Consider the following 139,365-nt stretch of genomic DNA (forward strand, 5'->3'; position numbering starts at 1 on the left):
TACAATTTAAACATGTCAAAGGCTTCATCCTTAGTTCTCATAAGGTAGACATAGGTGTACCTACAAAAGTCATCTATAAATATTATGAAGTATCTCTTACCTCCTCTAGTTAATACACTATTGAGTTCATAGATGTCAGAATGAATTAGTTCTAGAAGTTGAGAATTTCTCTTAACAAGGTTTCTTAGCCATTTTAGATTTTACACACATCTCACATTTTTCAGTTGATTCATTACTGTAAGCAATTATACCAAGTTTGCTCATGTTCTTTATGGATTTAAAATTCAAGTGTATAGAAAGTGTGCCTCTAAAGTGCCTCATTGCGCCGCACACACGTGCACACACTTGTGTACGCGCTTTGCGCGGTATCAAACCCCCATACTCTCCTCTACTATTTCTAAAGAGTGTAAATCAGCTCCTATTAAACCTATTGGATTTAATCTCTTATGATATTAAAATCCAATACTAACAATCCCCTAAAAAGGTGTAACCGTTGTAGGTATCACAGAGATCCTCTACTAAGGTTGCCATGTGTCCATCCTTTGTAACGAACCGTAGTAGATTCACTGATTGACAATTTCGTGGATGGTTTGTTCTATGAAACCGAGCTCAATGACTGGTCCAGTGACATCTAAACCAAGTACGTATCACCCATTTCTCCTCTAGGAAATTAAAGTGTTCCAAGAATTTGATGGTATATATATATATATATAAATATATAATCAAGAAAGTGTTCCAATCAGTAGATGGTACTAAGAGGCTAGTTATTGGATCTGGTTGAATTTCTTGGGAATGGCAGTCACCTGGTTAAACATAAATTCTGAAAGTGAATGGTTGTAGCTTCTCATCCCAAATCAATTGAACATAAAAGCTGAGCCTTCGTCTCTGGTACTATATACTTTGTTCAATAACAATAAGCAAGGTTTTTGTGATCTCAATTCCTGTGTATTGTTTGTTCTTGATTGAAGATTAAAATCATGACTTGTATAACTCACATACTAGACAATCCAACAAGGTATTAAAATCCTCTAGTTCATACTTATTTCTTCTTATTCATTGTGATTTTTTTATCATATTATTTTTTTATTATTGATGCAGAGATATTACTTCTTAGAGCTTGAACTATATGATTGAAGGAAGATTCTTTCACCCAGAAACTATTTGAGCAGATGCTTTCTTCATGCTTTGCCTAATCTGAAATTAAGGTTTTAGATTTTCAAAATAAGTCTCATCTATTAACGAGTATAAGAGGATAAAATAGGGTTTTATTTTATTTTTTTTATGACAGAGAGTGAGTTTTGAGTCCAGTTGAATCAGCCCAAAAGATATATTTAAGTCTATTTTAAAACCTTGGGTATCTTTAAGTCAATTTCTAAAACTCAAGGTATATTTAAGTCTTTTATCTTTTTTTTGTTAGACTCTTAATTAATCCCCACTTCCCAACTTCTAAGACACATTATATATGGCCGACCTGCTTTTGCCACCGGATCATGGGTCAGACTATTCTATGTCAACACTCTATATATTTAAATAAATATATATTTATACATATATAAATGTTTATATATGTATATATATGTGTGCAAATACATATTTATCAATAAATAATGTATATTTATGTTTTACATATAATATGTGTATTATTTTATTTTTAATTTATGTTTTTAATTTAGTTTTTAATTTTCTATTTATAAAAATATTAGAAATTACAAATTGAGACCAATAAAGGTTTTTTTTTTTTGCAAAAATAGCGAGGCAAGGCACCGATAACACCTTGGGATGCATAGATCTTAAAAGGTTACTCGAAATAAAAAAAGATCACCTCAATTGGACATTGGAGTGCAAAGTTATGGCCTCTGAAAGTTTGCACATACATTAAGTGTGCAACCCATGACGTGATGACTAGATTGTCCAGGTCAACAATTGAACTATCTGGGTTAGACAGTTTTCGACCCAAGGGCAGGTTTTAATAGAACCAAACCCGAAATCAAGGTCTGGTGACAATTCGAATAATTCAACCTATTGAGTTAACAATGGGTTAAAAACACTAGTATCAGTTTGGGTCGATTGGTTCGATTTTGGTCAGTTTACACATGGCCAAACCAAAACTAACTCGACTTGGTTGGGTTGAAAAATTGTTGAACCAAAGCCAATCGAAAATATTAGAAAATCGACCAACTTAGGTCAAGTTGGGTCTATTCAGTTGATTTGGTCGATTTGATGAACAACCCTAGTTGACATTAATTATTGAAAAAATATTAAAAATACTATATAAAATATAAATAATTATTAATTATTTAAAAAGTTAAAATATAAAACAGTTTTCTACTCTTATGTGTATCTATTGTTTTAGATTTTCTTAACAAAATCCCTGCACCGCACAGGTCCCCGTTAATTAAATATATACTACATGGTTTCCAAAATTAGACCGGATCAGATGGTTATACCGAAAAAACCGAGAAACGATCACCTGACTGGTTTTGTTTTATCCTAGAATTGTCTTCTTGGACAAAAACCATTGATTTGGTCAACAAACCGTTAACCTGAGCGGTCAAACCATTCAAACTGTCCAACAATTTTTTATCGTTTTTTACTTTTTTTATTTTTTTATTTCTTTTGTCAAAATGGACCATCTGTTTGGTTCGAACGATCAGACCATTCAACCTAAGAACCGGAACCTTGAACGGTTCATTGTCCGGTTTGGTTTTAAAAATCTTGATACACCATATACCTATTACCTATTTTTTTCAACTCTACTACAACTTGTGATGCCCTTTTTTCTCAAGGAGTGATTCTTATGCAATGTTTTAAAAGCACAAGGCATAGGGGTCAATTTGTGCCTAGGACGCAAGGCAAGGTAGGTGCCTTTTTGAAGTAAGGTGCAAAATAAAAAAAATGCTAAAAAAATTAAAAAATTAAAAAAATGTCAAAAAAATCCAAAAAATTCAAAAAAATACAAAAAAAAACATAATATAAATAAAAAACTATAAACTTTAAATTTTAAAATAAATGTTTTAAAAACCTATTATCTAAAACTAAAATACATAAACATGTAAAGAATATTCAAATGTGAATTTAAAAAATATCAAACATATAAAACATTTTCAAGCATGTAAAACCCACAATCTCTTTTTTTTTCTTAATTGAACTACTTAAAGTGGCTAATGTGATGTAAAACATATTACATTCCTGATTCTACGAGCCATCTGATGCGCCTTTTGAAAGGGCTGCACCTAGGACCTAGAGGAAGCACCTACCCTAAAATGCGCCTCGCATGTGCTCCGTTTAAATCACTGTTCCTACACACCCTATTTATGAAGCCAGGTTGCTTCTTCTGGACTGATTACTCCCAAAACAACAAACCTCATATCCTTAAGTTCTGGGACATTCTAAAATTGCGCTCCTTTGGGTATTATCATGGGTGTTTCTATAGAATCGCTTTTGCTAAAGGTGTTATCCAATTAAACTATCACGCAAAATGGGAACTAGAGGAAGGAGAGTAATTGTCGACAACAAAATTGTAAATTTATAAACCACGTCGGAGTTCAACTGAACAACTTGGTTCGTTAATTTCAGTGATAATTCTGTTGTTCCTGTTATCGAATCATAATGAATCTAGGGAATGAAACTAATCACATATAGAACAGGACATTTACATTTGACTGAAGTACCAAACCCTCACATTTACAAATGCTTTTTACAATTTAATCAGGTATTCAAATTTCAATGGCTTGATGTACACCATCTTTGAAGGGGCCAGAATCATGTAATAGTTTCATAACAAGCTTAACCTGCAGTAGAGGAAAGAAATAATAAATAGATGAATATAGGAAGGCATAAGCAGAAATATCTATCACTACTTAGCTCAACAAGAGATATGTGCTAAAATTTGAATTAGAACTGATCTCGTGTATTTAGTTTCCATTTACAAACTGAGAATGTCCTTGTCCTTCAGTTTCATAAGTTGACATCAAGATATCACAGGAAACTATGTCACTATGTCAGATGGTTCCTACTGCAAGAGTTGAGGCATTTTTAAAGGAGTTGGGGAAGCTAAACATAAGGAATTTGTTGAAGTTGAAGTAAGGTGAGATTTATTAATGCTGATTTCTGGTTGAATTATCTATCAGCTATGAGATGCCTGTTTCCTATGGAGTAGCATATCGTCCTTTTTTGACTTCAGTTCTTTTATCATATGCATAGAGAGGCTGACAGTGTGCTTGACTACAAAATATTATCCTCAATATTGAGGAGTGTTTCTTTTCATATGATATGATGCCTATTGGTTTCCTGTTCTATCCCCAAGATGCTAGAAATCTAGAATACAAAATTATAGATTCAGCTTACTCCAACCAATGCTTTAGAAGAAAAACAGTCCCAAAAGAATGAGATGACTGATTAAAGAATTGTGAAATAAAAAAGAGAAAACAGCAAGAAGAAGTCGGCTGTGAGAAGGATTTAGAAAGATGAGTTGTTTGTACAGCTCTCTCCTTTCCCTAATCTATTTCATTAACTTAATCACCAACTTTTAGTAATTTACAGGTTAGCCATTAGTTGGGCGGCAGCTAATTACATAAACATAAACTAAACGGGCCCATAAAGAGAAGACCCATTAACAGAATAAGATATAAACATAAAAAACTAAACATAACAGAAAACATAAACATAAGCTGTGGGTTATGGGCCATTCGGCCCATCTTCTCTACACTCCCCCTCAAGCTGAGCATAGATGTCAATCATGCCCAGCTTGCCCGTGTCATGTTGAAGCTTGGCCTTGGAAATTCCTTTGGTAAGAATGCTAACTAGCTGTTCTTCAGAAGTAATGAATGGTAGACGAACTTCTCTAGAAGTCACTCTTTCTCTGATGAAGTGCTTGTCAACTTCAATGTGTTTAGTTCTATCATGTTGCACCGAATTAGTGGTTTATCATACTCAACACCTAGTTCCTCCATCAAAGATTGAAGCCAAAGTAACTTAGAAACTCCATGGGCCATAGCCCTGTATTCTGCCTTAGCTGAAGATCTAGCAACCATAAATTGTTTCTTGTTTCTCCAAGAAACAATATTACCTGCCATACTACAGTATCCCAAAGTTGACCTCCTATCATCAATGTTACCTGCCTAGTTAGCATCTGTATAGGCTTCTAGCTTTAGATGACCATATTTGGCAAAAGGAATGCCTTTCCCCGGAGTACTCTTCCAGTAATAGAATCCTCTCTGCTACTGCCATATGTGAATCTCTGGGAGCATGCATGAGCTGGCTAATGCAGCTAACAACATATGCAATGTCAGGGCGAGTCATACACAGAAATAGCAGTTTCCCTAGTAACCTTTGGAACACTCCCTTATCCTTCGACAGTTCTCCATCAGAGGCAGAAAATTTGTGACTCATATCAATAGGAGTAGCCACTAGTCTTGCACCCAATTTGCCTGTTTCAGTGAGCAAGTCTAGCACATACTTGTGTTGAGAAATAAAGATCCCATCCTTAGATCAAGCCACTTCAATACCTAGGAAGTACCTCAACTCTCCCAAGTCTTTGATCTCAAACTCTGTATGAAGGAAGGATTTAAGTTTATCAATCCCTGTCACATTAGTGCCAGTCACTACAATATCATCCACATAGACTATAAGGTATACTACCAGTGAACCTCTCCTCTTCACAAAGAGGGTATGGTCAGATTGAGTCTGTGTGTAACCAAAGTGAACAAGAGCAGCCCTAAACCTCTCAGACCAGGTTCTAGGTGATTGTTTGAGCCCATAAAGAGACATCTTCAGCTTGCACACTTTTCCCTTCATATTTGTACCATACGTCCCTGGTGGGAGGGACATATAAACTTCCTCATGTAATTATTCAAGAATACATTTTTCACAAGACCGAATCAGCTCGCCACAACATCCCATGGCATATCCCCGTCGTGTATTGGGAACATCTCCCGATGATAATATCCAGAATGATGATGTCATCATCGAAGATGTTCCCAATACACGGTGGGGTGTTGTGGGACATTGTGGGGGTCAGTTTTGTGGGAGGCTGATTTGAACTCATTTTTCACATCCTGTTGATAAAGAGGCCAGTCTGAATGAACTGCCAAGGATAACAAAACCTATACAAATGTCATCTTTACAATAGGAGCAAAAGTTTCCAGATAGTCAATCCCATAAGTTTGTGTATAGCCTTTTGCAACCAATCTAGCTTTGTACCTCTCAATAGATCCATTAGCATGATATTTGATGGTATACACCCACTTACAGCCTACTGGCTCCTTCCCTTCAGACAAATCAATCACTTCCTATGTGTCATTCTTGTGCAGAGCCTCTACCTTAGTTCTCATAGCATCCCTCCATTTTGGTGTAGTAAGAGCTTCTGATACAGACCTAGGTATAGGGTTAGAAGCAACAGAAGAAAGGAAGACATAATATGAAGGAGAAAGAAGGCCATAGAAAAGATGTTTGGAAATGCAATGTGTAGTACACTTCCGTTTACCTTTTCTAATAACAATAGGGACATCATGATCTGGGAAGGGAGGCTGCGATGTGGTGGTATCAGTACTTGTTGTCTCTTCAGCAACTGGAAGTGTAGGAGGCTCATGTGATGTAGAGGAAACAATCTACTCACTCTTGGTCCTTTGTCGCTAGTACAACCTGGGATTAAAAAGAGGACAAGGAGGTAATGGAGGAGGATCAGGATATTGGAACTTGACTCATTAGGAACAGAAGGAGACTTAACAGGAACAAGGGGAAGTGCAAACAACTGAGACAAATACTCCCCCTAGGAACGATGCTCCTCCTGAGATGAACCATAGAAAGGAGTGGACTCAGCAAAGGTAACTCATTGAGACATAATGAGTGCCAGTACTAGGATCAAAGCAGCAATAACCCTTCTGTGTGGAGGCATAACCAAGGAAGATGCACTATGGGCCTTGGATTCAAATTTGTGTCTCTGGGTGTTAGAAATGTGTACATAAAAAGTGCAGCCAAAGACACAAAGAGGAAGAGAAAAAAGGTCTTTATCTAGGTAAAGAAGGTTAAAAGGAGACTTAAAGCCCAAAACTATGGATGGCATACGATTGATTAGGTAGGTTGCAGTGAAAACAACATCCCCCCAAAACTTTGTAGGAACATGTGAGGCAAACAAGATGCTTCTTGCAACTTCATCTATATGACGGTTCTTTCTCTCGACTACTCCATTTTGTTCTGGAGTACGAAAACAAGAACACTGGTGGATGACCCCAAAGTTAGTGAGATAAGAGGTTTGGTTCTTTTCAAAGTATTATTTTGCATTTTCGAATCTGAATATTTTGATCCTTGCATCAAACTGGGTAAGAACAAATTCATGAAAATGTCTTACAAGCTTGGGAACTTCATCACAAGATCTCATAAAAAATGACCAAGTACACCGGGAGAAATCATCAATGAACAAAATAAAGTATTGATAACCACCCATAGAAGGTAAGTGGTATGGCCCCCACACATCAGAGTGCACAATATAAAAAGGAAAGGTGGATCTTTTATTACTCAAAGGATAACTGCTTCTACAATGTTTTGATAATTCACAAGATTCACAATGAAGACTAGACAAGTTAATCCCCTTAAACAATTCCGGGAATAAATGACTCAAAGCAGAAAAAGACAAATGACCCAAACGAAAATGACATAACATGACACGACTAAAAGACTCTGAAGAAGTAGACCCGAAAGCAACTCTCTCAGGCTGTCCTTAGCTTTGTCTAGGAGTATTCAACAGATATATTTCATTCGCCTTATGGCCACTTCCAATCACTTTCTGAGACTTCAGGTCCTGGAAAACACAATAAGAAGGGAAGAAGGTTACATTGCAATTTAAGGATTTCGTTAGGCTACTACAGACATCAAATTAGTATGCAGTCTAGGGACATGAACGACAGAAGAAAGAGAGAGGGAATTTGTAGCCTTGATGACTCCCTTGCCAGAGATAGGAGCAAGAGAGCCATTGTCTAGGGTAATCTTATCACGGCCAGAAAGCAAATCATAAGAGCTAAATAGAGTGGAAATGTTGGTCATATGATTAGAAGCACTAGAGTTAATAATCCAAGGGATCCTATGATTACCTGAGATGGTTGCATGATTGGCGGTAGCACGTATACCTGAATGAGAAAATGCAAATGTAGTTGGATTGGCTGAAGAGTTGGAGGAAGTGGCTACTCATTGTCAACCTGAGATGGTTTCTCATATTCTACCTTCATCACAGTTAACTTCTCATCTGTAGAACACCTATCATTGTCTAAAACTGTGGCTGTATTGGCACTTCCGGTCTTCCCATTATAATCCTTCTTTTGAAAACGGGGTGGAATAAGATCTGGATGCAACTTCCAACATTTATCTTTTGTGTGTCTAGGTTTCTTACAGTACTCACATATAACCTCCTTCTGTGTACCATCTGTAATCACCTTAAGTTTCAGCCCCATATTAGCAAAGTGGTCACCCGTAATAGCCCCTTGAACCTGGACCAGCCTCCTACTCTCTTCACTGCTCACCATAGCATAAGCCTGAGACAAGGATACATTATCCTTAGCTAGGATATTCTGTCTAGTAATATCGAACTCTAGATTCAACCCCGTCAGGAATTCAAAAACCCTATTCCTCTCAACTAATTTTCTATGTCTCAACATCATTTGTACTTTCCCAGACAATTGTTTCTAAGAGATCTATCTCTTGCCACAAGGATTTCAGCATTGAGAAGTATACTGCTAAAGGTCTCTCCCCCTGCCTTAGATTATTCACATCACTTCTTAGCTTATATGCCCTGACCACATTAAGTTTTTGTGAATATCCCAAATTTCCCTAGCTGAATTCGTCCACAAATAGTGCTGACTAATTTGTGGTTGCATCAATGGGTCAACCACCCAATAACAGTGTAATTCTCTTGCAACCATTTCTCATACGATGGGTCATTTTCCTGAGGTGCTTTCTTGCTCACAGAAATGTATCCCCACTCGCCTCTACTACAAACATGTATCTTTACTGATTGTGGCCATGCTAGATAGTTAGTGTCATCAATCTTGACTATGGTCACAGCCAATAAAGAGTCTCTAGGTGCTCCCGAAACCTGTCCGGACTCTGAGCCCAACTTGTTCTCCATTCCAGAGACATCCATTTTCCTAAAAAACAACTTCGAACAACTTCAAAAGGCAAATAATGAAGACAGGAAAAAAATGACACCAAGTACCAACCTTTACGAAACCCTAACCGCCAGCTGTGTCTCATCCAGAACCCAGGAGAAATAGTAAAACTGCAACCACTCCTTGTAGGCTTCACTGGATTATATTAGGTATGGATCGATCTTCAAGAAAATGAAAGGGGATCCCTTCAGTCACTGAGCACCAAGGTGCCTATGGGACCCACAATCAGAACTCTCCAGTTGATTAGGGTTTTGGGCAAAAAACTCCAAAGACTGTCAGAGTAATGAACTAGACATCTTTCTTTTCTCCAAAAAACCACCATCAACTGGGCTGAATACTTCTTCAATCACTCATTCGATTCAGCTCTCCATACACACTACGTATGGGAGAGAAAGGAAGAAAAAGGGACCTGCTCTGATACCAAGAAGAAAAACAGTCCCAAAAGAATGAGAGGACTGATTAAAGAATTGTGAAATAAAAATGAGAAAACAGAAAGTTAGCCCATTAACAGCTCTCTCCTTTCCCTAATCTATTTCATTAACTTAATCACTAACTTTTAGTAATTTACAAGTTAGCCCTTAGTTGGGCAGCAGCTAATTACATAAACATAAACTAATGTTAACAGGCCCATTAACAGAATAAGATATAAACATAAAAGACTAAACATAACAGAAAACATAAACATAGGCCGTGGGTTATGGGCCATTTGGCCCATCTTCTCTACAGTTTTCCAACGAATAAGGATCGTCTCTTGTCACAAGATAATCTACATCATCCTAACCTTGTATGGATGGAATAACCAAGTTACTGGAACATGCAAACAAAATTATAAAATCATAACCAGATAATGAAACCATAACTGGAAGCATAAACAAAGAAATAAAAATAATAAAATTTATGTGGTATGGCATAGAATGCTATATTTATGGGGGAGAAAATCACCTAAATGCACTATAAAAAATAGAAGAATACAAGCAAATATAGAGATGGAATCCATCATTGGATATCTAACATCTCAGGGTCTATGTCGTCTATGCTTCCTCAAAATTGACCAAAGAAAAATAATGGATTAAATAAGAGTGTACTAAATGGCTTCTTGGGCAAGCTATATAACAATTGGCTCAGTAGACAAGCAACATAAACAAGTTGGCTTGCTGGACAAACCAGATACAAATAACAAGAATTTTAGATAGCTCCCCTTGTAACCTAAAGTTACAATTACACTCTGATTTAAAACTGTATACCTGAACAACATCGAATGGTAAACAGACTGTAAATATACATAGTAAGACTGTAGATCTTCTCCTTTTTGCAAGAGAATAATTTGTTTAGAAAACACAGGAAAGATGGACATTAACTATCTACACTGATTACTTAAAAATATAGGGGCATTACTGTTTCATTCATAGAAATCCCTTTCCCTCAATAGGGAGAAATGTGTTTGTCTCTCCATTTGGAAGAAAGGACTCTTTTCATAAAACAGGTGATTCAGAGACATGAAGGGATAAACTCAAAGTTGTCATTTTTTTTATTAATTATTTCTTGATGGGGAGGTGCAGACAAGTAAATTCAGAAAAAAAGCTTCCCAACTTTCGGAGGTAATAATAAGCCCAAAAACATTGAATAGCTCAAAAACATTTCAAATTCTAAAAAGAGGTAAAGAAATATAATATTGAATTATATTTTTGTTACTAATAGATATTGTCTCATACTGCAATGTTTTGGTGAAGTAGCAAAAAATGCTGAATTTCATTTTTGTTTCCAGTATTTCCCAACATATCCACTAGTATGCAACTAGAAAATTAGAATTGCTCCACAAGGGGCTTGTGTTTAAATATTGTTACTTTAATATGCACAAAAACTATGGAAACACATGTAGACAGATAATTTTATTAGAATAGAGAATCTTGTATTGAAACAAACATAGGCATTGAAATCATGTTAGCATATCAACTTATAGGATCTAACTAAACAACTGTGAGCTTTTATTTACACTGCCAGAATAAAGGCTGTGTTACGTTGGCAGCTGGGAAACAATGTTCTACTTAAAGCTTACACTTCAAACTACTTTTTGGTGTCAACCCCTATGCTCTGCTATATTTCAAATAGGGAAGTGAGTTCTTCAGTTAACTAAAGGAAGCTTAAAATTCCAAAATCAACCTTTTAATAGCAATTTGGTTAACATCCCTATGTTGACAGATATAAACTAAACAAAGTAACTCTTAGTAAACACATGGAACCATGCCTCGCCTCTTTCAATATGCAGTTCTCAAAACAATTAACACCTTATTCTATTCAAGGTTTAAAATGTTGATGTCGGTCATCTAAATATAAGAAACATGTCAGAAATGTCGGAAATATCATATGGAAATATTGTAAAAATCATAGACATGGTGGAAACAATGTAAAATATACAAAATATAGAATGATATTTGACGAAATGATAAAAGAAGCATAGCCACACCTTTTTAAATCACTAAACAAATCTAAGGAACTAAGGTTATAGACAAAAAAAATACATTCTGAAGTTGCCTTGCAAACCTTAAGATTTAGAGTTTCATAATAGAATGAGTTGAAGTAAAATTTAAACTCATAGAAAATGTAAATGATTGTAATAGATCATCCATATAATCTATTACACAAACAAAAAATTAATATTTAACTTCATGTTTGAAATGAATATTGAGCTAGCTCAAAGTGATTATAATGTAAGTTAGGGGTAAAATAACATTGTTACTTCACATATCTGGAATATTGTCACCAACTTATGTTATAATACTCTTGGACTCCACATAGTACTGGTAGTGTTCATTGGGGAATATGTCGATTCCAATAAAATTTCATGTCACTACCCATGGAAGTGGAAATGGAAATATGTTATGGAAACTATCTCTTATACTCCACATAGTGCTGGTAGTGTTCATTGGGGAAATGTCGATTATGGTAAAATTTTGTGTCACTAACTACGGAAATGGAAATATGTTGTGGAAATATTAGGGAAATTAGGGACATTTTAAACCATGATTCTATTCAGTGTTTTAAAAGACAAAGGCACAAAAAGGCGTAAGGGCCAATTTGCGCTCGAGGTGAGAGATGCAAGGCGAGGTGTGCGCCTTTTATTAAACATAATAATGCCAAAAAATTGCTAAAAATCAAAAACAAAAGTCAGAAAAATTCAAAAAAATAAAAATATTAAACATAATATTAATAAGAAATATAAACTTAAATTTTAAAATTAATGGTTTAAAAGACCTATTATCTAAAATTAAAATACATAAACTTAACATGTAAAGCATATTCAAATGAAAATTTAAATATAAAATCAAACATATAAAACATTTTCAAGCATGTAAAGTCCACAATCTCTTTTTTTCCTCAATTGCAATACTTCAAGTAGCTAATGTGATGTAAAACATATTACATTTTTGATTCTACGAGTCGCCTTTGTGCCATGCCCCTCGAGGAAAGCCCAAACAAGTTCATGTTAGGGGCTTAAATTATTAATTCTGACAAAAAAATAATGATTTTATAATTTTAATTGCCTTTTAAGAAGATATTTTAATAAGATGAATGAAAGAATAACATTGGCAAATAGGGGGTTCTTGGAGCTCTGATCCGCTCCTGGCCCAGCCGCTAGGTTCAAAAAAAGCAAAAAAACATACAATTTTCAAAAGACACGCCTGGGCCAAGGCGCAAGATGCATCAGGTGCATGCCTAGGCACACCACGTGGTGAGTTTCCGCTCACCTCGGAAGCCTCTTCGAGGGAAGCTTGACCTCCTGAAATAGAAGATGGGGAGAAAAAGAGAAGGGAAGGAAGCAAATAACTGGACTCAGGGAGAAGAAAATAAAAGGAGAATCATTCATTGCTTTCATTATATGATGATGGCCTTATATAGCTGGCCTACAGGTGTAATATCAGAGGGAATATCCTCTGATTTCTGGGTAACTAACTCTGGCAGATAACATGGATGGAATATCCTCTGGCGGCAGAGTAACCAACTCTGAGTGCAACTAATTCTGGGGCTCTGTCGCCTGTCTTCTCTGTCTCCTTGTGAATGGCTGATGGGTGGTGGCCTGCTCCACTCCCCTAGTGGGTTCTGGAAGGAGTGTTTGGGTCTCAACAGTTCCTTCCCCCTTAGCACTGACCTTGCCCTCAAGGTCTAGGTTGGGAAACCTCTCATTCAGCCTTAGATATGGTTCCCAAGTGGCTTCTTTTGGGGGCAGTCCGGCCCATTCAACCTTGCCTTCTGGCACAACCTGCCCTCCTCGCCGAACCCATCAGAAATCGACAATCTTGATAGGCTCCGTGTAAATGTCCCCTTCCTCTATAAATTGGGGTAAGTTGGGTGAGATAGGGGTATGATTCCCCACAGCTTTCCTGAGAAGTGAGATGTGAAACACCGGGTGAAGCTTCGAGGTAGCAGGGAGGTCCAATCTGTAAGCAACAAGGCCCACTCTCTCCAGCACCTTATAGGGCCCATAATTTTTGGGAGCTAGCTTGTGCCAAGCCCGTCTCATCACTGAGACCTGGCGGTGAGGTTGGAGCTTAAGGTAGACAAAATCACCTACCTGAAACTCTAGTGGGCGGTGGTGAGAGTCATAGTAGACCTTCATCCGTTGCTGGGCTTTAATCAAATTGGCCTTGAGTAGTCTAAGGATCTCGTCTCTTGCCAGTAGGCGAGTCTCTACTTCCGTCACCTTAGCCGACCCAAATTCATAAGGTAATATGGGAGGAGGTTCTCTGCCATATAGAGCCTTGAAGGGTGTCATTCCTGCCGCTGACTGATAAGTCGTGTTGTACTAGTATTCTGCCCACAGGAGCCAGTGGGCCCACTGTTTGGGCTTCTCCCCTATGAAGCATCTCAGGTAGGCTTCTAAGCACCGATTAAGAACTTCAGTCTGTCCATCCGTCTGGGGGTGGTAACTTGTGGATGGGTGCAGTTGGGTTCCTTGCAATCGGAAGTATTCCTTCCAGAATGAACTCAGGAAGGTAGGGTCACGGTTCGAGACAATGGATCTTGGTGTCCCATGCAATTTTGCGACGTCCCGTATGAAGATGTCAGCCACCGTTGCTGCGGTGTATGGGTGAGGCAGGGCAGAGAAATGGCTATACTTGGTGAGACGGTCAACTACTACCATGATAACCTCCTTACCTAGAGAACGGGGAAATCCGGTGATGAAGTCCATGTAGAGGTCTTCCCATACTTGCTCTGGAATCTTGAGGGGTTGTACAAGGCCCGCGGGAGACTGTGAGGAGTATTTCTACTATTGACAGGTTTGGCATTCGGACACAGTGTAACACGTCCTTGGACATTCCTACCCAATGGTAGTGGCTGCTGAGCCTCTTTAGAGTCCTTAGCACTCCTGAATGTCCCCCCAAAGTAGAATCATGAAACAACTTCAATAGTTCAGTTTTGTGGCTGGAATTTGGAGCAATCACGAACCTGCCCTTAAAGAAGAGGTCTGGTCCTACAATTTGGTAACCTGCAACCTGGGAAGGGTCCTGCCTCACTTTTTCCCTAAAGTCTTGCAGCTGCGGGTCAAACATTGCCTCTTGCCGTATGGCTACAAACAAGGGATAACTGGGCTGAGAGTAGGTTAGTTGGGCCAGCTCCTCTACCCGTGATAAGGCATCAGCTACCCTGTTGGCGGGCCCAGGTTTATACTCTATTCGGTAGTTGAAGCCCATCAGTTTACTAAGCCACTTTTGCTGCTCCGGGGTGTGCACTCTTTGTTTTGCTATATACTTCAGACTTCGTTGGTCTGATCTGATGATAAATTGGCGTCCCAATAGGTATGTACGCCATTTCTGGACTGCTATTACCACTGCCATCATCTCCTTGACATAAGTGGACTGGTTCTGGTGAGCGGCTGATAGGGCTTTGCTGAAGTAAGCAATGGGCTGTCCCTTCTGCATCAGGACGGCCCCTACCCCTGCACTTGAGGCATCACACTCTATCTCAAAGGGTTGGATGAAGTCCGGAAGAGTAAGGACTGGAGGGCTCGAAACTGCTGTCTTCAAGTCTTCAAAGGCCCGTTGGGCCTCATCAGCCCAGCTGAAAGAATCCTTCTTCAACAGACGCGTTAGCGGGGGCGGCCATGAGCCCATACCCCTTAATGAAGCGCCTATAATATCTGGTAAGCTCAAGGAAACCCCTGAGAGCCTTTATAGTAGTGGGCTTGGGCCATTTTTGGATGGCATCTATCTTTTCTGGGTCTGCCATGACCCGCCCTGCTGCAACCACATGGCCTAAGTATTGTATCTGTTTTTGTCCAAAAGAACACTTGGTCATTTTGGCATGTAACTGATATTCCCTTAGAGTGGTGAGGGTAAGTTTCAGATGTTCCATATGGGTGTCCCAATCCTTGCTGTAAACCAGAATGTCATCGAAGAATACTAAAATAAATTGCCTTAAGAATGGCCTGAAAATGTCATTCATGAGGGCCTGGAAGGTGGAGGGGGCGTTTGTGAATCCAAACGGCATAACCAGAAACTCATAATGGCCATCATGGGTTCTGAAGGCTGTCTTGTGGATGTCGGCCTGGTGAACCCGGATCTGATGATACCCGGATTGCAGGTCAAGTTTGGAGAACACCTGTGCTTCTCCTAACTCGTCTAGCAGTTCATCAATGAGGGGTATCGGGAACTTGTCCTTCACTGTAATCTGATTCAGGGCCCGGTAATCTACACAAAACCGCCAACTGCCATCCTTCTTTTTTACTAGGAGTACAGGGGATGAAAATGGGTTGGTGCTGGTTTGTATATGCCCCTTGTTCATTAGCTCTCTTACTGCCTTCTCAATTTCTAGCTTCTGGAAATAGGGGTATCTATATGGCCTCACATTGGCTGGTTTAGAATTTGGTAAGAGGGGTATCTGATGGTCATGCGCCCGGGGTGGAGGTAATTGGCTTGGTTCCTTGAACACATCACCAAACTGATCGAGTATCGATCGTAGTGCCTCGTGTTGGGCTTCCGTGGGTTGGTCTTTTATGGACACACCGCCCGGCAGCGCACTGCGGCACAGTCATAGGCAGCAGCACGCACAGCGGGCCGCACAGCAGCACGCACTGCCCAGCAGCACCGCACAGCAGCCCGGCAGCGTGCAGCACGCACCGCCCGGCAGCGCGCAGCACGCACCGCATGGCAGCAGCACGCACCTCACGGCAGCAGCACTGCGAGACGCGCGCACCGCCCGGCGGCAGCAGTAGGGCGGGGCCCACACGACATCTCATCAGGGTGGGTCCACACTTATCTTACCACATCAGCTCTGCTCACCGACTCGCCGCCAGCTACACCATCCCTTATCCCTTATCCCTTATCCTTATCTTATCTTCTTAAATAAGAGTTGTGTTACCATTAGGAGTAGGTAATTAGGAGTTTGAGTTTGAGTTGGATTACCCTAGCCTAGCCGAATCCAACAAGGAATTTCCTTCTGTAATCTCCTATTTAAGGAGCTACGAATTGAAGTAAAGACATTCAGTTTTCCAGTCAAGAGAAGAGTGAGGAGAGTTCGGGTGGTCTCTTGGACAAATCACCCATTTGGTTTTCAATAGGTTCTGCACGCAAGGGAAGGCGCAAGGGAAAGCAGGGCTTTCTCCCCGTGGACCGACCCGTGATGAGATCCTACGCCTGGGCCCATAACATTCTGGTATCAGAGCCAAACGTCATGGGCAATATGGAGCAGCTATCATCCAAGGTCCACGAACTGGAACATAGGCTAGCAGAAACCAGCATGGAGGTTCGTGAAGTCAAAGAAGATGTCCGAGAGCTGCGACGCCTGCTGGAAGCATTCCTCTCCAACAAAGAAAGGAGTTCTAAGGGAATCGCCAACACAAACGGTCGCCGTCCAGACTGGGCAGAGGCATCCAGCAAACAGCAGATCGCTGCCCCGACAGCCGCAGTTATTCCCAAGTATAGCAGTTTGGAGTTTCCCTCATACAACGGCAGTGGCGACCCACTGGGATGGCTGTACCGCTGTGAGCAATTCTTCCGTAATCAGCGCACGGAGGAGAAGGACAAGGTCAGCCTGACCGCGTTCCACTTGACCGAAGAAGCGCAGCTCTGGTTCTACCGAGTGGAGCAGGAGGAACCAGGTCTTAGTTGGGATCAGTTCAAGTTGTACTGCCTCCTTCGGTTCGGACCCCCATTAACAAGCAACCCCTTGGGGGAACTCATTAACCTCAAGCAGACCGGGACCGTAGCAGAGTATCAGCGGCAGTTCTAGACCCTTCTCGCCAGGGCCTCTTCAGTACGCCCAGACCAGCAGGTGGATATGTTCACAGCTGGTCTAGCCGAACCCCTGAGAGTTGATGTAGAGATGCAGAGCCCGCCTAACCTGGTCACGGCAATGAATTTAGCCCGAGCCTTCAAGCGCAAACTGCAGATTAGCCGAGGGCCGTCCAGCATGGGATGCCCAGCAGCGGCTTGGGCAAATCCGAAGCCTATTGGAGGAGGGCCTTCGCTGGCAGCCAACAGGGAACCACTCGAAATGGCTCCATATCCAGCAGCCAGCCCAGAACGGAAGCCAGAGACGAGCACCAACTCCAGATCAGCATCCGGTGTGGGGAGCAGCATCGGTACACACCCTATTAAGCACTTGTCCAGGGCTGAGATGGCAGAACGCAGGGCGAGGGGGCAATGTTTTAATTGCGATGAACTCTACTCAGCAGGGCACAAGTGCAAGAGACTTTTCTACCTCCTGGTGAAACAAGAGGAAGATGAGGATGAACCCCCTCCATGAGAACCTGATCCAGGAGGGCAAAGCCATTCCACCTATCCAGGATTCCTTTGACGGTGTTTTCGACACCCAATTCGAGCTTGAGGACAAGCTCGTAGTCCAGGAGGGGTGTGATGTTATGGACACACCGCCCGGCAGCGCGCTGCGGCGTAGTCATAGGCAGCAGCATGCACCGCCTGGCAGCGCGCCACACGCACCGCCTGGCAGCGCGCAGCACGCACCGCCCGGCAACGCGCAGCACGCACCGCCCGGCAGCGTGCAGCACGTACCGCCCGGCAGCGCGCAGCATGCACCGCCCGACAGCGCGCAACACGCACCGCACGGCAGCAGCACGAGGTAGCAGCACGCACCTCACGGCAGCAACACTGCGAGACGCGCGCACCGCCCAGCAGCAGCAGTAGGGTGGGGCCCACACGACAGCTCATCAGGGTGGGTCCACACTTATCTTACCACATCAGCTTTGCTCACCAACTCGCCGCCAGTTACACCATCCCTTATCCTTATCTTCTTAAGTAAGAGTTGTATTACCATTAGGAGTAGGTAATTAGGAGTTTGAGTTTGAGTTGGATTACCCTAGCCTAGCCGAATCCAACAAGGAATTTCCTTCTGTAATCTCCTATTTAAGGAGCTACGAGTTGAAGTAAAGACATTTAGTTTTCCAGTCAAGAGAAGAGTGAGGAGAGTTTGGGTGGTCTCTTGGACAAATCACCCATTCGGAGAGTTCGGGTGGTCTATTGGACAAATCACCCATTCGGTTTTCCACAATAGGTTCTGCACACAAGGGAAGGCCCAAGGGAAAGCAGGGCTTTCTCCCCGTGGACCGACCCGTGATGAGATCCTACGCCCGGGCCCATAACATGGGCACAGCCTTGATTGTTTAAAGTTGGAACTGTGGGCTGCATGCCTAAGTGCATAAATAAGGGCTGTCCAGTATCCTTGGAGGCCCGTAACATGGAAGCTACAGTATCACCTTGGGGACTCGGAGGCCGCACCCCTTGTAGATGGCAAGTCTGACCATCCTGATAAAAGTCCATTGTCATTTTGGCCCAATCACAAAGTGCAGGCCCTAGGCCATGTGACCAATGAATTCCTAGAATAATATCAGCCCCTGAGAAACCCAATGGGTGGAGATCTACCACGAAATAGTGGCCTTGTATAAGGATCTTTTCCTTCTTGCACACACCATCACATAACATTTGACTTCCATTAGCCACATAGATCGAAAAGAGTGGAGTGGGTTGTATAGTCATACCTAGTTGCCTTGCTAATCGGCAAGTGATGAAATTCAGGGTAGAGCCACTGTCAATCAAGATCATGACAGATCGGCCCACCAACCTTCCTTCTACTCGCATGGATTGAAGAAGGTTGAGGCCCATGAGGGCGTGTAAGGAGATCTCGGCTCCAATAGGTTCAGGTTCATCTGAGATCAGTTCACAATCTTCTACGTGTTCTGAGACGGTCCCTTCTGGTTCTTCCTCTGTCTGAAGGAGAAACACTCGCTGGACTCTGCACTTATGGCCCGGTCCAAACTTGTCATCACAATTGTAACAGAGGCCCTTCTCGCGTCGGGCCTGCATCTCAGCCCACGAGAGGCGTTTGAAGGGCACAGTGGGCCTGGGCAAAATGGGCTTCTGAGAATCCCCAACTTGTTTCATGGGTTGTTGTTCGACCCGCTGGGGAACCCTCACATTCGGGTAGGATAGCTTGCTGGTTCTGCGCATACTGTTGATCTTCTCTTCTTGCAGGCGAGCCATACCCACCACCGCCATGACTGTCACTGGTCGAAGAGCTCTCACTTCCAGGCGGATGTCTTCTCAGAGACCTCGCACAAAACACCCCACCAAGGCCTTCTCTGGCCATCCATGTACCCTAGTCGCCATTCTTTCGAACTCGAGCTGGTAGTCTGCTACCGTCCCAGTCTGTTTTAGTCGAGTGAGGAGTTCATCATAATCCACGAACGTCGTCGGCCCAAAACGGATGCACAGAGCTTCCGTGAACTCCACCCAAGTTACCTGAGGATGGGTTTGTCGATACCACTGGAGCCAGAGAATAGCGTCTCCTTCTAGGTGAATGGAGGCGATGGCGACGCGCTGGTGTGCAGGGGTTTCATGGTACTCGAAGAATCTCTCTGCTCTGAAAATCCAAGGAATGGGATCTCCACCGGAATAGTTGGGAAAATTGATTTTAGTGACCTTTCTGGCGGGGTAATACCCAGTTCCTTGGCTACCGGAAGCAGAGGCGTCAGCCCCTACTGGATGACTGGTCTCGTCGAACTGTTGTTGAGAGGCAAGGTTAGAGATGACCACCTTGAGATCCCTGAGTTTGTTCAATACCTGGTGGAACCCAATCTCAAGTTGGTCAACTCTATCTTTCAAGGTAGAGGATCTTGTCTGCGGCATAGCTGGTCTGCAACTTGGCTCTGATACCAACTTGGTGAGTTTCCGCTCACCTCGGAAGCCTCTTTGAGGGAAGCTTGACCTCCTGAAACAGAAGATGGGGAGAAAAAGAGAAGGGAAGGAAGGAAATAACTGGACTCAGGGAGAAGAAAATAAAAGGAGAATCATTCATTGCTTTCATTATATGATGATGGCCTTATATAGCTGGCCTACAAATGTAATATCAGAGGGAATATCCTCTGATTTCTGGGTAACTAACTCTGGCAGATAACATGGATGGAATATCCTCTGGCGGCAGAGTAACCAACTCTGAGTGTAACTAATTCTGGGGCTCTGTCGCCTGTCTTCTCTGTCTCCTTGTGAATGGATGATGGGTGGTGGCCTGCTCCACTCCCCTAGTGGGTTCTGGAAGGAGTGTTTGGGTCTCAACACCACGCATGTGTCTTTTGAAAGTTCTGCGCCTAGGACTTGGGCGAGGTGACTACTCCAAAATGCGCCTCACCTGTGCACCTAGGCGTGCCTTTTAAATCACTGATTCTATTGCATTACACAATTCAGAAGTACTGCTACTGTGAGAATCATCCTTATCCCTGAAAGATAAAGGATTAATAGGATAACAGGTTGAACCCTATATATAAAATGAACAAGTACAGCTGTTCAAAACAACTATTGTCAAGATTAAATTAAGTCTATTAATCATTTGGACTTCTTGAAGATGATTTTAATCATTCAATAGGTTTTTTGTATAAATTTTATATATAAATATACAGGAGGAGCTATAAAAGTATAGATTGTTTAGAAAAAGGACCAAAGTGGGAAATAAAATAATCTGATAATAGGTGAAGAAGTAAAAACTCTCGCCTAAAGAATATCTAATATAAAAGATATTAATTCAGTGATGTCTAACATATAGAACAGCAGCCACTACAGAAAGGAATAATTAGAATATCAAACTAAAGTTACAATTAAAGTCAAACAGTTAAATTCATTCATACAAAGAGATAACTGGCACACCAATATGAATAGCGAGAATGTAAAAAGATAAAAACCATGGTTTGTAATACCGATATTCGATACCAACGAAAAATTCGCCATGTTGAGTTGGAGAAATTTTGGATATTTTGCTAAAAAAATAAAGAAAAAATTCTAGAAACATTAACTTAATAAACCTTCATGAGATCATTAGAAAAAATATAATTGCACATTTTAGGCTCAAACCATAACAAAGAACTGAAAAACTCAAATAGGAAAAAATTAAGCAATTGTAATAGGTATGTTTCTCTTTGTCAACCTTTTGATCTTTATCCATCTCTTCTTTATATATGTCAATCGCTTGCCATTTTAACTTTTGTCTTTATTGTTACTATATGTTTTGATTAGATTGAAAATACTCTTTTGTAGTTATATGCATTTCTCTTTTTCCTTTGAATTATAGTGATTTGGTAAGTGAATCATATCAAATTAGTAAGCCAATTATCAAATCACTAATTCCCTGTTGGTTCTTCCAGGAAAATATTTTTAAAAAACTATGATGATTGTAATGAAATATTGAAAAGCATTTAATAATATTCTAAAGTTTTAAACTTTAAATATATAATCTATCAATGAAATCTGAAATATAGTCAGCATATCGGCAAAATATCAAGGATATTTGGAGAAAAAGATTCCTGGAAGATTTCGTATTGCCACCGAGCAAATGGGGATATATCGGGGATATTTTGCCAAATATCGTCGATATTGTGAACCATGATAAGAAGTTACAAAAAATGCCAAACAATTTAACTCCATTTATATAATTCAGGAGTGTCACGAGGCATCTATCTAAGGGTATTTTTGTCTTTGACATGTTTTTCTCTAATTGAGGGTATAATTGTAAATCATGTATATTAGTATAAATTCTAACGAGCGACCAATGTATATTGGTTTCTCTTCAAAATTTTTCTCCTCTTTTCTTCTTTCTTATTTTCTTCCTTCTCTCTCGCAATCTTTGATTGTTCAAGTTGGTAAGCAACCTGCAGAACAAGGCTTGACTACAGTAGCCATGGTTGATGTCATCAATGCCGAATACTGACATCAGTAGATGGTATAGTTGGCACATCTTCCAGTTCCTTCAGTTCTTGGAAACCCTAAATTTTGATTGATATGATTTTAGACATTTTTTTGGTGGTGATTTCATGTCCCCTTCTTATTTATTTGAGATTTTCTTCTACAAAACTCAGACATATCCAGATCTGAGTCTTTGATTCAATCATGTTTGGGACTGTTTTGATCGATTGGTCTTGTTTTATCTAAAATAACTTTATCTATGTTTGACTAGACTAGACATTTCCAATGTTGTTAGTGTAGTCAGTCAATATATGCATCATCCCTGCACTTCTCATCTTGCTGCTATTGAAAGGATATTGTGTTATTAGAAGAGAATGCCTAGAAAGGCTTTGTTGTATGCCTACCATGGTCACATTAAGTGAACTGTAACAAGATAGCTTATAGATAACTCAACAATTTTCTGTAAAAAAGGTTCTTTGGAATGATCAAAACCAAGGCCGTAAAACTCAACCAAAAATCCACCAAAAATTTCTGGTCTCTAAAATACAACTTCTCATATTGATTAAAATCAAATGAAAAGCCAATTTAGGAATCAATCAACAAAACAAGTCAATTCAAATTTTCTTACTACAATTCACCAATACCAAACTTATTTTCTAGCCATCCATTGATGTTCTAAACATCAATGTTCAAGTATCAACTACTTTAAAATCTTGTGCAAGAAAGCTGCTTTGACACCATATTAATTTTGAAGCAAACCAAAGCAAACAGTATAAAGAATGTTATAGATGAAAAGAATAAAATTGATGGGAATAGAGATGATGGGCCGAATGGGCCCTAGTTTCTTTATTTTCTTTAAGTTATGTTTATGACTTATGTTAGTAGGTATTGGGCCTTAGTTATGTGAGTAGGTAGTGCTGACTGCCCTAGTAAGGGTACTCATGTAATTGTCCCCACTTTTACAACTAAGGAATAAAAGAGATTATTTGGGGGCTGAAGAGGGGTTTGAACCCTCCCTCTTCTTCCTTCCCTTTCTTCCTTCTTCTTCCTCCATTAATTTTCTCTCCAGTCTTCTTCTTCTCCTTTTTTTTTCTTTTCTTTATCTCAGATTATTGCAGATGGGATCTACAACTTGGTACTAGAGTGCTGGTTTGGGGAGAAGATTGTAGTGCAGCCTAGTTAGAGGAAAGTATTCAGCCTAGTTAGAGGAGGTTCTTGGAGAAGATTGTAGTGCTGATTTGGGGCCCAAGGCAGGTTCTTAGAGAGTTTCCTAAAAACCCTAGCTAATTGGAGAGCCTTTTGATTACGGGGTATAGAGGGAGTCTAGAAGTGGCACTTGGGGATTGAATAGAAGCATTCTGATTATCTTTGAGATCGACCCAAGTTGGAAAGGTTTCTGAAGCCTTTGGCAGGAGCAGCCAGACTTTTTCCCATTTTGTTGGCTCTGGTGAAAACCCTCATTTTGGCTATTTGAAGAGAAGCTTTGGACTTAGGACAGTAATTCTTGACTAGTAGCACCCTATTTTGATTTTTGTTTGTCTTCGTTTGTCCAATGGAGCAAATTGGAGGTGAGATGAAACTCTCCACCGATTTCAGGTTTGGTCCAAGAGGGTCTTTGGAGACTCTATTAGGGGCAATAACCTCAATAAAGTTGGATGGAACCAATTTTTTAGCTTGGTTTCAGTCTATAAAGATTCATGTATGCAATACAGGTAAATGGGGGTACATCACTGGGACCAAGGAGAAACCCGTGGAGGATGACCCTACCTATGAGAGGTGGATGTAGGAGAACTACACTGTAGTAGGTTTGTTAGTGAATTCCATGCAACCTCATATTAGTCAGCATTACTTGTGGATGGAGATTGCAAGAGGTATGGGACAATGTTACAGAGACCTATTACCAGAAGTTGAATGTTTCTAGGGCCTACAAGCTAAAGAATGATGCCAATAATTTAAGATAGGGGGAGAAATCTTTGGCTGTTTATTTCTCCATGCTGAAATCTCTTTGGTAGGAGATTGACTTGGAGACTATTCTTTAGGGGTGTACAAAAGATGCTGGGACTCCTAGGAAGTTAGTGGAGATAAATTGGGTTTTTGAGTTCCTCACCGGATTCAATCCCGAGTATGACATTGTCAGATGCAAAAGATGGTTACCTAGTCCCAATCCTATGCCATAGTTAGCAGTGAGGAAAGTCAGAGACATGTGCAGGTTACACAGGTCTCAACAGATCATTTTGCCAATGCTAGGATGAAGCCAAGGGCTGGTATTGAGAAGAAAGATGTAGTATGTGAGTATTTCAAGAAACCTAAGCACGTGAAGGATACTTGTTGGAAACTACATCTAGAGCTTATACCTCCTATATTCAAGAATAACAACAATGGTAAGAAGAGTGGGACTAGGAAGAGTGGCAATAGCAATGTAGCCACCTCTTTTGGGATTGAAAAAGGTTTTGGTAATGAGAAGTTAGTGGGAGAATAACTTGCAACTACCAGAGCAAAGTATGAGAAGTATGAACGGGTTCTGTGTTACTTTAAGGGAACTCCAGGAAAGGGTGCCCCCTTATCTAAGCAATGGATACATGAAGCTAGAGGTTTACATAGGTGCCAATTGGACTGGTAGTATTGATGATATGAGATCTACATCGGGTTACTGTGCCTTGGTTGCAGGGAATATTGTCTCCTAGAGGAGTAAGAAACAGTTAATAGTAGCTAGATCTTTAGCTGAGGCAGAGTATAGGGCAATGGCACATGGAGTTTCAAAGTTGTTATGGCTCAGGTTACTTCTAGAGGAGATGGGTATTAAACATGATAAGCCCTTAATGCTTATTGTGATAATCAGACTGCAATAAACGTAACTCACAACCCAGTTTAGCATGATAGGACAAAGCATATTGAAGTTGACTGGCATTTTATAAGAGATGTTCAAAACATAATCAGGCTCCTTCCTTTCATTGCCTTGGACCAATAGTTAGTAGATGTTCTAAACAAGGGTGTCCCCAAGGCAAAGTTACAGCATTTTATAAGCAACTAGGCATGATTGATATCCATGCTTAGCTTCATGGGGAGTGTAGAGATGATGGGCCGAATGGGCCTTAGTTTCTTTATTTTCTTTAAGTTATGTTTGTAACTTTTGTTAGTAGGTAGTGGGCCTTAGTTATGGCCTGTTTTCTCTTTTTCATTATCATCTTTAGTGCTGGCCGCCCTACTAAGGGTACTCATGTAATTGTCCCCACTTTTACGACTAAATAATAAAAGAGATTATTAGGGGCTGAAGAGTGGTTTGAACTCTCTCTCTTCTTCCTTCCCTTTCTTCCATATTTTTCCTCCATTACTTTTCTCTCTTCCATCTTCTTCTCTTCTGTTTTTCTTTTCTTTATTTTAGATTATTGCAAGTGGGGTCTACAACTAGCTAGTCTAATCTGTTGATTATCCTATTATCACACTTATTTATAATTGATGAAATATCCCTAGAAAGGGGCTAAAATAAAATAAATACACTATTTACAATATGGAACACACTAATGTATGATAGAATCTATAATACTAATATGATACACCATATTCCATTAACTAGGAAAACCTATAATTCTTCTTAATGTAAAGCCAAATAACAGGAAGAAAAAAGACAAGAACAATACCTGATCTGTTTCACGCACAAGAAAGTCCTTTATAGCTTCTCTAAAACCTTCATCTAGAATGTAATGGCAGCTGTAAGTAGTCACAGGTAGGTAACCCCGCTGGATTTTATGTTCTCCCTGAGCTCCTGCCTCTACCTTTTTAAGATTTAGTTCAATTGCTGCTTCAATTGCCTGGAAGATGGTAAAACAATAATCTTTATGAAAAAAATGTGGAAATCTTTTGAAACTGTGCAATGGGTTGTATGAAAACTTCAAGAATTCTCTCAACCAAAACCTTGAGCCAGAGTACTAAATAAATTGATCATGTGGTAGGGGGATTACATAGAAAAGAATTCATGATTTAACCTTATATCATTTAGCATAGTAGAAGTGTAGAATGAGAACTTACACCAGACCAGTGTATTGTCTATGGGGTCCACTCAACACTGAAACAAGGAATCTTTATGAAAAATATGTGGAAATCTTTTGAAACTATGCAATGGGTTGTATGAAAACTTTGAGAATTCTATCAACCAAAACCTTGAGCCAGAGTACTAAATAAATTGATCATGTGGTAGGGGGATTACATAGAAAAGAATTCATGATTTAACCTTATATCATTTAGCATAGTAGAAGTGTAGAATGAGAACCTACACCAGACCAGTGTATTGTCTATGGGGTCCACTCAACACTGAAACAAGGACACTTCATCACCATCTAATCCTTATCCCAACTATATGGGGTCGGATGCATGAATGTTTTACCATTCTGTTCTGTTAAGTGTCATATCCATTGATGATATCATTTCTTAAGTGTCTTAACAAATTTAATAGGATTTACAACACATACTGATTTGCTTATATTAGGATTTGTTAAAATATGCTACTTTACATATTCTAAAAGTTTCAAATTCTATAGAGCTTATCTAGAAGTGTCCATGCAGTATATATTGTCATATTGAGTATGTATTGTGTCCCATACTGGCATGCTAGGAACATAGAGGAGCTTAGTTATGATAGGCTAGAATCCCTTTAAGGGCCCATTCATTTTCTGGTAAGTTGGGGTTGGGGGTTGGGGGAAGTTGGTCACCACATTCTTCTGTTGGGAAGTGTAGGGCTCACAGAAAGTGAACTTTCCCTCCAGTAAACTTTTTGGGATACTTTCATGGGTAACTTTTACATTCTCCTAGATGGGTAAATCCCTTACTCATGGAGGAGGAAAATTGCCCAAACTATGTGGAGTAAAATTCCTCTGCCAGCACACAAAAGTTAGGGGTCTTTTGGCAAAATTGTCTCACTTGTCCATCTAACATTTCCCTTCAAAAAAAAAACACAGGCAAATGTATTTACCCAGGTAACACTTCCCCTGGTAAAATACATTTACCTAGCAAACGAATGAGGCCTAAAGTCAAACAATCAAAATTAGACCTCTAACTATAGTTTGAAAAATTTTTTGATACACATGGGAATAAATAATCACCTTCCTTTAGGGGTAAATAAGCAATCCGGTAATAAGATGGGATGTAAATAAAGGGCAGTCCAGTCTCCAGTGCATGAGGCTCCTGCCAATGCAGGGTCTGCACACAACCTTACCCTTGCAGATACATAGAGATGCTGTTTCCAAGATTTGAACCCTGGTTACCCAGGTCTCAATGGAGCAACCCAACCATTGCGCCAAGGCCTACCCTCATCAGATGGATTTGTAAATGTTTCTCAATAAATTCAATTTTATGGTTAAATGATTTGTCTGTCAGTTTGGATCCATGATTTTGTAGGTCCTTATCAGATTCAAATTAGACCTAGTGGGTCAGAATCCACCATCAAAAGAGAACTTCAACCAGTATCTTTCTATGTTTATTACTCTCCCAGGCCCCTTCTCACCCACCAAATCATTAAAGATCTTGGCACTACAGTGATGGTAATGGATTAAATTTTCTATATCACAAGTAGAAGACATGATGCTATTCATCCATGATTTTCATATCTGTTGGTTTGAATAAGGAAGTAGAAACCTGGTAATAACAAGCTTCAAAATGTAAACTTGGATAATAGACTTGTGGAAGACACCCCCATAAGCGCCCAAATAAAGTGTCTCCCCCAATAAGATTAAGAGCTCCTGCAACAAGTTCATCCCCCTCTTCAGCAACAATAAGTAATACCTGATCTCCCATCTTTGATCCCATGTTGTGAAAGAAGTCTCTTGTTAGAAATGCTCTCCCCCACCTATATACATATCAACAGCCAAAACACATTAATACAAAAGAAGTATATTGAAAAAGCTTCACTCTCCAAATTTATAATGTTGGTCAAATTCTGCTTTTATGACAGGTTATATATAGTCAACATTGTTGTCATCCTGGAATTTCCAATGAGACATTTCGTTTTGGTGCTAAGCTGGAAAGAGTGCAACTAAGACATGGATATATGTAGGTAGTAGAATAGCATATTGTGAATATATTGATCCCTAGTCACAACTCACAACAACCCTGATACATTATCATTCTCATTAAGTTTATAGAATATTAATTCATGAGTTTTAAAAAAGAAAACCATGTACTAAGGTAAACTGATGCAGATGGATTTCAGCCAGTAGCAACATGAGCACTGCCTTTCTTGCCTCCCTTAAATTTTGCTGGTTTCAATTCAGGGTCTAATTTCCAACACCTATATTTTGTATGTTTAGGTCTTACAGTAATCACACAACCTCATCACTTTCAGTTATTGAAGCCCCCTTGAACTGCTACTAGACTTGGGCTTAGAAGACACTATCATGGATGGATGTTCAATAGGAAGAGACTGCACCATAGCTGCCCTTCTACTCTCTTCACCTTGAATGAAAGAGTAAGCAGCTGAAAGTGTGACAACATTGTTACTAAGAATATGTTGTATAAAATCATATTTGGGATTCAGCCCAGTAAAAACTTCAAAAACCCTGAGCTTCTCATGTGCTTCCTATACTGCTTTCCATTAAAGGAATCTCTCCACTCAAGTAACTCAAGATGATCAATTTCTTCCCATAGAAACTGAAGAGCAGAAAAGTGTAATGTCACTGGTTTCTCCCCCTGTCAAAGATTGCTGGCTTCTCTACAAAGCTGATATACTATAGCAGTATTGTGAACTTGGGAGTAAGTAGCAGAAACTTCCCATATGTCTTTTGCCATTAACAGGAACATGTGGTTCTTATAAATGTGTGGCTGCATAGAGCCTACCAGCCACATCATGATTGTAAGGTCCTCTTGTTTCTATCCAGGGAATATGGGACCTTCAGGAGAGGGATTCTTCCCACAACTGCCAATAAACATTTTCATGAAAATTTTTTTGGTTGAAAACATTTTTATGAATTGAGACCATTTTAAAAAAGTGCTTCCATAATGTTTTACAGAGGTAAGTTGAACACTAGGATTGTCACCGAGTCTGAACAAATTTCCAGACACCTCCTTAGAATTGTCACTACTTGTAGGCTCAACTCCACCAATTCAAGTAAAACCACTTTTGATGTGTTTAGAAATATCATACGGATCACCCAATACAAGAATCACTAGTTCAAAAAAATCTCAATAGAACAGAGGCTAATTTCGAAGGCAAGACTGGTTTTTTTTTCTGATTTTCTAAGAAAATCAGAAAAATGAAATCCACGGCAAACAGGTATGGAAACTTACCAAAATCTGTCTTAAATTATACTTAAACAAACCCTAGGACTTCCAAGATCTGGCAAAAATGCTGACCAAATAGTCTACTTACATCAACAGTCAACAATGATGATGTCAGCAGTTAGCCATGCTCCTGTAAGTCAAACTTCCCTCTAGAGTGTGCTTTGATACCAAGAAGATTTACAAAAGGAAAAGATAAAAGAAGAGGAGGAAAGAAGAGAAGAAGAAAGGAGAAAGGAGGAGAAGTGAGAAGAGGAAACGTTCAAGGAGAGATTTGGAGCCAAAAGAAAAGTTGGGGAATATCCCCCTTTTATTAGAACTTATATTGGAGTACTTAAATTACATTTAAGTCCCTTAATAACAAAAAGACGTATAAAAGGACAAAAATGCCCCTAAAAAACTAGATTACGAACACAACAGATGTCAAAAGAAAAGACAGTTCACATTAACAATTCAACTTATTACCAAGATTTGTTAAGCCAATTTCTCCCAAATCCAGCCATTGGAATGAGTTGAGATCTGGGTATGTTTAGAGTTCTTGGGTAGCATTCAGAAGCACGAAATGCACCTCCAATGCTGGAAGAAGCACTTTCTAATGATCAGGGTGTCAATTAGTAACACTTCTAATGTTACCACTGAAGGTCCATTTCTCCTCTGAAAGCTTTGACAGTCATCCTACTTTCAAACACACTTGGAGGTAGCAAACAACATTTCTGAGACAAAAATGCTCCTTAATAATATATTAAATCCCCATATTAACCGCTTTAAACATAAGTTGCAGGCTGGATAGGTTCTTATTGACTGAATTGGGAGGAATACTTCTGAATGCTCCTTCAGAAACTCCAACCCCGGTGTACCTTTGATCATTGGCTAGTAGCTCTGAAAACAGATTCAGTGTCAAGAGGTAATGATGCAGAAAAAGTATGAAACCAGTAGAAAACAACAATAACAGTGTTAAAATCTGAGGTGAAACAGTATAGTTGAAGCTGGAACGAAGAACACCCCAGTTTTAGTGGATGGTGTTAAGTCTTTAGGGTTTCAAAACAGTAAAAAGATCCTTTTACAAACATGATATGAGGCTTATAAAGATGCCTCCAAGAAAAATGACGCCCTAACACACAGTTTGACAGAAATACCCCCACTTAAGTGACTCACATGACATAACTTAAAAATACAAGACTAAAATACTAACAAGCAACTATAAAGTCCATATAAGTTACATAAATCAAGAAAATAAGAAAACAATGATGAATAGCTAACTTGGCCCCCCTAGGAACCCAACTACTAGAAGGGTTACATGTGGGCCCCACATGCTCCTGCATCAACCTTCCCGGGTTGGAAACTTAACTCTGGCGAGAAAACCTTCATGCACTCAGCATATGTGGCTGGATCCAACACTTCTACAACTCTTCTTCGACACAAGTGGTCTCCATAGCTAATTTTCCCAACCATTTCACTGAGAATCGTCGATAGGTGTTTCCCCTTCTAGATTGAACCTCTTTCACATCCAAAACATCTTGTATCACTTCTAGCAGTGTTAAGGATTTTGGGCAGATTTGTGCAGTTTTAGTAGTTGTTTTTGTTTATTATTTGTTAGATAGGAAGTGGGGACCACAACATACTTGTTGGGTCCCTTTTGACTGGTTCTTTTAAGTTATTTATGCAGTTTTATGTGTTAGCCACCCTATAGGGGCATATTAGTCATTGTAGCCTTTTTTAATTAAAAGTATAAATACTAGTGAGGAGGGCGGCAAGAATTGATTAGCTCTCTTTCATTCTCAATCTCTTCTCTTCTCTTTCTCTTCTTCCTCAAGAAACATCTCTTTTCTTTACAGATTCTTTGATTCAGCAGTTTTCTACTTGGTATCAGAGCAAGACTAGGGTTTCTTGGAAAATAAGAGCAAGACTAGGGTTCTTTTTCACTCGGAAAATCAGTGGGAACTAACAAGTCTTGGAGGAGTTCAGGTCTTCTCTCCTGGGCGGCAGCAACCTTTTTCCTCCTGTGTACTGATTTCTCCAGGGCGGCAACAGCTTGGCTCCTTATGGTTCAGTTTTGAACAGCTGCAGACTGAGGAATCTCAACAGTCTGGCTTCTTCCACGCTCAACAGCAGCAGTCTTGAACCTTTTTTATTTTCTTGTTTTCTCATGCTTCAGACTGAGGAACTTCAACAGACATAAAGTCTTCTCTTCAAGCAGCTCTGGAAAACTTCTCATTTCAGGTTGGTGTATCTCACTATTGTCTCAAATCAACTATTATCAGTCATTGGAATCCTAGTTTGTGCTGTCCTAACTCTTAAGTTCGTGCTGTTTTGGGTTGTTTATTGGAAGATTTCGATTCCTCTATAGAGTGACTTACCCTTGCTGAAGTTGCTCTGGTTTGGTGTTGTTTTGGGATCAGACTTCATTGCTATTTGATATTAATATTTTTTTTTTGAGAAATACTGTGTTCGGCTGAGGTGATTCATTTCCTAGTTTATTGCTGATTTAAGTGAACATTAGTGCTGCTATCCTTTTCCTGGGTTGATTTTGCATATTTAAGATGGCTGAAAAGATAGACTTTCTCCCTGTAAATTTTGACAGAACTAACTATAGTATGTGGAAGTTCCATTTCAATTTCTTTGTCGAGGGAAAGGGACTTGAAGGTTACTTGAATGGGACTGTATGTAAACTTGATGAGGCTGATAGTAAAGTCTATACACAATGAAGTTGGACAACGGAAAGTTAGTCTCCTGGATTTTGAGCTCCATTGTGCCTCACATTGGTGTTCCCATGAGAAGACCGAGGTCTGCCTATAAGATGTATTCGTATTTGAAAAAGGTTTATCAACAGTATAATATGTCATGGCAATACCAGATTGAATATGAAATCTTTGCTTATTGCTAGGGGGCAAAAAGATACAAGAATACTATGCAAGCTTTATTGATCTCTGGGCTGAATATGAACTAGTTCATACTGAACCTTTTGATCCCATTGAGTGTGTCAAGTATTTGCAGAAGCATTTTGAAAATAAAAAGGTGAACCAATTTCTTATGATGCCAAGACCTGAGTCTGAAATAATTAGGTCAAATATTTTGAGCAGAGGAACTCTTCTAGATTTAGACTCTGTGATGGGAGAGTTATTGAGGGAAGAAACTAGATTCCTAACTGCTACAAACACAGAAGGGAAACATTTTGATTCAGGGACTGATACTGTTTTTATTGCACGTAGGATTAAGAAATCTGGTGGAAAGGATCCTCCTAAAACCCAATGCCATGAAGGTAAGGGATATGGACATTGCAAACAACATGGACATATCATTCTAGACTGCCCTATTCATCCACCCAAGGGTCCCATGAAGAAGAATCAACCACGAACTTATCAGGTGTCTAAGGGACAAGTGCCTGATGCCTCTACTGCTAAAGAAGAATCCTCTGCTTCCATGAATAAGGAAGAGATACGACAACTGGTATCCTCTGCTATCTCATCTGCCTTTTCTGCTATTAGCCTATTTGATGAGTTCTCAACTTACTGCTCTTCTTCCTCTCAAGTTTGAATAATTGATTATGGTGCTACAAATCACATGACTGGGGCCTGCTTAATTGAACTCTTCTACATTGAATCTTGTTTCAAGTAAGAGAAATTACGTCTGGGATTTGTGCCAAAAATGTTTGGGTCACCCAAACTCTAAAAAACTTAAATATTTGTTTAAGTATGGTTTTATTAAAACTAAAATTCCATCTATGAAATCTTTTGGTACATCTTGTGTTTCTTGTTGTCTGAGTAAGAGTCATATTTTACCATTCACTCACCGAGCTGAACATGCTACTTCACCTTTTGAAATTATACATAATGATGTTTGGACTTCATCTGTTGTTTCTCGAATGGGATACAAGTATTTTGAGTTGTTCATTGATGATTGTACCAAGTACACTTGGATCTACTTTCTCAAACACAAATAAGAAGTTTTTCCAACTTTCAGTGTTCCATACCATGGTTCGAGTTCAGTTTCAAGCAAATGTGACAACCTTATGATCAAACTCAAGGGGAGAATAAAGTGAATAGTGTGGCAAAAAGAAAGAATGGCCACATTCTTAGTGTTGTAAGGACTCTTCTACAAGAGTCACATGCACCTCCTACATTCTGGGTAGAAGCCGCTAGTATGACAATGCATCTGATTAGTTGTATCTCTTTATATGTTCTTGCTAACATATCTCCTCATCAGAAGATGATTGGATCCCTCCCCCCTTAGATCTTTTCCATCTTCATGTCTTTGGGTGTCTATGCTTTGTTCATCTTCGCCCTCGTTAACGTTCAAAGCTTTCAGCTCAATATGTCATGCGTGCTTTTATGGGATATAGCCCTAAACACAAGGGATTCCTTTGTTGTGATCCCTCTGCACATCGTATTCATATTTCTCAAAATGTGATTTCTTGAGCATATCTCCTTTTTTTTTTCAAGAATTGCCAAGTTATTTGCACCCTCTGTTTCAGTTTTGTATGATTTTGAATTACAAGATACTCTGTCATCCACTACTGAGAAGGATCTTCTCATCTTCCCTTGCAAGTAGGTTCGTGGTCCAGCTCTTATGCCTCCAACCCCTCTTCCTCCTAGTCAGGATCCTTTGCCCATCACAAGCAACCCTATAAGTAACGCTCCAGTTTTAGATTCCTCAGTTGTTCCTCCTGTACCTTTGTGTCGTTCTACTCGTATCTCTAGACCACCTGATTGCTATGGTTTTCCTTCAAACCATAGATCCTTCTCTGTTGCTTTGTCCTCTACAAATATTCCCCGTTCTGCCCAGCAGGCCAGTAGCAGCCCTCGGTAGTGAGATGCCATGGATGCAGAGATTCAAGCTTTGCTTGAGAATGACACCTGGGACCTCGCCCCAACACCTTTAGATGGCTCTATTATTGGGAGCAAATGGGCCTACTCCATCTAAAATCTGATGAGTCTTTGGATCGCTACAAAGCTAAGCTTGTGGTTAAGGGATATATGTAGAAGTATGGCATTGACTATGAGGAGACATTTGCTCTAATGGCCAAAATCACTACAGTCTGTATTCTTTTAGCCCTCTCTGTTGCACATTCTTGGACTTTTTTTCAATTGGATGTGAACAATGCTCCTCTACATGGGCATCTAAAGGAAACAATATATATGAAACCTCCTCAAGGGTACTGTAGTGATCCCTTCCTTGTCTATCAGCTAAAGAAATCCCTTTATGGGCTAAAACAAGCCCCTCGAGCTTGGTTTGAAAAACTCAGAGATGTTGTTGTGTAACTTGGGTATGGCCAGAGTGCGTCGGACTACTCTCTCTTTGTTCGGAAAAGACTCCAAGGCCTTACCATTCTCCTACTATATGTTGTTGACATGTTGTTGATTGGAGATGATATAGACATGGTTTCAAATGTCGCGAAATGTCGCGAAATGTCGCTAATGTTGCCTGACATATGTCGATGTCGAGGCTCACCGACATGAAAATGGATGGTAATATAAAAATTACATTATTTTGGTCGACATTTCCTATATTTCTGAAATGTCGAACAAATCGATCCAAATAACCAAAAAAAGACAGTTTTTCCTATTATGTCAATAGGATGTCGACTAATGTACATTAATAATATAATATATTAGTATATTAAATTATTATAATACAGTATATTAATATAAATTATTCCATTAATAATTTCTATTTAATATTTCAAATAAAATATTTATAAAAAAGAATTAACAAAATATAAAAACAAAAGAATAAATTAATTATTTTATAATATAAAACATAAAATATTTTTCAAGTAATAAAAGATTAACTAGTTAGTATTTTTTAAAATATTTATTAAAATCAGAAAATGTTTATTAAATTTTATAATAAATCATATTCTACATTTAATATAAAAAATCAGAATAAATTTATTAAATTTTATACTAAATCATAATTTATTATAAGTTTAGTATTAAAAATCATAATAAATTCATTAAGTTTTTATAAGAAATCAGAATTTATCATAATCTTAATACTACAAAAAGGAGAATCAGTTTATTAAATTTATAATAAAACATAATGTATTATAACTTTAATATTTAAAAAATCAGAATAAATGTATTTCTATTTACTAGTGTGAAATAAATATATTAGAATTTATAATAAATCAGAATTAAAAATAAGAAAAGAAAATATCAGATAACCTCGTAAAAAATAAAAATGCATAATAAATCAGTAAATCGTCATTTACTAATTTGTTAGTGATCTTAGTTTCTTAGCTTTATATAATGGTTGGGAATAAGATAATAGTCTAGAAAGATGTATTAATGCTTCTTTTATCATTTTACAAAATATCATTGCATATTTCCACATATTTCATAATATTTCCACAATGTCTCTAATTTTTACAATATTTCCCCTCGACATTTCCAACATATGTCCTATATTTTGGTAAGCGACATTTCCATCGACATCAACAATTTAAACCTTGGATATAGAAGGAATTCAGGACCTCAAGTCTCTTCTCCACAGTTCCTTTCACATGGAAGATCTAGGCCCTCTTAACTATTTCTTGGGACTTGAAGTTCAACGGAGCTCTTGGGGATATTTTATTTGCCAACACAAGTATGCCTTTGACCTTGTTAAGTTAGCCAACCTTAATAAACAAGTTGATACTCCCTTGGAGTTGAATGTTAGATTGTCCAAATCACAAGGCTCCCTGCTTCCTGATGCCTCCCTCTATTGGTAACTTGTGGGGTCTCTCATTTATCTCACCATGACTCATCCTGACATCTCACATACAGTTCAAGTTGTTAGTTTGTTTCTACCATCGTTAACCTCATTTGATTGTAGTACATTGGATCATCTGCTATGTTTGGGGCTCTTTATCATAGGGTCTTTTCTTCTCTTCATCTTCTTCAATCCAACTGAGGGCATATGTTGATGCAGATTGAGCTAGATGCTTCGACACACACCAATCAACAACCGGGTGGTGTGTCTTCATGGGTGACTATCTAATATCATGGAAATGCAAGAAACAACAGAAACAGTAGATTGTTTCCAAGTCCTCTAGAGAAGTAGAGTACAGGGCAATTTCATCTGTTTGTAGTGGAGTTGTTTGGCTTCAATCTTTATTTAAGGAGTTGGGTCATTCCTCTCCTACACCCAACCCTTTGTATGCGAACAACACTAGTGCTATTAAGATCGCCTCTAACCCCGTCTTTCATGAAAGGATGAAGCATACTGAGGTGGACTGCCACTTTATCCGCAACCTGTTTCTTGCGAACTCTATCTCTCTCCCTCATGTTGCCTCCGATATGCAAGTTGCTAACATCTTCACCAAGGCCATGACGAGGTCCAGACACTTATTTCTTGTAAACAAAACTGATGCTCATGCCTCAGCATCAGTTTGGGGGGGAGTGTGAAGAAACACACTGATGTGCCATATTACCGTAGTTCCTATTGTATTGTATCTAACTGATGTATATTTTATTATTTTCTCTTCAACCCTACAAGGGCTTTTTGTAATTATTTTCTATTGCCCTACAAGGGCCTCTCTATAAATACTCTAATTTCATTATCTATATAAGGGCCCCTTGGGGTAGAGTCTAAGCATCCATTCTTCACCCCCAGAAAACTATATTCTGCTCTGGGTTTGTTGATAGGAGTACTGAGTAGAAGTCCACCGCAACCATGGTTTAAAATGTCACGACACTTCGCTAATGTCACCTGACATATGTTGGTGTCGAGACATACTGACATGAACTCTCACTTAATTAAAAAAATATAAAATGTCCGTCGATATTTTGACTATTTCGGTAAATATCATCTATGCCGTTTAAAAAAACAAAAAAAAAAAACCAATATTTCAAAACAGTTCATCCAAATGTCGACAAATAAACATACATTCAAAGTGAAGACGATCAAGTTTCATCATAAACAAAAAGAGAAAAAGAGAGAGATTAAATGGGAAAAAAGAAGTTTTCAGTTTACTTATCTAAAGCTGGAAGAACTACAACTTCATGCTCGAATAGGCACAAGAGTGGCTTCTACCCTCGGTCTTGCACTGAAATACCTTATTGGAACAAGACTTAGGGCACTGGACATCTAAAACTCCAAAAGAAATTGCTCTCATCTCAATCTCAAGACTCATCTTGATTCAGGTAAGCAATACTATCCCTATTTCCCTCTCACAGTGAATAACCATGAAAAATAAGGGGAAAAAAGGAAAAAAAATAGAAGATGAGAAGTTGAGGAGAAAAGAAAAACAACCTTTTGAAAAGAAAAGACTGTTTAAAAAGTTGCAGAAAATCAAAAGATAGTAGCAGGAATCTGGTTTCAAGAAGAGAGAAGAAGAAGAAGGTGGCGGCAACTAGGGTTCAGAGAGTGAGATTTTCAAACATAACCTCCTCTCTTACTCAATTCTATTTCATTAAGTTAAACTTTAGTAATTTACTGAGAGGCCCCTAGTTGGGCAGAAAATTAAAAAACATAACATAAGAAAGAATAAAGCCCAGATTAAGGCCCATTACATCAAAGAACATAAAGATAAAAAAAGAAAAACAGCCTATGGGCCATTCGGCCCATCTTCTCTACACTCCCCCTCAAGCTGAGCATAGATGTCAATCATGCCAAGCTTGCTAGTATCATGCTGAAGTTTAGCCTTGGGAATGCCCTTGGTGAACAAATCAACTAACTGTCCTTCAGAAGTGATGAAATGTAAACACACCTCTCCAGAAGCTACTCTTTCTCGAATGAAGTGTTTGTCAATTTCAAAATGTTTAGTTCTATTATGTTTATTGGATTGTGAGCAATGTTGATGTCAGCCTGATTATCATAGTATAACATCATTGGCTTATCATGCTCAATACCCAGTTCCTCCATCAAGGATCTAAGCCATAGTAGTTTAGAAACTCCATGAGCCATGGCTCTGTATTTAGCTTCGGCTGAAGATCGGACAACAATTGATTATTTCTTGCTTCTCCAAGAGACAATATTACCTGCCACTAAGCTACAGTACCCAGAGGTAGATCTTCTGTCATCAATGTTTCCGGCCCAATCAGCATTTGTGTAGGCTTCAAGTTTCATGTGGCCATGCTTAGCAAATAGAATTCCCTTTCCAGGGGAACCCTTTAAATAACACAGAATCCTCTCAGCTGCTGCCATGTGAGTATCCTTAGGAGCATGCATGAACTGACTAATGCAACTGACAACATATGCAATGTCTGAACAAGTCATGCATAGATAGAGAAGTTTTCCAAGTAGTCTCTGGAAGACTCCCTTATCTTTCAACAATATTCCATCTGAAGCAGAGAGTTTATGACTCATATCAATAGGAGTAGCAACTAATCTAACACCCATCTTCCCTGTTTCAGAGAGCAAATCAAGTACATACTTTCTCTGAGAGATAAGGATTTCATCATTGTATCTAGCAACTTCTATGCCAAGAAAGTATCTCAATTTCCCCAGATCTTTGATCTCAAACTCTATATGAAGAAAGAATTTGAGATCATTAATCCCTGATACATCATTACCAGTCACAACAATATCATCAACATACACAATCAAGTAAATCCAAGGATCCTCTCCTCTTCACAAAGAGGGTATGATCAGACTGTGTCTGTACATAGCCAAAGCTAACAAGGGCAGCCCTAAACCTTTCAAACCATGCTCTGGGGCACTGTTTAAGTCTATAAAGAGATTTCTTCAGCCTGCAGACCTTCCCTTTCATATTTGTTTCATACATCCCTGGAGGAAGAGACATATAGACCTCCTCATGTAACTCTCAATTCAAAAATGCATTCTTTACATCTAGCTGATAAAGTGGCCAGTCTGAGTGTGCAGCCAAAGATAGAAGAACTCTCACAAAAGTCATCTTGGCAACAGGAGCAATGGTCTCCAGATAATCAATCCCATATGTCTGTGTATAACCTTTAGCAACCAACCTAGCCTTGTACCTTTCAATGGTGCCATCAACATGATATTTAATAGTAAAAACCCACTTACAGCCTACTGGATCCTTCCCTTCAGGCAAATCAACCACTTCCCAAGTGTCATTCTTGTGCAGGGCATCAATTTCTGTTCTCATAGCATCCCTCCATTCTGGAATAGTAAGAGCTTCTGACACAAACCTGGGAATTGGGTTAGAAGCAATAGAAGAAAAGTAGGCAAAATATGAGGGAGAGAGCAAACTACAAGAAAGGTGTTTAGAAATGCAATGTGTAGTACACTTCCTTTTTCCTTTCCTAATGGCAATAGGGATATCAAGGTCTGGGAAGGATGACTCCAAAGGGGCTATATTAGTACCTGTTGTCTCTTTTGTGACTGGAAGTGCAGGAGGCTCATGTGTTGTAGGGGAAACAATCTTCTCGTTTTTGGTTCTCTGTCGTTGATACAACTTGGGATTAAAAAGAGGACGAGGAGGTAAAGGAGGGATAGGAACACTGGAATGAGAATGAAATGACTGATCCTCCCTTGACTCATTTGAAGGAGGAGGAGTCTCAACAGAAGACTCAACTGGGACAGGAAGGGGAAGAGCAAACAACTATGATAAATTCTCCCCCTTTGGACAATGCCTCTCCTAAGAAGAATCATAAAAGGAAGAGAGCTCATCAAAGGTGACATCCATGGGGACATACCAAGTGACAGTCTTCGGATCAAAACAACAGTAACCCTTTTGTGTGGGGGAATAACCAAGGAAGATACACTTGTGGGCTTTTGGTTCAAATTTATGTCTCTGGACACTTGGGATGTGTACATAACAAGTGCAGCCAAAGACACGAAAATGAATAGGAAAAAGATCCTTGCCCGGATGAAGAAGACTGAAGGGAGACTTAAACCCCAAAACCCTGGATGGCATACGGTTGATTAGGTAGGTTGTAGTGAGAACAGCATCACCCCAAAATTTTGTAGGGACACGTGAGGCAAATAGAATATTTCTTGCAACTTCAACAACATGCCTATTTTTTCTTTCAGCAATTTCATTCTATTCTAGGGTCCTAACACAAGAGCTTTAGTGAATAACCCTAAATCAGTGAGATAGTAGGTCAGGTTTTTCTCAAAATATTCTTTTGCATTGTCGGATCTGAAAATTTTAATTCTGGTATCAAATTGGGTTAGGACAAATTCATGGAATTGCCTCACAAGTCCGGGAACTTCATCACGGGACTTCATCAAAAATATCCAAGTGAACCGAGAAAAGTCATTAATGAACAAGATAAAATATTTGTAGCCACCCATGCAATTTTCAAAACTTGTCTTTAGTGTGTTTTGGCTTCTTACAGTACTCACAAATAATTTTTTTCTTCCTTGAGCTACTTGGAGTCCCTGCAACTCCCTTCTGTTTCACTCCCATATTAGCAGAGTGATCATTTAGACCAGCCCCTTGGACTTGGACAAGTCTCTTGCTTTCTTCACTACTTACCAAGGCATAGACTTGAGATAGTGAAACACTATCCTTGGATAAAATATTTTGCTTTGTGATGTCATATTCTAGATTCAGCCCTGTCAAAAACTCAAACACCCTGTTTCTCTCAACAAGTTTCATGTAGGTCTCAACATCATTAGTGGTGTCCTAGGCTACAGCTTCTATCAAATCAATTTGTTGCCATAAAGACTTCAGTATTGAGAAATACACAGCAAATGGTTTCTCCCCCTGTCTCAAACTCTTCACATCACTTCTCAGCTTATAAACCCTGGCCACATTTAATTTCTAGGAATAGGTTTCAGCAACACTATCCTAAATTTCCTTTGCTGAATTCATCCACAAATAGTGCTGACTAATCTGTGGTTGCATTGAGTTCACAAGCCATCCAATAACAGTATAATTTTCTTGCATCCATTTTTCATATGATGGATCATCTTCCGAAGGAGCCTTCTTGCTCCCGGAGATAAAACTCCATTTGCCTCTACTGTAGATATGAAATTTTACTGATTGTGACCAAGCTAGATAATTAGTTCCATCCAACTTGACTGTGGTCACAGCCAGTAGGGAGTCTGTCTACAGAGGCTCCCAGAACCTATCCGGATTCAGCAACATGCTTGTTTTTAACTTCTTAAGGGTTCATCTTCTTAAATACTTCGAAAATAACTTCTAACAACTTCAAATAACAACAAATGAAGACTGAACAAAAACTATGTTGTGAGCCAACCTCTATGCAGCCGTACCCTGCATCACACTCGGAAGCCAGGAGAAATAGAGAAAACTTAGCCGCTCCTTGTAGACTTCACGGAACACCAATCCACTTTATTCGATCTTCAAGATGAAGGATGAGAAGACCTTCAGTCACTGAGCGCCCAAGTCAAACTCCCTGTGGGTCCCGCAATCAGATTTCTCCATAAAATTAGGGTTTCGGGCAACACACTTGAATCTGTTAGGAGGACAACAAAACCAGTCCCCTTCTCTCCAAAAACCACTGACAACTGGGCTAAAATAGGTTTCTTTAACTATTCATACGATTCAGTTCTCCATACACACTGTGTATGGGAACAAATGAGTGAAAAGAGGGTAAAGTCGAGCCTGCTCTGATACCACGAAGAAAAACAGCCTTTTGTAAAGAAAGAACTGTTTAAAAAGTTGTAGAAAATCAAAAGAAAGTAGCAAAAATCAGGTTTCAAGAAGAGAGAAGAAGAAGAAGAAGGTGGCGGCAACTAGGGTTCAGAGAGTGATCTTTTCAAACATAACCTCCTCTCTTACTCCCTTAATTCTATTTCATTAAGTTAAACTTTAGTAATTTACAAAAAGGCCCCTAGTTGGGCAGAAAATTAAAAAACATAACATAAGAAAGAATAAAGCCCAAATTAAGGCCCATTACAGCAAAGAACATAAAAGATAAAAAAAAGATAAACTGCCTATGGGCCATTCGACCCATCTTCTCTACAAGGAGAATGCTTGTCTTCATCTTCCTTTTCTATCTCTTCTTCATCTACGGATTCCTAAAATCCTCACACAGTCACACTGCGTCTTTGCATCTTTGTAGAGTCTTTGAAATTTCAGGTTGAGGGTTCGAATGACTAATGAACCCTTAAGCCCAAATGTTTTAAGTTTATCTTATAAAAGACATGCCACAGTATATGAAGGTCTATTTAAGTCTATAGACCATCACAAAAGCAAGCCTTTAAATGGAATCTTTAAAACATAATTACAAGTATGTTATAGTGCAATAGGGTCTATTGTAATACTATAGACCTCCTAATAGAAAACTTATAAAAATAATCTTTAATATATTCTTATAGTCTTAGTACAAGTATATGAATGTCTATAGTAATATTGTAGACCCTCATTATAAAAGCCAACAAAAACTGAATAAATAATAAGAAAATTAATATTTAAGATAAAATATAAAATATTCATAAAAACAAATGATTAAACTAATTACTTATTAAAATAAAATAAAATGCATGAATAAAATGTTTTTATAATAATAAAACATTAAATGGTTTGTCTAATTTATATGATTTAATAAATAGTTTATATAGTGATATTGTATACCCTCATTATAAAAGTAAAAAAAAAATGAAATAATAATAAGAAAGTTTATATTTGAGATAAAAAATTCATAAAAACCAAAAATAGTGAGATATTTTATATAACAATAAAAATATTACTTAAACTAATTACTTATTAGAATAAAATAAAATAATTTTCTTAATAAGAAAAATATTAAATGGTTTATATTGTTTATGATTTAATTCTAATTATTTATTAGAACAAAAAGATATGCATCATGGAAGATAATAGTCTAGAAAGGTGTATTAATGTTTATTTTATCATTTTACAGAATATCATTGCATATTTCCACATATTTCATAATATTTGCACAATATCTATAATTTTTACAATATTTACATCCAACATTTCCGACATTACTGACATTTGTCCTATATTTGGGTAAGCGACATTCCCATCAACATCGACATTTTAAACCTTGACCGTGACATGGGTCTGGGTGAATGAGGTACTAATGATAGTTTTGGGTCTGGATTTATTACTACAGTAAAATTGGATGGTACAAATTACTTAGAGTAGGCATAATCAACCAAAATGGCCATTGGTGACATGGGTCTGGGTGTAGGAGGTACTAGTGATACTTTTGGGTCTGGAATTATTACTACGGTAAAATGGAATGGTATAACTATAAATTACTTAGAATAGGCACAATCAGGCAAGATGGCCATTGGTGCTCGTCGGAAACTGGGGTACATCATTGGGGAGAAGAATTCTGATACAAAATCCTTTCGGTGGGTATAGGATAATTACATGGTGATGTCCTGACCCTCTTGACTCTCCCCCATTTCGTGTCTTTCGGAGACAACATTAAAGAAGTCAAGGCCAACAAAGTTCAATAGCCAAGGGGCAACCTAAAACTATGCAACCAATGCCATCAAACTGCTAGGAGCTAAATCAATGTCCTCACCCATTGATATTTACACTTCAAATTGTGATTTGGACCTTCCTATTGCAAAAAGGAAGGGGGTTAGATCATGCACCACACACCACCCCATGGCTCATTTCTTATCCTATGAAAATGTCGCACCCTCATTTCGTGCTTTCCAATCTGCAATTGATAATGTCCCTGTCCCCTTCTCCCTAAAAGTGTTGCAGAGGCTCTTCTTGCTCCTAAATGGACAGAGGCTACGAAGGAAGAAATCAATGCCCTACACAAAAATGGCCCATGGGAGTTGGTGGACCTTCCTGAAGGAAAGGAACCTGTAGGGTGCAAATGGGTGTTCTCTGTGAAACACAAGGCAGACGGCATTGTTGGGAGATACAAGGCAAGATTGGTAGCAAAGGGCTTTACGAAGGTATATGGGGTTGATTATGCTGAGACTTTTGTTCCTGTGGTAAAAATGAATTCTATCTGGGTCATCTCTCTAGCAGCAAACCTTGATTGGGAGCTTCATTAGTTGGACATTAAAAATGCCTTCTTGAATGGGGATTTGAAGGAGGAAGTATACATGATTCAACCTTTGTAAAGAAGGAACAAGGGAAAACAACAGCCCTGATTGATTATGTGGATGATATTGTCATTATTGGTGACTGAGTTTCAGAGATACAGAGGTTAAAGAAGTTCATAGCTACACAGTTTGAAGTGAAGATCTAGAACCATTGCATTACTTCCTTGGAATTGAAGTGGTCCGCTCTCAACAAGGTATCTTCATCTCTCAACGGAAGTACACCCTAGATCTCCTAAAAGATATAGGAAAACTTGGGGCCAAACCTATTGACACTCCTATAGATGTGAATCACAGACTTGGGGATTGTAGTGGTGTACTCTTGGAGGATCCAAAATAGTACTAAAGACTTATGGGTAGACTTCTCTACATATCTACAACTAGGCCCGACATAGCATATGTTGTGGGGGTCCTTAGTCAGTTTATGCATGCTCCGAAGGCAGTACACCAAGAAGCAGCAAACAGGGTACTGAGATATCTAAAGAATTCCCAAGGACATGCCTATTGTTCAAGAAGCATGGTTACATGAGAGTTGAGGTTTACACTGATGCTGATTGGGCTGGTTCTATAGATGACAAGAAATCCACCAGTGATTACTACACCTTTGTAGGAGGAAATCTTGTTACTTGGAGGAGTAAGGAATAGAGTCTGGTTGCCCAGTCCAGTGCAGAGGCAGAATATAGGGCCATGTCACTCTATTGTGATAACAAGGCAGCTATCAACATTGCTGCAAATCTAGTTCTCCATGATAGAACCTAACATATTTTAGTTGACAAGCATTTTATCAGGGAGAATGGAGAAGTTTGTACCCCTTACATCAGCTCGAAAGAACAACTTGCAGATGTTTTACTAAGGGATACAATTCCTTGTGGCATTATGATTTATGTAACAAGTTGGGGATGATTGACATCTATGCCCCAACTTGAGGGGGAGTGATGTAATATTAGATGTGTGCCACAAGAGCACTTTTGTCTTTTTTTTCCCTTTTAAGTTGTACGGTCGCCCTAGTATAAATATAACAGCTGGCGCTGCCAGCCTAGGCTTTAGTCTCTTTCAACTTCTTTCTCTTGTTCTTCTCCTCTCTTCTTCTTCTATTACATTGGCTGAAAACACAAATCATAACAGAAACTCACCGTATGTCCTTCCTGTCCACAATAACCGCACTCTCTAACCATTCCCCAACCACCAACACCAACACCATGGCCTCTAATACTCCCATCTCTACTATTACCACAACCACCTCTCACTCCATAGTTACCTCCTCTAGGATAGCCACTTCTACCACGTGAGCCACCTCTACCACCTTTGGTTGCGGCTAGGGCTAACTTCTATAGTACTGAAGAGTTATCTATATGTAGGCTAGTAACCCTTCTAACTCTAGAAAAAACTTATGATAAGGGGGGTATATCACTGCTACTTAAAATTTGAGCACATACTGGCTGAAATTCAAACCTCAACCAGAAAGAAATCTTGCCACATCCAACTGATCTCTTTGTTGTTGTTGCACCTCGAGATCAATTGAAAGGGACTGATAGGAATCCAACTCACTGCGCAAACACTTTAAACTGGCATAATACTCCTCAACACTCCTATCACCTTGTTGTAACTGAAAATATTCTTGGTATAGTTGATAAATCCTAGTCACATTATTCTGTCTGGAGTACAATTGTTTGGCGTGTTCCCAAATTTCTGTGTCAAAGAACATCAAATTCATACTAATATGAGGTTTTATACTGTTCCAAAGATATGTCATGATCTATGCGTTCTCTTGGATCCAATCATTATACCCCGCAGCCCCTAGATCTGGCTTATTCTCTTTAATATATTTTAGTTTACCTCTAGCTGTCAAATTTACTTCGACTGATTTTTCCCATGGTACATAATTTGTACCACTGAGTTTGATTGAAGTCATCTGGGCAGCCATGAAATCTGGTTGTACAGTCACACTTGTTTTAGTTTCACTTCCAGAAGCTGCCATAGATCACAGGTAAACTACTTCAGCAATTCACACCCACTAGCTAACACCTTCCAAGACCAAAAAGCATTCAGCCAATTCTGAAACACTCTTGGGAACACCAACAACCTAGCTATAATACCTCTAAAAACTGTCCAACCTCACCACATCAATTGAAAAACAAAAAACAAATCACCATGTTGCTTTATCCCACCATTCACAGACCAAAAAACAACCTACACGTACCATGTACACAGTCCCTCTTCAAACTGCCAAATAGAGGGAGTCTAGAAAACCATCAACAACACAACAAAAAATGCAATTTGAGGCATGGAAGCCTCCTATACCCCTGGGCGATCAGTCATTTTTTGATTCTTTCTCTTCCCTTCACCGTATATGAGTGGAAACTTTTAGTCGAACCTGGTTGAGACGTCCTTCACAGAGCAAGTTGAGTAGGTCGATCACCTGGCTCTGATACCATGTGACTTAATCTATGATTTATTAATTAAATAAGTCCTAGTAGAAATCTAGGAGACAGATTCAGTTGAGAAAGAAGAAATGAAGAGAAGAAGATTAGAAATGAATAGGGCTGAAGTCTATCAGTATCGAGAACCCAACTGCTGCCCTTATAACTTTTATTCATAAAAGGTGAAAATTACTCAATTACCCCTGATTATGTGACACAAAGATACAACAAGAACCATAAATACAAGAGGGAAAAGTCTAAAAAGACCCTGCACAAACACTATAATTTAACACACAATATCATAATCTGAATTCAAACAAGCAAGAAATTCAAACACCCTATTTGTCTCCACCAACTTCCTATATGTTGTTGCATCCTTGTAGCTTTCCCACTCAATTGTCTCCAAGTGATCAACTTCATGCCATAAAGACTTCAGTGTAGAGTGACAGATAAGGTTTCTCCCCCTGTTTAATTGTTTATTTCACTCTTCAACTCACAAGCCCTAGCAACATTAAGAGGCTGAAAGTCTCTTTCATATTCTCCCATATTTCCTTAGTTATTTTCTCCCATAAATAATTTCTGCTAATGTGGGGCTACATGGAATTACACAGCCAAGTCATCACCAAATAGTTTTCTTGAATCCACTTGGCATGAGTTGGGTTCTCCTTGACTGGTCTTTTTTGCATCTCCAGCCCACATCCACCTGGGCATGCAGCCTCTAACTGAAAGAAAAAGAACTTCTGTACCTACTGCAAACAACATGGGCATATTATCATTAAATGCCCTACTCGATCCCCTAGGAAAGGTCAACACAAGGCACTTCAGACAGTTGCAGAGTCTTCACCTGATGGCTTACATGCTGATGCTCTCAGTGAAAATTTTGTAATTTTGAAACTGACAACACGGAACAGAATGGTACAAGAACTTACAGCAAGCAATCTAGCGAACCGGTTCTTGATTTCGCCAATCACGTTCAACGCGTTCGCTTCCGCCGGAACATCAGAGAGGCCGGCACCAAATTCCCTCCTTGAATCTCTTCGCATCAGGGAGTGATAGAACTCTACCACTTCTGAACTCGTCTCACATTTGCTGTTGCGGTTTTCAGCCCCTTTTCTGGTAATGGTGGCAGCAACAATGGTGAGGGGGAAGAAAAAAGAAGAGGGAGTGAGAGAGACGAGTTACATAGAGGACGAAAGGGGAAAAGATTAAAGTTCTTCAAATTTTTTGTCAGTTGGTTTTATTTTGAAAATTTGAAGAAGAGTAGAGGGTAAATTTGGCATTTCGTATTTTTCCGTTAGCACTTAACGGTGATGTCAATTATCAGAAAACTTAAGGGTACTTTAAGACAATATGTAAACAGTAAGGGTAGAGTTAGTCAATTAGCTAAACCATAAGGGTAGTTTAAGAAATTTGCCCATTGTAATTTTACCTCTCTTATAATTCTCTGTTGTACACTACCTTTGTACACTTTGTATTTTATCATTCTTGTATGCACAACATTGTCCATTTACACACTTTATATAGATAGATAGATAGATAGATAGATAGATAGATAGATAGATAGATAGATAGATAGATACACTAATACAGACTGGACAGGACACGCTCCCTTGATGACAAGAGTCCTACTTCTAGTACCCATGCCTTTGTAGGAGGGAAGTTACTTTCCTAGAAGAGTAAGTAGTTGGTTGTTGCTTGTTCCAATGCAAAAGCCAAGTAAAGATCCAATGGGAGAAACTCCTAATTTTGTACTATGACAACAAGGCAATAACAAATATTGTCCATAATCCTGTTCAGCTTGACTGCACTAAACATATTGAGGTTGATCAGCATTTTGTGAGGAAAAGAGTGTTGTCTAGAGAAGTGCGCCTTCCTTATGTGAAGACAAATCAGAAGTTGGCATATGTATTCACTAAAGGAGTTCCTCATTTAAAGCTACATTCTACTCTTGGAAAGTCGGGGATGCTAGATTTTTGGTGGGCTTTTATGTATAATATTGGGCCTAATGAGTCTTTATTTTCATTTCTTTATTGCTGCCGCCCTATTAAGGGCATAGATGTAAATTTCCTTTACATTATACTAAAATATAAAAGATAAGTTGGGATTCTCTAGAATCCCATGAACTGATTGTGTTTCTCCCATCTTTTCTCACTTCTCACTTCTCCTCCTTGCTATTCTCATTTGCATCCACCTTCTCTCACATTCTTTCGTTGTTTCTTAATATTTTTTACTACTGAAATATATCAAAGAAAAGAATCTTAAGCTGATCTATGAGACAGAATATATGTGTGTTTTACAATAAAGAATAATAGATCACAATAGCCTATACTTAGTAAAACACAGGACAAAGTGCAGCTGAAGAAATTTACTTCAGTCCTGAAGTACTTAAAACGTGAAGACACCTAGCAGCATAAAATAGATGAGGGATGAGAATTATTGAAGAATGAAATTACACAAACAAAAAAGGGAAATAGCAGTATTAATTGTAAAGGAACAAAATAACTAAAATGATATCAATAAGTTGTAAAGAGAGTGACGAAACTTGTTATCAGTTGTATTCCTGTAAAACTTGTAGAAAGAATCCCAGTGTTTTGCCTGCAATCATGTGAAGTATACAGGTAAGAATTTTACCTATGCATTGTCAATTCTCACAATAAAATGAGAAAGAAAGTCTGATTACACACGTGTTGCCTAGAATTGCTTAAAGAATGGAATATGGACAATGATATCCATTATATAATTGTACAATTTTATAATTTCATGAATTAGAAGTTTGGTAAAATTTTATTTCTTATAAAAGATCTTGAATACATGTTTTTATTCCTAAGGATAGCAAAGGAGGTGTCTGATGAATAGCCTGTATATGCTCCTAGAATAACATTTACAGTATATATCACTTGAAGCAAGAGATCAATGGTCTATGACAGGGGGAGTCATTGGTGGGATATTACTCTATTATATGTGGTATATCGGAAGATATGGACCATATCAAATGTTTAAGCCTGAATATAAGGAAGATGATAAGAACATCAAGAATCCAAACCAATAGAATTACATCTTTGAGTTTCTTGTGTGGATAAATTTGGAAAATGAGATGTATGGGTCCAAGTTCTTAGTAGTGATGAGCTCATCTTTGCTAAGCCGAGTTTATGCACAAGTCTAATGTGAAGAGAGCTAGAAGATAGCTATGTAGGTCCAAAGTAGTTCAGTCGGCCCTAGTTACATCAAAAGGTGTTTGAAAAGCAGAAAATCAGAAAGGAAATAGTTAGAAGTTTGAGGGCAGAATGCCTTGTATTAAGAAGGATGAGAAAACAACATTAGTATTAAGGGGGTTGATAGACCCACTTTGAATTCTGAAACTTTGAGCTGGTTCAAGGGAGCTCACCCTCCTGAAACGGAGTAGAAGAAGAAAGGAAGAAGGAGAAGAGGAGAATAGTAGGGTTTTTCTTACTTGCCGAATAGATGGGGTTTACAATTATCTATACTCTCTCCTCAATCTCTCCTGCACATGGATTCGACTGCGACTGATAGCTAACTGGAGGGATGTGGCCTCCTCATGTAAACGAACCTCAGTGGAGGTTGCACATGGGTGATCAGGTGCTTCTCTCGTGCAGGGCCTGGTCACTGAGTGTCTTGGGCCTGGGTCTCCTGGCATGGGCCCGAATGGGTAGTTGAGGGCCTATCAGGGGTCTATTGGGGAGGATGGGTATTTTGGGAATATTTTAATTTTAATTATTAGTGGATTAGGGTATTGAAAAAAGTCCTAATTCGATGGTATAAATAATACAAGTATTCTTACTAGGGTTGTAAAATTGATCGAGAAATAGTGAAAATTTTCTCAATATCCTCCATGGATGTAGGCTCAATATGCCAAACCATGTAATTACGTAAGTCTATGTTATTCTCTTGTTCATGTTTTTCTTTGTTATTTTGCATTCTTTTCACAAAAAAAAAGTTGAATGTGAACACTATGGTCAAAAGATCATACAAAGGATGAACATTGGGATTTTTCATGGATGACCTCAAAGGTTTAGGAAGCAAAAAAAAAACAAGAAAATAATGATAATAGAGAAGATAAATGAATTGACCCAATAGAACACTTCCACTAAGTTGTAAATCACACCTGCAACAATCTGAATTAAAAGAAAAGAAACAGGAGAAAAGAACGAGATTGAAGAGAGAGAAGTGATGGAGGAAGAAGATAGAAGAAAAGGAAGAAGAGAGTAATTCAAAACCTCTCTTGAGCCCCCAATGATCTCTTTTATTCTTTTGTTGTAAAAAATAAGGACAATTACATGAGTGCCCTTAGTAGGGCATCCATCGCTAAAGACGAGTGCCTTTAGTAGGGCACAAACTACTAACACAAGTCATAAACATAACTTAAATAAAAACAAAGAGACTAAGGCCCATTCGAACCATTATCTTTACACTCTCCCTCAAGCTGAGCAAAGATATCAATCATGCCCAACTTGCTTACACAATGTTGTAACTTTGCCTTGGGGACACCCTTGGTTAGAACATCTACTAATTGTTGCTCTGAGACAATAAAAGGAAGGAAAACTTCTCCAGAAGCTGCCCTTTTTTTGATCAATAACACTTCCATCAATTCATCAGTAGAAAATTTACAAGTGGAAGACAAACACACTTATCTTCCAAGAGTCACAAAGAACTTCAAGAAATGAAAAAAGAAAAAACAAAGATACAAATACACTAACGTTACAGCTTAGCCCAAAACAAAGAATCCCTTTCTGCCCCTTGTTTTGCTAAACCGTCAGCTAGGGAATTAGCTGATCTTCTAATCCAACATGTCTTAACTTCCATCTCCCGCACCATCCATTTGAATTTCCTCTTCTCATTATTATACTTCCATAAATCATTTTGATCTTTAGTCAGCCACCCTATCACCACCTCTGAATCCCCTTCAATTATAAGTTTCTTGATGTTCAATTCCTTGGCTTTTCGGGCTCCTTCCATAACTGCACATATCTCAGCTCTAAGGGAGTCACCCACTCCAATTGGGCCTGAGAACATAGCAGAGATGACCCCATTTTCATCTCTAAAAACACCCCTGATCCCCGATTGTCCCAGGTTTCCCCTACTGCATCCACTGTTAGACAGTTGTATGCCCTTAGCTTCAATCAAAAATATGTACATTATGAATTTATTGTAAATGAATAAAATACACATTTGATTCATGTTCCTGTGGTGTGTTTCTGTGTAATACCCTTAAACTGGACACTTAATGAGACTTGTGTTAGTTTAGAATGTTCACAGCCATTGGGTAACTCTGGGGAGATTTATCCTGCCAAGGCTGACACTGGTGTGCTACCAACTGTTGGGGTGGCTTGTCTTAGCTACCAGGGTGAGACCCGAAGCACATGCAGTGTAGGATTAATAGAACCTTTGAACCGGACCAGATTTCCAGTATTGCCCTGGACCTTGGAGATAGATGGGCAAAACTGGAAAGTAACACCTGACCATTAGACTCGATTATGATACTACACTAGGTGTCGGATTGGGCTGTCTTTGATGTACCATTCAGTGAGATCCTTAGCGGGGGTCAAAACCTGGGTATGTTGGGACAATCCGAGAATTCATCTGAGTGGGTGATCATAGTGATAGGATCAGCCCCTTTGTCGGACAAAGGTAATGATCGGGGATGCACTCTCTCTGATGGAAACCAAGACTGCCGGCAGCCGATTTCAATTGTTGAGATTTTGTTTTGCAAACTATATAAAGATATATATATATATATATGTTATGGTTTCGAAATGATTTGCAAAAGGTTTTAATTCCCGGGATCCATGTAAGCAGAGAGTGCAACACTGTTCCTTGTAGTCGAGGGAGAGGTCCTCCCTTGTCGGGTAGTGTTTGATCATTATGGGCTGAGAGGTTAAGTGTAAGACCATTGAGGATAATACCTGATGGGCTAATCTTGCATCTGCCCACAGTCCCTGGGTGTTACAAGGTGGCTTGGCCCAGGGACCACTTAGGGTAAGTGTTGGGCCCATAGAGCCCATAAGATGGGTTTCAGGGGGTGCACTGTCCATAACAGTGTATTCGGCCAGGCCTTGTAACAAAGACTGGACTGAACCCATGTAGCTGATGTGTAGATCAATGTTTGGGTCCCACGCCATACAAGGAAGCCCAACTGGGCAGCAGTTTGGAAGGCTAATTGAGTACATAACCTTAAATGGGCCTTAAGCCCATTTCGAACTGGGCTGATTTGATCAGTCAATTAAAGGGGGCGAATTCTGAGATGGATCAGCTGATAGGATTAGGCCTAGACCCTATCCACTTAGAGAGTCCAAGATCTAAATAAGATTTAGATCTGGAAGCCTCCTAATTAGATTAGGAGATGGCTGATCTGATCTGCAGATAAGATAAAGGTTCTCCCTTATCACTTAAAGGGACTTCTAATCCAAATATTATTTGGATCAGCAGCTCCTAATAGGATTAGGAGATGATCCCTTTAAATCTATAAAAGGAGGAGGGGGTGGCAGCCTTTAGACATGCAACCTAAGACTCTTGTCTTCAGAGCTGAAATCACAGAAGAGAGATTTTTGCAACCTCTGCAAAATCTCTCTTGCCGCCTCCTTGCTGCCGCCGCCATTACCTTCAGTTCGGTCTCCAGTTCTTGGGAGAAATCAAGATCTGATCTTGATACCAATCTTTTGGGAAAATATTGATTGGAGCTATACTCACAAGCCATCCAGTTGATTTTTGCGAAGGGTCAAGTTCTTTTGAAGAACATTGCTGATTTTGCTCCATCCTGCACTGCGCCATCTTCAGTGGGAGCAGTCTTTGGATCCTTCCTTGGGCGTGAACACCTCCATTGGGAGATACTATTTCTCCGTATCAGGTACATCCTCCCTCCTACTCCTTTTGGTTCAGATCTGGTTTAGTTCATGGTTCAAGATTGATCCTTGAAAAATATTTATTTTTTTTTTTGGATCAAAGATGGGAGAAATTTTTTGAAATTCGCCCAGTCCATTCCGCAAGACTTGGGCGTCCATGTGATGGATATCCCATCCCTTCATCCATTAAAGTTTAATTTCAAGAATCCACTAGGTGGGGGGGTCCAAGCCACACTCGTTACTGACTTGGTCTACGTGCAATTTGCAATTTCACCCCACTTCCTCAACATGTCATCCACAGTGTAATCTGTGAATATTTCCAAAGATTTCAGTGACTGTACCGCCCTAAAATGTATGATAGCCCTCAGATCTGTTGTTCCTCTCTGAGTTTCTGAGAAGAACCTGGAGTTTCTTTCTTCCCACAGTGTCCAACATACTGCAGCCCTTAGTCCTCTCCACATTGTCCTTCCCCTTTTTAACCGCCACCTGAAAAAGGAATGTGAGAAAAGGCCCTGCATGTCTAATGGGGGATTCCAGCTGCACCCAAATAAGGAGAAAGCCCAATCCCACAATGACCTCGCGAAGTGGCAAGACACCATTAGGTGAAAACCAGTCTCCCCATCTGCTTTACACAGAACACACCACTGAGGTGACAAGCAAGTATTGGGTCCCTTCTTTTGGAGTAGATCACCAGTGTTGATTCTTTCCAGATAGGCTTCCCAACAAAAACTACCAACCCTAGGAGGTATAGCTCTGCACCAAACCTCACCAACAGGGAAAGGGGACAAGGTAGGACTGGTGGACTGACTTAAGACTTTGAAGAACGAAGCATAAGAGAAAATGCCATTGGGGGTAGGTGTCCAAATTCTAGAATCCGTCCTAGTGGGGTCTAAGACAACGTTATCAAGAAGTGCAAGAAGGCTCGAAATACAGTCGAAGTCTGAGTCCCTCAAATCCCTTCTTAGACCCAAGTTCCACCCAATCCCAGAAGTGGAAGAGGACGGGGTGGTGAAAGACGAGATCGGCTCATTTTTCAAATCAGAAAGAGCATACAAAGACGGAAACTGATCCTTTAGAGGGACGCTCCCCACCTAGGTTTGTTCCCAAAATTTTATGGAATTACCGGAATTCAAATCATACCTGATATTAGTAATGAAGACTGGTAGCAGGTCATGAATGGCTTTCCAAGGGGAATTGCTTGTGATCTAGCCCATGAATACTTGCCACTATTCTAGCCCATAGCTTCTCCTTCTCCATAGGAAACCTCTACAACCACTTCCCCAGCAGAGTCATATTCCTTCTCCTAATACTCCCAAGCCCCAAACCACCACACGACTTACTCCTACACACCATCTCCTAGCTAACTCTATGGTCCCTCTTCTCTTCTCCCAGCTCCCACAGGAAATCTCTCATTAACTTCTCTAATTTGTTAGCAATATTCACTGGGATTTTAAACACCGACATGAAAAAGATGGGTAAGTTAGCAAGCGTGGCCTTAATTAATGTTTTGTCATGTCATGCTAAACTAGGTTGTTAGCTATGCTGATTGCAGCCTGATTATCATAATAAAGCATTAAGGGCTTATCATGTGTAATACCCATCTCCTCTAGAAGTGACTTGAGCCATAACAACTCTAAAAATCCATGTGCCATTGCCATGTACTCTGCCTCAGCCGAAGACCTGGCTACTACTATTGACTGCTTCTTACTCCTCCAGAAGACAATGTTCCCTACAACCAAGGCATAATAACCCGATGTAGATCTCTTATCACCACCATCAGCTAAGAATTTATGGTTAGCATCAATAGGTGTAGAAATAGGTTTGGCACCATGTTTCCCCGTCTCTGTAAGAAGATCTAACACATACTTTTGTTGGGAGATGAAGATGCCATCTTAGACCTAGCAACTTTGATTCCCAGGAAATATCTCAATTCCCCTAAATCCTTAATTTCAAATTCTAAATTAAGGAATTCCTTAAGTGCCTAAAATTCCTCTATATCACTCCCTATAACGACAATATCATCAACATAAACAATGAGGAAGGTAAACTGAGTGCCTCTTCTCTTCACAAACAAGGTATGGTCAAACTGCTTCTATGTATAGCCAAACTTGAGATATTGTGGGGATTACTTGAGGCCATAAAAAGGTTTCTTCATCTTGCATACCTTGCCCTGCATTTTCCTACCATACATACCTGGTGAAAGTGACATATAAACCTCATCAGTTGTTAATGTCGACTATGCAGGGGTATTTTTGTCTTTATGCTTATGTTGAAGTTGCTGATGTGTAAAGTTATGTTAGATCTCATGTCCCTCACTTAAGTAGGGGCAAAGGTGTCATTTCCAGATTAATAGAAATACAAAAAAAAATCTGGCCGAATGGGAGAGACTGATTTTCTCTCTTGTTCGAACCAGAACTTTCTCTCCTCTTCTTCTCTCTCTTTTCCTCTTTCTTTTATTTCTGTTGTTATCACTCTAATAGAATTAAAGGGTAGACCGAATTCTAATATGGTATCAGAGCCAAACTGAGCAAATCGAAACTGCCCAGAATTATGTTCTTTGCGCACCCAGTCTAGGGTTTTCTCTTGTTTTCTTTGCCATCAGTTGGAGATAAGGGAAAGAGCTGAAAAGGAGTGATCGCCCTCTTCCCTTGGAGGTTTCTGTGCCTCCAGTCGTGTAGTTCGTGGTTGGTTGTTGTGGTTTGTAAGAAGCCCTCCCCTAATCGATGAAGAGAAGAGGGCTGATTCGTGTGATGCAGTGGGTGCCTAATGTGGTCTGATTTTCTGGTGATTAGGTAAGAAGTTTCTATGCAGTTTTTTGTCGTGAATCAAATGATAAGTTTGTTTCAGATTGTATGGTGGGAATTCAGGTTGTAGTGTGTTAGGGTTTATGCAAATTTCAGTGTGATTTGAGGGGGAGTGATCCTCAAATAGTGTGGTGAGTTTTCAGGTAGTCATGTGGTAGGGTTGTGGTGTAGAGAGTGCAGTTTTCAGCAATAATAAGTGCTTGCAACAGTGTGGTTTAGTGTGCAGTGTGCCAAATTCAGCAATAACAGAATTCAGCAATGGGAGACAATAGTGACAGTAAAACTAGTGTAATGGTCCCTACTGACTACCTGAATGTTCAGATGACTTCTATTAAACTGAATGGAGAAAATTGTGTACCTTGGTCTAAATCTATAGAAGTCTTTCTTAAGGCAAAGAAGAAGGTGAAACACATAAGGGAGGAAAAACCCTCCACTGATTCTCATGAGTATGATGACTGGGAACAAGAAGATGCACAGATTATCACATGGTTATGGAACAGTATGGAACCCAAGATTAATGTGAATTTCATGTTTCTTGATACTGCCAAGGAAGTGTGGGAGCATGCTAAGAAGTTGTATTCTGGTCAAGACAACACAACTAGAGTATATCAGCTGTATTAGGAATACTTTAATTTGCAACAGGGTAATCAGAGTCTTGAGGAGTATTATGCTAGTATGAGAAACATTCGTAATGAGTTGAATGTTTATCACCCCCTCACCTTTAATGTCAAAATTCAGCAACAGCAGAGAGAGCAACTAGATGTGACTCGATTTTTTGTAGGGCTGAAGTCTGAATATGAACCAGTGCGGGCTCAGATACTAGGAAGATCAGCTCTCCCTTCCTTAGAAGAGGTGTTTGCTCAACTTAGGAGGATTTCTATTGGATCTACCGAGAACTCCAGTGTTTCCGACAGATCAGCCTTTGCAATATCAAGGGGCGGTGGTGTTAGAGGTGGAGCTCGGGGAGCTCAGTCTGGCCGTAGTGGTAGTAGTGGACCGGTATATGGCCGTAGTGGTGGTGGTGGACCTACATATAACCGTGGTAGTGGTCGTACTGGAGGTCGAGATTCAGAGGCAGTCCGTGGCAGAGGACGTAGTTCGAGCCCGAGGAGATGTACACAATGTAGTATGGATGGACATACCATTAATTATTGCTATGATTTGCATGGTCCACCTTCAACTTGGGCCAATCATGCCATGACCAGTGACAGTAGCTTCAGACAAGAGAGCCATTTAGCTGATTAGATGCTCCCTACATCCAAAGATGTTCCCGGGAAGGAGATGATGAGTGTTCCCCGTGATGAGTATGAGAAGTTTGTCCATACCACATCTCAACAGAACACGGCTACTCTTGCACACTCAAGTATGGCTTGTCTGGCATCCACACCCAATCCCTAGATTATTGACTCTGGAGCCTCCGATCACATGACCGGAACTCCAGGTGTGTTTTCTTCCTTCTCTCATTGCCCAACATCACAATCTGTTACCCTTGCTAATGGTTCCACATCCTCCATTTGTGGTGTTGGTAATGTTAACATGGACCCTTTACCCTTATCCTCAATTTTGTATGTCCCTAAATTTCCGTTTAACCTTATGTCAATTAGTAAGTTGACCAAGTCTCTTAATTGCTCTATTACTTTTTACCCTTCTTCGTGTGTTTTTAAGGATCTCAAGATGGGGATGAAGATTGGTGGATTGTATTATCTTGACGGTGGTGAAAGTACATCAACAGCTCTCTAGTCATCTCTTTCTCCTCTCCAATGGCACTATCGATTTGGTCATCCTTCGCTGAAAGTTCTAAAGTCTCTGGTTCCTTCATTGAGTCATCTTTTTGTTTTGGATTGTGAGTCATGTCAGTTGGAGAAATATCATCGTGTTCCCTTTAGTCCTAGGGTTGATAAGCGTATGTCAAGTCCTTTTTCTTTGGTTCATTCAGATGTTTGGGGTCCTTATAAAGCAATGTCATACAATGGATATAAATACTTTGTCATTTTTTGTTGATGATTATTCAAGGATGACGTGACTTTATTTAATGAAAGAAATGAGTAAATTGTTTTCCATTTTCCAAAAATTTTATGCTGAAATTCACAACCAATTTGGTGTCTACATTAAAATTTTTCGTTCCGATAATGGCCATGAATATTTCTCTACATCATTTCAATAATATTTGGACCAACATGGCATTATCCATCAGACTTCATGTACCTACACCCCACAACAAAATGGGGTGGCTGAGAGAGAATCATCATCTTTTGGAAATTGCTCGATCCCTCATGCACCACATGAATGTACTCAAACCTTTTTGGAGTGATGCGGTGCTTACTTTTTGCTTCCTGATTAACTGGATGCCCACGTCTATCCTTGATGGTCATTCTCCATTCACCACTTTGTTTCCTACCTTGTCTCCGTTTCCTCTTTCTCCTCGGGTTTTTGGGTGTGCCTGCTTCGTTCATAATCTGGGGCCAAGAAGGGACAAGTTAGATGCACGATCCATTAAGTGCATCTTCCTTGGCTATTCCTGGACTCAGAAAGGGTATAAGTGTTATCATCCTATCTCTTAACGTTCCTATGTGTGCTGATGTTACTTTCTTTGAGTCTACTCCGTTTTTCTTGAGGTCAGGTGATGCTTCTTCCTCCTCATCACTTCCTCCTCTTCCTCTTCCAATTGCGGATTTTGTTCCTCTTGTTCCAGCTGTGACCAAGTCCTTGACTCCGGTACCACCACCTATTGAACGGCCACCTATTCGTCAAGTGTATACACATCGCCAACATGTACCGGCTCCTCCTCCAGCTCCATCATCGTCAACAGATCCGACAGTTGTCCCCACACCAGCCCCAACCCCAGTATCTGAACTTAAACTTCCCATTGCCTTGCGGAAAGGTAAACGTAGTTGTACCCTTCATCCTATTTCTAATTATGTTTCTCTCACTCAACTTTCTGCTTCCCATCGCCAGTTTATCTCCTTGTTATCCTCTATTGTTGTCCCTAAGGATGTCTAGGAAGCCCTTGCCTCTCCAGGGCGGCGCCGTGCAATGGAAGAATAACTCTCATCTCTAACTCATAATCATACATGGGACCTCACAACTCTTCCTCCTAGTAAACAGGTTGTCGATTGTAAGTGGGTTTATACTGTTAAGTACTTACCTGATGGTAGTGTAGAGCGGATGAAAGCTAGACTTGTTGCCAAAGGGTACTCCTAAATCTATGGTATTGACTACCTAGAGACCTTCTCCCTGGTTGCTAAGATTGGTTTAGTTCGTGTTGTGATTTCTCTTCCTGTTATGTATGATTGGCCCTTCTATCAGCTTGATATCAAGAATGCTTTCTTACACGGTGATCTGCTTGAAGAGGTCTATATGGAGCAACCACCGGGAGGATGGTAAGGTGTGTCAACTAAAGAAGGCCATTTATGGACTTAAACAGTCTCCTCGAGTATGGTTTGGTAGGTTCAGTGAGGTGGTAAAGAAGTTTGGTATGAAACAGTGCCAAGTTGACCATTCAATCTTCAGTCATGACTCACAGGCTGGAAAGATCCTTTTGGTGGTGTATGTAGATGATATTGTTATTACCGGGAATGATAAAGTGGGAATTGATAGGTTGAAAACCTTTCTACAGGAACATTTTCAGACAAAGGACCTTGGTAAACTAAAATATTCTTGGGGATAGAAGTAGCAAGGTCTAAGCATGGTATTAACTTGTGTCAAAGGAAATATGTCATTGATTTGTTGGAAGAAACATGTTTGTTAGGTGCTAAACCAGCTGAAACACCTATGGAAACAAACACTAAGTTGAGCAGTGATATAGGTGAAGAGTTTGAAGACCCTGGTAGGTACCGGCAGCTTGTAGGTAAACTGAACTACCTAACCATTACTCGGCCAGACATTTCATTTGCGGTTAATGTGGTAAGTCAGTTCATGCAGAAACCTCTGGTTCCACTTGAGATGCATAAGCACTAATTGTGTTAATGATTTCCTCATCTAAAACAAGTCCAATTAAAACTTATTCTATCTTTAATTCATTTAACATTTATAATTTCATTTTTTTAAATCCTTGTCTACTATTATTGCTACTCCATTTCTATTATTTACTTCTCCCGTGTACCATAGTTTGTTACCATCAATTTCTTTAGCTTTTTTACCCTTCCATTTATTTTCTTGTAAGCATGCAATATTACTTCTCTTCATAGTGTCTACTAATTTCATAATCTTTCTTGTTAATTTTCCTACATTTCCAGTAACCAAATAAAGACATGTTTCTAGGAATGGTTTCTTTATCCACCCCCGTCTAGAAGGATACAGGAACCCTTGCCTATTTAACACAACAACAAGGCATTGTTGTGATAGGTCACTTCTGGGAACCGTCCTGGCATCTTGCCTATTTAACACTACACTCGGGTTAACATGTAGTGTGCCATTTCTAGAAAACACCCTAGCATGAACACAAAAAGACAAATCAAGATCTATGATCATGAAAGTTCAACAATTGGCTGCCAACCTGCCACAACCCTCCTTTATCTGAGCTTGGGACCGATGGTGTAAGATAAACTCATGCTCACGAAGTTAGATAATTCATAACAAAGGATACATTTAAAAGGACATCACCCATAGAATTAGAGCATGATGGTAAAAATGAAGGGGTGCATCTAGAGTTTCATGTGATAGACGAATACCACTTAAATCAATAGGAAAATTCTACAAAATAATTTGTAAGGCTAGCTATGTTGCATGGAGTGTAGTGTTGGTCAATCAAAAAACAACATGTCCAAGAAAATGAGTATGGTAAAAATGTGTATATTGAGACTGAGATGGATGTGAAAAAACTAGAAATGATAGAATCAGAAAAGAAGTCATTCCTAGGAACCTAGGAGTAGCTCCAATATGTGACAAAATGAGAGAAAGTAGATTAGGATGGTTTAGTCCCATGCATAGAAGACTTTTTCTCATTTGGCACCAAAAAGGAGATGGGTAGAAGGGGCTAGAGGGAATAGGGGTACACCAAAAAGGACATGGGTAGAAGTAAGAAACGATTTAGGCTGCGTTTGGAAACGAAGGAAATGCTAATTTGTAAGGTGTAAATTGGCATTCTACCGGTTTTGTTAAATAGAAATGGGTTCACTATTTTATGTTTGATTTACTCTTTTCTCATTTGGCACCAATGATGTAAATCAATCAGGAGACTTTTTCCAGTATTTGGTAACTTACACCAATGAAAAAAGTATTGAATGGATCCCAGGCCTTCTAACTGCTGGATTTCTTGCAGGACCACCATAAAATCTGAAAGAAAACAAGTATAACTCCACCCTTGATCCTTGCGTCCCTATTCATTGAGCAGACATGGACCAAAAGGAACTGTACAGCTGTACCCATATAATGGAGGAACTGTACCTACTTCTATCATTGAAGTACTTAGACCAAAAGCATGACCCCTCCATACCTTGGAGATCCCTTTTAATCACCAGAACGATTTGAGAGGTTAATACATTCGCAGGGATGAAGCCACTCCCAGATGCCCAAGGGGATGCCGACAATCCTAGAAAGATCTTCGCTGAGATGCTTGAAGTCCACAGGTTCCAAGAGCTCTTTAGGCTATCGGTGTTACTGGAGCTGTATTGACAGGGGTGGCTGTTATAGAACTGAACCCAGATATAATCAAACAGCTCGATATTCAGGGCATCGTTGAGATACCATCGGGAAAAGGGCACCGAGTAGCTGTCTGATATACCCTCCCTCGATCGTTGTACCCAGATAGGTACCTGGCCAGATTGTCCTAGTGTTCAGCCTTTCCTCTCTCGATGTTGAAATCCATGTTGTCGAACACAGCATCACTGGCTGCAACGATTAGGAATCTCCAGCCATGAGTTTCTAGGCAGCAAGAGTAAGTGTGACACTTTCCTTGTGCATAGTCAGATGCTCGAACACTCAGACAGATTATCGGACTCTCAGATCTCAAACGCTATGACGATATGGGAAAATAGCCGTTACTCAAACCACCGTTCTGGTGGATAAGGGTAAACCCTTGACCTGTTTCCCTCAATGAAAGAAGAGCGTGAAATTTTACTTCGAAAAAATTGAGGTAGTTTTTCACCCCAAGATCGATGTAAATCCTGACATGTTTGCATTTTTACATCGATTTTAGGGGTGTTTTTACAACGTTTCCAAATACGTGCAATTATGGACCGGGGTGCAATAATGTACTGAACCGGGATTTTCATCGTTTCCAAGTGCAGCCTTAAGCACCAATAACTTAATAATGGAAATGACATTAAATAGAATGGAATGACAAAATAGGATACATAAAGTTGACCCCATAAAGTTGGGATAAGGTTTGGATGATGATGAAGATGATGAGGATGAGTGAGATGAGTAAGTGAAGCTCTCTAGAACAGAAGGTCAAAGCTTTTCAGTGTGTATCCTGTTTAGAGAAATTTTAGTGGTTCATTGTTTTTAGCTTTGGTATTTGTCAGCTGTTTTTACTTTTGCATTTTTTTCTATTGATTGCAACAAAGTTGTTGGTAACATCATCTTTCATAAACGCACGGAAGAACTTTTTGGGCATGATTCAGATGTTAAGGGGTTTTGTAATGGGTGAACTTTGGTTGGGGAGGCTGAGGTGTTCTGCAGTTGTTTCTTTTCTCTTACAGGTGATTTCTTACCACCTTTCTTGTATCCTTTATTTTTCTTTTATCAAATTTTCTTTACTATCAAAAGAAAAGTTACTTCCGAGGAAACTTTCCTACCATTATGAAGACTGATGACCAGTTGGCAGATATGTTGATAAAGGCTGTAAGTAAAACTCAGCTGAAGAGTGTACTTGAAGACCTTTATTATAATAGATCTAATTTTACTGAATCATACAAGGGCAGTATTTTAACTTTCCATCTTTATTCTCTCTTTTCTTTGGATGGATAACTATGATTCCATCCCTATTCTCTTCATAATTTAATAAAACAAGTCAACTGAAGCATGGGATATAGTTGCCAAGGTGATGCCTAGGCAACAAGGCACCCTTGGAGGTTTGCCTCGCCTAATCGCCACGCAGTTTTGTACATTGTGCTATAAGATACTTTTATATTCTTAATTTTATGAGATTATATTATAAATTAGATATTATTAAACTAAAATACTCATTTTGTGTATATACTAATTTCTTTTTATTATCTTCTTACTTTTTAGGGTTTAATCAACACAAACATTGCTAAATGCTGTATTTAACCCTCAAAGACTTCAAAAGCTGAACCACTAAGTAAGGGGTTCAACCCCCCATATTTTTTGAATTTTCCTTTCTTCTTTTTCTTATGAATATGTTGATTTTCTATAACTCATGTAAAAAAAATCCATCGCATAGGCGACACCTAGGCATCCACTTAGGCGACTAGGCAACAAGTCACCCCCCTGTCACCTAGCCTCACCTTGGCACCTTGAAAACTATGATGGGATTCATACTCTCTTCTTCCTAAACTCTATCCATTCTATCTGTGAAACTCATTTTCATTAAACAACAGACTAGTTCCCATTATTTGTTTCTTTTTCTGGGTTGGGACCCACTACAGAAGGTAGTTACTATGGCTGGACTATAGTGAAGGATGTAAATCCATTGGGATCCATTCACCTTCCTCATATAGAATCTTTATACAGGAAGGCAAGTAGGCAGCAAACCTACAGGACAGAAATTTTGAACAACCAGACCAGTGATACTGTAATCATATAAATATCTGAAACTATGAGTTACAAGATTAACACCAAATACCTTTATCTCATCTCCACGAAGTCGTTTCATTCTCAAGTTTTGAGCAGAAATCTGCACAAGGGAATTATGTTTCATAATTGATATTTTTCTTAACCAATATAAAATTTCAAATTACTCCTCTACCAACAATATAACACAATGAAAACAAACAGTGACTGTTCCAAGCAGTATTTACTGTGTTGATGCACAAAACAACCACATAAAAGTTAGTGCCAGAACAAGCCAAGCTTCAGCTAATAGTTTCCTAATAAACAGACAGGTTAGGTAAAACTCAATATTGGTGGTGCAGAAAGAGACAACTTGGGCCTAAGCAGCAGTGAAGATGTATTGAGAAATGAGAAAGAAGTCTAATTTCAGCTATTTCAAATGTATAATTGATCTGACATGTTGCAGAGCTAAAAATGAAAAAGTAAAAAAAAAAAAAAAGAATCTCTATTGGCAGGCAAATCTATAATTTAATCCTGAAATGCAACTGATTGGTACCGGTGAATGCACTCAGTAATTCAGCAAAGCTTAACTGGAGAGTCTATGATGAATGGAGGCAGTTGTGCATATGTATTCAAGGGGTAACATTTCAACAGATGTACAAGAAAAATAATAGGGCAGCAGATGGTTTGATGAATCTGGTACTAGATATGAGGAGGAACCATCCAGTTAATCCCTATTGGCTTACACTCCTTTCTAAAAATAGCTTCATGATTGATTCTGTAGTTCTAGAAATATTCCAAGGATCAAAAGATAATAAGTTTCCAATTTTTGTAAGGACAAGTCTCTAGGAAGTATGATCCTTTTCTAGGCATGATATGATCCACAAAATAACTAGAAAAAAACAACAAAAAAAAAAAAACAATTCATGTACAAAAGGTCAGCCATCTCAAAACTTCATGCAGTATGCTAACCCAAGATCTCTCGTCCAATACCAACTTGTCTTTCTGTTCAGATTTCATAAGTATAATAAAGTGAATAAAAGGTTATTTCCATATCCAGTCTACCCATCCCAAGAAGACAGAGGGGAAGAAATTCACAATTTTGGGGAAAAGAAAAATCAGTTAGGCATCTCAGCCCTTAGACCATTTATATGTTGTGTACATTACAAAATACTGAAATATGAAATACCTCTAATGACATACTTCAACTTAATATGTATGAGACCATACAAAATACTGAAAAATGAACCAGTTTCCTCTTTCCTTGTACCTTCTAACTCACCTTTTGGATTCGGCTGGAACCTGGGTTTGAGAAGAGATATCAGGGACACAGAGTTAGGATGTACTTCAGCCTTATTATCCATCCTTGAAGGGGTCTTCCTAGAGACAACAAAGGCAGACAATAGAATTTGGACACTCACTCCCTCGGGTTCCTACACCTGTGCCTCTTTATTTAAGGCCCTAATACAACCTTCTTCTGTTGGACTGTCCTTCCCTGTTAAAGAGGTGAGGTGTCAACCTATACCTCCAAAGGTTGTGAGCTTCTGTTGGGAAGCCCTTCTAGAAAGAGTTAATACAGGAGATTTACTTCAAAGAAAAAGACCCAATAGCTGTTTGTCTCCTCACTGGTGTGTCCTCTGTAAATCTCATGGTGAGTCTGGATACCATTTACTAATTTCCTGACAGTTTGCTAAAGTCATTTGGGAATGGTTTACTTCTCTATTTAGGTGCAGGTGGACTCCCCCTTTGAATGTGCAAAGCTTATTCACTTCCATGCCTAACTGGCCAACAAAAAGGGCCAAGATCATGTGGAAATGTGTTAGGGCTGCAGTTTGTTGGACTGTTTGGGATGAGAGAAATTCATGGATTTTTTTCAGATAAGGAGAGAAGCTTGGAAGTAATATTGGAGATTATTCAATTGATGAGATGCTAAGAAATTGGAAGGAGATTGCAGAATCAGCTTCAGCTAAGAAGGCTTCAAGCTCTTGCTGGAACCCTCCACTTCACAGCTTTACCCAACAGAATTCTGATGGCAGCGGTATGGGCAATCCAGGACCCTCTGGAATAGGGGGAGTGATAAGAGATGAAAAAGGGAATCTGTTAGCTGTGTATTCTGGTCCAATTGGGGTGGGAGATTCCTTGAGGGCTGAGATACTAGGAGCTCTTGAAGGGATACAAAGGGTCTAGGACATGCATATTAAAAAATTGATCACAGAAGGTGATTCTGAAATTGTGGTGAACTGGCTAAAAGAGGACAACTCTAAGCTCTGAATTACAGCAATGAAAAGAGGAAATTTAAGTGGCTGACTAAGGACATTGAAGTTCATTATACATGGGTAAAGAGAAGTGCAAATTCATTGGCAAATGGTTTAGCTAGGCAAGGGGTGAACAGAAACTCTATGTTTTGGGCTGTTTTGTAATTGTTTTAAGGTTTGGGTGTACATTGGTGTATTAGGGAGTTTAGATTTTTTAGCTCCTTTGCCATGCAATTTCTCAATCCTTAATAAAATTCACTGGTATTGATCAAAAAAAAATTACGAGACCATACAATTTAACAATACATATCCTTATCTCACTCAAATAGTTTTACCAGTTATGGAGATCAGTTGCATGACAATTGACAGTGTCAAATTTTCAGGATTTTCGTACAATTAATTAACTGAATCTACATACTGAAAATATACCAATTCAAGAAGCATTCATATTACATTTACCTTCTTCCTCTCTTGACGAATATTTTTCCGTTTACTTTGCTTCATGTCCATCAAAAAGTCATCAAAACTGTTACACAAAGCATATAGTGCAGAACTTAGTAATGAAAATATGAACTAGATTATATAACATTTAAGCATAGCAAACATAAAGATAGATTCAGGTTTGTGTACCTGTGGTGGGAAATTGTAGTCTAGAGAATGAAAGAAAGGGTGTTTTTGTCTTATATCTAATATTTAATAATGGAAGCATTTACGTTTTTCATACCTTGTAAATTTAGGTATATATGTAAATAGAATGGAGCATCACGCCATGAATACATTTCCCTGAAATCTCTCTTCTTTGATTACATTAACTCAAAACCACACTAAATTACAACACAGTATCAGAACACTGATCTAAGAAGTCAACTAAAATTTTTTCTCCCTTTATTCTGAGTTCTCACACAGGAACCTGCTATGTCAGCATGTTGTTTTATGACATCAGCATGGTTGTACAGATGGCAGAACCCTGATGCATGAAATCCTTAGGCTGTCTTTGGTTTGAAAGAAAAGGTAGGGAATCCATGCACTTTTCTAGGCATGTTTCCCTACATTTACCTTCCTGTCCCTGCCATTTCTTTCAAACCAATGTAGCAAACACAGCTTTAGTGGCTGATGAGGTATTTTTAGAAGAACTTTGATACAAATAATAACTGACAGTTGCAATTATTTGAATATTTTTCAGCTAATTTTTGTGTTGAACCACTTCACTTCAAGGGAGTTCACCTCCTTCAAGAAGAAGATAAGAACCGAGAAGGGAATTGGGATAAAACTCGGCATAACTCCTCTTCCTCAGCTTTCTTTATTACAATCATTACCCATTACTCTGCCCTAACCAATTCTAACTTCACACATGCAGGTTCTAACTAATCAGCTGGTGTATTCCTTCTGCCTTCAAGTATAGCCAAAACGAAATGAACATGGGGTGGGTGCTGCACCTGTAGTCTGTGGGCTGCTCACATGGGCCGTATCATGGGCCTGAGTAGTGGCTTGTGATGGTGGGTCCTGTGGGTTCTCATCAATTACCCTCCCCTCAAAAGCAACTTTGTCCTCAAGGTTGAAGCCAGGGTACTGCTGCTGAATATATGAACGTGATTCCCAGGTGGCATCTTCAAGAAGAATCCCAGTCTAGGCAATTAAACCTTCTTTTACAAACTTTTTTCCTTGGCTTAAGAGGTACCATTTGGAGAGATCCATCATCTGAGAATTTCAGGAGAGTGGTGCATGTTGAAAATATATTTTATTTGTGTGAAAACCTTATTTAGTCATAGGTTACAGTAGAGAAGAAGGAGAAGAAGAAGAAGGGTTTGGCCAGTAGAGGAAAATCAGTCCTCTCTCTAATCGACCCACTTGTATTTATCTCCAATAACATAGTTACAAGAAAGACCATATTGTCCCTCATAAGTGATGGGACACATCACTTAAACTTAAATAAAACAGACCTTTCACTCTCAAATAGATAAACCCAAATGACCAAAATACCCCTGTTTTGTGTACTCTAACACTCCCCTCAAGCTGGAAAGTATATGTCATATAGTCCCAGTTTGTCACAAATATAATCTACTCTGCCCCGAGACAATCCCTTTGTAAAGAGATCTGCCCACTGATTTCCTGAGCTCACATGAGATGTGGTTATCACTCCACTTATCACTTTCTCTCTCACAAAGTGACAATCAACCTCAATATGCTAGGTTATCTCATGGAAGACTGGGTTGGAAGAGATGTGAACAGCAGCTTGGTTATCACAGTATAGCAGTATAGTCTCATGGGTTTGTCAATCGAGAACCCCATCTCTTGTAGCAAGTTCTTCAACCATACTAGTTCACATGTGGTATGAGCCATAGCTCTGTACTCAGCTTCTGCACTACTCCTTGCCACCACTGTTTGTTTCTTGCTCTTCCAAGTTACAAGATTGCCACCAAGGAAGGTACAATACCCTGTAATTCATCTCCTGTCTGATATAGAATCAACCCAATCAGCATCTGTATACCCTACTATTTCAAGAGTCCCTCCACTTTGGTACAGCAAACCATGACCTGGAGCACCCTTCAGGTACCTAACAATCCTTACAACTGCTTCCCAATGACAAATCCGAGGATGTTGCATAAACTGACTCACCATACTCACAGCAAATGACATATCTGGTCGGGTAATAGTCAGATAATTCAACTTTCCCACCAACCTCCTGTATCTTCCAGGATCATCAAACTCTTCACCTGCATCAACACACAACTTGACATTAAGTTCCATAGGAGTCTCTATTGGTTTAGCACCTAACAGTCCTGTTTGGTCCAGGGTTTGAAAGTGATCTACGGCAAGCCCTAGTGGTTGACTGAACCCTATGATCTACCTAGAGCTACTCTTAAGTTGATTGGTAGGTTCGATCAGATTCTAGGGTTTCTTATTAACCCTACTGCAAGCTCATCTATACAGTTTGGACTGTGCGACTGAATTGCTTCCTTTCAGGACTGATTAAAACCCTACTGAAAGCTCATCTATATAGTTTGGACTATGCGACTGAATTGCTTCCTTTCAGGACTGATTAAAACCCTAACTTTCCCTAGCATATCAGTTTTGTTTTAAAGCTGTTCTCAGAGTTCTAAGGGGGTTAGAGCTCTACGGACAGCTACTGTTGTGTTGGCTAGTTGGTTTCAGATCAGAATTATCCCAGTTTTGTGCACATACACTGTGAATACAGATCAGACCCATACTGTTTTTGATTGTGATTGGTAGTTCAAGTGTTGTTTTGAGACTTGACAGAAATGGAGTTTAAAAATCAGGCAGAAGGCAGCCTTGGGAACATCAGTTATGGTAGTGTTTCTGAGATGGGTGGTCAGATTACGACCGTAAAGTTTGATGGATCAAACTATTTGGAATGGGCCCAATCAGCCATGATGACTATTGGTGGAAGAGGTAAATTAGGGTACCTCCTAGGAGATATGAAAGAACCTTCCAAGGGAGACCCGACATATACCAAGTGGATGCAAGAAAACTACTTGGTTATGACATGGCTGTGTAATTCTATGCAGCCTCATATTAGCCGGAATTATTTGTGGGCAAAGAAAGCTAAGGAGATATGGGATGTTATGAAAGAAACTTACTCCCAACCCCTTAATGTTGCCAGAGCATATGAATTGAAATGTGAAGTGAACACCCTTAAACAAGGAGAGAAACCGGTATCGGTCTACTTCTCTACCTTGAAGTCCCTGTGGCATGAGATTGATCACTTAGAGACTCTTGAGTGGGAGAGTCCCAAAGATGCTTAGACCCATAGAAAGAACATCGAGACAAATAGAGTGTTTGAGTTCCTAGCGGGACTGAACTCAGAATATGATATTGTGAGGCAGCAGATTTTGACTAGAGACAGTGTGACTCTCTCTCAGGCTTACTCATTTGTACACAGTGAAGAAACCAGAAGGAAGGTTATGATGCAACCCATATCAGCCTTTGTAGCGGCTACACCCAAATTAGGGGGTGATTCAGAGAAGGACAGGAGGAAGGAAGACAAGAAGGATGTAGTATGTGAACATTGTAAGAAACCCAAACATACAAAAGAGACATGTTGGAAGCTGCATCCCCACTTGGTTCCTGCGAAGTTAAGAAACAAGAAGGGCTGCTCATGTAGCCATGAACACTGATTCAGCATCCTCATCTGGCACAAAAGGAAAATCTTTGGAGACCTTAGCTGTAGTTCGGGCTGCCCTAATACAGCTAGAAAAGGAGGTTAGAAATTCAGCTCAGCCACCGCAGCCTCCATCAGCCCCTGTCACATCTGCCTTCGCCCATTCAGGTACTCGAGCTTCAGCCTATCATGCCTCAGCTCCAGGTACTACTGAACCTTGTTGGGTAATAGACTCAGGTGCATCTGATCACATGACTAGCTTGCCTTCACTGTTTACTACTTACCATTTGTCTTCTGGTAGGGATAAGGTATCTATTGCTGATGGCTCCCTGGTTCCTATTTCTGGGAAGGGTGACATCAAGCTTTCAGATACTATCTCCCTATCATTTGTTTTGCATGTGCCTAAGCTTGATACTAACCTTCTTTCAGTCAGTAGTATTACCAAGCATATGAACTGCTCAGTAACCTTCTTCCCTGACCGATGTGTTTTTCAGGACATGGAGACGCAGAAGGTGATTGGGACTGGTCGTGAGACGAATGGGATCTATCTGCTCGGGGAGCGGTTCCGTCAGGGAGAGTCAGTAGAGAAGTTGTCTTTTGTTTCTAAGAGTGTGAGTCCGGTTATGCTTTGGCATAACCGATTAGGTCATTTGTTTTTTCGATCTTTACAGAGTCTGTTTCCTACTTCATTTGAGTCTATTGAGTTGTCTCAGCTACAGTGTGAAAGTTGTGAGTTTGCTAAGCATTGTAGAAAGCCTTATTTATTGAGTAATAAAAGGAGTGATAATTCTTTTGATATTATGCATACTGACGTTTGGGAGCCTTATCATATCCCTTCCATGGGTGGGTATAGATATTTTTTGTTATTTGTTGATGACCATACCCGCTTTTCTTGGGTTTATCTCATGCGTTCACGAGATGAGGTACCTTCCCTGACCCAAAATTTTCACCAAATGATCCTAACCCAGTTTGATGCCAAGATCAAAGTTCTCCGATCTGATAACACAAAGGAATATTTTGCTAAATCATTAACATCTTATCTTCTTCATCATGGGGTTATCCACCAGAGCTCTTGCCCTCATACACCTCAGCAGAATGGAGTTGCCGAGAGGAAGAATAGGCACATTTTGGAAGTGGCTAGAAGCCTCATGTTTACTTCCAATGTCCCTATTCGCTTCTGGGGGAAGCTATCCTCACGGCGGTATACCTTATTAATTGGGTCCCTTCCAGGGTCCTTGATATGCGATCTCCTTTTTTGCTTCTACACCCACGTGAGGACTTGTTTTCTATTCCCCTTAAGACATTCGGTTGCACTTGCTTTGTTCAGCTTCTCGGACCCCATCCCTCCAAGTTCGAACCCAAAGCCTCCAAATGCATCTTCCTTGGTTATGCACAAACTCAAAAGGGTAATTGCTGTTATGATCCTGTCTCCGGGAGGAAGTTTGTCTCCATGGATGTCACTTTCTTTGAGGGGAAACCCTATTATCCTCGGGTTGCCCCTCAGGGGGAGAGTAGTGAGAGTGGGGGTTTGAGTTCTTGTCTTCAGGGGGAGAGCAGTGAGAGTGGGGCAGTTCCTTTACCTATTCCATTGGGTGATGGGAACTGCAATGGTGAGGGTGGTCAAAGGGATCAAGAGTTGAGGGAAAGCTGCAATGGTGAGGGTGGTCAGAGGGATCAGGAGTTGAGGGTTTATCACAGGCGGTGCAGGCAGGTTGATCCTGATCATCAGCAGTCCAGACCAGCTCCAATCTCATCTGTAGCTCCAGGTCCAGATACTTCAGTCCTAGAGCCCACAGAGACTTCCCCTACAGATGATCTTGACCTTCCAATTGCAGTCCGTAAAGGGAAACGACATTGTACCACATCCACAGCCCACTGTATTTCCCATTTTTATCCTATGATCGCCTATCTCCTACCTACAGGTCCTACCTTAGCTCCATTTCCAATGTCCCTATTCCAAGAACAGTGCAAGAAGCCCTATCCGTCCCTGAATGGAAAGATGCAATGCAAGTTGAGATGGATGCTCTGTTGAAGAACAACACCTGGGAGGTAGTTGATTTGCCAAAAGGAAAGAAACCAGTTGAATGCAGATGGGTATTTACGGTGAAGCATAATGCAGATGGATCTATTGAGAGGTATAAAGCTCGGTTAGTTGCAAGAGGGTTTACACAGACTTATGGCATAGATTACTTGGAGACATTTGCACCGGTAGCCAAGATGACTACTATTTGAGTTCTCTTGTCCCTTGCAGCAAGTCACACTTGGCCTTTATACCAAATGGACGTGAAAAATGCCTTTCTGAATGGAGATCTGCAGGAAGAAGTTTACATGCGTTTGCCTCCTGGATTCTATGATGCAGAAGTAGGTAAGAAGGTCTGCCGGCTCAACAAGGCTTTGTATGGTTTGAAACAGTCACCTAGGGCTTGGTTCGATAGATTCAGACTAGCACTTGTGAAGTTTGGATATGTGCAGGCCCAATCAGATCATACCATATTCATCAAGAGGGTGAAGTCCTCTTTGACACTGTTGGCAGAATATGTTGATGATATTGTGGTCACAGGGAATGATAGCCATGAGATTGAGTCTCTTAAACAGCTTCTTCACCAAGAATTTGAGGTGAAGGACCTTGGTGTACTCCGGTATTTTTTGGGTATTGAGGTTGCTAGATCCAAACAGGGGATCTTTATATCTCAGAGGAAATATGTCCTAGACCTGTTGGCAGAAACTGGAAAGTTAGGTGTCAAGCCTGCATATACACCAATTGAATAGAATCACAGGATTAGTGCCGAGAGTGGGGAACTTCTTGAAGACAAAGTTATGTTCCAGCAACTGGTAGGAAAGCTCGTATATCTCTGCCTCACTCGGCTAGATATTACTTATGCTGTTAGTGTTGTCAGCCAGTACATGCATTCTCCTAGAACCACACATCTTCTTGCGGCAGAAAGAATCTTAGCCTACTTGAAGAGATGCCCAGGTAGGGGTATACTTTTCAAGAACAACAATCACATGAAGGTGGAGGTTTATACTGATGCAGATTGGGCTGGGAGTGTTGATGACAGAAGGTCTACCTCGGGATATTGTGCCCTTGTGGGAGGAAACCTTGTCTCCTGGAGAAGTAAGAAACAAAGTGTGGTCTCCCGGTCAAGTGCTGAAGCAGAATACAGGTCCATGGCCAATGGAGTGGCTGAAATCCTATGGCTAAGATCTCCACTTGAGGAGTTGGGTATTGAGTATGAGAAGCCCCTGATGTTGTACTGTGATAATCAAGCCGCCATTAATATAGCACATAATCCAGTATAGCATGACAGAACCAAACACATTGAAGTTGACCGCCATTTTGTGCGAGAGAGGGTCTCATCTCAAGAAGTATGCCTCCCTTACATCACATCCAGTATGCAACTAACCGACATTCTTACTAAAGCCGTATCAAGAAAGAAGCTAGAGGCGGATCTATCCAAGTTGGGAATGATGAACATATACTCCCAACTTGAGGGGGAGTGTAGAGAACATTGATGTGGACCCCACAGCTGTGGTCCCACTCTGTCCGTAGGGTAGAATGTATCTAGTCACAGCTGTAGTTATTTTTCTGTTTTGTTATTTCTAGTTTCAGTTTTATATTGGTTGTTATTTGTTAGCAGTTATGATGTAAACACCAAGGGCAGATATGTCCTTTCATGTAACTAGCATAACCTATATATATTAACTTAAAGTGGCAGCAGCAGAATATTGACATTCTGTTCTTCTCCTCAAAATCTGTGTTCTATTGCTCTTCCATCACTCTTCCTTCTACATCTTCTTCACCTTCTCTTCTCATCGAACCTGAAATCTCTTAGTGATCAAGACTGAATAGCAGTCTTGAAAACCTACAGAAATCAACACCCGAACTGAACCAATTTTAGCCCCAAGAGAAAATGTCTCCATATAGTCCACACCATACAGTTGAGAATAGCCCTTGGCCACTAACATGGCCTTCAATTGCTCCACACTACCATCTAGAAGATACTTCACTGTGTAGACCCACTTACACCCAACAGCATGCTTACCAGGAGGAAGAGCAGTGAGTTCCCACGTGTGATTGTGTTGTAGAGCAGAGAGTTCCTCTTTCATGGCTTGCCGCCACCCTGGGGAGGTAAGGGATTCCTGGACAGTCTTGGGAATGGAAACAGATGATAGCAATGATATAAAGTTGCGATGAGAAGCAGAAAGGTGAGAAGCTGAAACATAGTGTGAAATAGGATGAGAAGTACAAGTGCGCTTACCTTTCCGCAGGGCAATAGGAAGATCAAGGTCCAAGGGAGAAGAAGCAATGACAGGATCTGTCGACGAGGGCTGAATTGGAGGAGGGGTCGGTGCTCTTTTGTGAGTATACACTTGTTTGATTGGTGGCCTCTCAGTAGTAATTGGCACGGGAGGTGAATCTGCAACTGTAATGGAAACCACGGGAAGGGGATCCGCAACAAGGACGGGAAGAGGAACTACGGGGGAAGGAGAAGAAACCACAGTATCCGAGAAAAAAGGAACCGATTCAAAGAATGTGACATCGGATCACACAAATGACTTATGGAAGTTAGGGTTATAGCACTTATACTAACTGAGTCCTTGAGTAGCCAAGGAAGATACACTTGGTAGCTCGTGCATCTAACTTGTCTAAACCAGGCCCCAAGTTTTGAACAAAACAAACACATCCAAAGACTCTTGGGGTGAGAGGAAACAGAGATAAGGTGGGAAACAACACCGAGAAAGGGGATTGACTTCCAAGGATGGACATGGGCATCCGATTGATGAGAAAACGGGATGTGAGGACAGCATCACTCCAAAAATGCTTTGGGACATTCATATTAAGCATCAAAGACCGAGCAGTTTCAAGGAGATGTCGATTTTTCCGTTCAGCTACACCGCTCTGTTGTGGGGTGTAGGCACAAGAAGTTTGATGAATTATCCCATAGTGCTCTAAGTATTGCTGAAATGGTATTGAGGTGTACTCTTTGGCATTATCGAAGCAAAGAATTTTAATATGAACACCAAATTGGGTACATATTTCAACATAAAATTTTTGAAAAATAGAGAACAATTCACTGCGATCTTTCATAACATAAATCCATGTCATCCTTGAAAAGTCATCAACAAAAATTACAAAATACTTATGACCATTGTATGTCATCACTTTGATCGGACCCCAGACATCAGAATAAACTAAAGAAAAAGGACTCAAGACACGACTATCAACTCTTGGACTAAAAGAGACTCTATGATGTTTCCCAAGCTGACATGACTCACAATCCAAAGATGAAAGATGACTCAAGGAATGAACCAGCAACTTCAGAGCCTTGAGAGAAGGATGACCAAATCTGCAGTGCCATTGAAGAGGAGTAAGAGACGACTGAAAAGCTACTAGAGGGCCACCACCATCAAGGCAATACAATCCACCTGCCTCATGCCCTCCACCAATCTTCATCCCCGTCTTGAGATCCTGAAACACACAAGAAAAGGGATAAAAGGTTATGGAACGATTAAGTGACTTGGTTAATCTACTAACAGACATAAGGTTAAAGGGGAACTTTGGGACATATAAAACAGATGATAAAGACAAGGAGGAGAGATCAACATCACCAACACCACAGATGGGAGATGTAGAACCATTAGCAAGAGTAACTGTTTGAGATGTGGAGGACCGAGAAAGAGAAGAAAATACATTAGGAGCCCCAGACATATGGTCTGAGGCTCCGGAGTCAATGATCTAGTGTGAAGGCTTAGAAGCCAAGCAAGCCATACCTGAATGGGCAAGGGTAGTTGTGTTCTGCTGAGAAGATGTCTGAAGGAACTGCTCATATACTGCATGGGGTACACTCACTATCTCCTTCCCAGAAACACCAATAGATGTGGAGGGGATCAGGTCAGTTTGCTGACTTTCAGTATCTGTACCACTACTCTTAGTCACAGCATGGTTAGCCCAAGTGTTGGGTGGACCATGTAAATCATAGCAGAAATTAACCGTGTGCCCCTCTAATCCACAGTATGTACACTTCCTAGGGGCATTACTTCTTCCATTACCACAACCTCCCCCTGATTCCCGACCTCCACTCCGGCCACCAGCACGGTTAAACATGGGACCACCACGGTTACCTGGAAGTCCACGACCACCACCACCACCTCTATTTCCACGGCCTCCCCCTCTAGTCACCACAAAACCAGATCTGTCTGAGAGAGAAGAATGCTCTATAGACTTAATAGATGTCCTCCTAAGACGGGCAAAACCTTTTTCAAGTGAGGGAAGAGCATACGCCCCCAGTATTTGTGCTTGGACAGGCTCATATTCAGCCTTCAAACCCACTAGAAACCTTGTCACATCAAGTTGCTCACGCTGTTGTTGCTGAATCTGAACATCCTGTGTCAGAGGATGACACACATTGAGCTCATTTCGGATATTCCTCAGACTTGCATAGTATTCCTCCAAGCTTTGACTGCCTTGCTTCAGATTAAAGTACTCTTGGTACAACTGATACACCCTAGTTGTATTGTTTTGCCCAGAATACAGTTTCTTAGCATGATCCCAGATTTCTTTAGTTGTATCTAGGAACATAAAGTTCACGCTAATTTTTGGTTCCATGCTATTCTACAGCCATGTCATTATTTGTGCATCTTCCTGTTCCCAATCACTAAACCCTAGAGAATCAGAGGAGGGTTTCTCCTCTCTCACATGTTTTACTTTTTTCTTGGCTTTTAAAAACACCTCCACAGATTTTGCCCACGGCACATAATTCTCACCATTCAACTTAATAGATGTCATTTAAACATTTAGGTAATCTGGAGAAATCATAACGCCTGTTTTATTGTCGTTCCCATTTCCAATCGATGCCATCTTAACTAATTCACCTTACCTCACAAAGAAATCACTGCTATATGTTGAGTATTCACCTTCAAATATTCAGCACAACCTCACACACTTCCACAAAACTTATCTCACTTTCAGCACCACCAACTTCTTTAAATACACATTACACATCAAATACAAAAGCTGAAATCACTCAGTCATTAAATCAAACACCTGTACTGCACACTGCAGAACCACTCACACACCAAATACAAGGGCTGAAATCACTCAGCCATTAAACCAAACACTTACACTGCACTCTGCAGAACCAACTTGTACTCAGCTGAACACTGTTCACCCGAACCTGCTCTCTTCATACCATCAAATAGAGAGCTTCCTACCAATCACCACAAACAGCCACTGCACCACAAACCAGAGGCATGAAGGCCTCCTACAGAGAAAAACGACCACTCCTTTCAACCATTCCCTTAATCTCCTAGTGGTTCTTGAGAAATCTGCAAAACCCTAGAGAGGAGGGCGATAAAAAAAAAAACTGGGTAAACCAAAATAAAAGAGCAAGACGAGCAGATCTGAACTTGTTACATGCGCTCTGATACCATGTGAAAACCTTATTTAGTCCTAGGTTACAGTAGAGAAGGAGAAGAAGAAGAAGAAGAAGAAGGGTTCGGCCAGTAGAGGAAAATCAGTCCTCTCTCTAGTCAACCCACTTGTATTTATCTCCAATAACATAGTTACAAGAAAGACCATATTGTCGCTCATAAGTGATGGGACACATAACTTAAATAAAACAGACCTTTCACTCTCAAATAGATAAACCCAAATGACCAAAATACCCCTGTTTTGTGTACTCTAACAATCTGTAAGGGCCTTTTTGTCTTTCTTGGTCTTCTTTTGCATTTGAGCGTGCTAAGGGCATATGTGTAATTTACTCATAATATATCTTTCTTTGTGGGAGTGAACAGTAACACACCCCACACCTACTAGCTCGAGTTTTCATCTTGGTATCAGAGCAGGGAGGTCTAGAGATTCTTTGTTAAGGAGCTTTGTCATCTCGGTAGCTTGCTGACATCAACAGTCCATACAGCCGATGGCAACTGATCTTGGTTTTGGTAGGGTTTTGTAGTTCGGCAGTAATAAAAGAGAAAAGAAGGAAAAGAGAAGAAAGAGTGTTTTGTTCTGTATTATGGTTGGCGGTGCCCTAACATAGGAAAAAACCAAAAATACCCTTACTAGGCCGCCACATGTTACAACACTCCCCCTCAAGTTGGAGTATATATGTCAATCATGCCCAACTTGTCACACAATTCATTATGTCGCAAATAGCGAAGACCCTTTGTAAGGACATCAGCTAATTGTTCCTTGGAACTGATGTAAAGAGTACAAACTTCCCCCTTTTCAAGTTTTTCCCTTATGAAATGCTTGTCAACTTCAATATGCTTGGTCCTGTCATAAAGAACTAGATTGGCTGCAATATTAATGGAAGCCTTGTTGTCACAATAGAGAGACATTGGACCATCAACAAAGAAGCCCAACTCTCCAATCAAATTCTTTACCCATAGCACTTCAGCAACTCCATGTGCCATGGCCCTATACTTGGCCTCAGCACTAGATCTGGCCACTACACTTTGTTTTTTGCTTCTCCAAGTGACCAAGTTTCCACCAACCAAGGTACAATATCCACTAGTTGATTTTCTATCATCAACTGCTCCAGCCCAATTTGCATCTGTGTAGACTTCCACTTTCATATGACCATGTTTCTTGAAAAGTAACCCAATTCCTAGATATTTCTTTAGATATCTGAGTACTCTCTCAGTTGCCTCTAAATGGGAGGGTGTTGGTGCATGCATAAACTGACTAAGGACACCAACAGCATAAACTATATCTGACCGAGTCATTGATAGGTAGAGAAGTCTTCCTACCAACCTTTGAAACTTCTTGACATCTGTCACTGGTTCTCCAGTACAAGCACCAAGCCAATGGTTTTCCTCAATAGAGGAATCTACAGGCTTTGCTCCAAACTTTCCCGTGTCCTGCAAAAGATCTAGAACATACTTCCTTTAGGAAATGAAGATGCCTTTTTTTGAGCGGGCAACCTCAATACCAAGGAAATAACGTAGTTGTCCCAGGTCTTTCACCTCAAACTATATAGCAAGGGATTCTTTAACCTTTTGAATCTCAGAGTCCCAATTCCCAATAATCACAATGTCATCAACGTAGACAATCAATACCATAACATTCTTCTAGTTATTTTAACAAACAGGGTATGGTTAGATTGGCACTACTTGAACCAAATTTGTTAAAGAGCCAAGTGAAATCTGTTGAACCAAGCCCTTGGGGATTGTTTCAAACCATATAAAGATTTTTTTAGTTTGCAAACTTTCCCTTCACACCCTTGTGCTACAAACCCAGGAGGTTGGATCAAGTAAACTTCTTTCAGATCCCCATTCAAGAATGCATTTTTGATGTCTAGTTGGTGGAGTTCCCAATCAAATATAACATCCAAAGATAGTATAATCCGAATAGTGTTCATTTTAGCAACTGGGGCAAATGTTTTTGCATAATCGACCCCATACACCTGTATATACCCTTTCGCAACTAGCTTGGCCTTATATCTCTCAACCGACTCACCTGCTCTATGCTTTACTGGGAATACCCATTTGCACTCCACTGGCTCCTTGCCTTCAGGAAGATTCACCAACTCTCAGGTGTTGTTTTTGTGTAGAGCACCAATTTCTTCCTTCATTGCCTCTGTCCATTCAGGTATAGATAAGGCATTTGCAACACTTTTAGGAATGGAGACACAATCAATGGCAGTCAAAAAGGCACGAAATGAGGGTGCAATGTTTTCATAGGACAAGATTTCCCTGAGCTCATGAATCTTTTCTTCAATCAGATTTCCCTGAGCATTTGGTTTGTGAGCTGATGATGAGGTGGCAGTATCAGTAGAAACAGATTTGGTTGAGGCCTGATAAGCCTTATGTTGTCCTTTCTTGGGAGGCCTAGTCAGGCATTCCACTATAATGTGTCCTTGCTATTTGCAGTAGGTACAAAAACTTTTCTTCTTGCAGTGGAATGCCACGTGACCGAATTCTTTGCATTCATAACACTGCAACTTCGAAAAGTCTTTCTTACCATTCTGTTTGGTGGCTAAAAACACAATATCAATCCCATGTTCCTTCTTCTGATCCAGTGTAGATAAGGTAAGAAGACGAGTTTCCTCCCTTAACAGCTCTCCAAGGATTGCATCAAGTTTAGGCACCGGTTCTCTACTGAGAATACTGGAGCGTAGAGTTTCATAATTAGGCTTGAGGAGCATCAAAAAGTGCATGGTCTTTCTCTTATTGAGATGCTTCTTCATAGTCTTCACACAACAATTTATAGACAGATCCCCAAAGTGAGCCAGTTCGTATTCAGTCCAGAGATTTACAAATCCTGCATAGTATTCCTGAATCCGCTTCTCCCCTTGAACATAGGAGAAGATATCAATTTCAATCTTATATTGCCTAGACATATTCGACTGCTAATATACCTTTTCAAGGTATTCGAACATGTCATGGGCAGATTTGAGACCTCTCATCGGAATACTGGCATCCATTGAGATAGACCCAAGTATCCATGAGGTAACCTGAGCATTCTCGGTTCTCCACTGTTTCAGCCCTTTGACATCACTGCCGTCAGGCATGGAAGTGGAACCGTCAATGTAACCCCACATGCCTTTCCCTTCAACAAAATATTGAAAATGGAATTTCCAGAGAGCATAGTTGCTCCTATCGAACTTAACAGAAATAAGTTCATTCTTTTCCAAAGACATAATGAAAAGGAAACAAAGTAAAGGCTAATCGAATCAAGCAATAAAGTAGTAATCAAGCTATGAGAGTCAAAGAAACTGATAATAGAAACCTCTTACAATCACCAGAAATTGTCCAAGTTCCAGCAAATGGAGAAAACTTGAAACACAGTCCAGAAAAGGAAAGTCTGGATGTAACCGCCCATAACAGATGTATAGATGTCTCTCAAAACTTCTCAAATCTCGATGAAAATTTCAGAATATGATGAGAGGGCCTAGGCAACACTTCCTTTCAATTTGTCGAAAGTGTTAAAATAATTGATTTTATGTTTGTTAGGGTCTGTTTGGCAGATTAAAGCCTTTTTATTTTAATATATTATTGTACTATCACTTAGTAGGGGCACAAGGGTCATTTGCCTTCTTATTTCTTCGCCCTATATATTATAATGAAGCTGGTGCTGCCAGTACTGTTCCATTGCCTCAACACTTCTTCCTTCTCTTCTCTTCTCTCTTCTTCTCTTCTCCTCTTTGTTGTAACCTTCAATCAGATTTATTATCAAGATGGTATCAGAGCGTGGCCATTGAATCTGGGCGATCAAGTGTCTTCTCCAAGCTGCTGAATCTGGGCGGAACAGAGGAGTACATCTGGGTTGATCGAATCAGACCTGCAACTGGTACCGCCCCATTTTTTTTCTTTTCTTTTCTTCTCTTCCCTTGGTCGTGTACCAAGAGGAAAACGAATGGACCTGAACCACTGAATGTTGGCACACCCTTGTGAGGTTTTTCCTCTGTTTGTTTTGGATTGTGTGATCCTGTACCTGTGAAAGGCTGTTGTATGTCACGTATGACCTGTTTTCTCTACTTGTTGGCTTGATGCCTTGTGTGTAAGGATCTCCCCTTGTGATTATTGCTTGTAAACCTGCTGAGAAAACTAGTAGGCTGGGACTGCTACTCCGTACAGGTCTGAAAATCAGATCTGTCATCTTGTTTATTCTGGAAATTGGTGCTGGTCTTGTGCTCAGATTAAGTCCAAAAACTGCAGTGTGGGTGGACTGATCACTTGTTGTGTGTGTTGTTTTTTGTTCTAATATTAGGAGGGATCCTAAGTTGAAGTTTTTTGATAAAAAAAAAAACTGTGCTGACCATGTCTTCTAAGAATTCTACTACTTCAGGGATTTCTGGAAATCAAAATGGGATAAGTGGGGGAATGGATATGAGTTTCCCCATGGCTGTCATTCCCTTTGATGGTCTGAATTACCTTGAATGGTCTAGGGGAATAAAACTCTACATCGCTGCTAGGGGAAAAATAGGATACATCAATGGGAAAGTGAAGGAACTGAAGGGCGGAAGTGCTGAATATGATAAATGGAACCAAGAAAATAGCATTGTGATGTCTTGGCTCTTGGTTTCCATGCTGCCACAGGTGAGAAAAACTTTATGTGGGCTGAAACTGCTTGTGAAATATGGGAACAAGCAAAGTCCACCTATTCAGAGCAAAGACACTATGCCAATATATACCACCTGCAAGCTGAATCGTCCACTTGCAAGCAGGGAGAAAGGAATCTCTTGGTGTACTATTCAGATCTGACATCGATATGGAAAGAACTTGATCACTATCAGAATGTTAACTGGAAGTGTGATGAGGATGCAAAGGCATACAAATCACTTGTATCTCATCAACGGGTATTTGCCTTCCTCTTGGGGCTGAATCCTTCATATGAGTTCATCAGGGTGCAAATCTTGGGAAGTAAAGACTTGCCATCAGTTCAGGAGGTTTATGCCTTGGTTCAGTCAGAAGAAAGTAGAAGAAATGTGATGAATTCTACAGAGGTGGAGCCGGTTGCTCTAGCTGTCCGGGGAAGTTCAGATACTAATGTCGGAGGTGGTTCTAAGAAGGGTGACTCTCAGAAGAGAACAGATTATAAGAGTAAGCTTTGGTGCACTCACTGCCAGAAGGCAAGACACACCAGAGATACCTGCTGGGATCTCCATGGAAAACCTAAATGGGCATAGGATTTAGGTAAGAAATCAACAACTGATCAGGGCAAGAAACCAAGTCAGCAGAATCAAAAAAGGTATAACTCAACTAATATGGCATCTCAAGAGACTGGTCCCATGGTAACTCAAGAAAGGCATCCCAGTTCTGACCCTAAGGAAGAGATCATCAACTCATTCCATGACCATTTGGAGTTATATGGTAGGACTCCTCGCCAGATGGATATTGGTCCTACTCCTACCTCTTTTGCATCTGCTTCAGGTAACACTGCCACTGCCTTCTATGTGTCATCTCGTACCTCTGATTCCCCTCGGGTAATTGACTCCGGAGCCTCAAACCACATGACCTGTAAGTCAAACTTATTTCAGGCATACAATCTTCTCTCTGAGAGAGATAAGGTAAGACTAGCTGATGGTTCTTTCTCCACCATAGCCGGCCAAGGAACCATATCTCTCCCACTCGGCCTTACCCTTTCTAACGTACTACATGTTCCTAAATTACCCATAAATCTGCTTTCCATTAGTAGTATTACTCACTCCTTGAACTATTCAGTTACTTTCTATTCGTCTTCATGTGTGTTTCAGGATTTGGCCTCGGGGAAGACGATTGGTAGAGGAAGCATGGTGGATGGCCTCTACGTGTTGGAGAATAAAGTTAGTCTTGTGGCTACGGAGTCTTTGAGTTCATCCAATGAGAGTCAAGCCTATTTATGAAATAGTCGTCTTGGTCATCTTTCTTTTGAGTCGTTAAAAGTTATGTTTCCAAAGTTGTTTGAGTCTTTGTCAATGAGTCGGTTGCAGTGTCAGACATGTCAATTGAGTAAACATTGTAGAAGCTCTTTTCCTTTGAGAAATAAAAGATCTGAATTTCTGTTTCATATTGTTTATTCTGATGTTTGGGGCCCTATTACTCTACCTACTGAGGCTGGATATAAGTACTTCATTACCTTGATCGATGATTACTCTAGATACATCTGGGTTTACCCTATGCGATCTAGAGAGGAAGTGCCTAAAATTGTGAAAGACTTTCAACGCATAGTGTTCACTCAGTTCCAAACTAAAATCCATGTTTTCCAGTCGGACAATGAAAAGGAATACTTCCATAGTGATCTCACGGAATTCTTTGCTTCGAGTGGATCACTTCAACGAAGCTCTGGTGCTAGGACACCTCAACAAAACGGTGTTGCTGAAAAGAAAAACCGTCATCTTCTTGAAGTAGCTCGTGGCTTGTTAATCCATATGAATGTTCCAAAACGCTTTTGGATGGATGTTGTTCTGTGTGCTACGTACATCATCAACCGTATCCCCTCTCGGTTACTAGAGTATAAGGCCCCACATCAGCTTTTGTTTCCTATAGCGTTGTTCCCCATTCCAATGCCTGTTTTTGGGTGTCGTTGCTTTGTTCATAACTTGTCTCCTACTCAGGGTAAACTTGATCCTCGTACTATTCCTTGTGTCTTCCTTGGTTACCCTCTATCTCAAATGGGGTGCCGTTGCTATGATCCTGTCTCTCGTAAGTACTATGTCTCAATAGATGTGTCATTCTTTGAGAATCAACCTTTCTCCTCGGTTTCTCCTCAGGGGGAGAGTAGGGTTGAGGAGAAACAGGCTCAGACTTAACTACCTCCTCTACCTGACCCTCCTCCATTCCATGTCTTTCTTCGCCGCCACAAAAGCCAGCAGAGTTCAAGAGTCGTGGAACCTGACACTATGCAACCAACATCACCGGCTTCACCGGAGGTTGATCCTTCCCATCAGCCAGGTACACTTGCTTCTATTGATATGCTCCTCTCAATGTTGATTCCCCTGTCATTAATGATCTTGATGTTCCTATTGCTAAGAGAAAGGGTGTTAGATCTTGTACCACTAACCATCCTATCTCTCACTTTGTGTCCTATGATCATATTTCATCTTCATATCGTGCATTCCTCTCCTCTGTTGACAGTATCCCCGTTCCTAAGAATGTGGCAGAAACTTTATCCAAACCTGAATGGATAAATGCAATGAAGGAAGAGATTGATGCATTACACAAAAATGACACTTGGGAGTTGGTGGATCTTCCTGAAGGGAAGGAACCAGTGGGGTGCAAGTGGGTGTTCACAGGGAAACAGTCAGGGAGACAGTCAGGGAGAGTTCTTGAAAGATGTGAAGAAGTTTTAGAGACTTGTAGGGAGACTCTTGTATTTGTCTATGACCAGGCCTGATATTGCTTATGCAGTGGGTGTCCTTAGTCAGTTCATGCACAATCCTAAGACAACTCACCTTGAAGCTGCAAAGAGGATCCTCGGATACCTCAAGAAGTTTCCTGGAGCTGGTTTGCTGTTCCAAAAACATGGACATTTAAAGGTGGAGGCATATATTGATGCTGATTGGGCAGGGACAGTTGATGGCCGAAAGTCTACTAATGGATATTGTGCCTTTGTAGGGGGAAACCTAGTCACATGGAGAAGTAAGAAGCAAAGTGTGGTGGCTAGGTCTAGTGCTGAAGCAGAATACAGAGTTATGTCTCATGGAGTTGTTGAAATCATGTGGATAAGAAATCTGTTAGGAGAACTAGGTTTTACAGTTAGCAACCCTATGTCATTCTATTGCGACAATAAGGCTGCTATCAACATTGTAGCGAATCCAGTTCTCCATGATAGGACGAAACACATTGAAGTGGCCAAGCATTTTATTAGAGAGAAACTTGTAAGTGGAGAAGTGTGCACCCCATATGTCAGCTCAGAAGAACAACTTGCATACATACATCTTCACCAAAGGCCTTCATCATGTGCGGCATAATGATTTGTGTGACAAGTTGGGCATGATTGACATCTATGCTCCAACTTGAGGGGGAGTGTTGAAAGTGTTAAAATAATTGATTTTATGTTTGTTAGGGTCTGTTTGGCTGATTAAAGCCTTTTATTTTAATCTATTATTGTACTATCACTTAGTAGGGGCACAAGGGTCATTTCCCTTCTTATTTTTTTGCCCTATATGTTATAATGAAGTTAGCGCCGCCAGTACTGTTCCATTGCCTCAACACTTCTTCTTCCTTCCTTCTCTTCTCTTCTCTTCTCTTCTCTTTGTTGTAACCTTCAATCGGGTTTACCGTCAAGACAATTCCTACTGCAAACTGATGTCATGCGAGAGAGATCTAGTGAAATCTCTCTCCCTAGATGTGCAAAACACAGAGAACAGGTCTCTGGAGAGATCGAAGCAATCCAAAGTCAATCAGCAATGATTGAAGTTGTCAAACTGATCAAAAAGGAGATAAGGATCAGAGAGCAGCCTGCTCTGATACCATGTCAGTTTGTGAGAAAGTGTAAGAGCAAGGAAAGTGACAAAGGTTCAGATCTGTTAGGGTTGATCAATCTGATCGAACCAACCCAGAAAAGTGATATTTATATTAATTTTAGGTAAATGGACAAGATTGTCCTTACAAAGAGAACAAAAGAATTGTACACTAAAGTACATGCCTATTACAGTACAAGAAAGAATAATAAAGTATAGTAGAATTACAAAATTACCCTTCAATAGTTCTTCTACAGAATCATCAATAGCAATAGGTTCAGTAATGTCAAAGGGAACAAGGGTACATGGATTTTCCTTCAAGGAGTTAGATGGTGCTGGATGTATAGTCTCAAGCTGCTCCACAACCTTTGAATTCAGTTGTCTCTTACGGTACCTCAAGAAGACACGGAATGGAGAGGAGTTAGGAATAAAGGGAAGAGGAATTTGAGGAGCTTGCCTCTCCTCCTTCACACTGTTCTCCCCCTGAGGAGAGGCTTGGAAGAAGGATTCAAATTAAAAAAAGGACACATCCATCGATACAAAGTATTTACGAGTGATAGGATTGAAGCATTTCTATCCCTTCTAGAAAGATGGATAACCCAATAAAACACAGGGAACAGATTTAGGATCCAATTTACCCCGGTTTCGAGATAGATCATGAACAAAACACTTACAACCAAACACACGTAAGGGAATAGAGAATAAAGGGGATTGAAGGAAAAGAAGTTGATGTGGGGCCTTGTATTGCAAGAGGCGTGATGGCATACGATTGATAACATAAGTTGCGGCCACCACAGCATCAACCCAAAAACGTTTTGGAACATGAATGTGAAGCATCATACTACAAGCAACTTCAAGAAGATGTTTGTTCTTCCTTTCAGCAACGCCATTCTATTGTGGTGTTCTGGCACACGAGCTTCTATGAAGAGATCCATGAGAGGAGAAAAACTTAGCTAAGTCATGATGGAAATATTCCTTCGCATTATCCGATTGGAAAATCTGGACCTCAACATGAAATTGAGTAAAAACCATGCGGTGGAAATCTTGCACAATCTTGGGTACTTCTTCTCTAGAATGCATAGGATATATCCAAGTGTATCTCGAATAATGATCAATAAAGATGATAAAATACTTGTGTCCACTCTCAGTAGGTATGTTTACAAGGCCCCAAACACATAAGAAAAGACATGGAAAGACAAAGTAGATCTTTTATTATTTGATGGAAAAGTTGTTCCACAATGCTTACTCAACTAACATGTTTGACAATGTAAACTAGTAATAGACATAGACTTGAACAATTTAGGGAACATAACTTTCAAAGACTCAAAGGACAAATGACCAAGGCGATTATACCACAACCACGACTGACTTTTTGTAGACTAACTCATAAGACTCACAGGAGCCAATGCCACAAGACCAACTTTATTCTCCAAGATATAGAGGCCATCAACCATATCTCCTTTACCAATTGTCCTCCCCGAGGTTAAATCCTGGAAAATACAAGAATGAGGAAAAAATGTGACACAACAACTTAAGGATTGAGCAATACTGCTCATTGATAATAAATTAATAGGAAGCTTGCGAACATGAAGGGCACGGGATAAAACAAGGCCATCAGGAAGGGATACAGATCCCTGACCAGCAAAATGGATAGAGACCCATCAGCAAGTCTCACTTTATCCCTTCCAGAGAGAAGAGTGTAGGTCTGAAATAAATTTGACTTACCAGTCATATGGTTTGATGCCCCTGAATCAATGATCCAAGATGACTCGGAAGCAGAGGTACACACACGAAATGCGGAAACACCTTTACCTGATGTAGAAGCAAATGAAGTAGAAGGGGTAGGAACCAACCTACCCATCTACCCAAGAGTCCTACCGTACAGTTCTAAATGATTTCTGAAGGAGTTAAAGATGTCTTCCTTGGGATCAGAACCACTAGGATGCTCTTGGGAAAATCCAGTAAACAAATTATTTGGTTGGTAATCTTGTGCAACCAAATTCGCAGAAGTAAATTTCTTCTAAGGAGGCTTCTTTAAGTGTCTTGATTCTTGGTTGCCCACTTGGGCTTCCCCACTAACTCCCAACAGGTCTCTCGAGTGTGTTTAGGCTTTTGATAGTGCATGCACCACAATTTGTCATTGTCCTCACTTTTCCTTGATTCTCCCTTTTTCATTCTGATGTTACCCCCTCTTGCAGCCAGGGCAACAGGTTGCTCCCCCTCAAAAACATTCATTAGATTTTTTTTGCTCTCTTCAAATTGGACTAGGGCATATACTTCCTAAATTGAAGGAAGTTCCCTGCTTCCAAAAATCTGCACCCGAAGAGGCTCATAAGCAGGATTCAGCCCATGCAAGAAAGCAAATACTCGTTGTTAGGAGACAAGTTTTTTGTATGCCTATGCATCCTCATCATTCTTCAACTCAATAGTCTAATAATATGTAGATAAGCTACGGTCCCCTTGCTTACAAGTAGATGATTCTGCTTGAAGCTGATAAATTTTGGCAAAGTGCCTCTGTTCAGAATAGGTTAACTTGGCTTGTTCCCAAATTTCACAAGCTGTGTCAGCCCATATGAAAATTTTCTTCACATGAGGTTGCTTGGAACCCAACAGCCATGGCATAACCATGCCGTTTTCTTGATCCCACCGATCATGTTCAGCAGTACCAGAATTTGGTTCTTTTATTTTTCCACTAATGTAACCAGCCTTCCCCCTAGCTGTGGTATACAGCTTGATTCCTTTGGACCATTTCAGATAATTTAGGCCATCAAAGGGGGTAATAGGCATAGAGAAATTCATGTTGTCCATTCCCCGTTTAGGTTTCCTTGATGGGAAGTAATGCCAGAGGTTGCTGAATCCTCAGTAGCCATTTTTCTCTAAAAAAAACTTTACTACTGATTTTTCAAAAACAGACTGAGATAGAAGGTTTGTACTTCTGTAGTTTAAAAAGGCTCCAAATATAGTTTTAGCCAGACTGTAGGTCAATAAACCTTATCCGAAACACTTCAGCTTAGATATCAATGTAATGGTAAATACCTGGCTTCCATGACCTACAGTCCATAGAAAAACCTTAGGAAAAATCTCCTTACTGCATTCAGCTGCCACCACAAACCTAGGAAGACTCCTTACTGCATTCGGTTGCCACCACAGAGTTCTTGGCACAGCGACCAAGAGAGAAGAGAGGAAAAAACAAGGACTGAAGGTTGCGCCCAGATGAAGAACACGACCTGAGAAGGTTGCACCCAAATCACCCATCTCTAATACCATGTAGTTCGACAGTAATAAAAGAGAAAAGAAGGAAAAGAGAAGAAAGAGAGAAGAGAGAAGAAAGAGTGTTCTGTTCTGTATTATGGCTGGCGGCGCCCTAAGTTAATATTTAGACTTAGGGCAACAGATTATAACAAATAACATAGGAAAAAACCAAAAATGCCCTTACTGGGCTGCCACATGTTACAACAGGTTTGATGCGTCCTTCTTTTAGAAGAATTTTGATATGCATATTCCAGATGTTTGAAGGTGTTTAGATATTTTTCTGTACTTTTTGGACTGAAATTACAGAGAATTTCGGAAATGGTTCTTCCTTCTTGTTTGGCTGATTGTAGCTGTTTGAATATGTGAGACCTATGTCATTCAGATCAGCTCAAATTTCTCTGAAGACGGGAAGTGGTTTCATATTTTTTTGAGACTAGAAAATTTTTGGGGATTTTTTCTTCCCTTATATTTTGCCACAAGTTTCTTTTTTTGCCCTTTTTTACTACTAAATTGTAACTGAACCCGATTGTTGGGATTTGTCTTTGGTCCAGTTCTGACTAGGGTGCCTTGGAACTGGTGAGAGAGTGTTCTTGGAGTAGGGCTTGGTGTTCCCAGAACCATGGAGCCTCCCCAAAGATATCCAGATTACCTCCAGTGTTCTTCCTAGAAGTGTTGATGTCACTAGTGGGATGATAACCATAATGAAACTTGATGGAACCAATTTCCTTGAGTTGTCCCAATCAGCTAAGCTTACTATCAGGGGACAGAGTAAGCTAGGATTTCTCACGGGCAAGGAGACTAGACCAAAACCTGAAGATCCAAAGTTTGCCAAGTGGGAATAAGATAATTCTTTGGTAATGTCATGGTTGGTATGCTCAATGCAACCACATTTAGCCAAGAATTACATGTTTCTCTCTACAACGAAACATATTTGGGATAGAGTGACAGCCACCTATTCCCATGTCAATGCAACCACATTTGCCTAACACAAGGAACTCTAATGGGTGGCCCATCTCCTTTTAGGTTCAAAAACATGTGGTTGGAAGATCCCAACTTTGTGAAAAAGGTCAAAACTTGGTGGCAAGAATTAGGTAGGCGAGGCTCAAAGAAAGGGTTAGCTTCCTTAGGAGACTAAAGAAACTAAAGGAGAAATTAAAATCTTGGAACAAGGATCTCTTTGGTAAAGTAGAGGAGCTTAAAGAAAGAATCATTTCAAGGATTGAGGAGTTGGACAAGAAAGAAGCTCTTAGAAGGAAGAGATGGAGGCTAAAGTGTCAGCTGGGAGAAGTTCTAAGGAAGGAAGAGATTTCTTGGAGACAAAAGTCTAGATGTAACAGGCTCTTCTTGGAAGGGGATGGAAACACAGAATTCTTCCATTCTATAGCTAGTGGTAAAAGGAGAAACTACCTAATTTCTAGGCTAGAAGTGGAAGGCCATGAGGTAACCAGAGAGGAGGAATCTATTAAGATTTTTGTAGACCACTTCAAGGGCATTTTCTTGAGCCTTGGGGAGAGAAGCCCTGACCTACTGGATTTTCAGTGGGATAGAGTGCCTGAAGCCTTGGCAACATCTTTGGAGAGTGTTTTTACTGTTGAAGAAATTAAAGAAGCTGTTGGGCTAAAAACTAGGAATGAGGCATATTGAGGTTGAAGGGGACTCCAAGGTGATCATCTCTTGGGCTAAAAACAATAGAACTACTTCGTGGACTTTCAAACAAGTGATAAGGGAAGTGGAAAAGGTCGCAAGGGAGATAGAGGCTGAATTCAAATGGGTTAGAAGGAGTGCAAATGGGCTAGCTGATTATCTTGCTAAACAAGGGGCTTTGAGGCAACAATTGTTTTGGGCTGCAACATAAAGAGGGACAGAAATATGTAATAGTGTGGGAGCTCGAATCCCATACACAAAGTTGTAAAATTTTTAACTCTAATCTCAAATAAAATTCTCCTTTGCTGATAAAAAATAGAAATTAAAGAAGCTGTTTTCTCAACGAAATGATCTAAAGACCTAAGACTGGATGGTTTTTTCCTAGAATTCCATCAGGAGTGTTGGGACTTTATAAAAGAAGACTTGTTAGAAGTCTTTAGTTAATTTTATTTTGAAGGGGATTAAGGAATAAATCAATATTCATTGCCCTAATCCCCAAGAAGAAGGAGGCAAAAGTACCAAAGGATTTCAAACCAATAAGCTTAGTGGGAAACCTCTATAAAATCATCGCAAAAGTTTTAGTTGGGAGGTTAAAGAAAATCTTACCACCAGTAATCTCACAACATCAAGGTGCCTTTGTGGAAGGGAGACAAATTATTGATCAAATTCTGGTGGCAAATGAATGTTTAGCACAGAAGAGAAGGAGAGGGAAGGGTGTGGAGTGTAAACTGGATTTATAGAAGGCATATGACTTGGTGGATTGGTCTTTTCTCCTAAAAATAATGGAGAAAATTGGAATGGGGGAGAGATGGAGGAGGTGGATTAAGGGTTGTTTAAGCTTAACGCATTATTCTATACTAATTAATGGTGTGGCAAGAGATTCCTTTCTAGCAAAAAGAGGTTTGAGACAAGGGGATCCTCTATCTCCCTTTCTTTTCACCCTAATTTCTAATGTTCTAAGTAGGTTGATTTTGAAGGCTGACCAGAGCAATCTATTTAAAGGTTGGAGGGTAGGAAGACTTGAGTTGGTAGTCACACATTTGCAATTTGCAGATGACACTGTTTTATTCTGTGAGGGAGCCAGTCAATAAAATAAAAAGAATTTGAGAGAGCTTATCAGTTCCTTTGAATCTGCTTCCAACTTAAAGATAAATTGGGGAAAGACTTGTATAGTAAGGATCAACTTAGAAGAAAAAAAACACATGAGTGTTAGAGAACTTTATAAGGGATTTCCTTTGGGATCCTAGGATAAAAAAGGGACCACCTAGTAAAATGGGAACAAGTTAGAAAAACAAAGAAAGGGGATCTAGGAATAAGGAACCTTATCCACAAGAACACATCTATTTTAGGAAAAGTGGCTTTGGAGGTTTCTAGTGGAAAGTGACAAGCTATGGCACAAGGTTATTGACAGCATTCACAGGCAAATGAACGATGGTTAGGATGTAATGGTAGCTTCTTCTTCTACCTCAAACTCTCTTTGGAAAGAAATTCAAGAGGTATATCCAGCCTTTTTTAACTTCATCGAATTTTATGTGGGATGTGGTTTAGGTTCCTCTTTTGGGAAGATCTCTAGTAGGGTGAAACTCCATTCTGTTCTCTATTCCCTAAACTTTATTCAGTGTCTAACTATAAATCTCAACCAATTTCAAACTTTGTTTCCTTCTCTCAATCAGGATTGTGTTGGAACTTTGGTTTTAGGAGGGAGTTAAAGGATAATGAATGTGAAATAATTTATTCAATTGCTAGACAAGCATAAGTCAGCCTTCTTGGATCAATCTATTGAGGACACTAAGGTTTTCTCCACCTCTTCTGACAACATTTTTACATGTGCTTCTTTTTCAATACCCTTGTGCAATATTCTAGTGGAGGAGAGAATTTTGCAGTGAAAAAGATTTGGAGTAAGCCCATTCCACCCAAAGTTCAAGCAATGTGTTGGGATGCTTTTTTTTTTTTGGAAAGGTGAACACCTATGACATGCTACAAAAGAGGAAGCCAAATAAATGCCTATCCCCTCACGCTTGCTCTCTTTGTTTTGCTAATGGTGAATCCCTTCCCCATTTATTGATCTTTTGTCCTTTTGTGCTCTATGTTTGGGAGTCTTTTTGTTCTCTCTTTGGTTACAAGTGGAGCTCTCCCCAGGATGTAATGAGCCTTTTCAGCTCAAACTTCTTAAGGCAGCCAACAAAAAGAGGTCGATCTATGTGGAAATCATTTAGGACAATGGTGGTTTGGATTGTTTGGGAGGAAAGGAATGCAAGGATATTTAATGAGAAGTACAAGCCAAAGGAAGAAATTGTGGAAATTATAAAGATAGGAGTAGCACATTGGGTAAAAACTCTTGAGCTCTTTCAAAAGTTCTCAATGACCGGTATAGTAAGGGCATGGAATGAAGTAGCATCCCCCCCCAAACTAGAAGAAAGAAAGGTGATGGAATAGAAGCCCCCAGATAGCAACAAAATCAAGCTAAATTTTGATGGAAGATCTATAGGAAACCCAGGTTTGGCAGGCCTTAGTGGTGTGTTTAGAGATACTTCAAGCAAAGTATTGGCAATGTATTCAAGTCCTTTGGAGGTGGGTGACTCTCAAAAGGGTCAGTTAGAGCTGCTACAAGGTCTAAAACTTGCTAAACAAGCTGATTTTAAAAACTTGGAGGTTGAAGGGAAATTGAAAGGTTGGGAAGGGAAATTGAAAACTTGGGAAGGGAGCTCAATGTATTCAAGTCCTTTGGTTACAAGTGGAACTCTCAATAGGGGTAATGTTCCTTGGATTTATAGACACTCTTTAAGAGAAATTGAAAGCTTGGGAAGGGAGCTCAATACCTCTTTTACTTGGATTAGGAGGACTGCCAATGGGATGGACAACTCTTTAACTAAACACGGGGTTTACAGGCAGCAGCTTTTTTGGGCTGTTTTGTAATATGTTGTTGGGCATAGTTTGTATTTCTGTTTTTCTATAACCTGTTTCACTCAATTATTAATAAAATTCATCTTCTTGCTGATCAAATAAAAGTCTAAAAGAGGCCCAATTCCATATTGTTAATTCCCACAACATAGATGCAGATTAGGCTGTTTGCATTGGTGATAGGAGATTTACATCTGGGTATTGTGCATTGGTTGTAGGGAATCTTGTTCCTTGGAGAAATAAGAAACAATAAGTAGCAGCTAGGTCCTCAGAAAAGGCAAAGTATAGAACTATGGCACATGGTGTGTCAAAGTTGATATGGCTTATATCTCCCTTAGAGGAATTGGGCATTCTTTATGATAAGCCAATGATGTTATATTGTGATAATCAAGCAGCTATTAACATTGCCCACAATCCTATTCAACATGATCGAACAAAGCATATTGAGGTAGAAAGACACTTTATACAGGAGAGATGTGCACTTGGTGAAGTATGTCTATGTTTCATTGCACCTAAAGAACAGTTAGCAAATGTTCTCACCAAGGGAGATTAGAAGGCAAAGTTAAGAACAATGTGTAAGCAAGCTAGGCATTAATGACATCTATACTCAACTTGAGGGGGAGTGTAGAGATGATAGGCCAGATGCTAGCAGTTCTTAGAGGGCCTCTTTCATTTTACTTTATGTTAATAGGCCTTATCTTATATGGGCTTATTAGTTATTTATCTTTATGTTTATTGAGTTACCGACCTGTTAAGGGTGTTTATGTAATTTAATAATCATTAGTGTGGATCTAATATAAGTATCAATTAGGTGACTGGAGAAAGATAAAATTCTCTCTTCTCCATCTCCCTTTTCTTCCAAACCACATTCAAAGATAAAATTCTCTCTACCAAATGCTGCACTACTTACTTTCTATAATCACAATTTTTCCAGTGGTACTGCATCCCTATCCTTTGCAGAAATCCATGTTCCTTCATTTTGTTCCACTCATCTTCAGATGGAAAAGTAACATGAAGTGATGAGACCTGGAACTATCAGAAGACACAATAATCATGGTTAATGCTCAAATGTTTAGTGGCTTGACAAATTACAATGATGACCATTCAAGGCTATCATAAATTTGACTAGAAGTGCCCAAAACAAACTCAAATCAGTTATAAGAGCTAAAATAGATATTACACACTATGGATTGGGTATCAATATTGGAAGATTTCAAAGACATGATATGGACAGTGTCTAGATTGTTTATGCATCTTTTGTATGGTTTGTCTCACTCTGTATGTGAAAGGAACTCTACCATATATATTTATCTATTACATATCATTGATAATACTACTTATTATCAGTTTGGAAAACAAGGATTGTTTTAAAGTAATGACATGCATAATAATATAGGAAAGGAACTTCAATAACCCTCAGCACATTAACCATATGAATGAGAAAAATTCACATACTTCCAAAGTTATTTAGTAAACTTATAGTAAATCCATGGACCATATACTCCCTTCTCCAGCAACCTTTGACTATTCAATTCTTTACTTCAGGCAAATACAAGACTTGAATTCAATATTTAATAAAACAAGGATCAGACCGTAAATTAGTACCATGAAAGAACTATAATCTGTAAATGTTGCACATTAATTAATACTATGTAAGACTATTCACTTTGTTCAACCTCCTGACCACAATAATAAGAAAGGACTTTCAATCATGTCAAATCTAAGTAGACAACAGATGGGGTACAAAGAAACCACTACAAAGTTGCAAATACATTGACCTTTTGCTCAAAAAATAAGGGTAAATTACAAATACCCTACCTTGAGTTTTCAAATAATAACAAATACTCGCCCCAAGTTTCTAAAATTACTATATGCTTACCCCAAGTTATTTGATGGTTATAGATGCCCTCACTTTGTCAAATTCACATGATATATTTAGACTGTCATAATGATAATTTTAACTTTGCCAATATTGGATCAAGAAAAACCCTGCCAATTATATGGTGCCCTTAAACCTTTTTAAGGGCCAAACTGCCCTTTTTGTTACATTGTTTGGACACTTTAGATTAAATAGTTACATCTTTCACTTTACTTGTCTGTAGGACATTTGTCTTAAGGTAAAAGGATATTGAAACTGAACAAATTGAAGATGATAGAGTTATTTTGCCTTTTGGTGATCATATATCAAACATGAAAGACCAAGGACAGTATTCGTAATATACTAATCGGAGGCATAGTTGACATTTAGAATAAAGATTCAGTATATATGTCAAATTTACTGGTACATAATGTCATTGTGCATTTTTCATTAAGAGTGTCTACTTCTGAGTTCTGACTAGAGGGGTAATTGTAATTTCAGAAACATAGGGTGGGTAATCTATTATTGTTGGAAACCCCAGGTAGGGCATTTGTAGTTTACCCAAAAAGTAAAATTAAAAAGACTAGTTATATCCTTCAAATTGGTTTCCTTACCTTAGCTGTCATATCCTTCAATGCAGATACTATCTTGTCAAAAACCTGTTCTTTGTACCAGGTGTTACGGATTAATATCCTCTTACCAGTTACAGGAGTAAATGGTACACAACACTGCAATTTTGGATAATATCTAGATCCATAACTATAGTAAGCATCTGCCCAGGAATGATCAAAGACAAATTCCCCATAAGAGTGGCTGCCAAGAGAAAATTTAAAATAACTGAGATATTGACAACCTCAAAATAGAGAAAGAACTTTAGAGCAAAAACAAATGCAGTGTTGTCAAAGAATTCCAAGGACATGATATTTTAACAGTATAGAAGATGATAAACCTTTTAAGATAAAGTGGAACAACACCTATGATATTCTTTAATTCATCCTGAGCAATGATGTGACGTGGTAACCATCCTGTCTCCTGAAATACAAGTGGGGGAAAAGTGTAAGGTTTGGGTTAATGCTTTCAAACCATATACAAAGGATATGCCCAATGTGAAGCTCAGGGAAAATGCCCCTAGGCTCAACCTTGAAGCTCATGCCTGAAACTGTAATGCATATACCTCATGCCTTGAGATACCTTACGTGTATGTCTAGATATAACTACATGCATGCCTATGCTTATGCTTATGTGTATGTATATCTGATTATATCTATGCTTGAGCATATTTAAAGAGGTACTATTTTACATTTAAAGCTTCTTAATAGTGATTAAATGATTTGTAAGTGTTGAAGTTTGACCTGCCATAGAATTCTGTCTTGTTCGTTGACTGTAGAGTAAAGTAGACAGCAAGAAGTAGGAGAGGAAAGAAGAAAAGAGAGAAGAGAGAAAAGAGAGAAAGGCTGGTTCGAATTAGGGAAAAAGTTGATCCCTTGATTCGGCCAGACCTATTATTATATTATTGACTTATTGAAAAAGACTTGAGTGCCCTTCTTTAAGTAAGAGGCACTCGAACTAACATAACAGTACACATCAGCATTCTCAACAAGTACAAAGACTGAAATACCCCTTCACTAACACCACTAACACTCCCCCTCAAGCTGGTGAGTATATATCATATAATCCCAGCTTGTTACATATGTAGTCCACTCTCCCCCGACTCAAGCCTTTTGTAAACAAGTCTGCCCACTGGTTTCCCGTACTAACATATGCAGTTTCTATCACCCCATTCAGCACCTTCTCTCTCACAAAATGACAGTCAACTTCGATGTGCTTGGTTCTTTCATGAAACACTGGATTGGAAGAGATATGAACCGCTGCCTGATTGTCACAGTAGAGCTTCATTGGAGTACTGATGTCATATCCTATCTCCTGTAGAAGGTTCCTCAGCCACACTAGTTCACAAGCAGTATGTGCCATGGCCCTATATTCCGCTTCTGCACTGCTTCTTGCCACAACTGTTTGCTTCTTACTTTTCCATGTTACCAGGTTACCCCCCAGAAAGGTGCAATAGCCTGTGGTAGATCGTCTATCAGACATAGAACCTGCCCAATCAGCATCGGTGTATCCTTCTACTACCAGTTTTCCACCACTTCTGTACAGCAAACCACGACCAGGAGCTCCTTTCAGATACCTCACAATCCTTAGCACTGCATTCCAATGTGGGACCAAAGGTTTCTGCATGAACTGACTCACCACACTAACCGCAAATGAAATATCTGGCCGAGTAATGGTTAGATAGTTTAGTTTGCCTACAAGTCGTCGGTATCTGCCAGGCTCTTCAAACACTTCACCTATATCACTGCTCAGCCTCGTATTTGTTTCCATAGGTGTCTCAGCCGGTTTAGTACCCAACAATCCTGTTTCTTCCAGTAAATCAAGCACATATTTCCTCTGGCACAAATTAATGCCATGCTTAGATCTTGCTACCTCTATGCCCAAAAAGTATTTCAACTTGCCAAGGTCCTTTGTCTGAAAGTGTTCCTGTAGGAATGCCTTGAATCTGTCAATGCCCATTTTATCATTCCCAGTCACAACGATATCATCCACATACACCACCAATATTATTTTACCTGCCGAAGAGTCAAGACTGAAGACAGAGTGATCAACTTGGCACTGTTTCAGACCAAACTTCTTGACCACCTCACTGAACCTACCAAACCATGCTCGAGGGGACTGTTTAAGTCCATAAATAGCCTTCTTAAGTCTACATACCTTACCATCCTCCCCCTGAGCAACAAACCCAGGTGGTTGCTCCATGTAGACCTCCTCGAGCAAATCCCCATGCAAAAAGGCATTTTTGATATCGAGCTGATGGAGAGGCCAACCAGACATAGCTGCAAGAGAGATGACGACACGAACTGACCCTATCTTAGCAACCGGGGAGAACGTCTCCGTGTAGTCAATGCCATAGGTTTGGGAGTACCCTTTGGCAACCAGCCGCGCCTTCAGGCGCTCAACACGACCATCTGGCAAGTACTTAACACTATACACCCACTTACAACCGACAACCTGCTTCCCAGGAGGAAGAGCGGTGAGATCCCAAGTGTGATTATGATGCAAAGCAGAGAGCTCTTCTTCCATAGCACGGCACCACTCTGGAGAGGTAAGGGCTTCCTGGACATCCTTAGGAACAACCACGGAGGATAACAAAGATATGAACTGGCGATGGGAAGCGGAGAGGTGGGTAAGTGAAACAAAATTGGAAATAGGGTGAAGGGTGCAAGTACGCTTACCTTTCCGTAAGGCAATAGGAAGATCTAGGTCGGAGGCTGGTGTCGAAGCTGGAGCTGGATCTGTCGACGGTGATGAAGCTGGAGGAGCTGCAGCCGGTACACGTGGGCGATGTGTATACACGTGACGGATAGGTGGACGGTCAACCAATGGTGGCACCGGAGGCAAGGACGTAGGCATGACTGGAACCAAAGGAGGTGGATCAGCCACAGGAAGAGGAAGAGGAGGTGGTGATGTGGGGGAAGCAGCAGCACCGGACCCCACGAAGAACGGAAAATTTTGATGTGAACACCAAATTGATTGCGGATCTCAGCATAAAATTTCTGGAAGATGGAAAATAATTCACTTCTTTCTTTCATTAAATAGAGCCACGTCATTCTCGAACAGTCATCAACAAAAATAACAAAATATCGGTATCCATTATATGACATCACTTTATAAGGACCCCAAACATCTGAATGAATTAAAGAAAAAAGACTCGACACACGGTTATCGACCCTAGAACGAAAGGGAACACGATGGTGTTTCCCAAATTGACAAGACTCACAATCTAAAATAGAAAGTTGACTCAATGAAGGGACTAAGGACTGCAACACTTTCAGCGAAGGATGACCAAATCTACAGTGCCACTGGAGAGGAGAAATGGATGACTGAAGAGCCGTTGACGTTCGTCCACCACCATCAAGATAATACAGTCCACCGGCTTCATGCCCTCCACCAATCTTCATCCCCGTCTTGAGATCCTGAAAAACACACATAGAAGGGTAAAAAGTGATGGAGCACTTAAGTGACTTGGTCAGCTTACTAACAGACATAAGATTAAATGGAAGCTTAGGTACATATAAAACAGAGGATAGGGATACAGGGTCTAGGTCAACATTACCAACACCACAGATAGATGACGTGGAGCCATTAGCAAGGGTAACAGATTGTGATGTTGAGCAATGAGTGAGAGATGAAAACACACCTGGAGTTCCCGTCATGTGATCGGAGGCTCCAGAGTCAATAATCCAGGGGTTGGGTGTGGATGCCAAACAAGCCATACCTGAGTGTGCAAAGGAAGCTGTGTTCTGCTCTGATACCATGTTGAAGTTTGACCTGCCATAGAATTCTGTCTTGTTCGTTGACTGTAGAGTAAAGTAGACAGCAAGAAGTAGGAGAGGAAAGAAGAAAAGAGAGAAGAGAGAAAAGAGAGAAAGGCTGGTTCGAATTAGGGAAAAAGTTGATCCCTTGATTCGGCCAGACCTATTATTATATTATTGACTTATTGAAAAAGACTTGAGTGCCCTTCTTTAAGTAAGAGGCACTCGAACTAACATAACAGTACACATCAGCATTCTCAACAAGTACAAAGACTGAAATACCCCTTCACTAACACCACTAACAGTAAGCTTTTAATATTCTCATCATTCTTGTTTATGCAATAAGCTATAATAAAAAATGTTTTTCTTGTTAGAGTCGACAGTACAGGGGCATTTTGGTCTTTTGACTACCTAGTTAAAAGTGAATGGTCTGTTTTATTCAAGTTTAAGTTATGTGTCCCATCTCTAGTAAGGGACAATAATGTCATTTGTAATTCAGCTTATTCACTATAAATACAAAGTGGGTTGGCTGGGCTGGGGTACTTTTTCTCTCCTAGACGAACCCTTCTTCTTCTTCTTCTTCTTCTTCTTCTCATACTTTGAACCTAGAACTGAATAGGATTAATCTACCTATTTACATGGTATCAGAGCAATAAGGAACCAGTTCTATTTTTCTTTTCTTTTCTTTTCTCATCGCCCTTCGTCTTCCTGAGATCACCGCCAGCCATATCAGTTTTTTTTATATCTTCTAGACAGATTGGAAGTTCAACAAGGGGCCAAAAAGGAGTGGTCGTTTTTTCTTCTTGGAGGTAAATATGCCTCCGGTTGCTGTGGTGGTGATCGCTGTGGTGGTGTACTAGATACCCTCTATTCGATGATACGAAGAGGGATGATTGTGGACAGGTATGAACAGAAATCTCTATTCGCCCAGTAGTGGACTGCGGCTGCTTTCCTTTAGTCTAGATTTCATTTATGTGGCAGTGTGAATTGATAGATATGCACATAAGCCTCTTTTCCTTCTGTTTATACCTGGATATGTGAGTGTAAAGTAGGGTTTTTGAATGCTGAATTCATGACAGCAGTAGTGTGGTCATAATTATATTCTTTTGAGTAGTGTGTGGTGTGGTGCTGAATAGTAGAAAGTGAATACTTTGTTTATAATAGTAATTCCTTTGTGAAGTGAGGTGAATCAGTTAAGATGGCATCAACTGGAGATGGAAGTGACAATAAAACAGGTGTTATGAATTCTCTAGATTACTTAAATGTTCAAATGGCATCTGATGAAGGAGAATTTGGCCCGACCTCATGACAGGGGGACACGTGGACGTGACCCCGCATAAGCGACAACTCGACATGGTCAGATCAACACATGGACATGACTCAACGCGAGTGACAGCTCAGTGTGAATCAGCTCGCTACAAAGCGAGCTCGGGTAAGCTAGTACCCCGAACTAAAACCACTTCGAGTTAAGATCGTCTCAGAACCAAATCGTGACAAGCGAAACCAAGTTCGTTATAAATCATGCTCGGACCGATGGATCACCTCGGTCCAAGGGCACTTCAGCATTCGTGTCAAGGCAGACCTAAGGAGCGCAAGCTCGAGGAGCTCGCTACCAGTCAGCCTGCCATCGAACAACTCGATATCCTATAGGCGACTTGCCTACTGTTTAGACCTCCGAATGGCAACCTCGAGGAGCACACCACAGTACTCTGTATCTTACAGGGTCGTACCTCGTAACGGTCACATTAGTTCACCAACTCCTCGGTTCTGACAGGAAGGGACAGTATTACCGTTTGACGGCGTGTGACAGTATTACCGTTTGACAGCGTATGACAGTATTACTGTTGGACGGCGTTTCGCCCACCTAACACGCAAGCAAGTCCCGTCACAGCTGGGATCCGGTAACTGTTCCGCCAACCCGCATGGACCCCAGTATATAAAGACTCCGCCCCCCCCCCAGGGGCAAGGTACGTTCTATTCTCATTGTTGTGTGTGTAATCTCTAGCTCTCTCATTGTTATCATCCTCAAGCTCTCTACTATCACTATGCTCTAACTTAGCCATCGGAGTATCCTCGTCGGGTGAGCCACCCCGGGATCTCTGACTCATTTCTTTCAGGAACACAGTTTTCGCCATTGCTGGCAGCCAGATCATATCCAGCAGGGAGCAACCGGATTACGCCACATCAACATCTATTAAGTTGAATGGTGAGAAATATATGTCGTGGGCCAAATCTGTGGTGTTTTTAAAAGCCAAGAAAAAGGTAAAACATGTGAGAGAGGAGAAACCCCCCTCTAATTCTCTAGGGTTCAGTGATTGGGAATAGGAGAATGCACAAATTATCATCCTCTATGCAAGCATGAGAAACATCCGTAATGAGCTTAATGTATATCATCCTCTAAAACCGGATGTTTAGGTTCAGCAACAACAGCGAGAGCAACTTGATGTGACAAGGTTTCTAGTGGGTCTGAAGGTTGAATATCAACCTGTTCGAGCACAAATACTAGGGGGGTCTGCTCTCCCCTCACTTGAAGAAGTGTTTGCCCGTCTTCAGAGGATATCTATTGATTCTACAAAGTCTTCTTCTCTCTCGGATAGATCTGGTTTTGTGGTGACTAGAGGGAGAGGTCATGGAAATAGAGGTGGTGGCCATGGGTTTCCATAAAACCGAGGTGGTCCTATGTTTAATCGTTCTAGTGGCCGCAATGGAGGTCAAGAGTCAGGGGGAGGTCGTGGTAGAGGAAGAAGTAATGGAACTAGAAAATGCACATACTGTGGATTAGAGAGGCGCACTGTTAATTTTTGTTATGATTTACATGGTCCACCCAACACTTGGGCAAACTATGTTGTGACTAGTTGCAATGGTACAGTTAGTGAAAACTAGCAAACTGATCAGACTCCCTCCACATCTACCGGTGCTTCTAGGAAGGAGATGATGAGTGTACCACGTAAGATATATGAGAAGTTCCTTCAGACATCCTCTCAGCAGAACACAGCTACTCTTGCCTATTCAGGTATGGCTTGCTTGGCTTCCAAACCTTCACACTAGATCATGGACTCTGGAGTCTCAGATCATATGTCTAGGACTCCAAATGTGTTTTCTTCACTTTCTCAGTCTTCTACATCCAAACAGTTACCCTTGCTAACGGTTCTACCTCTCCCATTTGTGGTGTTGGTGATGTTGATCTTACCTCCTTATCTTTATCATATGTTTTATATGTTCCCAAGTTCCCTTTTAACCTTATGCCTGTTAGTATATTAACCAAGTCATTTAATTGTTCTATAACTTTTTATCCCTCTTCTTGTGTGTTTCAGGATCTCAAGACGGGGATGAAGATTGGTGGAGGGCATGAGGTAGGTGGATTGTATTACCTTGATGGTGGTGGCCCACCAGTTGCATTTCAATCATCCCTTACTCCTCTCTAATGGCACTGCAGATTTGGTCATCTATCTCTCAAGGCTTTGAAGTTGCTGGTTTCGTCCTCAAGTCATCTTTCATCATTGGATTGTGAGTCATATCAGCTTGGGAAACACCATAGTCTCTTTTAGTCCAAGAGTTGATAGTCGTGTCTTGAGTCCTTTTTCTTTAGTTCATTCAAATGTTTGGGGTCCAAATAAAGTGGTGTCATACAATGGTCATAAGTATTTTGTAATTTTTGTTGATGACTTTTCAAGGATGACATGGCTCTATCTTATGAAAGACCAAAGTGAATTGTTCTCTATTTTTCAAAAATTTTATGCTGAAATGCGTACCCAATTTGGAGTTCATATTAAAATTCTTCGCTCCGGTAATGCAAAAGAGTACACCTCATCACCATTTCAATAATACTTAGAGCACCATGGGATAGTTCATCAAACTTCTTGTTCCTACACCGCACAACAAAACGGAGTGACTGAATAGAAAAACCGACACTTAATTGAAATTGCTTAGTCCATTATGCTTAATATGAATGTCCCAAAGCGTTTTTGGAGTGATGTTGTCCTGACATCATGTTTCCTCATCAACAGGATGTCCATGTCCATCCTTGGAAGTCAATCCCCTTTCTCAGTATTGTTTCCCACTCTATCTCTGTTTCCTCTTACCCCTAAAGTCTTTGGGTATGTTTGTTTTGTTCAAAACTTAGGGCCTGGTTTAGACAAGTTAGATGCACGTGCTACTAAATGCATCTTTCTTGGATATTCCAGAACCCCAAAAGGGTATAAGCGTTATAACCCTAACTCTCATAAGTCATTTGTGTATTCGGATGTCACTTTCTTTGAGCCAATCCCATTTTTCTCGAGTACTGAGGTCCCTTCTCCTTCACCCGTGGTTCCATCCCCTTTCCAAGGTTCCTGTTCTGGTTGTGGATCCCCTTCCCGTGGTTCCTATTCCATCTCCTCCCTCTCCAGTGCAGGTTACTACTGAGAGGCCACTAATCAGACAAGTGTGTACTCATAGAAGAGCACCAGCCCCTCCTCCAGTTCAGTCCTCATTGACAAATCCCGTGGTTGCACCTCCTCCTTCAAACCTTGATCTTCCTATTGCATTGCGGAAAGGTAAACGTAGTTGTACATCTCATCCTATTTCTATCGCCATTTTATATCCTCTCCAGTGCAGGTTACTACTGAGAGGCCACTAATCAGACAAGTGTATACTCATAGAAGAGCACCAGCCCCTCCTCCAGTTCAGTCCTCATTGACAAATCCTGTGGTTGCACCTCCTCCTTCAGACCTTGATCTTCCTATTGCATTGCGGAAAGGTAAACATAGTTGTACATCTCATCCTATTTCTATTGCCATTTTATATCCTTTCTATCCTCTGTTTCCACTCCCAAAACTGTTCAAGAAGCTCTTACCTCTCCAGGGTGGCGACAAGCCATGGAAGAGGAATTGGTTGCTTTACAACACAATCACACGTGGGAACTTACTACTCTCCCTCCCGGCAAGCATGTTGTTGGGTGTAAGTGTGTCTACACAGTGAAATATTTTCCCGATGGCAGTGTAGAACGATTAAAGGCCAGGTTAGTGGCCAAGGGCTATTCTCAGTTATATGGTGTTGACTATATGGAGACATTTTCCCCTATGGCTAAAATTGGCTCAATTCGGGTACTGATTTCATTAGCAACAATGTATGACTAGCCTCTCTTGCAACTTGACATCAAGAATGCCTTCCTGCATAGTGATCTAATTGAGGAAGTACATATAGAGCAACCACCAGGGTTTGTTGCTAAGGGGGAAGATGGTAAAGTTTGTAAACTTAAAAAGGCAATTTATGGGCTAAAACAATCTCCACGTGCGTAGTTTGGTAGGTCCAATGAATTAATGAAGAACTTTGGGATGAAACAATGTCAGGTAGATCATTCTATGTTCAACCATGACTCAAAAGATGGGAAAATCTTGCTAGTGGTGTATGTAGACGATATTGTCATAACTGACAGTGATATCAATGGGATTGACAGATGGAAAATTTTCCTACAGGATCACTTCAACACGAAAGATATGGGTAAGCTAAAATACTTCCTAGGAATAGAAGTTGCAAGGTCAAGGCATGGAATTAACTTATGTCAAAGGAAATGTGTCCTTGACCTGCTTGAAGAAACAGGGCTGTTAGGTGCCAAACCAGCCGAGACACCTATGGAAACAAATGCTAAGTTGAGTATTGATGTAGGTGAAGAGTTTGATGATCCTAGAAGGTATAGGAGGTTGGTGGAAAAATTGAATTATCTGACTATCACACGGCCAGATATATCATTTGTTGCGAGTATGGTGAGTCAGTTTATGCAACATTCTCGAATTCCTCGTTGGGAAGCAGTTCTAAGAATAATTAGGTATCTGAAGGGTGCTCCAGGTCGTGGCCTGTTATACAAAAGTGGAGGAACTCTTTAGATAGAAGGGTATATAGATGCTGACTAGGCTGGTTCTATGTTAGACAGAAGGTCAACTACAAGATATTGAAGGGATGAAATATCCATCGTATGGACGCCCGAATCTTGCGGAATAGAATGGGCGAATTTCAAAAAATTTCTCTCCATCCTACTGGGAATCGTATTCCCTATTTTAGAAAAATCATATTTTTCAAGGATCAATCTTGAACCATAAACCGAACCAGATCTGAACAAAAGCAGTAAGAGAGGGATATACCTGATACGGAGAAATAATATCTCCCAACGAAGGTGTTCACGCCCAAGGAAGGATCCAAAGACTACTCCCACTGAAGATGGCGCACTGCAGGATGGAGTAGAATCAACAGTGTTCTTCCCAAGAAACTAATCATTCACAAGAATTAGCAGGATGGCACGTGAGCACAGCTTCCTATCAGTCCCTTCACAAGGAACTGATATCAAGATTGAATCTTGATTTCTCCTACTGAACTGGAGATCGAACTGGTAGGTGTGGCGGCAGCAAGAAGGAGGCAGCAAGAGAGGATTTTCGCAGATGTGCTGAATTCTCTCTTCTGTGGTTTCAGCTCTGAAGACAGGTGGTGAACTTGTGTGTTTAAAGATTGCCACCCCCTCCTCCTTTTATAACCTTAAAGAGATCAGCTCCTAATCCCATTAGGAGTTGCTGATCCAAATCATATTTGGATCAGAATTCCCTTTAAGTGATAAGGGTAAACCCTTATCTTATCTGCAGATTAGATCAACATTCTCCTAATCTCATTAGGAGGCTTCCAGATCTGAATTACATTTAGATCTGGACTCTGAGTGGATAGGGTTAAGACCCAATCCTATCTGCTAATCCAATCCTAGAATTCGCCCTTTAATTAACTGATCAAATCAGCCCAATTCGAAATGGGCTTTAGGCCCATTAAGGATATGTGCTCACTTAGCCTTCCAAACTGCAGCCCAGTTGGATTTCCTTGTATGGCGTGGGACTCAAACATTGATCTACACACCAGCCACATGGGTTCAACCCAGCCTTTGTTACAAGGCCTGGCCGAATACACTGTTATGGACAGTGCACCCCCTGAAACCCATCACATGGGCTCTATGGGCCCAACACTTATTCTAAGTGGTCCCTGGGCCAAGCCACCTTGTAACACCGAGGGACTGTGGGCAGATGCAAGATTAGCCCATCAAGCATTACCCTCAATGGTCTTACACTTAACCTCTCAGCCCATAATGATCAAACACTGCCCGACAAGAGAGGACATCTCCCTCGGCTGCAAGGAACAGTGTTGCACTCTCTACTCACATGGATCCCGGGAATTAAAACATTTTGCAAACGTTTGGAAACCATAATATATATACTTTTATATCTCATATAAAATATATTTTGCAAAATAAATCTCAACGATTGAAATCGTCTATCGGCAGTCATGGTTTCCATCAGAGAGAGTGCATCCCCGATCATTACCTTTGTCCGACAAAGGGGCTGATCCTGTCACTATGATCACCCACTCAGATGAATTCTCAGACTGTCCCAACATACCCAGGTTTTGACCCCCGCTAAGGATCTCACTGATTGGCATATCAAAGACAGCCCAATCCGACACCTAGTGCAGTATCATAATCGAGTCTAGGGGTCAGGTGTAACTTTCCAGTTTTGCTCATCAATCTCCAAAGTCCAGAACAATACTGGAAATCTGGTCCAGTTCAAAGATTCAATTAATCCTATACTGCATGTGCCTTGGGTCTCACCCTGACGGCTAAGACAGGCCACTCCAACATTTGGCAGCAAACCAGTGTCAGCCTTGACAGGATAAATCTCCCTAGAATTACCTAACGGCTGTGAACATTCTAAACTAACACGAGTCTCATAAGTGTTCAGTTTAAGGGTATTACACAGAAACACACCACAAGAACATGAATCAAATATGTACTTTATTCATTTACAATAAATTCATAATGTACATCATTCTGATTGGAACTAAGGGCATACAACTGTCTAGTAGATATTGTACCTTCCTTGGTGGCAATCTAGTAACTTGGAATAGCAAGAACCAAACAGTGGTGGCAAGGAGCAGTGCAGAAGCTGAGTACAGGGCTATGGCTCATACTACATGTGAACTAGTATGGTTGAAGAATTTGTTACAAGAGATGGAGTTCTCAATTGACAGACCCATGAGGTTATACTGTGATAATCAAGTTGTTGTACACATCTCTTCTAATCCAGTCTTCCATGAGAGAACAAAGCATATTGAAGTTGATTGCCACTTTGTAAGAGAAAAAGTGATTAGTGGAATGATAACTACATCTCATGTGAGTTCAAGAAACCAATGGGCAGATCTATTTACAAAGGGGTTGTCTCGGGGCAGAGTAGATTACATATGTGACAAGCTGTGACTATGTGACATATATTCTCCAGCTTGAGAGGGAGTGTTAGAGTCAACAGTATAGGGGTATTTTGGTCTTTTGTCTACCTAGTTAAAAGTGAATGGTTTGTTTTATTCAAGTTTAAGTTAAGTGTCCCATCTCTAGTAAGGGACAATAATGTCTTTTGTAATTTAGCTTATTCACTATAAATACAAAGTGGTCGGCTGGGCTGGGGGACTTTTTCTCTCCTGGCTGAACCCTTCTTCTCTTTCTCTTCTTCTTCTTCTCATACTTCGAACCTAGAACTGAATAGGATTAATCTACCTATTTACACCTCTTTTGCATGTTTCTACACTTTTCATATTGGTTTCATATTTTCTTAGAAAATAGTAGTTCATAAGGCTTATGCCTCATACATCTAAAGGTTTGGTGCCTCAATTCGCACCTAAATGTTTTTAAACATTCTATGCAATCCTACATTAGACTCCACTTGATTATACGGTACTACATTCTAGAAAAAAAAAAAAAAGAGGGTAACCATTTAAGTTGAACTACACATTTTTATATTGTCAAATTTAAAAGCAGTCACTAAAAAGCAACAAATATACCCATGGTTTAAAATTTCCCTAATTTCCCTAATATTTCCATGACATATTTCCATTTCCATAGTTAGCGACACAAAATTTTACCATAACCGACATTTCCCCAATGAACACTACTAGCACTATGTGGAGTATAAGAGATAGTTTCCATCACATATTTCCATTTCCACTTCCATGGGTAGTGACATGAAATTTTATTGGAATTGACATATTCCCCAATGAACACTACCAGTACTATGTGGAGTCCAAGAATATTATAACATAAGTTGGTGACAATATTCCAGATATGTGAAGTAACAATGTTATTTTACGCCTAACTTACATTATAACCACTTTGAACTAGGTCAATATTCATTTCAAACATGAAGTTACATATTAATTTTTTGTTCGTGTAATAGATTATATAGATGATCTATTACAATCATTTACATTTTCTATGAGTTTAAATTTTACTTTTAAGTTTTTAACTCATTCTATTATAAAACTCTGAATCTTAAGGTTTACAGAGCAACTTTAGAAGGTATTTTTTTGTCTATAACCTCAGTTTCTTAGCTTTGTTTAGTGATTTAAAAAGGTGTGCCTATGCTTCTTTTATCATTTCATCAAATATCATTCTATATTTTACACTGTTTCCAACATGTCTATGATTTTTACAATATTTCCATACGATATTTCCGACATTTCTGACATGTTTCTTATATTTGGGTGACCGACATTTCCACTGACATCGACATTTTAAACCTTGAATATACCAACTAATCATCAGGTTCACCAAGTAATCATCACTATTTCTCAAGGCAAACAGTTCATTATGTCAAGACATCTTAATATATGGTCCCCCTCCTTTCTAGTTTTTTTTTTTTTAATCTATAATGCAATACCTTGTTAAATGACCAAGAATTACAATCTACAGCAATCCCAAGAGAAAAGTTGAAAATTGGCAAAGAGGGACCCAAAGCAATGCAGCAAGGCCCTACCAATCATCTTCACAAAATACACAAAAACTCGCAAAAGATGGCAGGGACAGCGCCTTTACTGACTTACATATTTTGGTGTTTAAAATAAAAGGAGAATTTCAAAAATGTCCCTAATTACAACTTAACAAAAAAATACAATAAAACCAGCCCAATAACAGTCTAATAGCATTCTTAACAACACTCTCCCTCAAGTTGAGCTGTATATATCTATCATTCCCAACTTGGTACATATATCAACATGTCAGGTACCTAAAATACCCTTGGTGAAAATATCACCTAACTAATCCACAAATTTTACACAAGGAATGCAAACTTCACCAGCTTCAAGTTTCTCATGGATGAAATGTTTGTCAACTTCAATATTCTTTGTTCTCTCATGCATCACAAGATTGTAAGCTATATTAATTTTTGCCTTCTTGTCACAATACAATGACATTGGGTTGTGAACTTCAAATCCCAATTCCTTTAACATATTCTTGAACCACAACATTTCTGCAACTCCATGTGCCATGGCCCTATACTCAACTTCCACACTTGACATAGGAACCACCACTTGTTTCTTGCTTCTCCAAGTTACCAAATTCCCCCCCAACAAAGGTGCAGTAACCTGTGGTACATCTCCCATCATCAACTGAGCCTGCCCAATCAACATTAGTGAAGGTCTCTACCTTCAAGTGGCCATGCTTGGAAAAGAGAATACCTCTACCAGGATATTTCTTCAAGTACTTTAGAACATGCTCTGCAGCGGCAAGATGAGTGGTCCTAGGGCATACATATACTGGCTTAGCACCCCAATAGCATAAGCAGTATTATGCATGGTCCCAATAAGTCTATGCGACTACCTTACATCAAAGAGGGGTGTAGAGATGTGGAACATTAATATGATTATTTGTGGTCCCCACTATGGCAATGTTTCTTTATGTTATTTATGTTGTTGTTAGTATGTTAGCTGTGTTAGTTTGGTTATTTCAATTATCTTTTAGCTTATGTAAGCAGTAGGGGCAGTACTAGAATTTTACCATGTTTTAAACTATTAATATAAATAGCTGAGTGGGGCGGCAACTCTAGTTATGACCCACACTCTTTTCTGATTTCTCTCCTCTTCGTTTTCTATCTTCTTCTTCTTCCTCTTCTATTCCTTGCATACTTTCTTGTTGAATTTACATCTAACTTAAGACTGATTACAGTCTTTACTAAACAAGTTGGTATCAGAGCCAACCTGGGGCTTCTCATGTGAGTCTAATCAAGCCGACTGCATGAGAACTTCCTAGGGTTGGAAGTTTTATCAAGATTGGTCAATCGGCTGGTTCTCCAAGATTGCTGGTAGAGTGCGGAAGATGCCCAAGGGATTGTAGAACCTTGGAAAGTATCCAGTGATCAAGAAGAATCAGAGAAAATGAAGGAAGTTCAAGATTAGGGTTCAGACTGAGGATTGGAGGTGGCAGCCAGCCTGTTCTCGGTAAGTTTTAGTTTGTTTTTGAGATCGACATCAATCTGAATCTGATTAGAGTCATCTGGAAGGAGTGGCTGGAAGTTTTCTGATTTCTCTGGATCTTTTTTAGGGTTTTTCTAACCCTATGATCAGTTCAAGATTTCTTTTGATTATAAGTACAACTGTACAACCAAAACATTCTTATTGTTCAACTCCAAGTAGGCATTCTTTCTAATGTCAAAGTGGCCCAAATACCAGTGTTAAATTGGTTCTTCTTCATCATTTTTGAACCAGAAAATCCTCTGGTCTTCTTTTTTTTTTTCTTAAGCTATGAAGAAGATGTGCCCAACAAACTGCATAGTGCAGTCCTGGAACCACAAACTGCGTCCAGTGATGCCCAAATATTGTTTTCGGGCTCAAAACCACAGAGAAACAAAATCAAATCACAAACCAAACACCCCCTTAGGGACTCAAAAATATATGAATGATTAATAGCTTACCTTCACCGCACAACCTGACTCTTCCAAGCTTGAAAGGAAACCATGGGTAAGAAACGGATTGATTTTTTCGGGGCCAATAGCATCCACAGCACATGCATCCCACTCGTTTGGTGAGACCTCTGAGATTGAAGAAACCACTGATAGAGATATTTTCTGGGGTCTGACCTCATTTGATGAGGCTCCCTACGTGTAAAAAGGTAACAGCAGTATTAAGCATAGAAATGAAAGTGTGATAAATAAAACATGCTAAATAGGAGCAACAAAATAAGACCTCTAGGCCAGACCCTGTCACAGTAAACTCCCCCAGTGAAAGATCCATTTCATGTAGCTCCACTGTTTTCCTAGGCCCCCAAAATATAGCACTAACTTTAGATGGATGTTTTGAATTTTGGAAACTTTGTCTTGAAGGTGACTTCACCTACAATTCAAATATTTGAAAGTTAAATTTTCATTTCAACAATTAGTATACAACAAAAGAGTAACTCAACAAAGAAAATGCTTTTCTTTTCTTTTTTTTTTTTTTTGCACTCCAAAAAACAACACTATATTAGATCTTTCATAGTATTTACATCTATCTGACCATCAGGACAGTCTATCAATAATTTTTTACTATATATACAGACATTATAGTCTAATTTATGGGCTATTTCATTTTGAGTCCAAGGGGTGTACCTAACCCTGCAGATTTCATGACCACATTAAAAAGGGTTTTCTCAACCCAGTTCAACACAACAGGAGTTATTTACAAACAAGTCATTTACAGAAGAACTTTAGTAACTAGTTAGTAACTCCATCGTGTAGTAAAAAGTACACAGAAATCAAAATAAAATTCAGTAGCGATAATTAGAACGAAAAAAAGTATGAATGAATCAACAGATTGAGCTTCTCCATCCAAATCTAAAATTAACATAAGAAAATGCAAAAATGAATGAAATATTAAAAATGGGGCAGAAAGTGCTTACAAGCTGAGGTGGGTTTTGGCGGATAAAGGCCGAAGGTAAGCGCTTGGCAAGGTCTGTAAGAGAGTAGAAGTTGCAGACCACTGCCATGGCGGTTGGTTGGTCTTCTCGACTCGAGACTACAGTCGAATTAAAATTAAGTTTAGAGCCGAAAAGCCAAGACAAGCAAACTACAAAGATCTATATAAGAAATTGCTCGGGAAGCATGAGGTGCCACGTGGCAGTTTTGAAACCAGAGTAAGAATGAATATCATCATGGAAAATTGGAGATCACTTTCGTTTTCAATAATCGTCAAAAGAGAAGGAGAGCTGGGGATGATCATTTATGACCCGGCCCGCGAATATCCGGGCCTGGGTAGCCATTTTTCTGTCAGGCTCGGCTCGGCCCGGCCCATCAAGCCCACACGCAATGCATTCTGGGCCTGGGCTAGGCCTTAGCCTGACTGGCCCGCCCAGCCCAGAAATTATTTGTATATGTGTAACATATATGTGGGATGTATATATAGTATTATATATTAATATATACACAACAATTTTGTAAATATATTTTTCTGTAATTATGAATACAAAATTAAATTAAAATTAAAATTTTAATTCATACAGGTTAACCCAGATGTTCAGACAAAACGGAACATGTAATATCAAGCATAAGGTGCGGGCCAAGCCTAGGCAAGCTTTAATATTTTTTTTTTGGTTGCAGGATTTGATTCTGCATCAATGCTGGAATAAACCAGTTAAAACACCATCGAGTTAACCCTCAGTTGGTGCCTTAATGTTGTTGATACTCAATAAAAACCTGGCCTGGGCCATGAGCCCATGATCATCTCTAAGGAAAGCCAATGCATTGAAGAAAATTCGGGAGGGGAGCAATTTTGTTTGCATTTCAATTCCATCATTAATTATATTTCTTATTTATGGCACTTTATTTCAGACAAAGGACATCTAGCATGGTTATTAATGAAGTATATGACTCTAAGGGGGCGTTCTTTTTTGGATTTTGAGAGAGGGGAAAGTTGGTCAAAGGGATTTTGGTTCCCTTGACCAAGAATCCCAAGTTCTTTTCTCAGATTTTTGAAGAATCCCAATACTTGAATGGGACAAAAATGTCCCTTTTAATAATGGATTTTTATGGCTAAAATAGTCATTGCCTTATTTACATGAGAAATAAAAGGAACATGGGTAAATGCATTTACTCGGGTAAATGCTTCTTTGAATAAAGAACTTATAGAAAAGCGAACAAAGCCTACATGTGGGAGTTTCATTGGTCAATGCATAGACATGAGCCCACCTTCAATGGTTTCTTTGATCCCTGGTCTTTTAAATATAAAACCTCTCCATGTTAAGCAGGAAAAAAAATCCAACTTGTACTTTGGCTCTTTCTAATACCGATTGGATTAAGGTGGATGTGGATGGTTTTTCTCAAGGCAACCTTAGTGCTTCATCCCTCTAATATATACAGTCGAGTGTAGAGCTATCTAAGATGAAATCTTTTATGCTAAGCCTTGGTGATTTTTCCATTGATAGAAGAGAGTGTTAGGTTGTACTCCTCATGAGGTGGGACCCACAAATAAGAAAGACAAAATGAAATGAAGTGAAAAGGACAAAAAGGGAAAATCAACTAAAAAGGGACTTTTGTATTATTTGGCTTGTCTTGCAAGCCAATACGTCTTTGGTGTCCAACGAATTGGGAGAGCTCATACTCTCTACTCTCTCAATTTCAGTAGCTCTCTAGGTGATAATAGAGAACAGAAAGAGGTTTTGAGAAAAAGTTTTTGGGAATAAGGAGATTTACAAGGGCTGAAACGAGAAAGACAAATCCATTTTTCAACATCTCTTCTTGTTTCCATTGCTGCGTTTCCACCTTTGGTGAGAGATTTCCTATTTGCTATTTACTCCATTGATGTTTTTGTTGTTGGAACACAAGAGTTTTCTTGTTGTTCATCATCTAGTTCTCACTAGATAGAAAAAACATCATATCCCATTTTCATTGTTGATAGTGGATGATTTGGATTTTGGTCCCGTGGTTTTTACCCTCACATTGAGGGGTTTTTCACGTTAAAAACTTAGTGTCTACTACTGTTGCTTGCTCTATTTTTTGTTATTCATTTTCATTACTGCATATTTGTTATTTATTGGTTCAGATATCCCTGATTTGCACAAAGAAAAATATAGGTGATTTTTCCCAACAAAGTGGTATCAGAGTTATTGGTTATTGGTTCTTGTGCAAATCATGGAAGGAAATTCAATTAGGATGATTTCATTGAATGGAAGCGATTGGTCTCTTTGGAAATCAAAGATGAAAGATATGTTGCTCTCCAAAGACTTGTATGCACCATTGAAAGGTGAACAAGGCAAACCCAAGGATATGTCAAGTGACCAATGGGAAATTCTTGACTTGAAAGTTGTTACATGCATTCAACAATGGTTGGATGATAGTATTTATCATCTTGTGGCAAATGAAACTTTAACTATTCCTCTTTGGAACAAGTTGGAAGAGTTGTATGAGAAGAAAACCGTCGGCAATAAGGCCTTCTTAATAAGGAAGCTCGTAAATTTGAAGTACAAGGAGGGTTGGTCCATTACTGAACACTTGAACCAAATGCAAGATGTTGTAAATTAGTTGGCTTCAATGAAAATGGTGTTGGATGATGAGCTCTAAGCCTTATTGTTACTGAGATTGCCAGAAAGTTGGGAGACTCTTGTGGTGTCTTAGTAACCCTACACCCAAAGGAAAAGTCACAATGAGTATGGTAAGAAGTAGCTTGCTCAATGAGGAAATTAGAAGAAAATCATTGGACACTAGTAAATCAGATGCACTTCTTACAGAAAGTCGATATAGAAGTCAAAGCTGAGATCCATACAACCATGACAGGTCAAGAGGTAAATCCAAGTCAAGAAAAGACATCACTTGCCATTATTGCAATAAGTCGGGACACTTCAAGAGAGAATGCAGAAAACTAAAAAGTGACAAAAAGAAAGAAAAAGGTGAAAAGAAATAATGAAAGGAGACGACTGCAGTAATTTTAGATGGTGAGATTATGATTTTTACAAGATGTGAAGAGTCATGTTTTAGTCTTACATGCCAAGACATAGATTGGATTATTGACATTGGTGCATCATACCATGCTACTCCGCACAAGGAACTGTTTTCTACTTACAAATCAGGTGATTTTTGTGTTGTAAAAATGGATAACAAGTACATGTCAACAATTGTGGGGTTAGGTGATGTACAAATAGAGACCGATGTTGGTTATAAATTAGTTCTCAAGGATGTGAGGCACATACCGGATCTTCGCTTCAGCCTAATTTTTGTAAGAAAATTAGATGAAGGCTACAACAACAATTTTGGTGAAGGAAAAAGGAAGCTCACCAAAGGATCTATTGTAGTGGCAAAGGGGCGAAGATGTTGTACTCTTTATAGAATGAAAGCTCAGTTATGCAAGGGGTAGCTGAATGTTACAAAAAATGACTCCTCCAACCTATGGCATAAGAGGCTTGGTTACGTGAGTGAGAAAGGACTTTAAGTTCTTGCCAAGAAACAACTCCTCCCGGGCTTGAAAGGTACGCATTTAGATTCATGCATTCATTGTTTTGCTGGTAAACAACAAAGAATTTCTTTTCAAAGAAATCCTCCTCATAGAAAGCAAAATGTTTTGGAATTAGTTTATTCCGATGTATGTGACATGAAAGCCAAGTCCCTTGGCAGTACCTCTTATTTTATTACATTCATCGATGATGCATCTAGGAAAGTATGGGCATATACCATGAAACATAAAAATGAAGTCTTAAAAATATTTAAACATTTTCATGCTAGAGTTGAAAGGGAAATAGGAAAACTCCTCAAATGCATCCGTACAGACATTTGAGGTGAATACATTGGTCCATTTGAGGAATATTGTAAAAGCAATGGTATTCGGCATGAACAGTCAATTCCCAAGACTCCACAACATAATGGTGTGGCTGAATGGATGAATCGCACCATTGAGGAAAGAGTTAGGTGTATGCTTTCACATGCTAAATTGCCAAAATCTTTTTGGGGAGTGGCAATGCGTACTGCTTGCTATTTAATTAATACGTCTCATTCAATTGTTTTGGATGGAGATGTGCCAGAAAAGGTGTGGGCAATGAGAGATGTTTCATATGACCATCTATGGGTGTTTGGTTGCAAGGAATTTGTGCATATTCCCAAAGATGAAAGGTCCAAGCTTGATGGAAAATCCAAGCAATGCATTTTCTTGGGTTATGCAGATGAGAAATTTGGGTACAGGTTATGGAATTCAATTGACAAGAAGCTAATAAGAAGCAGAGATGTGATTTTTCTTGAAGACCAAATAGTTGAACTTGAGAGCTCTACAAAATCACAATCAAAGCATGAAAGTTTTGCTGATTTGGATCCGATTCCTTCCTTTTTAGTGCATGGTGAAAATAGAGAAGAATTACAAGATCATGTGGTTGATGATGATAGCGCTTCAAGTGGAAACCTAAGTGAAGTTGATCATGAAGAGGGGGAACAGTCCATAGAAGCTCCTCAAGTACCACAAGAGCAACCTCAAACTCAAGAAGAACCACAGCTGAGAAGGTCTACTAGAGAACGAGTGCCATCAAAGAAATACTCTCCTCGTGAGTATGTTATGCTCAGTGATGCAAGTGAACCATAATGTTATGAGGAAGCTGTAGAAAGCAAAGAAAAAGAAAAATGGTTGAAAGCTATGCAAGAATAACTACATTCATTGTATAGGAATTGCACTTATGACTTGGTGGATTTACCTAAAGGCAAAAAGGCACTTAAGAATAGATGGGTATTTAGGTTTAAAACAGAAGAAAAAGACTCACAACCAAGGTACAAAGCAAGGTTGGTTGTGAAAGGTTTTGGTCAGAAAAATGGCATTGATTTTGATGAAATCTTCTCTCTAGTTGTGAAGATGTCATCAATCAGAGTAGTATTGGGCCTAGCAGTAAACATGAATTTAGAGGTTGAGCAGCTTGATGTCAAAACTGCATTTCTTCATGGTGATTTGGAAGAAGACATCTACATGGAGCAATCGGAAGGGTTTGAAGACAAGGGAAAAGAACACATGGTTTGTAAACTAAGAAAAGAGCTTCTATGGGTTAAAACAAGCACCTACGCAGTGGTACAAGAAATTTGAGTCCTTCATGGTAGACAATGGGTACAAGAAAAATGTGTTTTGCAAGTTACTCCAAATTGGAATCCAAGACCAGTCGTTGCCTATTTGTAGGTTACCCCAAATGCTCTGTAGGTTACTTGTTCTATGATCCAAAAGAGAAAAAAGGTGTTTTGCAGTTGAAATGCCCACTTCCTAGAGGAAGATTACATCTTAGATAATCATCATCAGGAAGTTGTTTTTGATGATGAGAGCTCAAGGGTAGTGGGACATGTCCTACCAGCTCTAGAAAATAACCAACCTAGAAGATCTACCTGGGTTTCCAGGCCTCCAGTTGTTACGGCTATGACCAAGAAAGTTACTTGGTGAAAGCCATGACCAGTGAGGAGGATCCTATGACTTATTCGGAAGCTATGTTGGACATAGATTTCTTGAAGTGGGTAGATGCCATGAGAGCTGAGATGGACTCAATGAAAACCAATGGAGTCTGGACTCTAGTAGATCCACCCCCTGGGGTAAAAGGCAATTGGTTGCAAATGGATTTATAAGAGGAAGAAGGGCCTCGATAGCAATGTTGAGACCTACAAGGCTCGTCTTGTGGCGAAAGGGTACACTCAAAAAAAGGGAATCAATTATGAGGAAACCTTTTCGCCTATGGCCATGCTTAAATCCATTAGGATCCTACTACCTATAACAACATACCATGACTACGAGATTTGACAAATGGATGTCAAAACCGCATTCCTGAATGGAGATCTTACTAAAGATATCTACAGGCAACAACCGCAAGGTTTCATAGCTGCAGGTCAAGAACACATGGTATGTAAACTCAACCGATCCATATATGGACTTAAGTAAGCTTCTAAGAGTTTGAACATCTGGTTTGACTCTACCGTCAAACAGTTTGACTTTGAGCAAAATCCGGATGAGCCTTATGTATATAGGAAGACAGTGGGAGATAAGGTTACGCTCTTGGTTCTATATGTAGATGACATTCTACTCATTGGGAATGATGTAGGAATGTTAACTACGGTGGAAGTGTAGCTTTCACAACAATTCTCCATGAAAGATCTTGGAGAAGCCTCCTACATATTGGGTCTTCAACTCTATAGAGATAGATCGAAGAGGATAATAGGATTATCCCAGTCTGCTTACATTCACAAGATTGTCAAAAGATACAGTATGGAAAACTTCAAGAAAGGAAATGTTTCTTTCAAACACGAGGTCACTCTCTCCAAGGGTATGTCTCCCAAGACTCTCGAAGAGATTGAGGACATGAAAGAGATTCCCTATGCCTCAGCCATAGGGAAAATCATGTATGCCATGCTGTGCACTTGTCTTGACATTTCTCAGGCAGTGAGTGTGGTATTCGATGGTAGTTCTCTACAAATCCAGGAGTATACTGATGCCGATTTCCAGTCGGATCCAGATGATAGAAAGTCTACATCTAGTTATATCTTCACAATAGGATTGTATGTTGTTAGCTGGAAAAGCAGCAAACAGGGGTCCACCGCATATTCCATAACCGAGGCCGAGTACATTGCCACAAGTAAAGCTGCCAACGAAGCCATTTGGATGAAGAAGTTCATTCAGGAATTAGGAGTAGTTTCATCCAACACATCACCCATTCCATTATTGTGTGACAACACTGGAGCCATTGCATAGGTTAAGAAGCCACGAGCCCACTCGAAGTTGAAGCACATCGAGAAAAAGTACCATGTACTATGTGAGATAGTTGGAAGAGGGGACGTCCTGATCCAGAAGGTAGCATCAGCGAAAAATGTAGCAGACCCATTAACTAAGCCACTAACACAGAAAGTGTTTGAGAAACATGTGGAAAGTATGGGACTCCAACTTGTACCCGATTGGACCTAAGTGCAAGTGGGAGTTGTTAGACAGTGTATGCCCTTAGCTCCAATAAGATTGATGTACTAGATGACATTTATTGTAAATGAATAAGAGTACATAATTGATTCATGTGTTTTGGTATGTTTCTGTGTAATACCCTTAAACTGGACACTTATGAAACTCGTGTTAATTTAGAATCTTCATAGCCGTTGGATAGATCTGGGGAGATTTATCCTGCCAAGGCTAACACTGATGTGCTGCCAAGTTGGTTGGGGTGGCTTGTCTTGGCTACCAGGGTGAGACATGATGTGCATGCAGTGTGGGTGTTCTTGAAACCCTGAACCAAACCAAAATTTCAGTATTGCCCTAGACTTTGGAGATAGATGGGCAAACTAGAATGTTACACCTGACCCCTACACTCGATTATGATACTACACTACGTGTCAGATTGAACTGTCTTTGATGTACCAATTAGTGAGATCCTTAGAGGGGGTCAAAACCTGGGTATATTCGGACAATCCGAGAATTCATCTGAGTGGGTGATTATAGTGACAGGATCAACCCCTTTGTCGGACAAAGTGAATGATCGGGGATGCACTCTCTCTGATGGAAACCTAAACTGCCGGCAATTGATTTCAACCGTTGAAATTTGTTTTGCAAAATATATTTATATAGAGATATACATATATATATATATATGTATATATATATTATGGTTTCAAAATGTTTGCAAAAGGTTTTAATTCCCGGGATCCATGTGAGTAGAGAGTGCAACATTGTTCCTTGCAGCCGAGGGAGAGGTCCTCTCTTGTTAGGCAGTGTTTGATCGTTATGGGCTGAGAGTTTAAGTGTAAGACCATTGAGGGTAATACCTGATGGGTTAATCTTGCATCTGCCCACAGTCCTTGGGTTTTTCATAAGGTGACTAGACCCAAGGACCATTTATTGTAAATGTTGGGCCCATTAAGAGTTCATTTAGTGTAAATGTTGTGTAAATGTTTGGCCAGGCCTTGTAACAAAGGCTGGGCTGAACCCATGTGGCTGATGTGTAGATCAATGTTTGGGTCACACGCCATACAAAGAGAGTCAACTGGGCAGCAGGTTAAGAGGCTAAGTGAGCACATAAACTTAATGGGCCTAAAGCCCAATTCGAACTAGGATTAAATTAGTTAATTAAAATGAGGCAAGATAGGATTTATTAGCTGATTAGGATTAGCTGAAGGATAAGATAAGTCTTATTCATTCAAGAGTCCAGATCCAAATATCATATTTGGATCAAGAATTTCTCTCCTAATTAGATTAGAAGGCTGATCCAAAGAAGACTATAAATAGGGGCGAATTCCTCAGTTTTAAAACACACAACAATCTGCAGAGTTCTCCATTGTTCTTACCGCCCCTACCCAGTTTGATTTTCACTTGTGGAAGTGATCAAGAAGTGTTCTTGATATTGCTTCTTGGTAGAAGAAGTAATCTGAAGTCGTGCTCACCAGCCCCTGTTCGATTCTTGCTGAAGAGCCATCCTACTGATCTTGCTTCAACACACATTGTGTCATCTTCGGTGGAAGTATGTTTTGGTTTTCTCCTTAGGTGTGAATACGTTCATTGGGAGTTACTACTAATTCATATCAAGTATATCCCTTTCCTCACTTTGGTTTCAGATCTGGTCCGGTTTTGGTTCAAGATTGATCATTGAAAATGCAGTTTTCTAAAATAGGGAATGCGATTCCCAGATGGGAGAGAGACAAATTTTTGAAATTTTGTCCTACCTTCTTGCAGGGTTCGGCCATCCATGTGATGGATCTCTCATCCCTTCAGCTGCAACCGAAACTTGCAAGGAAATTTTATGGATGAAGCGATTCTTTAAAGAATTGGTTATATAACAAGATGAATATGGTGTTCTTTGTGACAGTCAAAGTGCTATCCACTTAGCTAAGAATCCAACTTTTCATTTCAAGCCCAAGCACATTGATGTTAGGTATCATTAGATTAGAAATGTTCTTGAGGAGAAGCAATTGCAATTAGAGAAGATCCATACGGAGATGAATGGTTCAGATATGATGACTAAATGCTTACCCAAAAACAAGTTTGATTTTTGTAGATGCTTGACAGGTTTGAGTATGAAGAAGACCTCTTCATGAGCCGAAGGGGGAGATTTGTTGGATTGTCCTCCTCATGAGGTGGGACCCACAAATAAAAAAAAAACAAAATGAAATAACGTGAAAAGGACAAAAAGGAAAAATCAACCAAAAAGGGCTTTTTGTATTATTTGGTTTGTCTTGCAAATCAATACGTCTTTAGTGTTCAACAAATTGGGAGAGCTCACACTCTCCACTCTCTCAACTTCAGCAACTCTCTAGGAGATAATAGAGAACAGAAAGAGGCTTTGGTAAGAAGTTTTTGGGAAGAAGAAGGAGATTTACAAGGACTAAAACGAAAAAGAAAAATCCGTTTTTCATCATCTCTTCTTGCTTCCATTGCTGTGTTTCCACCTTTAGTGAGAAATTTCCTATTTGCTACTTACTCCATTGATATTTTTGTTGTTGGAACACAAAAGTTTTCTTAATGTTCATCATCTAGTTCTCACTAGATAGAAAAAACATTGTATCCCATTTTCATTGTTGATAGTAGATGATTTGGATTTTGGTCCCGTGATTTTTACCCTTACATTGAGGGATTTTCCACATTAAAAACTTAATGTCTACTACTTTTGCTTGCTCTATTTTTAGTTATTCATTTTCATTACTACATACTTATTATTTATTGGTCAGATATCCCTAATTTGCACAAAGAAAAATATAGGTGATTTTTCCCAACAAAGAGTGGGTTGATCGCTAATCAATTCAGTTCACTTAACTTAATATTACCAATCGAACCGAAACTTTTGGGTTTTCTTTAAGATAAACTGACATCGACCGATCAAAGACAAAAATCGATAATTAACATCTTATTAGATTGATATCGGTTTAATCAGTTTGATATAAACCGAACTGATCAAAGCAGTTTCACGCGTTAATTGTTCTGTCATTTAAAAGTTGACAAACTGATACGTTAATTTTGTTTTATTGTTTGAAGCAAACTGATAAGTATCTCCCTTGACATTTGACATTTTTATATTGACACAAATGTTAGCATGCAGAACGTACTAGCTTTGTAACTATAGGCCCTTTATAAAAGCCTTTAATTTGGCACATGTGTCAATTTTTATGATTGATTCTATTTGATGGCCTCAAATCTCATGAAAGCATGAGGTTCTCTTTGGGATCAATTCAATATAAAAATATGACCATTCCTTTTGTTTTTGGGTTTTGTTTTGTAAAAGGAAATGACCGACTAAGAAATGTCAAACAAGTACAAAAAACCAACCACTCACAGTCTCTTCTGGTAATAGTCATTTATAATAGCCTAATAGCCTAAGGTTTCATATGTATATCGGTTGGGTTGGTTTCAATTTAGGTTTCAAATACATAACCCGCAACCAAACTGAAGCATTTTGACATTTTTTAAACCAAAACCGAGCAATTTTATTTTAAAAACGGTTATCTCGAATCAAGTCAGTTCAGTGTAGTCGGTTTGGTCTGTTTATAAGATTTTTTTAACAGCCCTAGAAAAGAATAGGGGTGAGAAAATGGGAAAGTTCTACCCAAAACCGATTGGAACCAACCTTGAATTGGCCTTGAATGACCCTACTCAATCTATTATAGGGTAGGGTCTGGTTCCAAATTCTTGGAATTGACCTCCACCTTGGCCAATTCCAAGGTCTAGAGGTTTACCTTACCCGAGCCAACCTTTGGTGGCCTTTGGGGGAACTGGTTTTAGAGCCAAACTTGCTTTGGAATAAACCCCAAAGAAATATTTTGGATGTGAAGATTTGAACCCAAGCACTTATGGTTACAAAGGCCATGGTGTCACTTAATCATTGAGTTATTTAAGTGATTTGATCATTTATATTCATATTAATATTTGAATGTGTATAATAAGTAATATAAAAAGTAATATTTACAAAATTTATGTTATTATTAAAATTTTAACCATATATTAATATATTATGATAATTTACATATTAAATTACTCAATTTAATCAATAAAGATAATATAAGTTTTAAACTATATATTATAATTATTGAAAATCAAGTTTTTAAAAAACGTATTTCATTTTTCTTTTCTTTACCTTTTTTTTTTTTTTGCCTATTCTATGAGGGGTAATCGTGTAGAAGATGGTTTAGCCAACATGCTCTATGACAGCTCATCAAGTTTGGTTTTTGATAGTAGGAACTCTCTTCCACATCACATTCAGCTTTTGCTTTTTGATGACGTGATGTTTCTTTCTAGACTAATATGCTCTTAATGCTTATCTTTGGGGTTGTTGTTTTGAGAGAGTTGTATGCATATTGTATATGGTTTTGGGGCAAGGCGAATTATGTCCTCCCTTGTATTCCTTTAATATATATCATAACTTTTTAATAAAATTTTAGTACGATTAATTCATCTAGAATCAAGTTTGGGGTTTAAAAAATATATATTTATAATTTTTATTTAACTATAGCATCATGGGCTAACCTAGTTGAGTAAGATGATTGATGTCATTGAACCATCAACATGCTACCTTACTTGGAAAGTAGTCTCATTTCTAAGTCAAATTTACAAACATAAGCTTTTTTACTATAAAAGCTATAGGTCATAGGATTAAGTAGTTAATTTTTATTGGAAATTAGTAGAATTCAATAATGAGAAATGATAGAGGGGTGATTTGGCTCAACCTACTAAATAGCAAATACGTGGATGTGACAAGTTGACTAGATAGTGATTCGGCGTTTCCTACCACCTCAGCTGGCTAGGTCACCTCGAGCACCTCGGCCTGGACCAAGGTCCGGGTAGCTCGGGATCGGCTAGCACGTAGCAGACTCCTAATAGCACGGGCTAAGGACCTCAAAGGTGTTTTGTGAAACCCACAGCAGCTCATCTATATAAAGGCATCACCCCCAGTGACCCAAGGTACGCGTGATTACTTGCTCACTAGCTTACTTACTCTCAAGCTTTTAGCTCGCACACATCAAGATACTAACTTACGCATTGGAGTGACCACACCAGGTGAGCCACCCCAGGTTCTCTGAGCATTCCTTTCTTGCAGTTCGACTGGCCAGTTAGGCAACCGACGTCCGTACTACCTTCCAGCTAGGAGCATTCAGGTCGTGCACCATCAAGAAACAACTCAATTAGTAAGGTATTTGGCTTATTGTAGTGGAGACTCATGATCACATCCCAGTATCACTAGGGGTGGGAGGATTGGCTCCCCTCCCCTTAAATTTATATATGTAACCCCATGAAGTGGAAAAAAAAAGGAGAAACAAAATGCTTTAAATATATCTATATTACCTATAAAAGAGTGAATGCCTCTTCTTTCTGGAATTTTCATTGGACGTTTTCTATCCTTCTTGTCCGAACATACTATATGTCCTTTACTCTCATTTTAGAAACTGCCCACTTATAACTGTGTAGAAACTGTCCACTTATAACTGTTCAAAAACTGTCCATGAATTATAAATAGTTTTGTCTTAGAGAGAGTGCCACGTGCAAATAAATGTACTTGTTTACTAGTAATTCAATGAGAGAAAAAGAATGGGAGTTACTAAATGACAACTAAGGAAGCCCAATGTGAGCTTGAGAGTGCTCTAAGAGCCAAGAGGGATGAATTTTCCTCGGGCAAAGTTAAAGACTATGAAGACAAGCTAAACCTTTGGCTTAAAAAGAGAGGAAATTTTTGAACCTAAAGGCTAGGTGTAATTGGTTGAAATCTAGTGATAAGCATACTAGATTTTCCACCAATCCACTTTGGGGAGAAGGGTAAGGAACAGAATTTTAAGAATTAGTAGTGTAGAAGGGAATTGGGAAGATGAACAAAGGAAGATTGAGGATGTGTTTGGGGATTATTTTCAAACTTCTTTAGCTCTACTCCTCCCTATAAACTGGAAGAAGCACTAGAATCCATAGATTCTTGTCTTGAGAAGAATGACGTAAGAGATTTAGAAAGGGATGTTACAGAGGAAGAAATCACCAAAGCCCCATTCCAAATGAACCATAGGAAAGCTCTAAGGCTTGCTGGTTTTCCTAATCTCTTATTTCAAAGATTATAGAACAGAGTTAGAGGTGATGTTATTACAGCAATTAAGCAGTTCTTTGGTGAGAGTTGGTTCTTTGATGATCTCAATCTCACTTTCATAACCTTAATACCAAAAGTAGAGCACTTCAGAATACTCGAGTCAATTTAGGTCAATTAGCTTATGTAACATATTCTATAAAACAATTGCAAAATCTTAACAAATAAACTAAAACCTAAGCTAGTTGCAATCATTTCCTAGAATCAAAGTGCTCTTTTGGATGTTCAATATATTGGAATCAATATCTTAGTGGCTTATGAGATCTTCCATCATATGAAAAGATCCAAAGCAAAGAAATGATGTATGGCCCTCAAATTAGACATGAGTAAGGCTTGTGACAAGGTTGAATGGGAATTTCTAAAGGCAATCATGGAAATATTAGGTTTTGAGCAAAAGTGGATTGAGTGATTTATGAAGTGTGTCACCTTAATTACATATTAGATTCTGATTAATGGGTCTCCAAGTAGTAAATTGAGGTTGTGTAAACACATGGCAAAGTGACCCAATATCCCCTTATGTCTTCCTTATTTGCTCAAGTATCTTCTTCAAACTAATAGCTAGGATGGTTAAAGATAGGAAGATTTTTGGTGTTAAACTCAATCGTAGTTATCCAACTATTTCCCACTTGTTTTTTGTAAATGAAAGCTTCATTTGCACCAAAGAAAATCTTGGGGGAGGCAAACAGTTAGGGAAGCAATTCAGTTGTACAAAGGAACCTTAAGCCAACAAGGGAATTTGGGTAAATCTAAAGTTTCTTTCAGCTTAAAAGAGTTGGTAGGCCTTTTGTTTACCTTGGTCTTCCTCATTTTAGCATATCAAAGTTCCAAGTTTTGAATTCTTAACTAATAAAGCCAAAAGGAAGACCTTAGATTAGAAAGGTAAGATCCTAAACCATGCAGATAAGGGAATCATAATAAAAATTGTACTAAATGTCATTCCTACATATTGCATGTCATGCCTGCAGGTGTTTGTGAAAAGCTTAAGAAGCTCTAGTGAGCTTTTTGGTGGGCAAAGAAGAGGAAAAAAGAGTTAATTGGATTAGTTAGAACTAGCTAAGTGAAAATAAGGTGAATGAGGGTTTAGGATTTAGGGACTCTGCTTATTTTGACAAATCATTACTAGCTAAGTTAGCGATGGGTGAGGATAGTTTGTAGGCTAAGGTGATTAGAGCCAAGTATATTAGAAATAGATCCTTCTTGATTGATAACCTTCGAAAATAAGGGTTTGGGGTTGGAGAAGTATATTTGCAGGAGGGGAGGGTGTGTATTGGTTAATAGGGTTCGAGAGGAATGTACAGATCTAAGAGTAGCCCTAGCTCTTGGATTTCAAGATTTAAAGTCATGCCTTAGACAAAGTCCTAAGAGTTTCAAGGGTAAACACCCACTATTACCAAATAGCATGGAATGGAACACTTGGTCAATACACTTGACTTTTATTCCTCTAATAGCTAAAAAAATCCTTTCCCTAAAGCTCCCTCACTTTAACTGGAACGATAAACTGATTTGGGTCTTTGACAAGAAGAGAAGGTTCTCAATTAAATTAGCCTACTTTGTGGCCAAGCATCAAGATGATCCCACCTTTGATCAAGGGTTAAATGACAAGAAGTTGTTGTCTGATTTTTGGACTATTTCAGTCCATCCAAAAAATCAAGAGATTAGTTTGGAAGTGTTGCTTAAATGCAATGGCTATTAAAGAAAATCTTTTTAAAAAGAAAAGCTTGAAGGACTCTTAGTGTCATCTCCACTCACTGGATTGTGAGTCAGTTTTACATACCTTATGTTTATCTGGTGTTGCCAAATTTTGTTAGTTTGGTGTGTCTCTAGGTCTAAATTCTCAACAACTAGTTGGCTCTCCTTCTTTCAATGAGTAGCTGAGTTCATGGTTCTAGATCTGTAATTTTCAAAAAGAGAGAAAAGAGGATCTGAAGTCCTACACTCTCTGTTATGGAATTTTTGTTTCCACCGAAATGATATTGTTTTTGAAGATTGCAATCATAAATTCTCAACATTTAGCTAGCTCTCCTTCTTTCAAAGAGTGGCTGAGTTCATGGTTCTACATCTATAATTTTTAAAAATAAGAGAAAAGAGGATCTGAAGTCCTATATTGCTTTGATTTATGGAATATTTGGCTCCACCAAAATGATATTGTTTTTAATGATAGCAGTCCTAATCCAGCTTTTGTCATTAACAAGGTAACAAAGTGAGTGTTGGAGCTTCAGAGGATGGTTCCTACATCATCACAAATACAACCCCATTCTAAGCTAAAAGAAGGGGCCTACTCTTTCTGGTCTCCCCCACAAGAAGGATGGGTAAAAATTAATGTGGACAAGGCTTTGTGAATAAAGATTCAACAGCAGTTGGGATTGTCGCTTGCGACTCCTATGGTTCTTGCTTAGCAGTTGAATATTGTCATATTTTTTGTCTATCTTCTTCTCAAGTAGAAGCTAGATCATTTCATTAAAAGACAAAGAGAAACAGAACCAAACAAAGGAGAACAAACAAGGAAAGAAAAAGATAAAAGCAACAAGAAAAACCAGCAAACTACAACTCATACACAAAACTTTTTTAGTTCATAACAAACAACATCCGAAATCCATATTAGCATAAAATCAAAAAAAAATTCTACACAAAGAAGCCAAAGACAATTGGCTTATAAGCTACACCATTTGCAGAGAGGGGGACAAAAGATCTGCATGTGCTCAATTTCTTTAAATCCAGATAGAAGAAGGCCAAGTCATGATGGTTGTTAGTTCCAATAGTTAGCACACAATCAACCAAGGGCTTACAGCTTGATTCAAACATTTGCTTGGTCTCTGAACACACAACCAAAAGAAGCCTTATTAGAATTGACGAAGCCGCCATAGACCTATGAGTTGGCAGGAATGCTGCTAGCCCTTGAAGAGCTTTCCGATCTCAAATGCCAGTTCTGAGATCTCTCCACTATAGACCTATGAGTAGATAAAAATAATAAGAGGATTAGCATCAACCTTCTCAAAACAAAAAGAATTTTGATCCTTCCATATCTCCCACAAACAAACTACACAATTGACTAAGATATTTGAATTTTTTTACAAGCTCTTTGAACAAATGCATAAACCAGCTATCAAGATGATTAAAATGACTCAGAGCTTCCATGTTAATACCTATGCTAGACCCCAACCAAATGCACCATGCTTTATCACAGAAAATCAATGCATGGAGAATGGATTCAGAGTCTGAGTTACACCTTCACAAGTAGGGATGAAGAGATCTTTCTAGTAAACAAGTTTTCCTTTACAACAATGTAGTTTAGACAACATTTCCATAGAAAAGGGGCCATTGGCAAGAGGCCTGCTAGGTGGATGCTTGTCCTCACTGGCTTGTGGAGTTGGTCGCTTCCTGTTGATATTTTTAGTGATGTGTTGTTAAGGGCCCGAGAATAGGATCTCATCATGGGTCGATCCACAGGGAAAACCTCCTGCTTTCCCTTGTTCCTTCCTTTTCTTGAGGAACCTATCTTGGCGCCTTAAAGGTGATTTGTTCAAGAGATCACCAACTCTCCTTTGCTCTTTCTTGATTGAAATTTTCGATGCCTTTGTTGAATATTATCAGCTTCTTAAATAGGAGATTACAAGAGATAAGAGTCCTACTTTTAGGAAGACTCCCTACTAATCTATACTACTGACCAGATAAGATAAGAACACTGAATAGATAAGACTCCCTACTAATCCTACTACTGAAAACAAATAAGATAAGACTCCCTACTAATACTACTACTGAAAACAGAAGAATGCTGAATAGATAAGATAAAACTTTATCTAGTTGGAATTAGATAAGAATGCTGAATAGATAAGATAGAACTTTATCTAGCTGGAATTAGATAAGATGAGAACTGAGAAAACACAATTACTGCTGCTGTTGGCGGCGATACTTCTTCCCAATAAACGCGTCCAGATCATTACTCCCCTCCTAGACTAAGAGCTTGTCCTCAAGCTCAAAACCAGGATATGTGTCTTGGAACTCAGTCAAGGGGATCCAGGTGGCTTCGGCTGATGGAAAGCTGGCCCATTCCACCAGGACTTCGAGAACACCCCGATTGATTCTGGAGCGAACAAGAGCCCGAGGTTGGGGAATGAGTTTGCCTTCTTTCAAGGGTGGTAAGGGGGGAACTCGATCAGGAGGAATACCCTTAAACGGCTTGAGAAAGGAAATGTGGAAAACATCATGGATCCTACTGCGCTCTGGCAGTTCTAGCTGGTAAGCAACCATACCAATCCACCACAAAACCTTGAAGGGTCCATAAAATTTAGGAGCTAATTTAGGAGCAGCCCTATGACTCAATGAGCATTGCCGATAGTGCTGAAGCTTCAACCAAACAAACTGTCTAGGTTCAAATGACAGTTCCCGATGATGCTGGTCATAGGCACGCTTCATGCGTAGTTGTGCCTGATGTAAGCGAAGAGAAACTTCAACTAGAAGGGCATCGTGCTCCTATAGGGAACGATCAATCTCCTCCAAACGAGTAGAACCGGGTTCATAAAATAACAAGTGAGGAGGGTCACGGCCATAGACGACCCGGAAAGGTGTCATTCCCAGGGAAGAATGATAGGCAGTGTTATAATAGTACTCGGCCCAAGGAAGCCAATCAACCCACCGTCGCGGCTCATCTCCAAAAAAAACAACGGAGATACATTTTCATCGTACAGTTCACCACCTCTGTTTGTCCGTCTGACTGAGGATGATAAGCGGAGGAAAAAGCTAAGGTGATGCCATGTAACCGGAACAATTCCTTCCAGAAGGCACTAGTAAAAACTGGGTCCCTATCGTTGACAATAGATTCCGGCAACCCGTGGAGACGGAAAACTTGCGTAAAGAAGACGTGGGTGACTGAAGTAGCACTATATGGTTGTGACAAAGGGATGAAATGGGCGTACTTAGAGAAGCAATCCACCACCATGTAAAGAACTGATTTTCCGCCAAGCAAATATGATCTAAATTTGTCTAAAGCAAACACAATAGCTAGTAGCTCCTTTTCAATAGTTGTGTAGTTGCTTGCATTCAATGTCTTGTCTTAGAAGCGTAGTAAATGATGTGGCTCTTCCCATCTATTCGTTGACCTAGAACAGCCCCTACCGCATAGTTGCTTGCATCGGTCATGATCTCAAAGAGCAAGTTCCAATTAGGTGGTTGAATAATGGGTGCAATTGTTATCTTAAGCTTGTCAAATGCTTCCTTGCACTCATCACCAAAATCGAAAGGCACATCCTTTTGCGGCAAATTGGATAAAAGCCTACATGTCCAAGAAAAGAATGAACCTCCCTGACATTTGTAGGGTAGGGTAAGCTTACAATCAAATCAATTTTGGCCTTTTCGACCTCTATTCCTCTAGTTGAGATTACATGTCCCAACACAATGCCTTCCTTCACCATAAAATGACATTTTTCATAGTTTAAGACAAGATTTATTTCCACACACCTATTTAGAATTTTACTTAAACTATTTAGGCAGTCATCAAACGAATCATCATAAATAGTAAAATCATCCATGAACACTTCAATGCATTTTTCAATAAAATCAGAAAATATACTCATCATGCATCTTTGAAAAGTGCCCGGAGCGTTACACAAACCAAAGGGCATTCGTCTGTAGGCAAAGGTGCCGAATGGGCAAGTGAATGTTGTTTTCTCTTGGTCCTCCTGCGCAATAACAATCTGATAATATCCTGAGAACCCATCGAGAAAACAGAAAAAATCCTTACCTGCCAATCGCTCTAGCATCTGATCGATGAAGGGTAGGGGAAAATGGTCCTTTCGAGTGGCCAGGTTAAGTTTTCGAAAATCTATTACCATTCGCCAGCCACCTTGTACCCTCATGGGAATTAGTTTATTATTTTGATTTTTTACTACAGTAATTCCAGTTTTCTTAGGTACAACATGAATAGGGCTTACCCATTTACTGTCTGAAATTGGATAAATTATCCCTTCATCTAACAGTTTAAGCACTTCTTTCATTACTACCTCTTTCATTACCGGGTTGAGTTTTCTTTGTGGTTCTCTAACCGGTTTGGCACCATCTTCCAAAAGGATCCTATGCATGCAAATCGAGGGGCTGACCCCCTTTATGTCGGCTAGGGTCCAGCCAATCGCCACCTTATGGTCCTTTAGGACTTTGATGAGCCTATCCTCTTGCTCCTCAGTCAACCCCTTTGCAATGATCACGGGCAATGTCTCTTTTTCGCCCAATGCATATTTTAGATGATCAGGTAGGGTCTTCAGTTCCAATTCCAGAGCCTGCAAAACAGAAAGCAGCAATTTTGTATGAAAAATTTTCGATGGAATATCAGAAGTACTTACCTCTTGTTCCGGTTCCGGAGTATCACAGGATGCATCGCACTCCTCTTCCCTGTTCGATTGTGCCTTGTATTCCAGTTCATCATCCATGTCCTCCTCTCCAAAGACTTCCTGCACAATTGAATCAATGGTTTCACTAGAGCAGATTGAATGGCATTCACTAGGATATTTCATTGCTTCAAAATATTAAATTTTACAATCTCTCCGTCAAATTCGACGGAGAGGGTACCCCCATCCACATTTATTTTGGTTTTGGCCGTTTTCATGAATGGCCTGCCTAATAGAAGCGGGGCTGAACTCGTGGCTGTGTCCTCCTCCATCTTCAGGATGTAAAAATCAGCTGGAAAGATTAAATCGTTAACCTGCACCAATACATCCTCAACAATTCCTTCTAGGTAGGCATTAGAATGATCAACTAATTGAATAACAACCCTAGTTTCCTTCAAGGGACCTAATCTCAAGGCACAGTAAATCGAGTATGGCATGACATTGATAGATGCACCTAAGTCTAGCATGGCACGCTCGATTCGTTTATTGCCAATCACACAAGGTAGGGTGAACATACCTGGATCAGCACGTTTTTCTGGCAGGGTCCTCTTGATCACGGCTGAAACGTTCTCTCCAACTCTTACCTTTTCATCAATTCGCAGCATTATCTTGTTAGTGCATAATTCTTTCAAAAATTTTGCATATTTTGGGATTTGTTTTATTGCATCTAACAAAGGAATGTTGATCTCCACCTTCCTGAAGGTTTCTAGCACTTCTTGCTCATATTCCTCTTTCTTAGACTTTTCTAACCTGCTAGGAAAATGTCGTACAACAGCATTAGTAACTTTAGGGAGAGGGGGGTCAGATTTTACCTCAATGGGGCTGTCGTTTGACCCTTGTCTTTCCTCTCCCTTGGCTGCCTTCGATGGTGAGCTTGGTTGGGGCTGCAACTCTCTTCCACTTCTCAACACCACCGCACTTGCATTCTCTGTTGGGTTAACTACCGTTTGTGAGGGTAATTTCTCGGAGCTCTGCGCCTCCAACTTGCTAATGGAAGTGGCAAGTTGGCTGATTTGGTTCCCAAATTCTGAATGCTGGCTCTTGTTTCCTACTGAAATTGCTGAGTATTAGTAGCTAGAGCCTTGACTATATCATCTAATGACATACCTGAATTTGGGGGTTGGCCTTGCGCTGTGATGGGTGTTGAAAACTGGGGCTGTCGACTGAAAAAGTGGGGCTGATATTTCTGCTGTCCTCCTTGGTTCCCGTAGCTTAGATTTGGATGATCTCTCCACCCCAGATTGTAGTAATTGGAGTAGGGATCATACTTTCGTTGGGGCTGGCCTAGGAATCTTCCTACGGCACTTACTTGCTGCATCGATCCATCCTGTAGTGATGGACACATGTCCGTAGGATGTCCAGGGATCGAACAGATACCACACACCCTAGCTGTTTGTAATTGTCCTACAACGAGTTGCCTAACCAAAGCAGTTAAATCTGAAATCTGATTTTCTAAATTAACATGGCTTACCTCATTAACTCGTCTAATGGTACCATCTGTCCTTGCACCGAACTGCTGTGAATTTTCGGCCATGTTGGAAATTAATTCCCTAGCCGCTTTGGGTGTCTTGTTTACTAAAGCTCCTCCACTAGCTGCATCGACCATACTTCTATCCATGGGTTGGAGCCCTTCATAGAAGTATTGGATTAACAATTGTTCGGGTATTTAGTGGTGTGGACAGCTAGCAACAAGTTGTTTAAATCTTTCCCAATATTCATATAGTGTCTCACCACCAAATTGCCGAACTCCACATATTTCTTTTCTTATGTTAGTAGCTTGAGTTGCTTGGTGATCTCTTGGATCTTGGAGTGAGTGATGCCAGAGCTGTTCCACCCCCCTCTTTATATAGCATAGGGAGAGGGCTGCTTTCCAACTCCTTTCAGGAGATTAACTTCAAATTAGAAAGTCCTAATCTGTTTTTGAACTAATCCTATCCTATCTCTTATCTAGTGATCTAATCCAATCTTCTTATCTTGATAGGATTACATTCAAGACTTTAGATCTGATAAGACTCTCTCTCAGGAGGTTACATTCGAAATTGGGACTCTTGGCTCTTGAATTCGAGTTGGGCTGCTACAAGGCTCTTCTGCGAATTGGACTTCAGCTCTGAAATGGGTCTGTCTACGAGCTTGCTCCAACTTCGGGCCCTATTTCGTATTCGATGCGGGCCGAATCTGTCAAAACCCAAAACATAAAAGTTATGGGCCTTTCTTTCATCTTTCCGATGCCTCTTGAATTGTCCAATTCGGAGTCCTGAATTGAGAGTTATGCCAAGATTACTGACTGATGCCGAAACTGTGCAAAATCATCCGAATTGCCCTGTTTTCTTCCATTTGCCTTATTTCTTGCCCTGAATTGAAATACAAGAGTAATGAGTCCATTTAAGTGCTAAATTGATGTAAAAGAGTGAATATTAGGGGATAAAAATAGGGTACTTTTTAGTCTCATCAACCAGCCCGTCATGAAGGGACCAATTGGAGTCGGCGGCTCCGGACTGAACTTTCTGAGCAAGGGTCGTCCACTTTGGTGATTGTGGCATCGCCTTCTTGATGTCGTCTAACAAGGTGATTCGGGGATGGGAAATTCCACAAAGGCGCATAGTGTCCTTGTCTCGTCTAGATAATGCATCTGCGACGCGATTTAAGGATCCCGCCTTGTAGTCTACCCGGAAATCAAAACCAAGCAGCTTGCTAACCCAATGTTGTTGAGGAGAAGTGGTAAGTCGCTGCTCCAAAAAGTACTTGAGGCTATAGTGATCAGTTTTGACGATGAATTACCTTCCCCATAAGTATGGTCTCTAGTGTTGGACTGCTCTAGCTAACCCAATCAACTCGCATTCATAGGCGGGAAATTTTAAATGTCGGTCGGCAAGTTTACGGCTGAAGAAGGTGATAGGGTGCCCTTATTGCTGTAATATGGCTCCGATCCCTATTCCGGATGCATCGCATTCGACTGTAAACTCGATATCAAAGTTTGGTAATTGCAGAACTGGGGTGGAGGAGAGGGCATCCCTTAAACTTGCAAAAGCCGCGTCGGCTGCGTCATCCCAATGAAATGCATTCTTCTTTAGTAGGTTGGTTAATGGAGTAGCCAACAGGCCATAATTTTGTACAAACTTGCGGTAATATCCTGTCAACCCGAGGAACCCGCGGAGAAACTTGGTGGATTGGGGCTTGGGGCTTGGGCCATTCCTTGATTGCCTGAATTTTGGAATTGTCCACCGTTACTCCTTGCCCGTTGATGACGTGACCCAAGTAAAGAACCTGGTGCTCCCCAAAAGAGCACTTGGATCGTTTAAGGAAGAGCTTGTGGTGGCGCAAGAGTTCGAAAACAGTCCAGAGATGATGCACATGTTCTATCCATGATTTACTGTAGACTAAAATGTCGTCAAAGAACACTAAAATAAATTTGCGAAGGTGGAACTGAAATACCTCATTCATCAGGGACTGGAATGTGGATGGGGCGTTTGTGAGACAGAACGGCATAACTAAAAAGTCAAAGTGGCCATGATGAGTTCTGAAGGCGGTTTTCTCAACGTCTCCGGAAGCCATTCAGACCTAAAAGTATCCCGACCCGAGGTCTAATTTTGAGAAGTACTGGGCACCATGAAGTTCGTCCAACAACTCGTCCACAATGGGAATAGGGAATTTATCCTTGACAGTCTGGTTATTGAGCTCTCTGTAGTCAACACAAAACCTCCAAGTACCATCCCGCTTTGCCACCAACAGGATTGGCGAGGAGAAGGGAGAACGGCCAAGGCGGATGATCCCCTGTTTCATCATTTCAGCACATTGCTTCTCTATCTCGTCTTTCTGCAAATGTGGGTAGCGATAAGGCTGGACGATGATTGGTTCTGAACCCATCACTAGAGGGATCCAATGATCGCAGGCTCGGGAAGGAGGAAGTCCCTTGGGTTCTTGGAACACATTAGAAAAATCGGCGAGGAGCCTTTCCATAGTCGCTTCGCCTAGGAGCGTATGAACCTGTGGTTTTTTTGGTTTTACCCTGTTACCCTGCCAAGTAACTTGCTTCCCATTCAAGCGAAATGTCATCGTTAGGGCGTTGAAATCCCATAGGATTGGGCCTAGGGTGATCAACCATTTTACCCCCAGAACTACATCAAATCCATCCAAGGATAGCACAAACAAATCAGCAGAGAAGGATTCAGATTCGACCTGTATTTGGACGTCCTTACAGATTCCCAGATTGTGAACCCTTTCACCGTTTGCTATGGCTACCTGCAGTCTTGGTCTAATTTCCATAGGCAGTTCCAACTGAAGGGCAGCTTGCTCACTTACAAAATTGTGTGTGCTTCCTGAATCAACGAGGATCCGTACTAGTTTTCCCGTTACCCATGCCTACAATTGCATGGTCTGAGAGGTTTTTATTCCGGTGATTGCGTGGAGGGAAATCTCGGGTTTGAACGCTGAGGCTTCATCCTCGTCTTCCTCTTGTTCATCCACCAAGAGGTAGAAAAGTCTCTTGCACCTGTGTCCTGCCGAATAAAGATCGTCGCAGTTGAAACATTGTCCCCTTGCCTGGCGTTCTGCCATCTCGGCTCTGGATAAAAGCTTAATGGGGGGTGCTACCATGCTGCTTCCTACACTGGATGCCGACCTGGGGACGTTACTCATATGAGGCTTCTGTTCTCGGTTGGCTGCAGAAGAAGAGGCCATTCCGGGTGTTTTCGGGGGTGCCCATGATGTTGGCGGCTGCCCTATACTGAAGGTTCTACGGCTGAGTTGCAGCTTGCATTTGAAGGCACGGGCTAGATTCATGGCCATAACCAGGTTGAGGGGATTTTGCATCTCCACATCCACCCTCAAATGTTCTGCTAACCCTGCGGTGAACATGTCTACCTGCTGGTCTGGTCGTATTGATGATGCTCTGGCAAGGAGGGTCTGAAACTGGTGCTGATATTCAGCCACTGTTCCCGTTTGTTTGAGGTTGATTAGTTCGCCCAAGGAATTGCTTGTTAATGGGGGCCCAAACCAGAGAAGGCAGTAGGATTTGAATTGGGTCCAACTGAGCCCGGGTTCCTCCTATTCCAATCGATAAAACCAGAGCTGCACTTCCTCCGTCAAGTGGAATGCGGCTAGGCTTACCTTGTCTCTATCCTCTGTCCGTTGGTTGCAGAAGAACTGCTCACATCGGTACAGCCACCCCAAGGGATCACCGTCGTCGTTGTAAGAAGGGAACTCCAACATGCTGTATTTGGGAACGACCGTGGCTCCCTGGGTGACGATCTGTTGTTCGCCGGATGACTCTACCACGTCTAGTCGGCGGCCGTTAGTGGTTGCATCCCCTTCTGGGATCCTCTCCTTGTTAGAGAAAAATAACTCCATCAAGCACCGTAACTCTCGGACTTCGTCCTTGATTTCGCGTACCTCCGTGTTGTTCTCCACGAGCCTGTGCTCCAGTTCGTGGACCCTGGACGTCAACTGCTCCAGATCACCCATGACTCCTTGCTTTGATACCAAGCTGTTAAGGGCCTAAGAATAGGTTCTCGTCACGGGTCGGTCCATGGGGAAAACCTCCTGTTTTCCCATGTTCATCCCTTTTCTTAAGGAACCTATCTTGGCGCCTTAAAGGTGATTTGTTCAAGAGATCACCAACTCTCCTTTGCTCTTTCTGGAATGAAATTTTCGATGCCTTTATTGAATATTATCAATTCCTTAAATAGGAGATTACAAGAGATAAGAGTCCTACATTTAGGAAGACTCCCTACTAATCTATACTACTGACCAGATAAAATAAGAACACTGAATAAATAAGACTCCCTACTAATCCTATTACTGAAAACAGATAAGGTAAAAATGTTGAATAGATAAGATAGAACTTTATCTAGCTGGAATTAGATAAGAATGTTGAATAGATAAGATAGAACTTTATCTAACTGGAATTAGATAAGATGAGAACTAAGAACACCCAATTACTACTGCTGCCAGGGGCGATACTTCTTCCCAATAAATGCGTCCACATCATGTGTTCTCTAGGTTATAGTTTGTTGCTTTGTATTGTCTCCGTGCTTCTTGTTGGATGGTGGCTTCAGTCTCTTATTGGCTATATACTATTAGCTAGTTTACCGATTCAACCGATAAAACCATGAACTAGTCCATTGATTGATTCGATTAGGCCCTAAAAGCCTGGGGTGATCAAAATTAGCTAGTTGACTAATCCAACTAGAAAATTGGTGACAGTCCCAATTTCATAAAACTAACCGTTTTTTATTCATTTTTTTAACATTTATTCTAATTTTTGAAGACCATAACTTTGCACTTGTTTGTTTGATTAGGGTAGTATTTTTTCTATTTTTGGGTAACTTTTCATGATCTATGCGTTCCAAAGGCATCTTGACCCACTAATTTTGCCAAAAAATGCCTATTTTGGCCTTAGATCATAATTTTTAGTATAAAAAATTAAGACTAAAATAAAAATATCTGTTATATCATATGTGCAAGATATAATTATATATTTTAAATATATATATATATATATATATTACATACCTATATTACATATTGGTTCAACTTGATTGGTTGAATCAATTACTTGCAACCTGAAGAAAAAATGGTTTTGCCTCCGGTCCGGTTCTCTAAATC

The 139,365-nt window shown here is 39.9% G+C and overlaps 1 protein-coding gene across 4 annotated transcripts; it reads right to left on the reverse strand.

Annotated features, from left to right (window-relative positions):
* Positions 1 to 3,503: 3,503 nt before the first annotated feature.
* LOC104610180 (acyl-CoA) lies at positions 3,504 to 113,549 on the reverse strand. Of its 4 annotated transcripts, none has more exons than XM_088887950.1 (12): positions 113,264 to 113,549; positions 112,573 to 112,719; positions 112,302 to 112,484; positions 97,140 to 97,222; positions 96,805 to 97,003; positions 95,243 to 95,358; positions 66,988 to 67,054; positions 64,347 to 64,397; positions 49,481 to 49,533; positions 27,968 to 28,178; positions 25,978 to 26,148; positions 3,504 to 3,791 (listed from the first exon to the last, which is right to left on the reverse strand). In XM_088887950.1, the coding sequence occupies exons 1-12, from the start codon at positions 113,348 to 113,350 to the stop codon at positions 3,717 to 3,719; spliced, it is 1,443 nt and encodes a 480-aa protein (XP_088744076.1). In that variant the 5' UTR covers positions 113,351 to 113,549; the 3' UTR covers positions 3,504 to 3,716. The 4 variants fall into 4 exon arrangements, with proteins under 4 accessions (XP_088744076.1, XP_088744077.1, XP_010274992.1 ...); XM_088887951.1 differs by having other exon boundaries at positions 28,115 to 28,178; positions 95,243 to 95,364; XM_010276690.3 differs by having other exon boundaries at positions 95,243 to 95,364.
* Between the last annotated feature and the right edge of the window lie 25,816 nt (positions 113,550 to 139,365).

Source organism: Nelumbo nucifera, chromosome 5 (genome assembly GCF_055504915.1).
Source record: "Nelumbo nucifera cultivar China Antique chromosome 5, China Antique-T2T, whole genome shotgun sequence".
In the NCBI taxonomy this organism is placed as follows: domain Eukaryota; kingdom Viridiplantae; phylum Streptophyta; class Magnoliopsida; order Proteales; family Nelumbonaceae; genus Nelumbo; species Nelumbo nucifera.

Bases quoted from the DNA above. Each gene is read 5' to 3' on its own strand.
- LOC104610180 (XM_010276690.3), bottom strand. From the start codon at position 113,350: ATGGCAGTGGTCTGCAACTTCTACTCTCTTACAGACCTTGCCAAGCGC. The intron at 112,720-113,263 runs GTAAGCACTTTC...TTTGAATTGTAG, and splicing joins GCCAAAACCCACCTCAGCTT to GTGAAGTCACCTTCAAGACA. The intron at 49,534-64,346 runs GTATTTGGTGTT...ACATGATTGCAG, and splicing joins TTCGTGGAGATGAGATAAAG to GCAAAACACTGGGATTCTTT.